Here is a 144,179-nt window from a genome sequence, read left to right as displayed (position 1 = left end):
CACAAAACAAGCAGGAGAATGAAATCATCGAAAAGTAAACAATGAATTAAGCAAACACAGATACACAGATGCCAGCTGTGTTATGAAGCAGATAAACATGACCTTCCGAGGAGAACTACCTGAGGTAGCCCAGTTGAACAACCTATTTGGAATGGGAACAAATATTCAAAACAAACCTTCTTGAATCTAGTGTCTTTGCCCAGTTTGCAGGCCCCTCCGCAACCACAACTACAACCAGTAGGATAACCTTTCCCAAACTTGAGTCCCCAGATATCTTTGAACTACAATTCCCATCATTTCTGGCAATTATTTATTTGTTAAATTGCTATACCACAACCATCCAAGGATCACAGGGCATTTTACAACATAGAAAGCCAAAATTACACAATATGGTAACAAACAAAAACAATAGTCCCCCTCCCCATTTAAAAGGCCATATTGTCCTAATCCCCTGGCCTACCTGGCAGCAAGTCAGTATGCCAAGTCCCCAGTCTAGGGTCCATCCAAGTGTCCAAAGTCCAAAGCGAAGGACAGTCCCTCAGATCCTGGAGGATCATGGGCAGCTGAGCAGACCCAGCACCTCAGCTCTGCTTCCCTAGCCTACTTTGCCTGCTGATTGCAGCAGTTGGTCTTGATGAGGCATGTGACCCTCACCTGTTCCAAGCCCACTCCAGCTAAGGAATCACACATCTCACAGAGCTAGCGAGCCCCACCTGGCCAGCTAGGGAGATGAACTATGGGCCCTTGCCTGCCTCAGCTTGGGAAAAGAGAAATGTTTTTGTCTGGTGCCTAAATATATGTGACAAAGGTGCCAGGCAATCCCCCTAGAGAGAGCATTCCACAAATAAGGAGCCACTGCAGAAAAGGCCCGTACTTGTGTTGCCACCCTCAATACATTTCGTGGAGGAGGCACACAAAGGAGGACCTCAGATGATGATTGCAGGGTCTAGGTCAGTTCATATGGAGAGAGGCGGTCCTTGAGGTATCATGGTCCTGAACTGTTTGTGCTATTAGCTATTCTGGCTGGGGGTTGATGGGAATTGTAGTCCAGCAATATTTCTCATTTTAAATATATCCTGGAACTTGCCTTCTGTTCTGGAGTCAGTGCCTTCCTGTCTGAGGGTAATGACAGACAATGCTAAAGCAAGGATAATCATCATCATCATCATCATCATCATCTTTTTTCCTCTCTCTAAGAGTATAATCTAAAATTCAGCACAGTGACATCTGGGCACAAGGTAAGTTGATTGACATGTTACAGAGGGTAAGGAGGCCCTGCAGGTTGCTGCCAATAGCATCAACACCACTTTTTGGCAAAACCTAGTTCTAAACAGTGTGACTTTCATGATGAGAAACTTTATCAAATATGGTAAAAGGTGTGTTAAAAGGTGCAGCTCTTGATGCACCACACAACTGAACAGAAGCAAAAAAGGAGAAGTTTAATGACATAGGGATTAATTTTTAAAGAAAGAAGGAAAGCCTAGGCTCTCTTAATCTGAATTCTATACTGCGCCAGCAGGCATTTTTGCACACAGATACGATAACGTAGGCTTGTAGATGCCCTGACCGCATGAATGTTTATATCTGTTACCAGAGCCATTGTTCTGGCTAACTCCTGGCAGACTCTAATGGGCCTGATGGGAGTTGTAGTCCCAAACATATGCAGTGGGGGGGGGGGGCTTATTGGTTACCTCTACTTTAATACATGATATAGAAGGAAGCTCTACAGTGGTACCTCGGGTTAAGTACTTAATTCGTTCCGGAGGTCCGTTCTGAACCTGAAACTCTTCTTAACCTGAAGCACCACTTTAGCTAATGGGGCCTGCTCCTGCTGCTGCGCCGTCGGAGCACGATTTCTGTTCTCATCCTGAAGCAAAGTTCTTAACCTGAAGCACTATTTCTGGGTTAGCGGAGTGTGTAACTTGAAGCGTATGTAACCTGAAGCATATGTAACCTGAGGTACCACTGTATTTGGACACTAGTAGTGGGTCACTCCTTCAGGGTGCGATGAGGGTGAGGACACTCCCCATGGGTGCCTGGTTGAGGATAGACTTGCTCCTAGGTGAGAGGCTGGAGCATCTGTAGGGTGGCGAGTTGGAGATGTGATTTAACCCGGCTCCCTAGTGAGAGATGTAATGCTGGGGAGCCACATCTGTATTAAAAGTAGGAATACAGTTCACAAAAGTATACCCAGTGGGACTGGTGGGTTTTGGGTTATTTGCTCTTTTATAGTATAGTCTTCTGTTTCTTCCCCCCCCCCTTTTTTTTTTTTTGGCATTAATATTCTGTTCACTATTGGGGGGGGGGGCTTTGCCCTCCCCATGGTATATAAATAAACGAGAACAGAACTAGCAGCTTATTGAGAGAATACTTTCTACTCTCTATCATTACCTTTCCATCTGTCTGGGAAAGAATGACTCTGACACAGTATATGCTTTTCAAGGTTACAGTCAGTGTTCATTATTTACGGGTGTTGCGAACAGATAAATCAGTGGTCAAGCGGTCCAGAGTGATTCATAGAAACCTCTGGGGTTAGATGCCAGGAACCTCCTGGCACCCATTCTATTGGGGCTGACTACGTAGCTTTGTAATTATAGGGAAGGAGTTGATATTTCAAAATGTCTACGTTTACTCTCTGGGGAATGTAGCTGTGAATATTATGTCCGTTAAGTTATGCAGCGGTCACTGATCTGTCACGTTGGTTGAGGTTTCTTTTTAACATGAGCTTAGTATTCTGGGCCCGTTCTCAGAACCATTTCTGAACATGCTATTTGAAAAACTATGTATGCTAACTCTTGTCAAGCACCATGGCATGTTGCTTGTAATAACCACTGCCCCAACCAGAATCTGGCATTAGTAGGCTTTGGAAAACATTATTTTGCATGTAGTTTCCAATATGCAGCGCTTTTTTTGTTAAAGAAAAGAGGTGCCATTACCTGAAACTTACTTTGCACACCTGAAGCCTGAAGAAAGCAGGATTGATGATGGGCAGGGAGTTCGATCCTGCTCACTATCTCCCCCCCATCCCATGGGTCAACTTTGGCAGGTGGGTGGGACCCTGCCCTCACCTGTGAATCATGTTCTGTAGCATCATTATGATGCATTATTGAATTTATTATTCAGTAGGAGGTAAGTGATATATTGTTAGGTGGCAACTGGCATTGTGCTTTTGCCTCCCAGAGCGATAATCTGTAATGCTTGTGTTTCAAAGCTGCATAATACAACTCAGTGTCAGAGACTGAATCAGTACAGAGTAAGGCCCTACCTGGGTGGAAGATGGGCAGGGAGAAGCGATGTCGCTGTTTGTCACTGCATAGTTGTAGATGGCGGTCGGCAAATGAGCCGGTTCTAAATCGTGCTTAATGCTACCAGAGATATTTTTGTAGCCTGGACATTTTGTTGACTGGGGATTAGCTGTGTCATCTATGTGGTTGGTGGGAATGCTTGAGAGTGCGGTTTGTATAGGGAAGAGTGCTAAGGATGTATTTGGGAAAGGTTATAGCGGGAGCGGAGAAGTGTGGGCGCAGCTTCTATTTCAGTTATTTTGCTTAGCTGCTAATGATACTGTATATGTGCCATTTTACTATATGTTTGTGCTATTTGATGTTTATCTGTCACTTTTTAAATATTTAAAAGGATATTTTGTTTTCCTGTTCATCGTGCTGCTTGACCTTCAATTGCAATATCTGATGCTTTGCAATGTTCTACTGTATGTTTTAAAATAAGTTCTAAATATCAAGTGGCATATAAATGATGTAATTATACAATTAATCCTCACTATTACTAGTGCAACACACTGACTGGTCCAAATGCACACTGGTTTTCAAATATGTTATTACACTTCTCCATTTGATAATATCAGTGTGGTGCTACCTTTAAGGGAGACATGAGGTGCAAAGTTGTTCTGTTTATTGCTCCAAGCAGCCGTTTCAGTGATTACTTTCATCTGACCCTTATCAGCGTCAAACCAGAAAGTTTACTTAAACTTAGTTAAACTTACAAACATGCGCCCCCACAGCCATGGACATGCTGATACACAGGCAGACAAATAAACATTTCTAAACATTCCTGGGTGGTGGGCGAAAGCTTTTTCTGAGAAACAGATCTTCAGACAGTGAGAACCCATCACACGCACAGGAAGTAGAGAGTCAATCTAAACATTGCAGTTTCCATAAGAACCAGAAAACCATCAACTGTCGTCAGAAAGAGGGCAATGTGCAGTTTAAGATGTCAATAGAGTAAACCTAGCTGTTTGTCTGCTGGCTGAACCTCATCTTTGCCCACAGCTCCAGCTTACTGACATTTGAATTGTTATTGGAATGGGGTGGACGTCCTCTTGAGAGTTGCTGCATTTCTGGGAATTCTCTCAACAGTATTACTGGTGGTGAAGTGGCATGTCCCAACAATTGCATGTTGGCTTTCCAAAGAACTTACTGCTGCAACTTCCTGAGTTCTTGAGATAGCAGGTGTCTAAAAACTCATTTCCATGCAAATAGTTTGTGCTGGCGTTGCCAAATGTTATTGGGTTGTTGCTGTTTTTAAGCTCTAATTGAAATTTTTGAATGCTTTTGGCCAATATGCGTTTATGATGACAATGTTGCATGGCACTTTACTATGTGAAAAAAGTCAAAAGGGGCTTAAAATCTATAATATGTCATGCGGAAAATGGGGGGGGCGGGCGGGCTAAATAGACAAGGAGTATGCATTTGTTTCAGTTAAATGATGTACGTAGCTTTGTTATAGCATTATGTATGGACTGATATGATGCGCCAAAGTCTTCATGGCTTTGCAGAGGAATATGAAGAGATGGCATCACACAGATCTTGGGCATCGGATAAGAAGTAGGCAGCAAGGGGGGAAAGCTGGAATTGTTTACGGTGGAAATGCAACCTTTTTGGACCGGAGGGCACATTTGAAATCTGAGAGTGTGTTGTGGGTGCCAGTTATCAACCAACAGATAGCGGGGAAACCCATGGCAGGTGGAACTCATTTAGCATCCTCCCATCTAAAAGTGGCTTTGCAGGTGAAGGCTGTTGAGTGGTGGTGAATAGGCTTGAATACCAAAACTCTGGAGACGCAACTTAAGTGTCTTCCATAGACAAAAACCAAGTGTCTTTCATAGACTCTTGAATGTATTTGCTTTAATGCAAGCAGATGCTTCTCTTTGAAAGGGAGGTCAGTCTCTTGATTTAAAGGTCCACTAATCAAGCTGAGGTGAAAGGCCTTCCCACCCACCACCTACTTCGGTCTTTGAAGCATTCTTTGCACACCATCACTGGGAACATCAGGAAGGCCTTTGGTACACGATGGCATTTCTCTATGTGCCAGAGGTTCTGGCAGATCAAAGGACACATCGCTTCAAATAGTTTGTGGCTTATCAAATGCTTATCCTAGAACTACTGACCTCTCAATCATTTATTAACAAACCTCCACCCAACAACCTTTTGCCTCATGTTGTCTGGGGGGAAACCGCTTACATGGTTTGAACAGTTTATACAAAAAAGGACCCAGATTCTGACCTTCCTGGGTTCACCCAGTTTCCTTGTATTAAAGAAGATTAAAGAAACAAGCACAGTTTGCCTAAAATGTGTTTAAGATAGGAAAGCCCCAATTAGTATAATGACATAGAGCAAAAGTAATGATGCGGTTACCGGTTATGCATTCCTGGCATGCTGTGAAGAAAACTGTCTCAGAAATCAAACTTAAGTGAAATATCTGACAGGAAGAGAGAAATTCTAGTAGTTATGCTACCAGGGCCCATTCGTATGTCCCCCTTATCAACCCCTAGCATGCAGTAACATCTGAGTGTGCTACCGCTGGCCATGGTGCTTTCTTTGTTTTCAATTGAAGAGAGAGAACTCAGCTTGTGAAAAAGACCAAGGGGGAATCTAGACACACTTTAAAGAAAATGTTGTAAAAAATGCTTTTTAATTTTTAAAAGAAAAATATAGTGAATTTGCCATAGCTCACCATCGCCATCTAGTGTCACATTTGTATAATGCACTTTACAACACACTTAAAATGTTTTATTTGCAGCTGTATAGCTGAGTCCCAAGTTTTTAAAAGTAACTACTTTAGTGTGCTACTTCATAGCTAGTAGCTGAACTGTACAGTTAAATGGCCGCATATGTCTTTTTTGTAAACCTTTTGGGTTTGTTTGTTTTTTGCAATCAAGCCGTGTATAAATATTGTGAGATTAAACAAATAAACGGATTATGTGCAAGTCTTCTCCATATGCTTAGGTCTTCTGAAGAGGCGTACTAGCTTTTTGGAACTGTATGCAAGGAGCAGGGACTTATTGGTGGTGGTGCTGTCATTATGCACTTTGCTTTCCAGGGACGGAATCGGTTTATTAGAGGACCACTTGGCTTGTTCTCTTTGGCCTTCAGACTTTTGCATTTAGAAAGGCCTCTGGGGATAACGGGCTGAGATGGCTGGTTGATTGTAATGCTGCCATTCTGACAGCTGTGATTTCAGGGTGTTTGTTCTATTGCTTTGTATTGGTTCTTGTCCCTTTAAATGGATTTTAACTGGTTTTGCAGTACATAATTTCTCTCCTGGTTGAGAAATAAATTGGAAATAAAAATATATTAGATTAGATTTAAAGGGTTCCTCTCATTGATGGTGGTTAAATGTGTATTAAATTAAGCTGTTGCTATAGGCCTGTATATTTTCAATGCAAAGCACTTAATTAGAAATATGCATGGATGGCCATTGGTCTAATCACATAACTAATGACCTAGTCCGCTCACAATCTCCAGTCTTTGTTCATGTGGTAGAGTCTGTTTTGGATTGGAGCCATCATTTCCATCTCTGGCTTAACTGGATAATTTATATCTCCATATGCAGCAGGCTGCAAAGACAGACATATCATGTTCTATAGTGGCATTCACATTATCGCTTTTAGTGGACTGTCAGTTGTCATTGCCATTAGAAACCCTAATTTTTCATGGCCATATAATTTGATGTTTTGAATTACACGGGGCTTAGGCTCTTTATTTCCCCAAAGCATGACAGTTCCTGAATTAAGCTACCTCATATTAGGAGGACTTTTAAAAAAAGAAACAAGCCGTGAAATAGGAGGCTTGTTTTTAAAAGATTATTTTAAATAATCTATGGGTTTCCCCCCCCCTTTTTTTTTTTACTTGCAGACTAGCATAAGGAAGCTGAGCAGGGCAAAATGAAGGCAGGGTTCATGCTTTCTAGTATAGATTTAAGGGGTTCAAACTATCCTAAACATCTTTGCAGAAGCTTAAGAAAAGCTTGGCCTTTCCCTCAATATGAAAAAAACCCCAAAGTGCTGCACCAACAAGCACAAAACAATCCCTCTGCAGTGCCACAAATCCAACTTAATGATGTAACGTTGGAAAGTGTCGGTCAGTTTTCCTACCTGGACTGTTATCTTTCCACAAGGGCAAACATTGATGCTGAAATCCAGCATCGCCTGAGCTGTGCAGCTTTCTCCTGATTGAATTACAGAGTGTTTGAGGACCTGGACATTCTTAGGGAAACCAAAATGCTTGTTTACAAAGCTGTTGCACTATAAACTTTGCTGTATGCTTGTGAAATGTGGATCACTTATAAACGCCATATCCAACTCCTTGAAAGTCTCTGAAAAGTTTTACATATCACTTGGAAAGACAGGGAAACTAATGTCAGTGTACTGGAAGAAGCAAAGAAAACCAGTATCAAAGTAATGATTCTTCAAAATCAACTTTGTTGGACTGGTGATGTTGTTCAGATGCCTGATTATCGTCCTCCAAAGCAACTACTCTATTTCCAACTTAAGAATGGAAAGTGAAATGCTGGTGGACAACAAAAGAGGTTTAAAGACACTCTCAAGGTAAATAATAATAATAATAATAATAATAATAATAATAATAATAATAATAATTTATTATTTGTACCCCGCCCATCTGGCTGGGTTTCCCCAGCCACTCTGGGCGGCTTCCATAGAAACCAAAAAGCACTAAAATATCATACATTAAAAACTTCCCTGAACAGGGCTGCCTTAAGATGTCTTCTGAATGTCAGGTAGTTGTTTATCATTTTGACATCTGATGGGAGGGCGTTCCACAGGGCGGGCGCCACTACCGAGAAGGCCCTCTGCCTGGTTCCCTGTAGCTTTGCTTCTCGCAATGAGGGAACCGCCAGAAGGCCCTCGGCGCTGGACCTCAGCGTCCGGGCAGAACAATGGGGGTGGAGACGCTCCTTCAGGTATACTGGGCCGAGGCCATTTAGGGCTTTAAAGGTCAACACCAGCACTTTGAATTGTGCTCGGAAACGTACTGGGAGCCAATGTAGGTCTTTCAAGACCGGTGTTATGTGGTCTCGGCAGCCGCCCCCAGTCACCAGTCTAGCTGCCGCATTCTGGATTAGTTGTAGTTTCCGAGTCACCTTCAAAGGTAGCCCCACGTAGAGCGCATTGCAGTAGTCCAAACGGGAGATAACTAGAGCATGCACCACTCTGGCGAGACAGTCCGCGGGCAGGTAGGGTCTCAGCCTGCGTACCAGGTGGAGTTGGTAGACAGCTGCCCTGGATACAGAATTGACCTGCGCCTCCATGGACAGCTGTGAGTCTAAAATGACTCCCAGGCTACGCACCTGGTCCTTCAGGGGCACAGTTACCCTATTCAGGACCAGGGAGTCCTCCACACCAGCCCGCCCCCTGTCCCCCAAAAACAGTACTTTTGTCTTGTCAGGATTCAACTTCAATCCATTAGCCACCATCCATCCTCCAACCGCCTCCAGGCACTCACACAGGACCTTCACCGCCTTCACTGGTTCTGATTTGAAAGAGAGGTAGAGCTGGGTATCATCTGCATATTGATGGACACCCAGTCCAAACCCCCTGATGATCTCTCCCAGCGGCTTCATATAGATGTTAAAAAGCATGGGGGAGAGGACGGAACCCTGAGGCACCCCACAAGTGAGGGCCCAAGGGTCTGAACACTCATCCCCCCCCCACCACTTTCTGAACACGGCCCAGGAGGAAGGAGCGAAACCACTGTATAACAGTGCCCCCAGCTCCCAACCCCTCTAGACGGTCCAGAAGGATGTTATGGTTGATTGTATCAAAGGCCGCTGAGAGATCCAGCAGAACTAGGAAACAACTCTCACCTTTGTCCCTAGCTCACCGGAGATCATCAACCAGTGCGACCAAGGCAGTTTCAGTCCCATGATGAGGCCTGAACCCTGATTGGAAGGGATCCAAATGGTCCGCATCCTCCAGGCGTGCCTGGAGTTGTTCAGCAACCACGCGCTCAATCACCTTGCCCAAGAATGGAAGATTTGAGACTGGGCGATAGTTGGCCATACTGGCCGGGTCTAAAGATGGTTTTTTAAGAAGCGGTTTAATGACCGCCTCTTTCAGCAGATCTGGGAATGTTCCCTCACAGAGGGATGCAAATCTTTAAAAATGCAGTATAAGCATGGATAATTGGGAAATGCTGGCCTGCGAACATGCCAGTTAGATAATAGCCTCTACCATAGGCATCATGGACTTTGAAGAAGCACAAAAGGGAGAAATGTGCTAAGAGGAAGGCACGTTTGGCAACTCTCATCCGGAAACCTATGTCCCCACTGTGGAAGGATGTGTGGATCCAGAACTGGCCTCCACAGTCACTCACAGACACACCGTCAAGACCATATTCATGGAAGACAATCTTACTCAGCCAGAAGTGATCTCCAAAGAAGAAGAAGACTGGGGTGGGGATTTTTTGGAGCCCAAGGACTGCACTGACCATTGGCCCATACTCCAGGAACCACATGTCTGCAGTGAGAGTGGCTAACCCATAGTCTTACACATACAACACACATACAAAGACACACAGCTCTCCCTGCTTATCAAACGATCAATCTGATAACCAGGAAAGGAATGGTGTGCCTTCCCACCATGGTCTGGGCTGCCAGGAGAGGTTTAAGCATTCCTATACAAATTTACTTATTTAATTATCCCTGCCCACCTCAGCAGTGCCCCTTTGCCATTGCTGTCAGAAAGATCAGTGGGATCTTGCAGGAAGAAGAAGAAAAATCTGGGATTTGCAGGTAAGTAATCCACCCCTTGGATCGAACCATGAGTTGTATCCAAGGCTTTTCCATTTATGTCAACCATTTATGTTCATGTTTTGCTAACCCCTCCTATCCACTGTGGCCCCTTGCAACACCTCCCCCCCCAAAAGCTGCTGCTGAGAGTTGGGGGACCCTCTGTACAGGAAATGATGCAGAGGGCTCCAATATCTAGGATCTCTAGTAGGGGTCAGAGAAAACTGGGTGTGAGAGAGCAAAGCTGCCATTAAATACAATCCCCTGTTGCTTTAGCAGCTCTGGGGTTGGATATGGGCATCAGTCCCACCAACGGCAGAAAGGGGGAGAGATCTTCTGTTGATTTTCCCCACCCCAACTGCCTGCAGGATCATTCCACTGGGGTTTGAGGCTAGACAAAGCCTTTCCGTCAATGGAAGGTGGAGTCCTTTGTGTTTTTAGACGTTTTTAAATGATTTTAGAGACACCACAACGAGCATTCCAGTACTCAAAGGCTGAATCCCCTGGCAAGTTCTCATTATGTAAACCCTATGAAATGAATAGGAATGGCACAAGGGTAAAGTAGCAGGTCTTAGCAAGACCCCATTTACTAGAACTTCCTAGTTTTTGCTCTTGGTGTTTAACAACAAGAAGCATCTCCCAAAGTTAATTAGCTAACCGCCATCTGTTGGCAGAAGAATAGCCAAACTTTCAAAGCTCAGCCTTTTCTTCAGGCACGTGACATCTTCTGTCTGGGAAAAAACGCAACACCTCAGATTTAATGACCTAAACATACAGAACGGGTAGATTAATTAACAGTGCAAACACTTCACTCATCTTTCAGGTAGATGACATTGTAATGATGTGCAAAAGACTTGTTAAGGTATTATCAAGACTGCAATATTTTCATTGCTTAATGAACCTGGTTACCTATACAGATTCAGGTTTGCATGAATTTAATTAACCACATGCTATCATTTCCGCCTGAAAAAAGCAGTGGTGTGAAGTTTGCAAGATTACATTCACTCAATATTACAGATAAAGATGGTGAATGATATATAAAAAACTTCTGGGACAGGAACCAGTCTTCTTATAGTGTACAAAGCGCCATGCACATTGAAGGCTTTTTATAAGCAAAAAAGAACAATCAAGTGGTGTATGATCCATTCCTGGGCCCTGGTACCAGAACAAAGAAACAATCAAGTTGTATATAAATTTAAACAAACAGGGGTTCCCAGATGGACCACCATCCAAACACTGGCCAGATCCAAATCTGCTAAGCTTCAACAAAGTAACTATATCATATGCCTTTAAACCACACTGACATTTTTGTTGACTTTGTTGAAATCTCCAGCAATTGGTAAATTTGAAAATTAAAGACAGAGGCCAGCAGACCTTTCAAAACTATGATTAATATTATGATTATTATTAGATTAAATTAAACTTGTTAGCCGCTTTCCACTCAAAGGTGCTTTGTGAGCTGTTGTGCAAACTGAAATGCTATTGACGGTCTACTACATGCTATCAAATTGCAAAGGCCATAGGCATTTTCACCTGCTTGCCTAGCCAAACGCAAAGGTCCTAGCATTCAGGCAGGGGGGATTCTGGAGAAAGTATATTTATGAAGTGTGTTATGCCAGGGGTAGGCAACCTAAGGCCCGGGGGCCGGATGCGGCCCAATCGCCTTCTCAATCCAGCCCGCAGACAGTCCGGGAATCAGTGTGTTTTCACATGAGTAGAATGTGTGCTTTTTTTTAAAATGCATCTCTGGGTCATTTATGGGGCACAGGAATTCGTTCAATTTTTTCCCCAAAATATAGTCTGGCCCACCACATGGTCTGAGGGACGGTGGACCGGCCCATGGGTGAAAAGGGTTGCTGACCCCTGGTGTATGCTGACCATGATCTAGAGCCATGTGCCCACATTGGCTCCCTGTTTTCTAAGAAGAGAAACAGTGGGGAATAAAATTACACTGTGCTCATTTTGAGATGATAATAGGAAGCAAGGCAGCATGGGCCTTTTGGCCAGTGATTAGGCTATGACTATAACTAAGCTGCAGGACAGTGAACATTTACCTGGGAGTAAGCCCCATTAACGAATGTGGGGCTTACTTCTGAGTAACCACGCATGGGACTGCATTGCAAGTATAAACAGCCCAGCATGTTTCGATGGGGTTATTTAACTACTTATTAACTAAGATATATTCCCTGTTGCTCATATTTATTAAGCGCTGCATGACAGATGACATCATCCTCCCTTAGAAACCTATAATTTAGAAAACACAAAACATAACTGCGAGGGAAGAAAAAGAGAACATGGTTGGGGGTAGAAATTGTAGCAAAAGAAAAAAGACTTCAAGACAGCCAAAGAATACAATAACATGGTGAACTGTTTGTATTTCATTGACTTTTACACCTGGGACATTGTCTTTGCAGAGTCTCAAAGAACTTTGACACTGTTTGTTTTTATTCAATTTTTTTTTTTGGGGGGGGGAATTGTACACTGCTCAAGAAATTGCCATGTAGTTTTCAAGCAAAGCCTTTTCATCCAATGATTTGACTAATCTACTTTTAATGCTTCCCAAATTGGTGGTCATCAAACAAATGAAAGGTTGCGCCAACAGCTTCCATTATGTACAAAAGGAAGCAATCCTTTGCTCAGATCCACCAGGGTAGGAGACTTACACTGACATACTAGCCCAGCTGAGGTGAGAACTAACCATTTGAACCAGGGATCCAGTGGGGAACCAGGGATCCAGTAGGTCTCCAGTTCAGATGGTTAGTTCTCTGCTTCAGCTGGGCTAGTATGTCAGGGTAGGCCCCCAACCTCAGCCCAGCCAGAGATCTTCTACCACAAGTCCGCCATCTTGGCTCAGCTGGGTTTCAGCTGGCTGAGCTGAGACTGGCGGATCGTAAGCCATTGTAAGCCCTGAGAAAAGGATGGGGAAGGGATGCTAGATTCGATGGTCATTTGGTCACATCCAGCACGGCTCTCCTTACATTGTTGTTATGAGAAAGTCCAATTGAACAAACCAAAGTTTACTTCTGAGTGGGCATGTATAGAATTGCACTGCAAATGATATACTGCATTCTTTACCATCCAGTATGGAAAGCTGTGGCTTTGCACAGGAATGCGAAGAACAAAAAACATGCCAAAGCTCCCCAGGCACATATGGCAAATATGTTGCTCGCGTTCATCTGCACTCAGCTCACCTTTAATCTCTGACAACTGCCTGCAGTCAGAGTGACCTTAAAGCATAATATTCTGAAAGGTGCCTGTTTGCCTGCCTATAAACAACACCTGGAGAGCAGAGAATCCCAGCAGCTGCCTCTGCCTCTTTATAGCTTTATTATCTTTTATAATACTGAAAACATTACTGCTGAGGCCAATCTGCAATCTCTGGTGGGTTTTGCAGATGGCTAGCAGTTGCATGTGCAACTTTTACAACTGTCATCCGAGCACAAAGAACAAATACAATCATAGGCACTTGCTGTTCTTATGTAACTGTGTTTTGGTTCAGGAATTGTTTCCGGGTTACCATTTCAGTATCAGTTGGGGCAAGGGATGACCTAGATTTGCAATAGGCTCGAGAATTGCTCTCTACAGAAACCCTATCAAGTTTTGCTTTATTGTGAACTCTGTCTTGGTGGTTAAATGAAGGATAACCTCTGTAATCCTCAGTAACTGGTATACAGAGCATACCTGTACTGGGCTATTATAGCCACCATGGCTAGTAGCCACTGACAAGAGTTACTCTCCATTAATTTGTCCAACCATGTTTGTGTCCTTTGCTATATCCTGTGGTAGCAATTCCATACAGGGCCGTCTTTTCCATTTGGCTGAGTGGCGTCATGCGCCACAGCGCCCGCCCAGCAGGGACGCCCAGCAGTGGGTCCGCCACCCTCCGCTGACTCGGGAGTCTCCTTGGGTCTCCTCGGAGAAGGAGGCGCCATGCTGAAAGCCCCACAGAGCAGTGTCTGGCACTGGCCATAGGCAGGGAGAGGATGGGAAGGAGGCAGGCAAGTGGAGGAGGGAGGCAAGGAGAGAAGCAAAAGCTCCCTCAACCCAGGACCCAAACCCTGGAACCTACAGTGTTAAAAAAAGTGATCCCCTGTGTGCTCCTGATTTTGCTCCCCCCCCCCCCCCCCGTTGCTTTGTCCCATTTGTCCCATTTCCGCTGCAGGGGCCGCTGTGAAAGCCTCTGTTCCCTGCGTCTGCGGCTGAGTGTAGTGGATTTCAGATTTTAATTATTTTAAAATATGTTTGCACGTTGTTTTAAGGTCTCCCTTATTAAAGCAAAGGATTGAGGTGTTAGGAGAACCTTAGAATGTGAGGGGGAAAGATACCATACAATGTACCGTATCAAACTATTTAACATGAATAACGCATGTATTCTGAATTTAAAAAGCAATCAACATTGTTAAAAACAAGGTGTTACATAATAAGATAATTGTGTAAGTGTGGTGTCAGCTCCCTACAACTCCCTACAGCTCAACAACTCTGGGGAACCTTTCCTTAAAAAGGTCAACAACTTTGGGAAACGGGTGGGGGCGCCAGAGGGATCTTTGCACCACGGTGACGCATATGCTTAAGATGGCCCTGATTCCATAGTTTAACTTCTTTGAAGAAGTACTCCATTCACTGATTGGAAATGAAGCAGTGTGACTGCCCTAAAACCTTTGCAGGTCTATATGGGATTGCATCTGAGCACTCCATAGCATCATGAGCACAAATAATCATGAATGTGCAATGAAAAGGATGCCTGAGTGGCCCTAGAAGCAGACAAGCCAGACTGCCCAGGCAACCCTTCAAACAGATAGGTAAAAAGAGGACACATGGCTACCCTGAGATTAATGCCCACTGAGGCATAGGTCTTACAAATAGCAAGTAAGAGTTCGGGCAATAGCACTGCAGACTGCAATGGGTTGGAAGAGGAGAGGAAGAACAACCTTCATGTGGAAAACTAGCACATCAGAGAAGATACCAGGCTGACAAATATAATGTGTACACTAAATAAGATGCTATATATTGGAGGATGGGGACAAATAGAGCAAATTTATGGACATGGGGGAGGGGGGAACAAAGAGAAAACTGATTTCGTGCTTTTGCATTTTAAAGATGTAAATGTTTAAACTGTGCTTTAATACCACTGTTGCCTCCTAAGGAAAGTAAGGTGCGTTTGTAACTGCCCTCAGTTGTCCTGCATTCTCAGAGTGCCGCAGCCAGATGATGGCTCTGGGGACTCAACTGGAATAGCATCACTTCCACTGTTGACAATGCACTAAGTCATTTTAATGGGTAAAATAGGTCTTTCTCCCATGCCGAGGTCTCACTCTCTTCACCTCAGCCTCTGACTGGCACCTGACTTCATCAATTGGCCATTTTTCTTTGCAAACCACGCATGGAATGCTTACTCTGACTGCAGCATAAAACTTCCCAGAACAAAGTGACCAACAGTGTCAGCACGTTTTTTAATGAGCAAAGCCCCAGAGTCCCTTCTTTGAATAGTTTATGAGCAAGTCAGAGTTTCTAATAAATGATTATCCTTTAAAATACAAAAAGCCGCCCTGTGGTGTAGAAGTCAGGTTACATAGAACTACAAACACCTCAAAAATGGAAAATGTTTATTGCTCCAGAATGTGTACCAGTGCAAGTCTGTCCACAAAACATCTCCAATTACTCATTTGCCTCAGTACTAACTCTCTCTCTCTCTCTCCACACACACACACACACACACAGAGTGGTACCTTGGGTTACAAACTTAATTCGTTCCGTAGGTCCGTTCTTAACCAGAAACCGTTATTAACCTGAGGTACGCTTTCGCTAATGGGGCTTCCCGCCGCCACCACCGCGCAATTTCCGTTCTCATCCTGGGGCAAAGTTCACAATCCAAGGTAACTACTTCTGGGTTAGTGGAGTTTGTAACCCAAAGCGTTTGTAACCCGAGGTACCACTGTGTGTGTGTGTGTGTGTGTGTGTGTGTGTGTGTGTGTGTGTGTATGAACCTATCAGGAGGGGGAATCAAAATGACAGCCACAAAAATCTACACAACCACAACTAGCTTTGCCACACTTTTTGAGAATCAGAGTCGTGCCATCAGCAAGATGTGGAGTCAGCACCAATCAGCTGATTGCTGCTGATGACACTCCTTTAAAGGGGCTCAATGTGTGCCATTAGCTGACCAGCACTGAAAACAAGTCCTTTGGGAGTTGTCACCTGATGTCATAATGGCATTAGGCGATCAACGGGTAGGCAGCTCCACCCACCCATCAAAGTTGCCCCATGGAGGGGTAAGGATCTGGCATGTTGGCTGCATCCAGTTCCCTGCTCCTGAGGTAGAATGTAGTCATCATGGCTGGTGGTCATTGATAGCCATATCCTCCATAAATATCCTTTTAAATACCCTCCTTTATCTAACCCTCTTAAAAACTATAAGAATTTAAGTCTATATCCATTTTAAAAGTGAAACAAAAGATGTATTTGTTTTACTTCTTGAAAGAAAAATCAAGCATCTACTCAAGACTGCAAAGGGGGATCTGCAATCTCAAACTCAAGTAGTTTTCAGGTGCCCATGTCTGGGTACATAGTAGGTAATGATTGCCCCCACTGTTCTGCCGTCATACGTCTCCATCTGTTGCTTATTGTATCATTAATTTGAGCCTTTGTGTTTCTTTTGAGGATTCTCCCCCTTTCCTGAATAAATTTTCAATAAAAATCAATTAAAACTTTACCAAAACCCCAAAAAGCAAATATTGCACTTATAATACATTAATGCGTATTCATTCCCCCCAGTATTTACATAATGCTATTGCAGCAGAATTTGCTTCTCCTTACCACAGAATCGAGTGTTTTTGGCACGGACATCCAGCTCTGCCTATAGCTGTCTATCAAGATTTAATTTCCAGCAACTAATACTAATTTGGAGCACAATGAATGTGCCTATAGGTGCAAAGATGGGATATAAATAGACTTATAATAATAAAAAAACCTAATTAGCTTCTCAAAACAAAAACCAACTATATCCTACACAGCTGAAAGTAGTGCTTTCATAATTTGGAATTTTGCTTCAACCTGATTCCTGTAGGAACCTGCCTGAACATAAAAATGGATCCCTTTTAATAACTACTTTGTCTAGGTTTCCTGTCTCCTCTGTCATGAAATGACTAATTGCTAATTTCCAAACCTTTGAATGATTCCCAGTGCATCCCACTCACTAACTATGAGGCTGGTACACTACACATATACACTATGGGCTTCCAACAAACTCTTTACTCACTGTAAAAGACACCTGTGTTAGTTGTGGTTTCTCGTAATCCTGCAGTTTCTTCTTTACATGTCATAGAACATTTCTTCTGTACAGTGGGACCCTTGTCAAAAAAGGGTTTTTTTAATCTCAAAGTATCTTCCGCTTCTTTATTGTCTACACGTGTACAGTTTGGAGCCCTCAGGAAAGAAATATGGAACCAGTGTAGTGCAGTGGTTAGAGTGTTGTACTAGACCTGGTTTCAGGGTTCAATTCTCCCCTCAGCCAAGAGCCAGTGCTATCATTAGGCCAACTAGGCAGCCGCCTAGGATGCAGGCCTTAGAGGCATCTAAGTTGCCTTTAATGATTAGCCTTGGAATACATGAGGTAATAATAAAATGCCTCATAGGATGCATAATGCCTTTACAACACCACATTCAAGGCACCAAAATAGGTCTTTTGGTGTATGTGTGTTTTTTAAAAAAATTAAAACACTTAAAAATATAAGTGTCCTAATCTTCTAGGCAATAAAATAATATCAGCTGGCAGGCTTATGTCTGGTAATCAACCATGGGGATTTAACCTGATATTTGCTCAAGAGGCAGTACAGATGTGGCATGGCTGTCTATAAAAAACAGCAGTGCAGATCTATAATATTTGTATAGACATTTGAGCCTTAAACTAAATTATCAGAGTGAATCATGCTAATGGCACATTAAGACAAATAGATAAGTAACAGGGCACAGAATGTTCCTTTAACTGTTTTGTTGTTGGTGTTTCAAGTGGCACCAAGTCAGGATTAATGAAAAGAAAGTTTAACCTTGTACTGCGCCAAAGGCAAAATGCTGAGGGGTGAAATTGTTCTCCTGTAGGAACTTGTGAGGATGTGGTGGGGGGTGGGGGGGAGAGAGAGAATTTCTTAATTTAATATGCAGAGTTTGCAGATGCTCCTGGCTATGCTGGAGAGCGTCAGTCAACCTTCCAAGACAGCTTGCTGTAAATTGTATAAATACCTCAGAACAAGAGGAAAGGTGTCTCCAGTCAGGCAGCGCCGGATGTGTTTATGAAACCCTGATTTCAAGAGACACATGTTTATTTGACCTGTTCAGCAAAATGGAAGAGGCATTGCTGGGACAAAAAGGAGGGAAGTTTCCATTACTATGATTGCTGAAATGTAGTGCAGTTTAGAGAACACATGTGCTTAACAGTGGGGCCTTCACAAATCTGTATAAAAACTGGATGGAGAAAAAAGGAGGCAAGGGAACTAGGAATGGATGAGCAGGACACCAGGATAAACTCTTAGCATATGTACATGACTGTGGTACTCTGAAATGGGAAGGGGAAAGATCTCCAGATGTTGTTCAACTCCCACCAGCCCCAGTTGTTGGCATCCATCTGTCTCAAGAGGCAATGGAGTGCTTCTCGTCCTGTTTGTGGCCTTCCCGGCCACATCACCATAGATCTGTAAAACAACAAAAGCTAATGGTCCAATCTATATTCCTGAGGCAAATTGATCTACGTACCAGCTCTGCTGAGTGAGATGCAACCCAGAACCTAGAGCACTGCATGAGGGGTCACAGATACACTGTTGGGACTGGATACAAGGAGATCGAGTAAGGAGCTTGGCCTCAGCTAATGACAAGTGAAGTGAATCATTAGCATGATTCACTCTGATAATTTAGTTTAAGGCTCAACCATAGCCAAGAACCAGGAAAATACACTGGTTCAAAGGTTTGGGGATGTTGTGTCAGGCTCTGCCTTTGTTTCCTGATGTGCTTGCTGGAGGAAGGTATATAAATATAATTTTCATCTAAAAGGCCACGTAGATTTTCCATACGGGTCAGAGCTGATACAGCAGCAAGAGTATGGCTTACCTAATCCAATATAAAGCACAGTAAGCTACAGCCTATAAGTATCATGTTCATAATGTTAATAAGTTCACATGTCTCTCACCCCATAACATCCAGCAATAGCATATTTCAAGCAGACAATGGATAATGGAGATTTCCCTTTGAAAGGACTATCTAGCAGATGGATCCAACGGAAATAAGCCAGCTATGAAATCTTTGGCAAATTCCTCCGGACCACCATTTTCGTTTTCTAAAAATCTGAAACAGCTGGCAGTGGCAGCAGATAATATGCATTTGACATTTCATTAAAACTAAATTGGCAATTACAATAAGATAGTGCAGAAACTTGTTTTTCCCCCTCCTCCATGTGATATTTGAGCACTTCAAGTCCTCTGTGTTCCTTCAGTGGTTCTGAGAAACGATCGAGTTAAAGACTGTCTCGAAAAGAAGAGTTGACTTTGCATGAGCAAAGCAAATATCCGAAGCCCGAAAGGTTAATATGTTCTTCTTGCGTGCAATTAATATTTTTTTATTATCTCCAGAAGGTGTTTATATTCTGTGAGACTTGGTAAGGTGCCTTTATTTGCCATATGTCTCTTAAATGGAATGCTTAACCTGTATGATATTTAACACATTTGTCGAATGAAGGAAAATACACAGCGAGTTGTGTTTTTGAACAAACAACGTTGCAGTTTTAAATATTTTTTTTTTTATGTATAGCACAGCAGCTGGAAAATAGCAGCTGTGAGTTAGGGCATATCAACAGCCACTGCTTGCTAACACTGTATGCCCTTTTGAGGGGCTCAGTCTCTAACCCTGTCAGAATGATCTATTGGGCTCGTCTAATAGACTGGCCATTTTTCCAGGGGGAGGAGACTTCAGAGACATAAACCACATTATAATTAAAGAATAGTGACATCTAATAATGAATTAATAAACCAACCAGCTTAATAACCTCAAGAGGAAGGAAGGAACTTGAACTAAATAGGAACCATTCATGAGGAATAAATACTTTTACCGGATATATTTTACTAGAAAAAACAGGAGTGTGTGCTTGAGGGACTATTTTAAAGTACATGATGTAAAACTATATTTAATAAAGTTCAGCCTAATCTTACCCAACAAAAAACAAAATCTGAGGTTGATTTCTTCCCACTGCTGGCGTGCATCCTTCAGTATGTGCCAGATTTCTAAAATTGCAAGGTATCTCAGGGAGGTGTCTTCCTATCCTCGTTTAATTTGCATGGAGCTTACAACATGAAAAGACTACATAATTACAAACATAACAAAAGCAGTAATAAACAATAAAACACATCAAAAAGTACACAACCATAATTGAACAGTTTCCACACAAGTCATTATAAGATCTAGAAATAAAGATACAAATAAATGACATCAACAACAACGCGCCCCCCCAACCTCCTTAAAAACACCCCAGCCCAAGTATCTGTTCAGCAGCGTCAGCTTTTGCAGTTGGAGTCAGTCAGGGCCCTGCCCTCTCAGGCCAGGTGGGAAAAGGCTTCCAAGGCAGGGAGCAGGTCTTCCAGAACTCACAGCCAATCTAGTTTTCTAGGGCAAGAGAAGGGGTACCAGGTTTGGTGAGTGAGACGAAGTGCACTATCCACCCAGGAGCAAGAGTTGGCCTTGGCATTATAAGTAGCTAAAGAACTAGGAGCAGGGAATGCTAGTGTGGCACTCCAGGCCTCTCTACCAGACCCTTGAGATTCTGACCAGGCCATGGCCCTCACTGGCCTTGTTACACACACTCCTAGATTACCTTTGTGCAGAAAACTCAGACCTTTATGTGACTGCAATGAAGCCCACTGTAAAAGGACAAGGCTCACATCCATTACTGCCCCCATGTTGCTCTGTGCTCTGACCTCACATACTACTGGCAAGCTAACCATGGAAGAAGAAGAAGAAGAAGAAGAAGAAGAAGAAGAAGAAGAAGAAGAAGAAGAAGAAGAAGAAGAAGAAGATTTGATATCCCACTTTATCACTACCCAAAGGAGTCTCAAAGCGGCTAACATTCTCCTTTCCCTTCCTCCCCCACAACAAACACTCTGTGAGGTGAGTGGGGCTGAGAGACTTCAGAGAAGTGTCACTAGCCCAAGGTCACCCAGCAGCTGCATGCGGAGGAGCGGAGACGCGAACCCAGTTCACCAGATTACGAGTCTACCACTCTTAACCACTACACCACACTGGCTCTCACTGGCTCAGTGGAAGATTGTCTATGAGGAAATACAGACTTTGGTTGCATAAATGCATCCCAGTGCTCAGGTATTCCATTTGTCCAGCTTTAGCAAAAGGGATTTTAAAAAGAAAATATATGTGTGTTTACAGTGTTTTTTTCTGGGGGGTACGCAGGGGTACACATACCCCTAAACATTTTGTGAATCTTAAGTTTGGCCTCATTGAGGGGCAGTATTTCAATATGAGTAGGAAAAAGAGTACCCCTAAACATTTTTTTTAAAGAAAAAAAGCACTATGTATATATCATAACACCGAACTGAACTACAGGCAGTAATATATGTTGAGAGTTTCATGACTACAGGAAGATTAAAGAAGCCAGCACAAATAGACTAGGTTTTCTTTTTTAATAACTGCTCTAGACAGAAGCGCTGTCTTGCCAGCCCCAGCCCAGGAAGAAAACAAACTGCTCGGTCAGCAGTGTGGTACAGCAACAACAACAACAAAAACCAGTGCCATTTTCGGATGTATCAACAGCAGCATCATTTCCTGGCCTTGGAAAATTATATTATTTGCTCTGTCCATCCATCAGGAAAGGACTTTGTCAAGCTGGAAAATTTCAGGGGAGAAAATTAAAAGATTTTCATAGGCCAGAAGACAAATCCCATGAGAACAGGTTGAAGGAACGGATTACACTAAGTGTAAAGAAGATTAATTGGGAGTATATGTTGACAGTTTAAAATATATAAAGTACAGTTACTCCTTTCCAAGAAGTTCCTCCTTAACTACTGTTTTGGTTCGGCTTGCACAACATTTTATTTTTGGGAAAAAATTATAGGAGAAAAAACAATTGGATATACATTTGAAAAACTTAACACGGATTCTTTCATCTCAGTCACTTGCTACCACTTGGAGTAGTTTTAAGACCACAAGTTAAGCTTTCAGAATGTGAAGATTTGGAGTCTTCAAATATTAATCGGTTATAGCCCCAATGGCAAGGATTACTTCAGTATAAATTATAGGGTTACCACCTACCCATAAGCTGAAGTAAGTTGAAGCTGCGGTTGTTCATTAACCCAAACTACATAGCTGAAAAAATGAACAGCTTTGCCCCAAACCTGCTGCTCCAGATTAGAAGCTCTTGATTGTTTGAGAAAGAAGAATAAAATGACCATGTTCCTTGTTTTAAACCAAAGAAATTCCATGCAGTCTTTACAAACAAGTTTACAAGAGTTACTGCAGAGAGTCAGATTCCCAGCATAGCCCACAGACTCCAAAAATGTTGTTTCCTCAAGTTGAATTAATCACTGGAAGAAATCCATCAAAACTGGAACAAGACGCACAGCTACGTCATTCTTCTGAGATTTTGTGCACGCGATTAACCTGCCTCACCCACCGTACTAGTTTATTATATTTTCTCTTCAGGAAAAGTCAATATGAATCTGCAAGTCTATAATTCTTCGTACATATGAAGTCCTGGTGGCTCTGGATATGAGTAATGGGATACAGCAGCATTCGCCTCTTGAGTCAGTGCCTCAAATGTAGTCTACATTGGTTATGCATGAAAATCATTATTTTTTAAAATGCCCATTCTGAAGTAGTGTGGAGGCCTCTGTTCCACTGCTAGCGTGGGGTGTGTGGAAACCTGTGTCTAACTGGCATTGATAGATTTTCCAGAGGTCTGAAGGCATTAGGGAAATATAATTTTCTCTCCCCACCCCCCCAAGAGGGCCAAGGGGTCTTGGAATGGCATATGAGGAGAAACCTCTTACTTCCTACTGACTATTCCTCAGTAACAAATCTTAATCCCTAGGGCTAGGTTATCGTGATACATTTCCAAAAGTAATGTGTTTGGTTCAGAACTTAAGCCCTCACATTTCTGGACTCTCTCCTAGAGAAAAAAAAGAAAGAAAAGAAACATATTAAGGGCTAGGTTAAAAGAAACATATTAAGGGCTAGGTTATCGTGATACATTTCCAAAAGTAATGTGTTTGGTTCAGAACTTAAGCCCTCACATTTCTGGACTCTCTCCTAGAGAAAAAAAAGAAAGAAAAGAAACATATTAAGGGCTAGGTTAAAAGAAACATATTAAGGGCTAGGTTATCGTGATACATTTCCAAAAGTAATGTGTTTGGTTCAGAACTTAAGCCCTCACATTTCTGGACTCTCTCCTAGAGAAAAAAAAGAAAGAAAAGAAACATATTAAAGGCAGCTATGGGCCATTTAGTTCTTCCAAATAACAACCGCTGCTTTATTGGCAAGATTATAAAGCTACGGTGGGCTTCGGATCTCACAAAATTGAACTGTCAGCATCCGTTCAGTGTAAAGTCCACTCTGGCTAGAGCTGCTCTGCACTGACAAACCTTTGATTCTAAGCTCTTGGGGCAGCGAGCTGTTATTTCTGCTCAGGCTGTGTGTATTCACTGTGCTGCATAAATATAATAACTTTAAAATAACAACTGATCTTTCCCAGGCATTCCTGCAACAATCTCAGCTCAGCACCCAGCACTAATTGCTATGCTTTTTGCTGTGTATTATACTTGTGTTTACTTAATAGGGTTTGTATTTAGGATGTGTTTCACACGCTGCAGTTTAGCGTGCATTCCATGCACTGTGTGTCCTATTTTTTAAAAAAGCACTGTACATATCTCAACCTTGCTTCAGACCCATCATCTCCCCTTCCCCAATGTTTTAAAGGGCTTTTTTCCACTTAGCTGTGATTCCTACATAGCAGGGGGGTAGAGTAGATGACTCTTGGGGTCCCTTCCAGCCCTACAATTCTATGATTCTACAAACTAGTTTCCATGTGAAAAAAGAGAAGTTAAAACTGATTAAACTCACATTTAAGCCCACCTGTGTACAGATGAAGGCAGATGCGAATACAGTAGCACCTCTTTTTTTACAGGGGTGGTTCCTCATGACAGTGATGTATCAGTGGGTTTGTACAGCAGCAGAACATCCCATTTTCTTCTAGAGTTGGTCAGTCACCTTCATTTTAAGAGAGCCAGTATGGCATAGCGATCAGATTGTCAGACTAGGAACTGGAGGACCAAGGTTCAAATACCCACTTGGCCACGAAGCTCACTGGGCGGCCAATCAGTGCCTCTGAGCCCAACCTGCCTCACAGGGCTGTTGTGGGGAGAGGGAGAACTATGTACATCACTCTGGGCTCCTTGGTCTATCAAGGCAATTAATTAACATTTCCTTCTGCTTTATCAGTGTGGAAATGGCAGTCCTTCAGGTTAGCAATAGGTTATGGTGTTTCATGGAAGTATAGTGGTACCTCGGGTTACAGACGCTTCAGGTTACAGATGCTTCAGGTTACAGACTCCGCTAACCTAGAAATAGTACCTCAGGTTAAGAACTTTGCTTCAGGATGAGAACAGAAATTGCATGGTGGCAGTGGGAGGCCCTATTAACTAAATTGGTACCTCAGGTTAAGAACGGACCTCCAGAACGAATTAAGTTCTTAACCCGAGGTACCACGGTATCAGGAAGATTCAGGATCAACTGCGTAAAAAGCCATTGTAACACGGAAACCTTTAATTTTGTTAATTTCAGTGAGGGGACTGGAGGGTTTTTTGGTTTTTAAAACCCCCCGATTGTTATCACCTTGCAGGGCTCAGTTTAATCCAGGGTTCTGCCCTCAGACCTGGGACGTATAAAACAATAATAAAGAGAAGAGAGAGGGTTTGAACATGTACAGAGTGCCTGTGTACACCCCAAGTGGGAGCAAAGGGCTTCACAGAAGGAAGAGAAGACTTCAAAGCAGGTTTGGATTCTGCTGTGTCTCATGAGATGTTCAGCTCTGGTGGCATGGAATGGGGAGCGGTGTGGTGTTGATATGAATTCAAAAGAGTGCATGGGGGGAGCAGTTTTGCTGTAACTTAAATCCACAGAGAGGGCTGTCCAAGTTTAGTGAGTGATGGTTCCGTGGAAAGAAATGGCTTGTTAGAAAGAATTAATTGGTATGTGTTAACAATTGGCATAGCAGGGAGGGGATGTTAATCGCCAGCCAATACTCATCCGTTTACTTTGGCACCGGGAGCATGTCGCATTTTGCTTCTGCCATTTCTGGAAACAATAACTCCGGGCTCTGTTGCCAAACAGATGAACAAGGCAGAGATTTAAGGTATTACGTTTCGCCACTGTGTGTAGCTGTGTATTAGGTTTTTAGGCATGAGACACCAAAGATAACACGAGACGGTAAGCGCAGCACAAGGCAAACCTCCAGTTGCTTCCGTACCGTCGACTTTAATCCTGTTAGCATATTGTGACATAAACGTTTGCAAGACCCAGCCTGACACCTGGCAACGGGATGCTTTAATTGCTATTCAACTCGATGCTTCCACTGGGATAGCTGTGGTTACTCAGAGCAAACTCACTTCGTAAATCTGATGACTGAATAATAAAGAGAACGTATTCCTCTTCAGCCATAAATTGCAGTCTTTGGTGGTAAATATATCTGCATTATTTTTAACATTCTCCTACATAAGAGAAGAAGTCTAGTGTCATTACAAGGGGATGAGAGGATTTCCACTGTTCCTTTCTTTTATCATTTCTCTAGTTTGCTCTACCCTGCTTTCCATGCCTCCTGAATTCCTATGTAAATCAGGAGAATTTCTGAAAGAATTCCAGAACTGGAGCATGTGCTGTTTCAACAAGCAGCAGGTGGTCTCCTAACACACACATTAGAAGGGGTGACTCATTACAATGTTTAAAAAATTACTTCCTTTCCCATAAGATTTAAGGAGACTCTTTGCTATGCTCCATGTATAGGAGCCTTAAAGGAAGGTAAAGGTAAAGGACCCCTGACAGTTAAGTCCAGTCACAGACGACTCTGGGGTTGTGGCGCTCATCTCGCTTTACAGGCCGAGGGAGCAGACATTTGTCCGCAGGCAGCTTTCCGGGTCATGTGGCCAGCATGACTAAGTGGCTTCTGCTGCAACGGAACACCGAAACCAGAGCAGTGCACAGAAACACCATTTACCTTCCCACCGGAGTGGTACCTATTTATCTACTAGCATTTTTTGGTGTGCTTTCGAACTGCTAGGTTGGGAAGAGCTGGGATCGAGCAACGGGAGCTCACCCCATCACGGGGATTCAAACCACCGACCTTCTGATCGGCAGTCCCAAGATGCTCAGTGGTTTAGACCACAGCACTACCCACATCCTAATAGGAGCCTTATGTATGCACAAAAGACATGGACTCTTTTGGTGATGGCACCCTAATCAAGGAATGCCCTCCCTCCCCCCAAAAAAGCAATATTTGGGGCAGACACTATTTTTTCAGCACCCAGTCAAAACCTGGGTGTTTTAGATTATAATCTATAACACCCAGATTAGTACAACCAGGTGTTTTAGGTTATAATAATTTTATTATTTATACCCTGCCCATCTGGCTGGCTTGCCCCAGATTGTAGTATTTTCAACTGGTTGAGGGGTTTTTCCCTTCTTCGTTTTATTGCATTGTTGTTTTGTATTTAGAATGTGTTTGTAATTTTGAACTCATTCATATACAGCCCTGAGATCTATTTGTAAAGGTTGGTTTATACAGTTAAATAAAGAGGGTTCATTTAAAAATATCAAGAGAATAAAGATGTCTTAACCTGGTGCTTAAAACAACAATGCAGGCATCAGATGAATTTCCCTGGGGAGGCAATTCTCTAAATATTGAAAAAGCTCATTTGATGTCCTCCTGTACATTGGCAAGGTACCGCACAAAAAGAATCCTGTTGTGAGTGAAGATTTGATCCCATTTATTGCTTTTCTTCTGTGTGCCTGCCAATGCACACATGCTCATTGATAGCATAGACATATAGAGTTTTCCCAGAATGCACATAGAACTTCACATGCTTCATATAAATAATTTGTAGAAGCAGTTGCTGAGAGATAAAGAATTGGTAAGTAGCTTCTGCTCATCTAAATCTGATGAACCTCAGTAGTCTAGCACTGTAGCGTAGAAACTAGAATTACTGTTGCCATTATTAGTTTATACAATGCTTTGGCAGCCTAGTCCCTAGCAGGCTTCCTTAACTCCATTTTGCTGTGCAGCCTGGATGTACAGTGGGCTTGCTTGCATGTTAGTTAGCTTTTCCCTTCCCAGTAATGCATCCACTGCTGAAATCATGGCCAACATTCACCCCTTCTCGTCTCATTAGAAACTATCATGTGCTAGCTTAGAGTGAAACACCTATTTGGTAATGTTAAGCATAATGTTCTTCAGTCCAGAAAAGAGTGGCTATGCCAGCAGTAAGCATCTTTGTTTTGGCCTTTGCCAAACCCAAGCTTACTCCAGAACCTGCAATTTACAGGAAAAGTCCCACTAAGGACTCTTTATATCATAAAAGGCATGATAGTGGTCCAAAACTCTACACTTCACATTGGTATTTATTCCAATCATGGCTTTCATGTGTTGTAGCTGTTCTGCTTTTATAAGGATTAATTAACTAGTCTGGTATTTTTATAAGGGGCTGATACCACAGTGTGCTTGGTAAAGGGAAGCTTCAGTGTCTTCAAACTATGGAAGTACTATGGGATCCTAAACCATTGTTGCGAAGCAGCTTGCTCCAACTTCTTTGGGATTTTTCCACGTGAGCCTGAACGTTAAGACGCCCAAGGAGAACTGGCTGTTCCTTCTCCTTTTTATTTCCCCCCCTGGAACTGTGGTTTCAAAATTTTCTACAATAGCCATTCGGTGTTTACTGCTGTTCCACTGGCCATGGCTGGAGGAGTTATGAGACAGGGTGATGTCATCAAGTAAAATGTGGCAAAGGAGGAGGCCAAAATATCGCCTAATCAACATGTATTGTTGTAATGTTTAACTGGTCTGAACAGCTCCTACCTTATGCCAATGTTTCACACCCACTTTCCTTTACAAGGAGCCTGTGAAAAGTGACGTGAAGGGAAGAGAAAGATTATGAGAGGCCCTTAGGTGCAACAGGGGTTTTTTGGAGTTAAGAGGAAAAGCCTCCACCAGAAATGGTGCAAATTAAGAAAACTTTCTTTTTGTGGCAACTTGTGGGAGGCTTGTCTTATTAATTAGCTCTGATCAACGGAGAGTTAACCTAAACAGTCTTAAGACAGATGTAGGAGAAGAGCGTAGAGGTCCAAGCATAATGTCTCAATGCATATTGAGATTTAATGGTAAGAAACACAAATTGCCCAGAATGAAGAGTGCAGAGACAAATGCTTCTATAAAGGTTGCATTTAAATATAACTTGAGGATCTGTGTCAATATCACAACTACCAAGTGTGTGCAGGTGTAACCTATGCACACAGTGAGAAAATGTGTCCTGTCCGCTGCCAAGGGCCAAACAACATCAGGTATGTATTTTGTGGTTTGAAAATAAAATCATACAAATGCCCCTTTTTTGAAGGTGAAATATGCATGTCTGGACCCTAATGAGTGTTTCCATTTCCAGATGCATGATGTGGCCAACATTGCCCTCTGCAAGACTTGTGAGGACACTATCATGTTGCAAAACACACATCAGCCACAGTCCTTTACCCGGAATTACTCGTTGAATTCAATAGCACTTATGTCTCAGTAGACACATAAAGGATTTGCACTGACTGCCATATATGAACTCCGAGACATATGGAATTGTAGTAATTTGAGAACTCTGCTAGATTAAACCAGAGGTTTATCTAATCCAGCATTCTGTTCTCACAGTGGCACTCTGGCTCCCCATGGGAAGCCTACAGGTAGGACATGAGTTCAAAACAACCTCCTGTTTGTGAACCCCAGCAACTAGTATTCCAAGTCATACCACCTCTGAGAGCCAGTGTGGTGTAGTGGTTTGAATGCTGGACTAGGACCTGGGAGACCAGAGTTCAAATCCCACTAAACTCGCTGAGTGACTTGAGCCAGACATAGTCTCTCACTGCGCAGCTAAAAGTCTTTGCAATAGAAGATCCGTTTAGTTGGATACCAACCCATCACTACAATTTACGCTAGCGAATTCCATAGTTTAGCTATGTGTGTAGAAGTACTTCCTTTTGTATTGCCTAGCTTTATTGGATGACCTCAGATTCCAGTATTATGAGCTAGGGCTCTTCAGAGGTATTTTAAATTTTCCTTCATGGAACTCACATTGATGTAGGAAATGGCATGAAAGCTGTGTGTGGATTGCCATGTTCCTTCATGAAATTCATTGTATGTACCCAAGGTATGTACACCATTGCATGTACACTGTCAAACAACCTCTCCCACTCAACTTATACAATCAAAATGGCACATGTTAAGTTTTCAAACCATTTTTGACCACTATACTTCCAAAGTAAATTTTCGAAAATTCAGGATTCCGAAACCTCCTGAGTCGTCCAGTTTTCTACTTCAGAAGGAATGCCTTTCTACATCTGCTCTAACAACATGGCTCCCCAATTTGAGCTGCTTCCAGTTTTGTTGAATTTCTCTCCCCTGTCTCGCTTGGTGATCCCAGTTTTTCTGCATCTGACTCCCCTTTATGCCATAACAGTACACCAGGTACTTTCTTTCATAATGAGTTAAAATAACCATTACCTCTGGTCAGGTTGATACAAGCATAAAGACTATGTCTATGGCATAGTCATTTACACTACCCCAATTACTGGTGCTTATGTGAGCCAACAATATGCATTTATAGGCTGCTAACATGTTGGTTAGATTTGATTGTGCAAGAGTGTTTTGTTCTCCACTAGCATGCATTTTGGTTTTTGAAAAACAAATGAGAACATAGACATGATATACTAAAACTATGGTATAAAACTCTTTTTTTAAAAGACAGATGAGAAATAATGGTTGTTTGTTATAACTTATGCAGTGCTTGAGAAGTATTGCTGTATTGGCGTAGATTAGCCAGAGGTCTGAGTCTAACAAAGTGAAATGTTCTCATTTTTATGCATAGCTCAATCATACAAGCTTTGGATTTTAAAGAACCACAGTTGTGAGCTCATGCAGTTTGGGAGATCTGTCTGAACCAAGTGCATTTTGATTTCCTCCACGTTCCTGTGGCTGCTTTTATACCAATCCACCTGGTCTAGTGCTAGAAACAAGAGTTTGAATTATTTACCTTTTTCTCAACTGCCTAACCATACTGATGTTAAGTATGCTTCAAATTATAGTTATAGAGGCAGGTGCATTGCCAGCAATTGAACAGTGAGGCTTCTCTTCAATGGAGCAGACTGTAAAGAAGAGAGGTAAGAAATATCAATTTTATTCTGTTCTGCTTTAAGAGAAATGCATTGCCTTTGAGAAGTCAATCCTGTAGCATTTGGCATTGCCTGCTATACCACCTGCCTTTCTGTTTGTTTCTCTCTCTCTCTCACTCACTCTCTCTGTGTGTAACCAGAACATTAAACAAGAACCAGCTTGCTTGACCTAATTAGGCTTATAAAATGGAAGGACGCCATTCTGCATCTCATTATAGCCTTCATAGTACAGAAGATAAAAGACAGATGAAGGAAACTTTCTTAAACCAATTGTTTATGTTCTCAAAAAAGTGTAGATAACTTCTATCTGGAGGGATTTCAAGGCCTCAGGAGGCTATGAAAATGCAATTGTTTTCAACATAAGCAACTCACATCTTTGCGGGCCCATGCTCAGCAGGCCGGGGGCCACTGGGGGCGGGGTGTAGAAGCAGCAAAATGGCTTGGAATCAAAATGGCCACAGCTTTATTGATTACAGATATAATCAATCTGTAAACAATTTGGCATAGGCATTGGGTATGTATCCTGAATGAGCCAACCTGGTTGCTGGCTGATAACTCCTTTAGGGTTGATCCTAGGTTGAGGATCACCCCGAGATGCAAATCAAATAGGGCGATCCCTCCAGGTTACCATTTTGAGATGTTCTCCGGCCCGTTAGACCCAGTCTTACCAAATGCATCAATTCCATTTTGGAGACTTGGCTAGGTAATCTGGAACGCCAATTCTGTGAGGGCATTCAGGTAATATTTTCAGAAGCATCCCTGGGGACATAACATCCTAGCTCACAGGACTGAATATCAAAGTTCCACTATGAGGGCACATTCGTAATGGTTCTAAGCCACAGTAATAGACTGGGCCTTTTCATACAATGAAAGAGAGATTATCCAATAAGAACATAGAAAGCTTCTTTACACTGAGCCAGAGCACTAGTCCTTCCAGCTCAATATTATTTACACTGATTGCAAGTGGCTCTCCAGGGTTTCAGATAGGAGACATTTGCATCCAACATGCAAAGTATATGCTCTACCACTGAGCTACAGACCTCCCTGTGTTTTTGCACAGCAGAACAACATCCAGCCAGAAAGCAGCAATACCAGTAATAACAGTGACAACCATTTCTCATCTATAGTTCCTTTTAGGAAACAATATTCAGGATCACTGAAGAATCATTTGTTTGTTTCATTCCTTATAATCTCAAAATTGTGAGCGAGTTTATTTTAATATATTTTAAACAATTATATAAAAGGCATTCAGACCCATCTTGGCTGCAATTAGAAATGCAAACAGAAACCAGAAAATCTTCATTAGGAAATCATGGGATGTTGGCAAAATCTTATGCCTTTTAAGGCATAAAGAAAAATTGCATGCAGTATTTAACAATAAAAAGCAATGCATCTGTTATACCCACACACAATATTATAATGTTTGCTGCAACAGTATCATCATCATCATCATCATCTGTGATCTGTGCTGTATTATACCACTTTGAATTATAGAACTGATCTTAACAGGTTGGAAAGCTTTATATAGTATGGTGTAATTGATTTCGGATACTTAAATGAATTTTCAATCCACATGGTATCCAAACTATATAGATGTCCTAATATTTCTTTGATAAATGCATTCACCACTACCTGAGAAACTAGTGAACTATGAATAAATGTCACAGTTTCCAGAGCTGCCCCTCGCCCTTTTTTTTAATTGGACCACATATTGGAGGTCAACACATTTCACATAATTAGCTCTCAAATAAATGATTTGGAGGTTTTCATCTGAAGAAATGTGCCGTATGTCCTCCTTAATTTAGCTTTTGACAGGCAGGTGAAGAAACAGTGTTTTGTGCATAATTTCAGGGGTACAGGACCACACTCCTTACATTTCCATCCATAAACATCTTACCTCATTTCTGGTGTGTGATGACACAAGTCTATACCAAATGTTATGCGGTGCTGTGTGGCTACCCATTCAGGCAAATGAAAGGTGCCCTTCATAACCAAAAGCTCTGGACTTTATAGTGGTCCATTCGCTCACCTTTTAAGAGATTTCAGAGAGAACACTCAAGTCATTGTTCAGATGTATTTGCAGAAGGAGAAGGAAAAAAAGAGACCAGGCTAAAGTTGGATTGGTTTCCCCCCTAAAGTTTGAAGGACTGCTGCAGATTTGCAAGACAGCTTAACGGTGGCAATTAAACACTTTTTGGGGGCACCTGTTTTTCCACGTGGGTGTGTGGTCAGCGCCCACCACCTTCGTTTGCATGCCAAAAATGGGTCAAAGAAGTTTGGAAGGTAATGCAATTAATTAATTTATGTCTCATTTTCATGTCCAGCCATATGGCAAAATTACCCCTCAGAGTGACTTACCATATACAGCATATAGCAAGTTGCTCTGAGGGATCATTTAGGTTCATATATATGAACCATATATATAATCATTGCTTAAAAAAAAGAACTATAGGAAAATCAGAATAAAACATAAACTAGTGAAGTTTGTGGTCAGAAGAGAAAAGAATATGAATTTCTAATGGATATACCGACTCATTATACTACTGACTTATTTTGTATGATATTTTGCCTAATATAAGCATTTTTGCAAGCAATGTTCCTGAACGGAATGCATTTTTATACTTTATTTTCAGGCACATACACGTTTTTGTATTCTTTGGTGGGAGAACAGTATTGCAAAATTCAGAGAAGTACAGATTTCAGGGGAGAAGTATGTTTCAGCTTGTGTATTGCTTCAGAACATGTGGATCTGGTAGGTTTGGATTAAAATACAAGCCAAACCAATTTCTCATCCATTCCTGGTAGCAGGCACCTATTAATAAGAATAACTTTAAAATATAGGGTAAATGGAAACTCCGTGAGACAGTGCATTGTGATTTGCACTCATGGCCTCGTGGTGTTACTGAAACAATAATCAATAATTGGTTAAATCAGTTGTTGCTTTAAGATCACAACAAAAGACTTTTTATGAAGGCAGATAATAACTTCAGCATACATTGGTTCTATTTGTTCTTGTTGCTGGACAAGTCATTCAGAACTTGGTTTGCTGGGGGATGACAAGTCTTACACAAAAGTTCTTTTCAGTCAGTGCAATGAAAATAGACTAAAGCTGTCCACAAAAGGCATGCTGATTGACACAGCAATGAAGGCCTACTGTAAGGAACAAGCCTTGAAAGATGCAGCTTCAGATTCTACAAATGGCCACCCAACTCCAGCTACACCTTGAAGACACACACATTGTTTATTTTTGTCTGGGATTTGCACTATGATTGATGCATGCTCAGAACAGAAGGTCTGTATTATTGACTGAGCAAAGAAAACAGTGCAAGGCATTAAGAACATCTGAAGCTGAAAGCAAGGATTAGTTAGCTAACTAAGAAGGAAGGCCTATCTTCTGAATGCATTTTCAGACCAGGCTCGGAAAAAATTCAGGCGTCCTATGGATGGCCCAAACCCGAGACCTCAGTCAAATGACTGCATTTGTTTTTCCAGCTTGGGTATGGGCAATCCTCAAATCCTTTGTATCTTTTTTGTGTGTGACAGCCCACAATGTATGATATTATTTATATGGAGGGGTACTTCCTAATCCACCTCTCATCATTCTCATTAGCTTTGGGGTTGGAGAGGGAAGGATCCCTTGTGATTCCAGACACTGGACAGCGGTGGAGGCATACAGCTAGCAACAGCTCCCTCGGCACACCTCCAGGTGCCCAGATGAAAAAAAGCACGTATCAGTTACTATTCCAATCAGTCAATTAAAGCCAGGGTGAGTTCACCCTCAGGGGAAACTGGGATATATACTCCCTTTTGTCTGAACTTCTTATGATACCTGCACAGATTGATTTTACCAATCCTGTTTGTTGCAGTTCCTTGAGTTTGGTAATTTAATAAAGCTCTGGCTTTTCATGTCTTCCTTCCTGGGTGTGGGGCAATCTGATACTCCCTGCTCTAAACAATGGAGCTGTTTAGAATGCTGAAACTTACGACAAAAAGGGTGGGGAAATTGTGACGTACTCTGGTGAGAAACACTTGGCAAAGTGCAGGAAATTTATGAAGAATTTAGAAGGGAATATGTAATCGGGGAAACCACCGTAATTAATGCACAGAATAATTTTGGAATGGACTTGGTAGATGCTGACTTGTCTGAATCAGCCCAACCCTTACTATGAATATTATGCCATACATGATGCATGCATGTTTACAAAAGAATGAGAACTTTTTCAAAGCTATTTACTGAGTTTCTGGAATGGTTGAGCTGTTCAGTGAAAGCACATGCATACACACAAACAATGGCATATGGGACTAGTGTTGACAGCAAATCCCCTTAGCTTTTGCTGATGACCAATATTTGATATTTACTAATGATACTATGGAATTAGAGAGTGAAAAGGAATAGCCAGAACAAAATCATGTGGAATTGGACAGGAAACGAGTATCTCAAAAATGAAATGGATGTATAATTAAGAATCCCCAGGATGCTCTGTAAAAAAATCAGTGAAGAAATGGAAGAATCTGCGGGTTACACATACATTAATCAACAAATGACTAAACCAACATTTTATGATGTGAAATGCAGTGTAAGTAGGGCAACTTTAGCAGGATAAAATTATCATTAGTTGAGGGATTGCTATTAAAGAGTAGACGATGACTCACCACTTATCCAATATGGCTACTGTTATCTACATCAAATAATATGATGGGGAACCTGTGGCCTATTCAATGTTGTTGGAAGGGAGCCTGTGAGCCTGCATGGGATGATATTTGTAGCCCAACAACACCTGAAAGGCCACAAGTTCCCCATCACCGGTGTAAAGTGCTGGCCAACAACATTACGTATGCATGCACTTAGCCGCTACACTACTGCAGGTTGAAACTGCTCAGGCCACTGGAAACAGGAATGCTCTTTATATGGGAATGGGGCTAGTCAGAAATTCTTGAGATCCAGACCATGACTCTGAATGAAGATGAAATTCCAATACCCATGATCCAAAGGTCAAGGGCTCCATTAAATGTAATCTAGCCCATATTTTAACCAAGGCCAATCTCTAGATATAGATTCAAAACAAAACACTCTCTCCCTGCATTGTGCTGCTCTACACCTTTTGCCTCAAGGCAACGAGTTATCTAGTCTGACTTTCGTAATATTTTGGCATTGTCCTCCCACAAGCTGATTTAGTACTTGGAGACGTTAATAATTAAACTGTTGGTTCTATATTAACTGAGGCCCTTGGCTTGGTCTTTCGGCTTTATTAAATGCCTCCTTCTTTGAACAGCCACATAAAAGTGATATATGGCCTCTCTTTACAAGCCAGCCACCTAGTAGCATTATGCTTTATATTACTTTGGCAACGCAAAACCCTCCCTGGTTAAATATAGAAGCATAACACAGATAAGACTAAGTAAGATGGCTTCTATGAAATCACCCAGCCTGGACTCTGTTAAGATAAGCAGGCTGAGGGAATAAGGGGGAAAGAATGTTGTGCCAAACAGTTCTGTCTTCCCCACCTTATGAAGAACAGAATAGGAAACACAAAAACAAATGGAGCTGAGGCCAAAGATATAAGTGGTCAGGTCTAGTCATGATAACACAACGAGAAGCTGTTGGCATTCGCTGGAGAAGTTTAATGGGGCTGTGAACTGTTACCTTGGCATGGGCTGTACTTTTAAAGACTCTTCTGTCAAGAAATGAAGCAATTGCTCTCTCTCACTTTTATAATGTATCCCTGGAAGATTCTTTTCAAAGAAAACTAGCTGGAAATTTGCATGATGGCTTTGGGAAGCTATCATATATTTCTGGTATATGTGTGTGTTGCATGAAATAAATGTTTAAAGTTAGTTGGAGATTGGGGCGGGAAATAATATCTCAGTGGCATTATTACTATATCTTATGGTGAAATCTTATGGTGAAGAGCCGATAAAAAATGAATATATAGTATATACAGAAACATAATAAAACATCAAAGATAAAAAAAACCTTCCCTCTACATCTTCATCATCTTGGGGAAACATATGGGCTTTTTTGCAAACTCATTTTGGTACAGCCATATATCATGGGACTCAGTAAACTAGAGATGTGCCAGTGTTTGTATGAGCAAAGTTAAATAAAAAGCAGCCTTTTAAAACATTTTTTATCAACAGCTTTCAGTTCTTTTTTTCTTTCTTCGTTTTTCAAGTGATTATCAATCAGGGGGATGTCCTATAGAGTTCATGGATCCTCTTCCTGCCAATAGCATTTTACAGGACATTTTAGCCACCACAACATATTGTTGCTGGCCTGCTTTAATTCAGCCGGTATAAAAGGATCACAAATTTCCCCATTGAAAAATAATGCTATTTAGCCAATTATGTCAGCATGAATTGTACAGAAAGGACAGAAGATTATGTCTGACTTTCTCTAAGAAGTCTCTTCATTGTAGCCGCCAAGTAAAAAGCCAGCTTGAAGACTGAGTGATATGAATTCAGTGTTTAGAAAGAGAGAGATATCGCCCCCCTCCCTTCCCTGTGCCATTTTGACATTACCTAAGATTAAAACATTAAGTACTTCTTTAACTAATATAACTCTGAGATGTTGTGAAACAATACTCATGGTCTGGGGTGATATAAGAACTGTGAGGATCCATATAAAATGAAGAGAATACACCAGCATTTGTGAATTGGGCGAGTGTTTTTACAATTGTGGGATACTTGAGCACACTTTGATAATCAGTATGTGGTCTGTGTATAAGGGAAATGATGCTACTGTTGAAAAGTTATTCCACAGTTCTATTCCACATCTAACACACATTCTACTAATCCAATCCTCTACTTTGCACCTAGATGCCCACCTACAATTCCATCCCACCCTCAATGGACACATGGCACAACCATTTTCCATTTTGTAAGTTTTTGAACTATTTGAAAACGCAGTACCTGCTTTCCCTATTTGAACTGCGTTTCGTACAGCCCTACCTGACTTCTAATGCCTTAACAATCTTCACTGTCATCTTTTTTTATTTCTCAACATTACTGCACTCTAAGCAAGTTCTTATTAGTGCTTCATTGAGCCAGAACCATTGCTTCCCAGATTTTACATACGTTTCTGCAAGGGCAACCTAAAGATTGCATTAATTCCTTTTGTCCTGCATTACCACATCACCGGTTTTCTCTATAACTCCTGAATATTACCGGTGTTCAGTGGTAAGTACTGTTCATTATATTGTCAAAACAACAACATATCTGAAAAGCTATGAACATTACGTATTGATCAGGGTTCGAGACCAGTTCCCCATTTGATCTTCTATGAGGATCTAGAATACATTAGCAGTGCTCAGTTACGGTATTTGGTCCCCTGCTCCAGGGCAATTTCAGGGCTTTTTTAAATGGAAAATGTGTTTATTGGCTAGAGAAGTTAAGGTTCAACAAATAATAATTACACTTCCTTTTTTTTACTAAGAAAAAAAGTTCACGCAGCTTTCCCAAAGGTAAAAAAGAGACTATTTCATAGCTAATTAAGAAGCAAACCACACTGTGAGTCTTCTTAGTTTCATAATTATAAATTGTGACCTCCATGATTGCTTCTGTGTTTCTGTATGTATTTGGGGAGGAGAATGGGGGAAAGGAGATCAGAGTTTTATCATAAACGGTTGTAATGGGATTCAAACTGAATGCATTCTTGGGAAAGAAAATCTATTTATAAAATCTATAAACCAGGTCACATTCCTGAAATGGATCATAATGATTCAAAATAAGTAGTTCACCCTTGGCATATTTTTTTTTCACTTCTTTGAAGTGCTTCAACAATTCTTCAAAGTGAAAAATTATTAACTGCAACCCAAAATAAATGTTCATCTGTTAAGATCATCCCTGAATCTGTGATGTATTTGACATAAAATATGTTCATACGAGTCCAATATACACATACAAAAAGCAGCAAGATAATATTAGAAACAACTCACTGTTAGGATAACGATTTACCAAATAGAATCCTTGCTGTCCATCAATATTAAAATAAATAGCTCTGAATTGTTCTTGGCTTTAGAACAATACAGGATCGAATAGTGGCAAACATATTTCTGTCACCACTGGAGACAGGAAATGGAGTGCTTTTAGAAACCTTCAGAAAAGTTTTACAAACAAATTCAGAGCAGGCACCCACCATTGTTCTGAATGAGTAAGGACCAGTCGGCACATGGAATAAATCTTCCATTCATCGATCCCTTCGTAATTAGGTTCCATATGTACAAAAGGATGAAACGCATGCACAGTTCATTTGCCACGATGGGACTACATGCGTATCACTGATTGAACTGATAGACAGAGTTATCAGGTCTGACAGCACCAACCATCGCTATCAGCATATGTCTGGCAGGTGAGAACTCACAGATTCTCGCCCTCTGCTGTGCTCAAAGATCTTTGGATCAGAGCCTAGGAATTTAAGAACTCACTGTACAAAGGCAAGGCACACAACATCGTTCAAAGCCTTTAGGAATAAAGCGTGTTCTTCTTCATGGAGAGCACGTGTTGCGGTGGGGGCTGACAGGACACTGCAAAGTTGTGGGGCGGGCTAATTGATCGTTGGCCACTGATGCGATTGGGCTTCCCTTGTCGTTGGGAAGAAGTTAATGTTGCCATTTGTTGACTGACAGCCAGAAATGATAAAACTCCTTGCACGAGGCTAGGGCTTCCTCTTTTCGCCCATGCATCGGATTGCCCAGCCCCCCCCCCCATATTTGGGGTTGTTCGCTTTGACCTTGCTATGCCTGTCACGGGGTCGTCTGCTGTTGAGGCAGGGGCCCGGTAGGAATTTTGTCCATCTGGCTGATTGGCTGGGGCCATTTGGTTTTTGCCTACTGTGTAGCAAATCATCACAACTTGTATGGTTGCAGTTAGGCATTGGTTTATGGTTTGGTTGGTTTGGGGGCATGGATTGGCTGTGCCTGCCCCTCTAATGCTGCTGCTACAAGGGATTATCAGGGGTTCACTATTGCTTTTGTCCACCCTAGCAAGGGGCTCGGGCCATGCAAAAGCCCCTGGTTGCATTTGGGGAGGGCTGAGGGCAGGTTCCCTGCTCTGTCGCTACCCCCAAGTGTATTCCCCTTTTCTTACTTTCGCAGGCATGTGGAATGTCAGTCTGTCCCCCATGGGGGGGGGGCAGATAGTCTCAACCACTCACATTTTTGTATTTTAATAAAGTTGTGGCCAAAATTATGCCAAAAACCTTAAACAAAAATTCTGTGTGATGTGTGAGTTATTTGGGTGGCCCTGGGGACCTTGTCATGCAACCAGTCCATATTGCAATGGTCACTTCAATCAGTCAAAGACCTTAATTTCAGACCACAGTGTAATCAAAGAACTTGTAAGGAACAACAGCCTTCTCCATACAAACTGAACCTAACAAGCTTTATGTAGAAGCATAATCTGTAGAATTTTCCTAGAAAGCACATTTCGCTACAGTTTGGGTAAAATGTGAGTTTTGGTTCTGCTTTATAAATAAAAGAGCAGTCTTCCTATGGGGTCAGGAAGTCTGAGCAGTAAGTCTCACTATTTCCAAAACGTACCTGCATGTGGTTCATATCAATCTGATTTCAACCTCAAGTACAAGAATTGACCCAAACCTGTCCAGGTGTAAAGAAATGGAAGAATGCAAAGACCCAACAGAAATTATTGTTTGGGTCCCTCAAAGGAATGAAACCCGAGAGACATGCGTGGGACTGAATCACTCATTTGAAAACACCCAAATCTCTTAGACTTTTAGGGATAAGACTTTGTCATGTGAAATTTGCTTAGACAGAATGTGTGTGCTGTGGGATTCAAAGAAGTGATTCTAGGCGTGCATTTCTGGAACCCAGGCAATGCCATGTACCCTGATGAAACTTTTGATAATAGCATATTGGAGGAAGGCAATATAGGAAGTTGAATTACAGTGATCTAACCTTGACTTACACTGTTTCTTCCAGCAGGCATTCCTAGAAGCTCCAGTACTCTGGCTGGCTTCCATAGAACTAACAAACCCAGCAGGGTCTTATATTTCCAAATTACAGCAAGCACCGAGGTCAACATCAAGCAAACAAAACTTGATATTTTAAAACTCCTAGAACTGCAGTTCCCACTTAGTTGCTTGCTATTTCATTTATATGTATGATAACAAGTGCGGCCCTTACTGGGATTTGATACTTTTGAACAGACCACCAACCCGTTTGAAGAATCTTGCACTTAGGGAGATAGAAACTTAGGTGAACATCACTTTGAAAAATAATAGATCCAGTTCCCAGGGTACCAGCATACAAATTGCATTGCAAATGCAATAATATGAAAAGTTCCAACTACACAATGAGCTAGAAAGTTGGCTTTTCTGGGTAGCTCCCCTGTCAGATTCCTGTTCCTACATAAATGTACTTTGGCTTGATAACGGAAACTGATTTTGCAATATGTGAATGATTTATTTATTTATTAAATGTGATGGCCCGTGTGAGATTAGAGTTGCTTTTCAAATAATTAATCGTCTTGCAGAATGTAACCAACATCTGATTATGTGTTTCTCAGCTACTTATAGCCCAATATGAAGCATACAAGGCTCATCTATTCATTCAGGCATTTGCTGGCTATTAATACGAAGCTTTTGTGGTAACTTGAGATGTATGCTGATGCATTTTACTGTATTCCATTTTAAACTGTAGATTTTACTGATTATTTCAGTAATTTTACGTACATTGTTGTTATATACTGAGTTGAATAGGATCCGAAATGCAGTAGTCTGATTGGTCCTAGAACAATGCAGCAGTATGATTGGTCCACAGGAGCCACCCTATCCAGCTCCAGGTGGAAGTGAATCCACAACCTGATTGGCCTACAGGATAATCCCGGAATTAGCCAATCACGTGGGGCCCATTGTGTAAATAATGGATATAAAGCATACATCCTGGGGGAACTTGCATTCCTCCTCACCACTTTGAGCTGAATAAAGAGCACGAAATCCACTCTCGACTCCAAGTATATTTCAATTGTGAACCAACTTGGTACCTTTAATGAATGGCACCAAGCTGTTTCAAATCAATAAATATATGCCATCACCTTCCCCTCTCCTGCTGAACCCAATGCAATACTTTGGGGGAGAACTGTTCTGTTACCAGTCTTTCAAATTTCAGTGGCACCCTGTGTAATGCCAAAATTCAGTGCCACTGCCACCCTGCTTCTCAGTCAATAGTCTGCAGCAAGGTCACTGCAACTTCCATTCAGCAAAAGGCAAATGATGGTTTGGCTAGAGATTGTGGTAGACGACAAATGACAAGATAAAAAATTCAGTTTTGATTGTCAGATCCCAGCAGGAAAAATATGTCAAAATGTTCTTCCAAGTACAAGTTTCCCTGTGCTCTTTTGGTTTAACTCAAATGCCCACCTGTATCTTCATTCCCACTTCACTGCAGCCTAAAGGAAGCTTCACCTTCCTTTACATCCTTTTGCCATATGAAATCCCTGAGAAGTAACATGGGCCGCTGGAAATTAAAATGGTCCAGTTCTACGGTGTAAGTCTTGCAAAGGATGCTTCTGTTTTCCTCGCATTAGCCCAAGCTTCTGAGTGATTTAAACATTTGTTAGAATTTTTTCCTGGAATCCTAAAGTTTAATTTGGAAGACTGTCATGGAGAAAGGATAGCAATGAGCGCATAACACAAAAATTACAGTAGCTAAGGAGAGAAAGAACGAGGGAGAGGGAGACAGATTTACTAGCGGGCAATGATGGCAAATTCCACGTCTGAATAAAAATAAAAATGCATTTGTTTCACAACATTTCCACTTGCTTTGGATTCAGATTCTGGATTTCAAGTGAGTAGCATCAGGGCAAAACAAAATGTCTCTTGATGTACTTTGCCAAGTATCAGAAAAGAGGTTCTCCTCTCAAGTGAACCAAACACAATGTCGTAACTTGGATACACATGCTCTAAGTTTGCTTTTATTATGTAAGCAAATTGCATTTGTCTATTATGAAAGTCATTTTCTGCCAGTCATTTCTGTCTTCACTTTTTTGTGCTACTTGTCTTAAAAGAACACAAATCAACAGCAAAGAACACCATAAATCTTGCTTCCCTGGCAGATTTGCACGTACGAAGAAAGGCACAAAACAGCGCAGAGTCGGACATCAGACATCTCCAACCAAGTTACTATGATAGCACTATGAGGAGCAACATGGAGAAGCATTTATCCATGCCTGGATGGTTCTTTTGTTAGCATATATATGTGTCGACCACAGCAAATTATGGCAAGTTCTTAAAGAAATGGGAGTGCCTGATCACCTCATCTGTCTCCTGAGAAATCTCTATGTGGGACAAGAAGCTACAGTTAGAACTGGATATGGAACAACTGATTGGTTCAAAATTGGGAAAGGAGTACAACAAGGCTGTATTTTGTCTCCCTGCTTATTTAATTTATATGCAGAATACATCATGCGAAAGGCTGGGCTGGATGAATCCCAAGCTGGAATTAAGATTGCCGGAAGAAATATCAACAACCTCAGATATGCAGATGACACAACCTTGATGGCAGAAAGTGAGGAGGAATTAAAGAACCTTTTCATGAGGGTGAAAGAGGAGAGCGCAAAATATGGTCTGAAGCTCAACATCAAAAAAACGAAGATCATGGCCACTGGTCCCATCACCTCCTGGCAAATAGAAGGGGAAGAAATGGAGGCAGTGAGAGATTTTACTTTCTTGGGCTCCATGATCACTGCAGATGGTGACAGCAGCCACGAAATTAAAAGACGCCTGCTTCTTGGGAGAAGGGCAATGACAGGCCTGGACAGCATCTTGAGAAGTAGAGACGTCACCTTGCCAACAAAGGTCCGTATAGTTAAAGCCATGGTTTTCCCAGTAGTGATGTATGGAAGTGAGAGCTGGACCATAAAGAAGGCTGATCGCCGAAGAATTGATGCTTTTGAATTATGGTGCTGGAGAAGACTCTTGAGAGTCCCATGGAGTGCAAGAAGATCAAACACACCCATTCTTAAGGAAATCAGCCCTGAGTGCTCACTGGAAGGACAGATCGTGAAGCTGAGGCTCCAGTACTTTGGCCACCTCATGAGAAGAGAAGACTCCCTGGAGAAGACACTGATGCTGGGAAAGATGGAGGGCACAAGGAGAAGGGGGCGGCAGAGGACGAGATGGTTGGATAGTGTTTTCGAGGTTACCAGCATGAGTTTGACCAAACTGCGAGAGGTAGTGGAGGACAGAGGTGCCTGGCGTGCTCTGGTCCATGGGGTCGCGAAGAGTCGGACATGACTGAACGACTGGACAACAACAAAGCTGTGCAAGCCACAATAATGTTGATTTCTGAGAGTCGTGCCAGTCAGAAGTGTCAGCTGAACTATGTTATAGACCTAACAGAAATCAAAATGGGCATCATAAGGAATTAAGCAGCAGTCCGAAAAAGTTGTATCTGTTCATAATAAGCTAGGAGAGTAAAATAGCATGGAAAGAAGAGAACAAGTATCAAATGTGTGGGGTTCAGTACTTGTTTTTGTTATTTTGGTGGTTTCACCCCCTTGAGATTAAAAAGTGTTTGTTGTTTCATTCCCTTAGCAAACACCCCAGGAATGTTGAGTTCTAGTCCATTTCGCTCTATCAGAAACAAAAACCTGCAGCAGCCTTTAAACCGACAAAGCTTTTTTTCTAAAGAAATTACAATGAGCTTTGTGGCACTTCAAAGTCAAACAATCCTCATTTTATTTCTTTTAAACTTGTGTCCTGTCTTTTGAGAATACTGTACTCAGGGTGGTTTACGCTACATACTAATGGCAAAATGTATGCCAAAAATCACATAGCTGCAATAACAAGTCAAAATATAAGAAATAATAATAATAGTAATAGTAATAATAGTAGTAATAATAATAATGCAGTTCAGGGATCTATTTCACATATTGTCATGAACTGGCAGGGCTACAGGGAGGAGGAAGAAGATCCTGGTGAGGGGTGTAGCTGGGGCTGGGACACACCAGGGCAAGCTGGGGTGGAGAAGGAGAGGTTGGTGTAGGAAGTACTCACAGAGTGACGGAAGATGACATGGAGATGAGGGTCAGTACACAGAAAGCAGCAGGACCCACCACCAGAGCCAGAGGGGCCCCTGTCCACGAACACAGCAGGCTCTGAGGCATTGTGAGCAGCAGTCCAGTCGGGGTGCTCCAGGAGGCTGAGGCAGGCAAGGGCCCTAGCTGGCCAGGTGGATCTCGCTAGCTCTGGGGTGTGATTCCTCAGCTGGAGTGGGCTTGGAACAGGTGAGGGTCATATGCCTCATCAAGCCCAGTTGCTGCAGTCAACATGCAGAGTACAAAAGGGCAGCAGAGCTGAGGTGCTGAGTCTACTCAACTGCCCATATTTATGGACCTCAGCTTGGATGTTTCAGGATCTCTGCAGGGCTGTGCTTCAGTTTGGACTTTGGATGAATCCTGGACTGGGGACGTCACATACTAACTTGCCACTAGGTAGGCCAAGGGGTCAGGACCATAGCTGTCAACTTTTCCCTTTTCTTGTGAGGAATCCTATTTGGAATAAGGGAACTTCCCTTTAAAAAAGGGAAACGTTGACAGCTGTGGTCGGGACACATACAGCATCATGCCATAATAACAAAATTATTAGCAAGCCATAAAATGAATCTACCCCTATCAATTACACATTATTGTGTGCACACATAATTGGGGTAGGGTGAAAAGAATGTATGAAGAGCTCCGCTGGCTCATCTAGTTCAGCAACCTGTTCTTAAAGCGGCCAACTAGATGCCTAAAGGAATCCTATAAGCATCTGATTCTAAATAGTCACTACTGAAGTGTTACAAGAATCATTTAATTCAAAGATAGAAAAACCTATGTTCCTCCAGATGTTGTTAGCACCCATCATCCCTGCCAACTGGCCATGGCTGATGAAAGTTGGAGTCCAGGAACCTCTGGAGGGTCACAGGTTCCTTATTCCAGACTTGGTTGCTGGTCCATCTAGCTCTGTTGCATCCACCCTGAGTGGCACCAAGTATCCAGGCTTTCAGACTGGGGATTATCCAATCCCTCCATGGAGATGCTAATAGAGGGCCATAGTTCAGTGGTACAGCATCAGTTCTGGGTACAGAAAGTCCCAGATAGAGCATTTCCAGGTAGAGCTTGGAGGGTCCCCTGCCTGAAACCCTGGAGAGCTGCTACCTGTACGTGATGATGTTTATGATAATTTATTATTTGTACCCTGCCCATCTGGCTGTGTTTCCCCAGCCACTCTAGATCTAGATGGATCAATAATTTGACCCTGTATAAGGCAGCTTCCTATGCTCCTATTGTTGAAACTTGAACCTTTTCTATGCAATGCTCCACTACTAAACTGCAGCCATTCATGTGTGGTTATGTCACTTATGCATAGACCCAAGACACGTGGGGGTGCATTAGAGAAAAGGCAGCTTGTACGTAACTAGGGGCACTTGAGTTGTCAGCTGACTGCATGTATTAAAAGAATTAACACATACATAACCGCATTCCCTTCCCGTGCCTCAGCAAGAGATATTAGAATTATTTTCTTATTATCATCATAAACAGCTTTGCGATCTCTACAGGGAAAGAAATCTGTTGCACACAAGTTTTGGCCTCAATGAAATACTACAAATTCCCAGGGGAGAAAGGCAGGAAGCATTGTAGCAGAGAAGCAGTTTGCACTATAATTAAGGATTCGTTGGGTCCTAGCTGTAGTAGTTCATAAAATGAGCAACAACAAATATTACACCACGCCAGGTGGGTTGGGAGTTCTGGAAGGACAAAGTCAGATTGTATACTGGAATGATGTCATGTAGAGGCTACAGAGTCTGAGGACACCAGGCCGAGAAAGGAAGTCTGTATGCTCCTGGGACTCTACAATTTCTAATAGCATAAGTCAACTCTTTCTTTAGCTCTCCCTCCACCCCCACAAGGTATATAAGATCTTAAAACTGTCACTGGCCGCAATGCTTAGTTTGGCATTTGACCAGGACTGGCGATAACAAGTCTTAATAGAGAATAGTTTTTTGGTTCATGCTGCAGCCATCATTCATAAATACCTCTTCTATTTTGTATTACATGGGGGAATGGCTAAAAATGTTTTAAAATAGAAAACAGCTACAGTTTGAAAGCATTCCTAGATTTTGTTCAATAACAATAAAAGAAAAAAAGGGGAAAGTACCTTTGGGGAGTTGGGGAATGCCTAATTAATACAAAATGATTTGAAGCACTTTCTCCTGAAAGATACAAAGCCAAGTTGACAAACTGTGAATGGACAGGATATGTTTGAACAGCTGATTCAACGGTAAGGCAAATGCCAAAGTCAGATCCTAGAATGTAAGGATGGTGACAGGGTATGATCAAGGGTTAAGGGGATTCATAGCAAAGTGCTGTTCTGTAGACTTCCTTCTATAGGCACCTCTTCCAATGTCTGATTCCTTTAAAACAAGTGTTCTGCAGCTAAGTGGCTTCCAGCCACCATCTTGGATTTCCTTGAAATGCCTTAAAACACTGGGACAGTGGAGGTGAGGGAAGAATATGGCTGCCACCTGTGGCCAATATGTTTTTGTGGGGGTAGTAACTATAGCTTTCCCCATGCAATGCACTAATAAACATTATTCATTAATGAACATACTATTAAACATGATTTGATAATGAACACAACTTCAGCTGGTGTACCCCCTATGAACTTCCTAGAGTTGGCCACCTCCAAATTGCACTCCTTTAACATACTTTTCAGGGCTACTCTTGAAAGGCATCCAGAAAGTTCATTTTATGCAGAATTCAGTAGCTAGACTGCAGATTATAGCTCATCAATGATATTGTTACACATCAATGATACAGTTGTGAGTTGGAGGGCGGGAAGGAAGCTGTATGTGAGACCCTTCTAACCCCTGGATTCAGCAAGTGTTAAAATAGAAGCCAGGTTAGCTTCCTGTGTTGAGGCGATAGTGATGGACTGTTAAGGGAAACAGTGGAAAGGGGCTCTGTGTGAGAAGGTCTGGCCCCTTCCCCCAGCTCATTAGAAGGATGAAGCCAGAGTTTAAAGTGGCAGTGATGTTACCTGGAAGTAAAGCAGCAAGCTGGAGAGAGGGAGAGGGAGAACAACGCTTGAGAGCAATGTTTGAATCCAAGGCTGTGCCTATGGGACAAACAAGACTTTCTTGGAGTGTTAATGCCATGAAGCCCTCTATCGTAGGATCAAGTTATATATATGTGTAAACCATATACCCTAAAGACACCACAGTCTCTTCTGTTCCTCATTTCCCACAGGAAATGTGAACCCTGAGTAAGTGCCTGGAAGCACTCAGAGATTGGGGTGGCACGGAACAATATTTTACAAACTCCATTGTCTGTTCTTGAGCCCAATTCAAGGTTCTGGATCTCCCCTTAAAAGCCCTAAATGATCTGAGCCAGAAGACTACAATGGCTGCTAAGGCCTATGTGGGCATTTCCATGGCACATTATGATGTGGAACTGCTTCTCGGCAAGCTCCAAAACTCACATGCCATTATTTGTACTGCTTCTTATTCCACTACAAACAGTGTGATTTTCCCATCCTCATCAATGACTAGGACAAACAATTTTTCTACTTTGAAGTTAGGTTAAATGTATACCAAAGTGGCGAATTAAGCAGATGAGCAATGAAAATGTTTTTGAAAGATGTGAAACACAGTACCCATAAAATAATAGCAGGAGTCTTGTACTGTAAGATGCACATTCTGGCAAGCGGAGAGGGGATTAGTGGACAACCTTAAGATTTTTTTGACTAACCTTTTAAATATATATATATATTTAAGTGAGAGAAAATATTAAACATAGGCAAAAACTGTACTAGTATTGAGTGCGAGAGAGGGGAGGGGAATTGTGTTTCTGATCTAGTGCGATGTTACGAATGCTAACAAATAGATGCTCATGATATTTACAGAGCCACATTTTGAAATGGGATTGCAAACAGACTGGGTGTATATGTTGGGGTGAGACTTTAAATTTCCCAGAAAATTTATTTGCATGGACACTACACTATCAAGGAAGCCTCAGAGGTTAAAAAAAAAGGGGGGGAGGAGAACATAGCTTCCCTTCCCCACACATGAAAATATCTGTATATAGAAGAAAGGTTTATAGCGAGGTTTCTTAATAGCTGTTCCACAAGTGAAGAATAGCCTTTCCCCGAAGACTGAAAAAAGTACAAACTTGTGGCCCAAGCATAAATTGCATACAATAATTTTCTTTTAGATGGCATTTAGTGGCCAAGAATAAATCATTGGGCAAGTTTAGATAGTATATTTCATGTTTTATGATCTACATTAACTGTTATAACTTGCTCTGATGCCTTTGGGTAACATATGCTGCAAAGTGCTGTAAAGAAAGTAGCAAATAAAATGAACTGATGGCAATACATATGAGAGGGGAATAAAAGGTTTTAGGTTTTCTTTAAAAAACATTTAATGCTGTTCAGTTACATGTTTAATGATGGATGGAAAAATCACGCACTTAATGACTTTCAGTCATATTATATGCATGGACATCACAAGGGTGGCCTATAGCAGGCAGGGACAGTGAGGCAATTAAGCACATCTTTCTCGGATCAACTGTTCCCAAGTCCCTTGGTGGAACTACTAATTTCCTAAAGAGATTTTCATTCCTTGGGATTCAGTTTTCAAATGCAGGAACATAAATACTAGCATGTTTGCATATTTATGTCTCTAGGTCAGTCTACCCCAACCTCGTGCACGCCATATTGTTGTTGGACTACAACTGATATCATCAGTCCAACATTTGGAGGAGCACAGATCCGGGGGAAGCTGCTGTAGGGCACCTAAACAACCTGGGGCCGTTTGACCAGAATGGGCTACAGCCTGTCACAATCGCACCCTGCCAGTGCCCATAAGTCTCAATTATGTGGCATACACTGGTGAAATGTTCTGTTTATACAAACCTCCATGACTAAGCTAAGCTGTATCCCAGGTCACTTGAACAGAGAGGATTTTCTGAGATGGACATCTAAAAAAACCCTATAGCTATATAGCATCCTACTCAAGCAATGCTCTGAAACACTGCCCTCTTGTGTCATTTTAAGATTTTTAGGGGAGATTATTTTGTGCCAAAACAGATATTTAAAAGATAAGGACATGACCCAAAAAATTACTTGACCTGGAACATAAGGACAGGGGGTTGTTTATATTACAGCTGTATAAATATTAGCACAGCCTTGTATTTTGATACCACTTCCACGCGTACTGTCTTTCTCAGCTAACAAAACCATTTATCTGTGTGCTCATATTAGCTCTCAAAGTGATCCCTTCAATGTGTAGTCCCACCACTAACTTAGGGGCACCCTCCTCCTCTCTCTTCTTTTGCATCAGAAAGTAGATTGAGTTGCCATTTTATGTTGTCTATGATCCTTATGCGTTTTTACTTTTTACCTTGCTGCGCTACACTCTGTGTACAGCTACACTCTGATGGAGTGTAAACGCAAATGAATCTGATGCCTTTAGAGTATCAAGAACCCAGGAAGCTGTTTTATAACAGCTCAAGCCATTTATCAATCAAACCCAATGCAGTCTACTGTCTATACTCAAAGGACTGATTCCAGCCAGGCAAAAATACAAGGGTGCAAAACAGGAGCAGTGTGGGGTATAGCCTGGGGAGGACTCCAAGGACCACATAGAAAAGCATGAAGGGACTGAGGTTTCCCATCCCTGATCAAATTTCAGCAGCACCCTGTGTGATGCCAAAAATCGGCACCCCCGCCTCTCATACTCCATTCTACATAATAGTTGTGGACCGCTGCAGCACCCCTGAGGCTCTGCACCACATGTGATCGAACTGGTCACATGCCCCTAATTCTGCTTCTGTCGTTTGGTTAATGCCAGTACAGTGGCACCTCGGGTTACAGATGCTTCAGGTTACAGACTCCACTAACCCAGAAATAGTACCTCAGGTTAAGAACTTTGCTTCAGGATGAGAACAGAAATTGTGTGGCAGCAGCGTGAGGCCCCATTAGCTAAAATGGTACCTCAGGTTAAGAACAGTTTCAGGTTAAGAACGGACCTCCAGAACAAATTAAGTTCTTGACCTGAGGTACCACTGTACTCTGTAGCTGACATCGTGCGAGTGCAGATCTGAACTTTCATCTCCCCTGTTTAAAGCCACCTCTGTTCACCTAATAGGGTCGCTGTGTTTTGAAGAGCAAAAAAGAGGACACGTCTATGACTACTCTCACTTTACTTACCCATGAAAAAGAGGATGCATCCTGGAAAAAGAGGACATATGGCAACCATTGGAAGGAAGATTTCCCAGTCCTCCTGCTGCTGCAGCAGACAGTGAGTGCATTACCTCAGCTCTCACTCAATACGTGGCTCCTCGTGTACAAGCATGCATTGGCAAAAAGCTGGTGGCACAGTCTTTAGTTAGCAACTAGATTTATGTATTGGCAAAATTATCTTTAAAAAAAGTTATTAGCAGTGCTAGGACAGTTTTCTGAAGTGTGTGTGTGTGTGTGTGTGTGTGTGAGAGAGAGAGAGAGAGAGAGAGACTGCAACTGCAGCAGCCTTCCCCAACCTGGTGGCCTCAGTTGTTTTGAACTTTAGTTCCCATCAGCTGCCTATACGGGGTGAGTGAGGATTTGAACTTAGGTTGTCCGTGGCCATGCTAGCTGGGGTTGGTGGGAGTTGTAATCCACATCATCTGAAGGGCCTTCTGTTGGAGGAGGCAGCTCTAGACTGTTTGAAGACAAATAATGAAATAGTCACAATGTTCAACTTTCTCTTTTCGGCTGTCATGTTCCCTATGTCATATGTTTCCTATTTTAGTTCACACTGTCAGTGGCTGGGCTTCGAAAATGTGCTTTTGATTGTGAAATTTCCAAAGCAATATTGGAGATTTTTTTCTTCTTCTTCATCCCGATGATGTGGCTTTCTCCCAGTTGGTTCTCGTTTAAGAGAAACACAGAGAGCTCAAATGACACACAGAGAGAAGCATAATGCAAACTGTAAGCGAAATGTGGTCCCCTAATGACTTTACGGTGGAATGCTTTAAGGTGCTGCTGCCTAGTAGCACTCCTAAATGAGCTTCTCTGCATCCTGTTATGGCTTCAGAACAATCTTACTCCAGGCCTTAAATAATACACTGTATGCTGAAATTGATAGGAAGAAAAGGACAGCCCCAGCATTTTGAATTTCTCCTAAAAATGACTTTCCGCAGCCAAGGCAGCATTCTTAACAGGTGATGTAAGGGCTGGCAAAGTTAAAGAAACCTGGCTGTTGAAATGATGATTTATTGAACAAATATATCTCCCAGCAGTAACCGGTCTCTTTCACCTGAGGTCACTTAGGCTCTTACCTTGTCATAGCTTATTGAAAAGGTTTAAATCTGTAAAATCAGTCTCTGGAGCAACAATTCACCAGAAGTTGAGAGGGGGAAAGAACACACAAACATGTACGAGCAAGTTTGTTGATCTGTGTCTTTCAAAACTCTGACACGCCAAGTCTTTCCTGTCATAAATTTTTCATGCCCTCCTTTCTTCTGTCAGTAAGATATGCAAACTGATCTAAGTAACACACATTTCAAGTTCTAGATAGGTTCTTCAAGCCTAGGTCAGATGATTTTTTAAGTAGTTTGCTTTTCAATTTGGAATCAAGAAACCACCGTTTTTTGACTACTTTTGAGTCAAATGCCTTCATCATCTATGCTTTTAACACCTCTGTCCTCAGAATTTTGACAGGATGTTACTGAGGTCTCATGGAAAACCAAATGTTCTCCAATAACCCATCAGTTCACATTAAACTACTTTAATCATTTCATTCTGATTTATTTCCACAGTTTTAAGAAAAAGTAGTCTCCGCTTTCTCTTGGCAGAGCAATAGGATTTTTACCTTTCAAGACAGTTAAACACAAAAGCAGAATTTTCAAGAAAATATTTTATCAAGTGATAGGAGGCAGAACATTTCCTACTGCTATATTTTCCAAAATATTTCCCTCCCGATTTTATAAGTTCTTTAATATCAATGAATGGTTTCCAACTGCAAACACATTATTAGGCAAAATTGGCAATTTCAAACATTTTAGCTTTGTTTACTAAATACAAAGACAAACAAACAAGTTAAGTTAATTAATTATTCTAGGGCACCAGCAATTTTTCTGATGCAAACTAAATTTTTCCAAATGCAAATTGCCCTATGCATATTATTCTAATTTTAAATAGTAATTTTTCCACAAAAAGCCACAACACTGCTGCTATTCTGCTAAATTGTAATATTGGGGCTGCCATATCATTAAGCATACTTTTAGATGAAAATAACTACTGAGCTTGTTTCTGTTCCCCCCAACAATCACTATTCCCGGATAGAATTAAGTATTCCATATTATGATTCCCTGATCTCTGCTGCACTCTGCTGGATTAAATATGTAAGAATGTCTGTGACTTTTCTTTACTAAAGGAGCTATGGTTATCGTTTACAGGTTAGGGCATTTCATTGAAAGCAACTATTTTGAACAGTAAATATCATATGCACATTTATTCCAAAGAAGAGTCAGTCAAAGATCAGACTACAGTGTGCTAGATGTCAGACGGTAACGAAACAGTACCATCTTTCCTAATGGTATTATAATTATGTAATCTAAAATATAACGTAACACACTTCTTTATTTTATGGATAACATTCCTTCTGCGACAAAGTAGGGCACAAGACAGGTCACAAATGTAAGAAAATATCGGAACAAGATTGCTATATTGTTTTCTTCATTTTTGTCTTAAAACAGTCAATTCATACCTACAAAATAAAAGCACAACCAAACAGGGAAGCAATCACCAAAGGTCATAGAATAATAATATAATAATAATAATTTATTATTTATACCCCGCCAATCTGGCTGGGTTTCCCCAGCCACTCTGGGCAGCTCACAACAGAATATTAATAAAAAAGCGACATCAAACATAATAAACTTCCCTAAACAGGGCTGCCTTCAGGTATCTTTTAAAAGTCAGATAGTTGTTTATTCCCTTGACATCTGGTGGGAGGGCGTCCCACAGGGCGGGCGCCACTACCAAGAAGGCCCTCTGCCTGGTTCCCTGTAACCTCACTTTTCGCAGTGAGGGAACCGCCAGCAGACCCTCAGAGCTGGACCTCAGTGTCCGGGCTGAACAGTGGGGGCGGAGACACTCCTTCAGGTATACTGGGCCAAGGCCATTTAGAGAGGAAAGAGAATCAGAGAAAAGTTTTAACTTCCATCCCAGGAAGTGAAAGAGCTGGATCATTGTTTTGCCTTGGTAATGGACTGGATGACATTCAATATAATGAAGCTCAAACTAGATAAGACTTAAGCACTGTTAGTGGGCGGTTCCCTTGACCAAATGGATAGAAGGTTGCCTGCTCTTTGTGGGATTTACACTCCCTCTGAAGGAGCTGGTACACAGCTTGGGGGATACTTGGTGCTGACTAAGTTACCCCTAAACATGGGGAAGCCAGCATATGTCACCACCCTTTCTACTTGTGCAGCCCTTTCATGGCTGTGATGTACAAAGAAGAATTCAGACTATTAGTTATGCAGGAAAAAATGCGGTTTCGTGGTATTTCTAAATCTTGCACATGGAGAGTTATTGTTTAGCAAAAGTCTTCTATGGAACTGAAGCAAGCATACCAAGCGCACAATTCCAGCCTCAGAACAATGCATTCCAGTGAAGTGAATGACATGTGTATCAAGCTATCTGGACACAGGAATAATTAATTGATTGATTCCTTAACTGGAAAAGGCAGCATCTCAATTGCTGCCTTACTGAGGGTGGAGAGGAGGAGAGGAGGTGTGGATTTGAACGGTTCTGCCAAGTGCAGGAGAAAAGCAATCGAAAATGGGCATTTTGTGGTGCTCAACTTGGTCTTAGAAGGAAACGAACGAAAATAAAAAGGATAGCTCTAAACCAGAAATCACACAGGCACCATAGTCAAAGGATTCCTGATTGGCACAGCGTCCCTGAAGATACACATACTTAAGCTACCTCATGAGAAAAGCTTTCCCATTTGTTTGAATGGGGACACAGCTCTGTTAGTTTACACGTTCTTGCCTTGAGCAGCAGCTCTGGGTGTGGATCGCAGCATACATTGGCCTGGGGCTTTGGGCATCAACTGCTGTACAGCATGTGCGAGAGAAGAATGGGAGGCAGGCCAAATTAGTAAGGTATACCCACCATATTTTTGGAAGCCTTTGTAGCTCACTTCCTGGGTTTTATGCCTCGCGGGTTCATATCTTTACATTATGTAGTCTGCCTTGGCCTAGTTCCAGGTCAGGGAACCCAGTCTAAGTGAGTCAAACAAGAGCAAGTTTGTTTAGTGCCCGTGTCTCATGTTTGGGATAAGAAGTGCCTGAGAGGAAAGGTGGGCGGGGGGGCACAGCCATGAAAACAAGAGCAAAAGAACACTGATCTGGCAAATTACTTCCTCTGAGTCTGGAAGGCTCTGTTAAAAAGAAAAGAAAAAGATGAAAAGAAGAAAACAAAGGATAAAATGAGCCCTGCTGATGAAATGCCTGTTGGATGTTGTCATGAATGGCTTAGATTGTTCCTTAAGAAGGATGCTTGTGGTTTTGCAAAGTAGGAACAACAACATTTAAGAACACCCATTGCAATTAATTTGACTGTAACGAGATAATGAGAGGTCTGAATGGAAGACAAACTGGTAGCAGGAAATAATTCAGAGGAAACATAACAGAACAGCTCTTTCCGCATCACTAGTGCTCGATTTCATCAACCAAAGTTGAGTTGCTGTTGCTTTTTTTGTTCCAGACAACTTAGAACTGGTTATTATTTTAATAGTTTAGTTCTCCACCTCCTGAGGGTGTCCGTTCCACTGTCTAACAGCTCTGTCAGAAAAAGAGTCTCCTGAGACTCACCTCTGCCACAGTGAAAGAGTGTAATGGCTCTTTAAAAGATGGGGGGGGGGGATCTAGAAACTTTTTCTCTCAGTTACGTATTAATCTGATTTTGGGGAGACGACTTACACTTCTCCACCATGCACTCTGAGGCCTCTAAAATGAAAGCTGACATTTATCATTCCTACTAAGGGTACCGAATTCAAGTATTCTTACAGGTCTCATTATCTCAATACAATGGGAACCAGAGTTTCATTTGTAAGGTTTAAGTGAGTGCTGTCACCAGGTCCCATTATGTTCAGTAACATGCTATGCCTTTTGCTGTTCCCAACATTTCTACCTTAATAGAAATATTAATATGTCACTATATCATAAAAATCTAAGTTTATAATCTCGAAGTATTTAAGTAAAAAATTAAAATTAGAGACCATTAACTATTGCCTGCATACACCTGGCACATTGACATTTTCAGCATGTGTTTACAATTGAAACAGAAGGCGCCTGCTGAATCTCTTGGCAGAGCATTCCATAGGACTCTGTTGCTGATGATGCTAAAGGCCTGGTTTTTTATTGCTGTCAGTTGAGCCTTGCAAGTATTTAATTTTTCAGTTTAGTATCTGGCCATTCCATTTCATTCAGTCTAACACATCATGGGTTACTCAAGACAGCTCTGCAGTATGTAAGAACTGAGAAAGGTCAGTACTCTCCACTGTAAGCAGCATTCATATTTCTGATCACATTTCAGCCTCTTCTGGATACATATTTCCTCCCATACCTTGCTGCCACCAAGATCTGCAGTGAGGAAGAGTAATCTTATGGCAGCTTGTCAGAACCAATAGATCATTGTCAAAGGTGAAGCCTAATTGAAATAGAAAAGAATGACTTAACCTGTCACCAGCCTGCCTTCAGAGGAATCTCTATTTACACTTCAGAGCAACAGAACCCTCTCTCTTGCAGTTATGAATTTTATCCACTTATTTTGAAGAAAAGGGAGCTATTACATGCTGGCAGCATATGTTTGGGCATAAAGGAAAGTGTAAAAGTATTTAGTACATGAAAGCTCATTTTCATGTGCTCCATGTGAGTGAATAGATTACAGTGGCCAGGCAACTGAATTGTTAATAATGATTTCCCCCACCTGCTATGCCTTTTACACACCACCAGGGGCAGCAGGAGAGTTCAATGTAGCCATTGTAGAAGGGAGAAAATTCCCAGTTGATTCTTACGTTTTAAGTAGTTTGTGCACTTTCCAGTTCTAAAGCTTCCCTACTTGCTTCTGTTCCTAGCTTTCTCCCAAACAGATCTCTTTCTTTGAGGAAGAACATTGCTTGTCAACACTGTGCTGACAGTTTCTTGCATCTGTGATACCACAGCAACTCAGCCAATGGCTTACAAATAGACGAAAACAGATATAACACACAAAAGCTTATGCCACAGTTACGTGAATGACACTTTCACTAAGTACCTCTGTACAATATCAGGGTACATCTACAATTTCTAGGATTACATCACAACACACCTGTTTTTGAAACTAAATTTTAGTAACTTTTCCATGACTTAACAATAACAAATTTTTTTTACAATGATTTGTTCCATCTTTGTACAAGGAATCGACGGCACACTTCATATTGTGCAAAATATACAAACTTTAAGGCTGTAATGCTGTGCATATTTAGTTGGGAGTAGACCCAGCTGAACACAGTGGGGCTTACATCTGAGTAAACATGCACCAGAACATGCTGTGAAGCACATACACCCAGTGTAAGGCTTCTCTCAACGTCAACGATTTCCAAACATGATGGTACTGATTAAAAAAATGTTAACTATCACTATGTGAAATTCTAGAGTGGCAAATGCAGAGCCTTGTTTTTACAAAAAGACTGCTGCTGCTATACATGTCTTAATGATGGAGCCTACTGAGAGCATGGCTGACAATATGTTATGCGGCTTAGCCTAAAATTTAAAGCCTCAAGCCAGTTCTGTTGTGAATTTCCCCAAGGCCAAGTTATTACATATTCTCTCTTTACCAATGGACCAGGAGATTGCTGTATTGACTTTCAATGCAATATCATGTTTAGCACCTCCTCCCTGTCTTCAAGTCATTGTCTACAGCTTGCAAGGGGACACTGAATGCAGTGATGTGACAGTAGCACACTTAAAAAAAAACACACAAAGCCCCACAATGTGTTTCCAAAGCGAGTTGGCAGGAGTTGCACACTTTCTGTATTGTCTAAAAGGAATGCATATTGTGACAAGTGAAATGTGTTGAGGAAGTTGTCTTGAGAACATTTCAAGACATAATTTACCGTTTTCCATGTATATAAGCAATGGCATCAGTTTTGCTTATTATAAATGCCATATAACAAATTCCGCTGTGAATAGGTTTGCCACCGGCAATATTCTCTTGGCTTAGATTAAAATAATACGTCCACAAATTTGGAGACTACTGAGCAACTTTAAGTAATTGTGTGTCAATTGAATTAAAAAGGGCTTCTTACAGGCTTCCTAAAAACAGAGACATGTCTTTCATAAGGAGGAGAAAAGAAAGGGAAAGGAAACTTAAGAGACTAGAAGATATATGGAAAAACCAGACTACAAAAATTGTGAGTATTGACAAACTAACAATATGCTAACAAATGAGCAAATTATCAAAATCAGAATAATCAGTTTTCTGAACATTATTCACTCAACAAGTACTATTTTGAACTGACCAGCTTTCATGAGCGCAAATCACATATAATCATGTTTTTCCCCAGCCAGTATTTCTAAGAGATAACTTGGCCTGCTATACCAAAAAATAGATATGCGGGGAAATGCCACTGTGAACCAAAGAAATAAAGATACGATCATGCAGTCATCACATCCTAGATCTGTGTAGAGGTATTTCTCCTGTGAGCTGCCCTCTTAATTTCAATGGACGCAGCATTTTCATGCACGTAGAAAGATATGCCCACAGATCTGATGCTTCAATTGAAATTAGTGATATCCCTCCACCCAGACTTTTACAAATCCTGCCAGTTAAATGAACGGAATAGGTCTTGCCGGCTGAGAACATTTGTAAGCAAGCATCTTCATACATTTCTCCAGCTTATGACTATTCTGCAGATAGAAATGCTTCCAGACATCATAAATGGGTTTTGAGCAGTCCCCTACTTAGCCATGGTATATAGTACCTAGGATTGTTTTAGAATGTCTTGAAGTGGCTAGCACTACTGTTTAACACTAGGCACAGAAGGCAGGCCACTCAAACAGTCTTGTTAACCACAATAGCCTTTCAACCACTGCAAAGACTCCCTGTGTTTCAAGAAGTCTGAGGATCTGAGTAAGACTATTCTCAGTCTAAAATTCTAACGATTTTGAAATCACAACCTGATAAAAGAGGCAGCATCAAAAGATCCTCCATTGCACTGATCCTATGAAGCAGTCTGTATGAAAAGGAGCCAAAGGAGACATTCAAAACACAGTTAAATGAATCCACAGTTCAGTGCACATTACATATTGCCAGAAACCAATTATCCAGTTCCCAGAGAAGTTGGAAATCCAACCAACATGAGCATTTCTCTCACAAGAACTTGAAAAGGGGTCATTTTGTTGTTCTTCCTTTGATAAGATATTTCATTTCGCCCTTCGCTGTGCCAAAGTGACATTAGCTGTTAAAGGCAATGCGTGGTTGCTGTGCTCCAAAGCAGAAACATTGGTTTCACATCAATCCATCAGTATTGCACAATTAACTGATTTATTTAAACTGGCAAACAAAGTTGTGTTTGAGGACCTAGAACCCATTTCTAAGTGCAAATCGTAAGTGAAATTATAAAATCATGGAATGCAAATAGGTCCTGATAATACACCCTTATAATAAACACAATGAACAAAACAATATGGGCAAGTTTAAATGACCAAATACCAAATGTGTTTGTTTCCCGTTTTCTTGTACTCTGCATTAATATTTTATTATTATGAAGCCCATGTAGGTAGGAAATCTTCCTTCCAAGTTTTATGAAGTCTACATGCGTTTGTTCATTTCTGACTCTCCATCCCCACTCTTAGGGTGCTTGCTTGTGAAATACACATTTGCTCTCACTGAATGATTTACTACTATTTCCTACTATCAAGAATGATGTAGGGAGAAGTTGTCCCAAAGCGATAACATCTTTTTCTGCTCTAAGAATGAGTGAGTGCATCATGGAATTTGGTACTGTACTACAGCTATACATTTTATGCACAGTATACCCATTAGATTAGATTAGATCATCAGCCAAAAAGGAGGAAACTTTTGTGTGCTCCCTTCTATTGAAGATGCATACTTAAAAAAACAGAACCCATAGATACCTCCGTGGAACCAAAGCAATTCAGGAAGCCATACATATTATGCCACAGTGATGATGAAAACCCATACTGATTTTCTGGAGGAGAAAAGCTGCATAAAATATTTAAAAGATACATTTTTCATTAATAAAGCTTTAATGTATACAGAATGGGATGGCAGCCTCGGCACAAAGAGACCAGGCCGTGATCAGAATGTATTTGAGCGTGCAATTAAACACACACATAATGCCCAGAATACAAAAGGAGAAATAAAGAATTAGCATAATAGAACTGTGCTTTTCTTCCTAAACCAGGGAGAGAGAACCTATAAGCTATAGGTTGAATGTGTCCGTCTAAACCTCTCTGGCCCTCAGAACTTTCCTTAGGCCAAGGCCCCTACTATCCTGCTACCTTGAGTGGTTTTGTCTGGTGGGAATTTATTTCATAAAATTTATAGAGTTTGACTGTAAAAAAAATACGAAAAACTACGAAAAAAGAGCCCTTGAACTTTGATAATGTTTCTTGCTTGCCTAAATGTAGGATCAAGGACAGAAGAGTTGGAGTGGGGCTTTCACATGGCTGCAATGTAGACTGCACTACAGGTGAGAGTTTTATCTGTTGCTCCACCTACTACGGCCTTGGGCCCCACCAACCACTGGCACGCAGGCCCCATAAGGCTGCCCCCGCAGGGAAATGTGGCTCTGAAAAAGGGCCCCTGTCCCAGTTCCAAACGGAAAACAGTTTTAAGCAACTGGCAGAAGTTTAACCTTGGTTTCATTTAAAATAGCTTAGGGTTATAGGTTCGTTTAAAATAGCCAAGAGAGCTCAGTAAAATGTACATGAGAGCATACTCTCATTTTTAGTTTTGTTTGCAAAATGAGCAGCTTTAAAGGGGGATCAGACGAAAGGAGGTTAAAGCTATCATGACCAGTAGTCACAATAACCATATACAACCTCCAGAATCAGAGGCAGTATGAGGGGACTTCTGCATAAACGTCCAGCATTAAATGGACTTTTGCACTCATGCCCTGCTTGTGGGCTTCCCATAGGCATCTGGTTGACCACTGTGGAAAACAGGATGCTGGGCTAGATGGTAGGTCTTTGGTCTGATCCAGCAGAGTTCATATGTTTTTTATTCAAGTCCACTTGAAATTCCATCTATGTCTCTTGCCTGGCTCCTTGACACAAGCAGGAAGCGTATCAAACGCTGGCTCTGAAGGCCTCCAAACTCCTTCACAGCAAGAACTTGGGAAATTCCAGAGCTCGTCTGACAATGCTTGGGAAGCATCCCAACAAGGTGCTAAAGCTCAGGCAGGATCCCATTACACATTTTCTCATCCAAGTGGCTGCAAGCAAGTCCACAGCAGGGCTTACTAGTCACGTGGGCTTGGGGAGGGGGTGAAGGAAGACATACACAGAGATCATGCTTTAAAAGGGAATCCTGTCCAAGCTTTTCCTCAACTGGTAAGGAAGACTGGTCAGACAAGCTCTGGGAACTGCATAGCTCCCATGCTTTTGGGTGAAAGAGTCTCCCCCTTTTTGAAGAAGCTCACTTTAAGATGAAATACCAGGTCATCTCCAGTATCAAGTGAGCAAGCTGCTTAGATGTTGCTTGGAGCAGTGATATATTTAGCAGAAGGAGTGAAGCAGTGTACAAACTGAAATGTATGTTCCTTTTCACAAAGCCACAGAGATTGCTAGAGGGCAGGACTGAGTCCCCATATCATCTGCATCATTGCAAGAGATTCTGCTGGAAATGTCAGATGTGATATGGGTGCTTGGGGGTTGCAAAATGGCTCTGTACTTTTCATTCAAAGACACCAGAAGATGAATCATTTCTTTACCTTAAGTAGCTAAAAGCTCTTATGAGCACTTAAATTTTGGTTTAAGAGAAATGCAGACATTTTCCTTAACTCATTATCTCTACAAATTAGGAGAAAATTCTGCCCACACATGACATTCGGCATTTCCAATTTCTACTGTGACCAAACTGTATTTTCCACCATAAAGAAGCCCCCTTCATTGTCTTTTAAAAGAGTTACTTCACTGATGATTACATCTGATGGGAAATCTCTGTTTTTAGTGGTTCGCTTAAGAGCTGTCATTCTTCTTCTTTCAGCTGTTCAAGTTCATTCAATAGATCTTTACCAGCTGGTCCCGCTTTTGAGGCAAATAAAGTAGCAGCCTGTTTAAACCCCAGAGTCTTCAGGCTTCTGGCATAGTCTGCAAATATTGCATGGATGAGTTTTTGTAAAGTGTGGGTTAAGGAATGCACAGAGTGAAGTGAGTAAACAGACAATCAGCTACCAGACCTCTTCTCTCCCATCCCCCACAAAACAGAGTCATAATGACTCTAGAAAGCAATGCAAATTAATTTAAATTAAATTAAATAAGCTAGCACTATCTGAGAGGAATACTTGGCTCTTGAACATGAAAATGCCCAATACTACTTGTGCTATTTTTCACTGAACTCTCTGCTTATAATCACCTGGATCCTCCATTTCATTTTGGGGGAAATGTTATCCCTTCCCTCAACGAGACTTCTTGTATTCAGTCACTGGATAAAAAGGATATTTGAATCTTCGTTGACTTCAATTGTGCCATAGTTGAGACAAGCTTCAACAAACAAGGCTGCCCTGTCAAAATACCTCATGCTGTTAAAAGAGAATAGATAATTTTTATTCTTAAGGGCAGGGCAGCTTACAACATTCTCTGTCACTATGAGAGTATGTTGAGAGGCTTGCGACTGTACTCAGGAATGCCTCTAATGCAAAACTTGGAAAGGGTCACAGGCTCAGCTCACCAATTCTGAGCAAGAATTTATATAGCACGTGCATTTGCGCAACTAAAAGCAAAAGTACTACTTTCTAGCCTCTACTGACTAAAGAAATATAACAGTTCAAACACATTAACAAGGAGATACAAATAGTAGTTTACTCATTTTGTGGCTTTTGAGGCCCACTGCGTGAAATTATGTCTCTTGCGTGCATGTATCTATCTGCCAGCTGAAGATTCCCCATAGCATTTGATGGAGTGGACTCTAGTCCATGAAAATGCTTGTATTCCATAGACCTCTGCCCAGCATTTATATTGTTCTCTTACATTGTATGTTTGTGTGCAACTGTGCTTGCACACTTCTATATTACCTACCAACTGAAAATGACACTTCAAGTGAGCTAATCCATGAATGCTTATACCACAATGTATCTGCCTACCAAAGGACACTTAATGTGTTTGCTGTAACGGACTAAAACACAAACAGCAGCACAATACAATAAATGTCTACTGAAGTTTAATGAAGCTCACACCCAGGTAACTGGGTACAGGATTGGAGCCCAATCAGATTACTTACTGAAAAATCAAGATGCTCTCTCTCAGAGAAAACACATGCATTTGAACTTATTCTGCTTATTCAGATATGCCTTTTAGGTATAATTGCTGTTTTAATTCTCAATTGGATGTGCGTCTTTTCTACTTTTGGTTTTGCTCTGTTTGTATATACGGTCCTGCTGTTGACCTCAAAAATTGTAACAACAGTATTTTTATGTATGCCACTGAGTATATACATCTATTGAGGAATGCCTAGTAAATTTTCAAATAAGCAAAGCAAAGAAAAAATGCCTCATTTGACCTGTGCAACATCTCTGCAACTCTCACGAAGCAACCCAGGGAAAGGAGGACGAGGATGGCCTTGGATTTCTGATTGATTTGCGGAGAACAAAGGTGATCAACCCAACGCTTGAACACATCAGCACACTCCTCTGGATTCAGACGAACCTGCGACAGATCAGAAATATTCGAAGCCAAGAAGCAGCGCAATAAGGTACAAAAATATACAGAATACTGCATACCAGTTATATTGCCTCTCCTTTGGGTGGAAGCTTTTAAAAAAGGTTTTTGGTAAACAACATTTGGGGCTGGAGTGCATTCTTATAGATTTGTATCCACACAATTGTTTTGGTGAACATCCTGCAGAAAGCACCAGTGTTCCCACCACAAATTCCAAGGTCAGGTCCTGCCAAGAACCTTGAGTGGAAATGTCTTTCCCCAAAAGCAAGAAGGTTCCAGTTAACCATAGGAAGTGGACTAGCGGAAAGCAACAATAACATCATCACAAGAGGCAAGGTCAGGGAAATGTCTGACCACAATAAAGAGCACAAGGGAGCTTGAGAGACCATAGGAACTGGAGGCAAAGAGTAACGTAAGGTCAGAAGGAGACTGTGAAGGAAGACCAGCTGGGGAGGCAAAAGTAAGAACCTGGAAGTAAAAGCTGGGCCTGAACTGCATTATTATTATTAATAATAATTCTGGAGATCTGTGAGTTTCCAATCAGGAGACATGGGCAGAACTCACCTGGCAGTATTATGAGGGAAAACAACTCGTCAGCTGTCATAGACAGCTCAATTCCAAAGGCAATGATTCTGGTTAAACAACTCTTCTCCCTTGGAATTGGCTAACAGCCTCCCCCTGCCATCCCAATGTTGGTTGCTTCCATTCAGAACTCTGTAATACTCTCTTTGATGTGTATCGCTAAAACTGAACAGTCTTCAGTGTGATGTTTCCTGAACAGGCTGTCATCAAAATGTGCATGTGTGAAATTTACCTCCTCCAAGAGTTAAAAACACTGAAGTTGCGAATCCCTCACCCTCCTGTGAGTGAACTAAGAGTGTGCCAGCTTTAAACATTTATTAGCAAGGAGCAACTCATACAGGATAGACTGAGAAAAATGGCCTACTTTTGCAAGCCATGCTGCTCGATTCCATTCACCGTAGGTCTGCAGGTAACGACAGGCATCAGCAGCTTTATCTATTAAACACAGTAACTGGACCCCCTCTGAAAAAGAAGTTGTCTGAGCTTAACAAATCACAATTTAAAAACACGGAGAATATCAAAGAGATTGTGAGTATTTCTACCTGGAGAGTGCAAGCAGCCCAATTTTCCTCTGACCCAAATTTCATTACTTACAAACATTTACTTCTACCCTGTAGAAAGACACTTAAAAGAGCCCAAAGAAACTTTCCAAGAGCTCAAAGAAACCATTCAGTTGCAGTGCCGTGTTTGCACCTAACTCTATTGTTGTTGTTTAGTCGTGTCCAACTCTTCGTGACCCCATGGACCAGAGCACGCCAGGCACTCCTGTCTTCCACTGCCTCCCGCAGTTTGGTCAAACTCATGCTGGTAGCTTTGAGAACACTGTCCAACCATCTCGTCCTCTGTCATCCCCTTCTCCTTGTGCCCTCCATCTTTCCCAACATCAGGGTCTTTTCCAGGGAGTCTTCTCTTCTCATGAGGTGGCCAAAGTATCGGAGCCTCAGCTTCAGGATCTGTCCTTCCAGTAAGCACTCAGGCCTGATTTCCTAACTCTATTATCCCCCTTCTTTTAATGCTTCATTAGCACAAAAAAGTATAGATACGTCGGCTTTTATCTACAAAGGCAGTCCCTGCACAGCATAAAATCAGCTGAACTTTATCCTAGCTAAATATGGTGCAGGCAATTTTGCAAGTGTCTAGCGGCACTCAAAACTGGGAGCGGTATCCAACTAAGTGCTGCTTTTGGCTGCACAAAGGAACTTGCCCTCCCTCTCCTCTCCCCACATGACCCCTAAGTCAGTTCAGTAATTATTTTGGGCTCAAGAAACAGAACAAACAGTTCACCTGCCAGCTTTCCATTTGCAATCATGTTGGTCGCTACCAATTTAATAGTACTTTGGGAAGGACCTGAGGAAGTGACTGTTGTGACCAGACATGCCTTTAAGGAATCACAGTAGTAATAGGGATTCTCGGAACTTGTCTCCAGAAGCAACTGCACAGCTCTGTCAGTCTAGGAAAGAGAGAAAATAAAACATTATGCAGCTTTCAATGGTTCCTTTACACTCAGAAATACCTAACCCACCACACAAGTTTGAGAACTTTTTTTTTAAAGAAAACAAAAATTACATTGTAGCGATGCCTAATGTCAATGTTTCGCTCATTTATTCATAGCCTGCTAATAAACTGAACAACTGTAGAAAGTCTAAACTAGGTGCCACAAACCTGGCCCAAAAGCAGCAGCTGGTCAGTGCATTTTTTGGTGTGGTCGTAATTTGATCTCTTAACTTCTTGGAGATTGACCCTTTCAAGCTGGAATTTCTGCAAATAATCAAGTGATTAAGAAAGTGAGAATGATTTTTCAGACAACAAGACATATGAGACAACACCACCAATGAATCCAGGTATTTAGGTTGCATCACTTTGGGTCTATGATTGACAATAGGCTGTGGGTTTGCCTGACATTGAAGTTAAGTTATTGGAATTTTAACCCATTTGTACAATAGGAGACAGGAATATTTGAGTTAACTCCACTGTTTCTGAAATTCACAACAAAGACCAGTGAACCTCTTGATGGTAATTCACCTAGTCTTTAGAGCAGAATTGGTATAAATCAGGCCATAGGCTATGGGGCAATGTAGCTATAAATGCAAAATAAAAAATAAATACTATTTCTACTGTGATCAGTGACCAATGTTCTCTAAATTCAACAAACATTGAATCGTGCTGTATATCTATTTACCTTCCTTGTAAACCACTTAAGAGATTTTATTATAACCAAGCAGTATAATTGCTTTTTAAAAAACCACATAATTAAATATTTTGGTGCATGAATAACAAAAACAATTAGACATGCTCTTAAATATAAAAGCTCTGAATAAGAGAAAAGCCTTTATGTCAAAGAGATTTGACTTAGTTTTAAAATCTTGCAATACCTGGAAATAGGAATTTTCACACAGTATATCATAACATATATCTAGTGGACTGATCCATTTTCCTTGAGGAATCAGTGTGTCTTCTGCTTTTACAGTTAATGGTTTCCCCCGGGAAAAAGTATGCAAATAATGGGCGGCAGCAGTCCAGAAATGCAGTTCAGATTCATCTCCATACAGCCTGGCAAAATAAAACGACTGTCATTATATTCACCATCAGCAACACAAAGAAGTAATACAGAAAATAGGCAATTTATTTATCACATATATAACCCATTTTCCTCCAAGTAACTCAAAGCGGAGTACATACTTCTCCCCATTTTATCCTTACAACCTTGTGAGGTAGGTTAGGCTGAGAGTGATGACTGCTCCAAGGTGAGCTTCATGGCTTGAATGGGGATTTGAAACCTGGTCTCCCAGATACTAGTCCAATACTTTAACATGGTTCTGCACTGTACAATCTTCCCCATGAGGAAAGGTCACAACAGTGGGGATTTTTAGTTGAGAATGACAACATGTAAAGTGTGTACAAAATAAATCATGGTATAGAGAAGCAGACAGAGGTTTTCCTTCCTATCCAAGACTCATACAATGAAACTGAATGTTGGAAGATTCAGGACAAACAAAAGGTTGCACTTCATCGCACAGTGCATATCCAAGCTGTAAAATTTGCTGCATATCATAGAAGCAATGACCACTAACCTGGACAGCATTAAAAGGAGATTAGGCAAATTCAGGGAGAATATGACTATCAGTGTCTTCTAATCAGGATGGCTGCAGCCAGTATCGAAGGGATTATGCCTCTAAATACCAACTGCTAGGGATCTCAAATGGGGAGGGCACTTTTGCACTCATGTCCTGCTTGTGGACTTCCCATAGGCATCTAATTGGCCACTGTGAGAACAGGATGATGGACTGGATAGAACTTTAGTCTGATCTAGCAGTGCTCTTCTTATGCTAATTGCTATGTAATGACAAAAAGCAGCAATACAGCCCACTTGGGATTATGATGCTACCAGTGGTGGCTGGTGCCCGCTGCAGCTAGTAGGGCAGAAGACAGTGAGTCCATCAGTAAGTAGAGCCAGAACCAATGACAGGTGGAGCCAACTAATTCTACTTGCCTCCAACTTCCTCCCTGCTGAGTTCCAAAGGGACAACACCATGCAGTGATTCTCCCTGGACTGGTTGTAAATAGGAAGGTGGGCAGGTGGAGGCTGACTGAGAGCAGTTTGAGGTTGGTGGAGCAGTGCCCTATTAGCTTGAATGGGCAAGCCTCCTTTGGCTACTACAGATGGTCCTTTCTACTATTTCCCCACATGTACAGAAAATTAAATTAACATGCTGGTTTTCTACAGGCAAGAATGTTCAGCCCTTCAATCTCATACCAGCATTCTGACATGGCAAGTCCCAAACCTTGATGCATGCTTTCCAGACGATGTATCTTGCACAAGTAAATATATGCAGTCGCACAAAAAGGATTAAAGGTGATTTGACAGGTAGTTAAAGACTGAAAGGCTTTCACTGTACATAACTTTATAGATAACACCATCAAATACAGAACTTCAAATGAATTTTTAATTAGAAACACACCCCTTTGCACCTATCATTTATACAGGGATGCTGATTCTGTTACAGAAAGCATGCCCTATTGATTTTAAACAAAAATACCAAGCTAAGGACTACAGACAAATTACTTGCAAAACAGGGATTGTGCTTTTGACTTAAGTTCTCTCTTACCTTGAAACCAATAGACATCGTTGCAAGAGGGTGAACTCTGGATCAAGCAAAAGTTTCCTGATGTCACTAAGAAAAGATAATTTATAGTTTATAGTTTCATATCTTGCTATGAAACACATTCAGACACATTATGGGCATCAACCTAGATACTGCAGGTGGTTGTTGTTTTTACTTAAAAGGAAACCATTTCCCACACATCTTTATAAAAAGGAAAAAGGTGAACATACAAATTATAACCACTGAAACTTGACAGGCAGCTTTGTATGCAAAAAGTCCCAGGTTCAATCCCTGGCATCTCTAGGTAGGATTGGAAAAAACTCCTGTCTGAAATCCTGGAGAGCTGCTGCCAGTCAGTGTAGACAATATGGGACTAGGGGGACCAATAGTCTGACTCTGTATAGTCTGACTCTGTATAAGGCAGCTTCCTGTGTTCATATAGAGTCAGTATATCACTATTACAGGATTTAAGTTATTTATACAAAATGACATCCGTCTTTTACAAAACCATTCAAACAATGACTCATTTACAAATCAGATAATTTGTACTCTTTAATTGGTGATTCATAGCCATTCAATTAGAAACATGGAGCTGTTCTGTATGCTTGTCAATATCAGTGTTTTACTGCACTAGAATCCCAATGAGATTCTCCTGCTGGTATGCTATTTCTAGTATTGCTGCTAGCAAGACAAAAGGATGGCTGTCTAAAAAGACATTTAGCTACAAGTACAAAATTCTAGGGCATAATTTCATCAATGGTTTGCCTCCAGAACCCATTAATGGTACTATATTCTTGGCATATATGAAAATATGTTCCCATAGCCCCTCCAGTATTTTGTGGAAACATTTATTATTAAGGGGATGCTGTGGATTTTTAAAGGAAAAGTAAGCTTGAAACGTATGGCAAATTTTGGACGTGATAAAGCTGAGTCATGGATTAAAACTGTATTTAAGTACACGTAGTATGTGCCAGCACGGATTCTGCATCACACTAAACTATTTTGTCAATCCGTAACATTAATTTGGCTTCCAGATCAATATGACTGCCAGTAGCGGTACTAACACAAAAAGTAAAAATATAAAACTGTTCTAAAAGTTTCCTTGTCTGCCATGCAGTCTTATACACTACTCAGAAGAAACTCCATTAAATTGAATGGTAGTTATTCTGAGGCTAGCATGTATAGGATTTCAGTCTATATAGGTTTGAAGTTAACAGTGTGATTAGATCTGATAAGAAATATGAACTTGAAGATTAAAGGTAAAGTTAAAGGTACCCCTGCCTGTACGGGTGAGTCGTGACCGACTCTGGGGTTGCGTGCTCATCTCGCTTAAGAGACCGGGAGCCAGCGCTGTCCGGAGACACTTCCGGGTCACGTGGCCAGCGTGACGAAGCTGCTCTGGCGAGCCAGCACCAGCGCAGCGCATGGAAACGCCGTTACCTTCCCGCTATAAAGCGGTACCTATTTATCTACTTGCACTTAAGGGTGCTTTCGAACTGCTAGGTGGGCAGGAGCTGGGACCGAACGACGGGAGCTCACCCCGCTGCGGGGGTTCAAACCGCCGACCATATGATCGGCAAGTCCTAGGCACTGAGGTTTTACCCACAGCGCCATCCGCGTCCCACTTGAAGATTACTGCCACATTAATATCTCTCAAGATGCATATTGGGGTCAAACAGAGGAGAATTCAAAAGAAAACGATGTTAATGCATTTTAATAGCATAACACAAACTGAAATATGCTTACTTTGACAGTGAGTTCAACTGTTCCTGTAGCAGATTTTTAACATTTTCATTCTCTGGATAATTTCTGCAAAGCAAACATTTGATTTAATAGACAAATATCTACAGTCTCAGATGAAACATCCCAATCTGATGAAGAGCATGGCACACGCTGCAGAAGCCTGCACATCCTGCACCGTGCTCACAGTTCAGAAGAGCCAAAGGAAGAAAAAAGCATGGTCTAGAGTGAGAAACTCGAGTGCTGTCTGCTGTTTCTAGGAACTTCTCTCGTTGTGAAACTTTTCTGGGTGAGCCAAGTTTGTTTGGATGCTGGGTGAGAACGCAGAGGGAGGGTGTGTCTGAAGGAAAATGAATTGATATTGATTTATATACCGTATTTTTTTGCTCTATAAGACTCATTTTTCCCTCCTAAAAAGTAAGGGGAAATGTGTGTGCGTCTTATGGAGCGAATGCAGGCTGCGCAATCCCAGAAGCCAGAACAGCAAGAGGGATTGCTGCTTTCACTGGCTTCTGAGATTCAGAATATTTTTTTTTCTTGTTTTCCTCCTCCAAAAACTAGGTACGTCTTGTGGTCTGGTGCGTCTTATAGAGCAAAAAATACGGTATATTACTTTGTATTAATGTAACATGTTTATATGGAACCATGGATTTTTGTAATATTTTGTTTAAGTTGTCTGTTGTTTCTTCAGTGTTTTGTATACTACTTAGACATATTTTAATATATTAAGCGGTATAGAAATTAAATAATCAAATCAAAATTAATCAAGAGCAATCGAAGTTGAAATAAGTGGGTTTCTCTCCGGTCTGGATCAGTGTTTAGATGCTGACAAGATGTCCCAGAGTCACTCTGGGCACTTTTCTCCATTTCAAGTCCGGACTGTGAGTCACCTTCTCTGAAAACATCCATATCTGTCAACCAAGGACTCCAGTGAATGGAATGGTTTTCCCATTTAGTGAAATGTTATGAGCACTCTACTCATGTAAAGGGATAAATGGATGCTCAGAAATCCCAACTCTGCAGTCATTAGCACTTCTTAGGGCTATTCCAAATCGAACCAAATTGCATTTATTTGTACTTCAATACATTGAAGCTCTATATGTGAATGTATTCAAGGAACCAGTGGATTATTCATGCATGAACAGGAGAGAATATACTTTGCCCATGGATGGATACACTAAAATGATGTTTAACTATCACTTCTAGATGGGTAAAATTCAAGTATTTAAATGGAAAGTAGTTGGGTTTTATTACCCACCCACATACCCCTAAACAGTTAGTGGGCACATTGCCATTTTATAAAAAGCAGGCATTTCAATATAATAATATATATTAGACTTACATATGTGAAATATCAAGAGAGTATTTATTGTTCCACGGTTGGTGTAGCAAAAATGCTTTCAATGCTAAGGAAGCTCTTGGAACAAGTAGATATGGGCACCACACAGGTTCTAGAAACAAAAAAAGGGAGAAAAAAGAAAGAAAATCTGTTGTTAGTCAATCTGATATTAAAGAACTTGGGATCTGTGCTTGCTTACAGTGCATCTGCCATGGAGTATGAGAAGGCTTGTTTTCATTACAGTGTTCCAGAAAGAACTGCAGTCCCCAGAATTGTTGCCATTGCACAGACCGTAATATGGACGGGTGTGATTTTGAGTGCATACCCTGGGAATCATGACCAAGGGTTAGGAGACTGGTTTTCTCTTTTGTTCGCGGTTGTCAGTGCTTAGCTTCACTGGAAATATTTGGCTTGCAGACATACTGCAGTCTGGGTTTCAAAAACTGATCTGAAAAGGTAACTGGTTTGGATCTCCTCCATCAAATTTTTGTTAAAGAAATAAATGCATAGTTTAGGGGCATGGCTTAACAAAGTCCAGCACAGATTTGAGGCAGATTATTTCTCAGTAGTACATAGGAGCTCCAAAGTGTAATTTTTCCTTGGAATCATATAGTTCTGCTGCTCTGGTTCTAGGGCATTAACCATAATTTAAATAAAGATCTGAGCAGTGATGAAAAAAACCAAGTGGATATACTTATAGTTAGATAGCACTAGAGGAATTATAAAGTGGCTCATGAAAAGACAGGAGCATGGAGGGGAAAGATGCATTCTGCAGAAACAGCACAAGCTATGTCACAGAAGTGCCTGTGTTTCCAGGGGATATCTGATAGTAAATATACAACAGAAAATCTGAATCTGACTTAAAATGCAAGACCGTTAATAGTAATAGATATTATTAATTATTATTATTATTATTATTATTATTATTATTATTATTATTAAAAATCACACTGGCAGTCTAATAAACTAGCAGAACACGGGAAGCATCATTATTTTACACTGCAAAGAGAATTAATGATGTACTCCAACACATACCCAAGAAGTATAATTTTTCAAAAAATATGGACTGAAATACCTCTTGAATCTGCTGCATAGAAGATGGCAATTTATTTTAAACATGGAGCTTGCATACACATCTGTGTATAAGTATCTTTAGGAAAGTGCACTGTCACGATACTAATAACAAAAATATTGAGTAATCGCCAAAGTACAATGATTAAACTCTTGTACAGTGCAATGTCTAAACAAGTAAATCAGACAGATTTCAAAGCACATGCTGGCGGGATTCTGGCCTTTTCGATAGTAAACCAGAGAAAGGACCTCAGAATGGGCCAATTATTTTTTAATAATAATTTTAAAAGGTAGAATACATAGTCAACAAAGAAACATTCTTCATTTCATTCTGAAGTGCTGTTATGAAGTACAGTAATCATTTAAGGCAGATATATTGTAACATTAATATTCTTGTGAACACTCAGTTTTGGAGCCTTTGCTGCTACCACTGGCAGGAAAACTGCTAGTGGTAGCTTCCTGCCTGAAGTCAAGAACATTTCAGTTCTTCTGACTCCACAGTCCTGGTTAAAAAAAAAAAAATGCATCTATCTCATCCTCTGGCTATTTGAACAGGGAACACTCCTCTGTCGATCACTTCATGTGCCAAAAGAATGCAATCTAATAAAGAACTGAGCTGCATTTGCTTGGCCTTTGTCCATACCTGTTAGCTCTTGCTCATCCATTCTAAAACATGCTGATTTCATTGTCATCTCTAGCACTCTGATGCAGCCATCATCTGATGCCAAGATCACTTTGTCAGAGGTACACCAGTCAACATCAAGTACTCTAAAATTGACATTTCTTCCAGTTCTTAAGCTGTTCACCATCTGCACCTGAAAAAAAATGCAACATATTTTAGCTTTAGAACACGAAGTGGTCTCCCTTTCCATGTACAGACACAGTGAAATTATGTTTTGTTTCCATGACTCTCAGCAATATAATCAGGCAAGGGAGAAAGGCTGTCCTTTAGAGTCAATTATATAAAACAAAATTTAAAATGTAAAAGCCTGCCAGCTAATATGTGGCAGCATTACTGTGACAGTCTACAAAATGTGAATACTTCATAAATGTTTTAAATATTTTCCACTTTACTACTGTCAGTCCTTATTGCAAATATTACTGGGTTCCTTTTGTTTTATAAACATCTAAAAAAATTAAATTTAACACCACACATACATTCAACTGTAATTAGTAATACTTGGTTCTCCCTTCCACCCTTGTGGTTGAATTTGAAGCTTCTCTATTCAATTAAATCTAGTCAAGATGGTAGTGATGTGTCTGAACAGGGCACATTGCCTGTTAAGCAAAACTCTAGTATTGAAAAAACAAGGGCAAGCCATCATTCAATAACTGTCGTTGTCATGCTTGGTTGTATTTCTACGTGGAATGTATTTAACTTCCAAGAGCCTTTGGTCTGAAAATCAGACAAATTAAATACACTGAAATTGATGGACTGATTTATTCAAGTAAATATATATCCCACACTTTTTCACAAAGGAGCCCAGGGCAGCAAATGCATCTGTGATAAATAATAAACACAATAAACCAATTACTCAAATCCATTGATTTCAGTGGCTCTGCTTGGCGTATGACGGATGTTGGATTTCACCCAATTAGTTTAGCAACACTTTAATGGCTGAAAAATCTAGGCAAAACCAACTAAGCAGCTGGTAGCAGTTTGAAAGAGCCAAGAAAAGTTAAATCTCCTTTGTGACACAAGTAAGCATCATTTTATGCTTGCTGTTTAGAACCAATTCAGAAAAGTAAAGCAAAATTGGTACTGACCTCCTTTGTGTCCCAAACTTCAGCTCCATCATTGTACATTGCTATTAGCTTTTGGTTTCCTTTTCCAGGGGCGAAGCGTATCTTCCTCACCCAGCCTCGGTGTGTGGGGATGCCTCTGGAAAGGAAAAGGTAGGAAACAAATAGTACATTTCCCCCTTGAGTTTACCAGGACAGACTGAAGAACTAAACTTCTGAGACCATCTAAATGGAAGTATTCCATCTAAATGGAATCATAAGGAGAACTTGTCATCTAAACCACCACTTCGCCCCTCTACAGATATTCTTATTTTGATTAAATACATAGCAAACTAGTGAAGCATCAGTGGTGGGCTTTGGGCTCTCAAATTTCAGCAGGACCCTGTGTGATGCTAAAATTAGAGGCACCCCCCCCCCAACCTCTCTCGCTCCATTCTGCAGTATTGTTGCGGGGGTCCCTGCAGCACAGCACCCTGTGCTGCCACACTAGTTGTGCCACCCTAAAACCGCCGCAGGAAGCATCACTATAGCAACAGCATCATGTCAGCTTATTACGTACACAATCCCAGTATTTGTGTGGCAATCCTTCTGGACCCATATTTTGTAAAAAGAAAGCTGTACAGCTAGTGGGCTCATAGGCAACTTGGGTCTGACATGGTTTTGTGGCAAAATTTAGAATTATTTCAAACACGTGCTATGAATTAGATCCCCTTTCTCTATTACTTGGTAGAGTAGTTGCCAGCAAAAGTAAATACAGCACTGAACTCCTACGTGTGTGCATGGTTAGCCATTTTTGTGAAACATAACCCATGTGGTTTGGGTATTTTCCAGAAATGTCAGGAAGGTTCTGGAGGCATATGTGTAGAGGAGCTTTCCTGTGCAGTTTCTCATGACGGGATTGTTGATTCACAGAAAATGACTTTCCACACCTCAATCTCTGACTTTTTGGGGGCCAATCACTTGAGTCATGTGCGAATTAGGCTTCATTGGAGGGGTTTGTTTTGTTGTTGTTGTTTAACAGATCACTACCTGGATACTCTGGCTTTTAAGTCCCAAAAGTTCAAATTTCCATCAACATCTCCCAGGACCAAGATATCTCCTTTCCACGCGATGCACGTTATGCTGCCCATGCTTCCCTGCAACGTTTTAAAAAGCAGAGATTAAAGCTGTGAAACAGAAACCACACTAAATAGGCATAAGTGGCAGTATAAACCAATCAATCATTTGTAAAACATTCCAAATTGCATTCCAAATTAAGTTAGCTTAAGAAAGTTCGTGGAAGGAGTGTCTCTTCTGCAGACTCTTCCTGCTCCCTGTTGCAAAGCCTCTTCGGAGGGTGAGAAGGCTCTTCTGATCATTGTAGGATCCAGCATGGATGGTGGGGGATGTGGGAATCATTCCAAACTGCCCCAAACTCACTCAAATTGACCGTAAGGGTTGCACAACTGTCTGAAGAGGCTTGTGGGAGTAGCATGCAAGTGGCTGCAAGGGATGGAAAACTTTTCTTCTGTGAACTTTCTTAAACAAATTTGCTTTAGGATCTAAGCCATAATATGCGAACTTGTACTTGCTTTTTTATTATCAACTATGTGGTTAATTTCTAGCCTTTGTGATGTTGTGCCAACTCATGCTGAGTATTTTGACCTCAGACCAAAAAAGAGTAAGTCAAATTCTTCCATTGTTGATACAAGAGAGGCCACTAAAAACAACATTAATATAGTTTTGAGGCCAGAATCTTATTTTTTTAATATTATATTTTGAAAGCTCAGGAATATGTGTACTACACTGTAGAGTTGTGGTTTTTTTCCTCCTTCGTTTGAAAATGAAAGCTTCCAAATGCTAAAGCACAAATGTCAATAAAAGGATCAATGGGGAAGCAACTGTATGTTTGCTTTAGGGAAGAGAGAAGCCAAGGTTGAATATGCAGTCAACCTCAGTTACCTTTTCTTTTAATCCTATAACTGAATAAAAGGTCCTCCCTGACAAATCTACTTGCTTAGATGAACTATTTTATAATGTAGCTCGGAGATGAAAAACAGAGAGCCAGGTTCTGACCCTTAAACTACTCGTGAACCACAATTTATTTATTTGTTTAGCACTATACTGCACATAATACAAAAATGAAGACGTATCTACACACAATCAAGTAAATGCACTTAAGAATCCACTGATGTTAAGTGATTTGAAAATAGCAGAACATGTATGCTCTCTAATTATATGTATGCCTCTGCACAGACACAAACCATTATCCATACAGAATGTAAAATAGATTATTTATCATTTGAATAACCCCCTCCCTTTACCAATGACATTCAAAGGTTGTTGAAGTAGCTTCAACATTTATATATTACATCTATATTTGTAACAGATAATTTTCTACTAAACCCCAAAGAAAAAACCCCCACAAAATACAGGAGTTTTGCCATTATTATTCTTCATCTCCCCGGTCCATAATCTGACATATTTCTAAAGCCATCGGAGGCTGGATTTATAACAGCAGGTCACTCTTTGTGATAGCTGTCACATTATCTGAAAACAGACACCCTGACAGTTTGAACAGAAGGATTTTTAAAATATCTTGATTGCTGACCTATATAAAGGAGGGCAACACCACATGAGAAAAGCTAATCTAAAAGATTTGTAAAGCCTTAAAGCAATGAAAAAGAACAAATGAAGACTTTCAGAGTGAAATGTTGAGCTGGGCCAAGAATGTCCTCTTTTGTGGCACGATTCATCTCCCTTGAAAGAGGGGGATCAGTTTTACTGCGACATGATGGCATTTGGAAGCCAAACAATCATTCAGCCTACAAATGCCTGTCGGCAAAATTACACATGGTGTGCTACTGCAAGGATGACTTCATGTCTTGCTTAGAAAAATCCAGGCACTTAGAAGACAAATGGGGTTCTTGATGTCAGGTTTACAATTGTTTAGTGGTCAAATAATAAATGGGCAGTAAGGCAGGAAACTAGCCTCTGGGGTTAATTTAGAAGCTCCTTTTGTTACTTGGATTTGAAAGCAAAGAACCAGAAAACTAAATATTCTGTTTGAAAACATTTAAGAACTGACAGTGAAGCTGCAAATCATGTAGAGATGGTAAAGGTTAATGGAACTTGTCAAATGTGAGTAGCTTCAGGGACTTAGCCAAGGGCTCTAATTTAGAACATTTCAGCAATGAAAAGTTGTTTATGTGGCCACAGGAGGTCAGCATTTCATATGCATAACTATGACTTAAAGAGTGTGTGTTTAGGCATGCTACTAATCTGAAGGCAAAGGAAGAAAGCAGATTCTGAAGTGTTTTTAACAAGTAATCCTACTGGAGACACTGGGACAGCATAGCAGAAGATTTTGTATTCTTAGTTCTGCTGCCAGAGGTAATAGATTCCAAATCGTACTGGCATGGAGTTCCTTGTGCATACCAGAGTCATTACATGGCTACTGGAGTCGTTGGGTCAAACTAACAATGTTCGCCTCAAGAATAGTTGTTATATTCTTCAGTGCTCTTTCCGATGATACTAAGCATGACCCTTAGTTCTAAAATTGAGAAATTTTGGAGCATGATCCATGAAGAAATAAAGAAAATACTAAGAATATCATACAGTAAAAGGCCAGAGGCATTCCTTTTAGGAATATTAAACGACGATGTCCCAAAAGATAAAACTAAAATTTTCTTATACGCAATGTCTGCAGCAAGAATTCTGGTGGCTAAGTATTGGAAAGGGAATCAGTTACCCACTAGGGGAGCATGGTTATGTAAGCTTTCAGAATACTTAGAGTTAGCCAAACTGACAGATATAATAAGACAAAAATCAAAAAGTGTAGTGAAAAAGGAATGGGAGTGCCTAAATGAATACCTTAAAAGACAAGGTTTGAGGACAGAAGTCTGTCTGAGTCTGGAATAACCTTGTGAAGTGAAAGGATAAGAAAGAGGGATATATATTTAGATGCTAGGATCGAGATGATAAGGAAAACAGGAAGAGAGGTAAAGGAGGTGCTATGGGATTGGTGGAAGTCAATGTTTGTTTTCCTTTTTAGTGTTTATACTATTAATTTGTAAGATTTGGATTTGTTTTTCATATGTATGTTTTTGTGTTTTGTGTATTGTTATTTTTCGTTTTTTGTTGTGTGGAAAATACGAATAAAATTTATTATTTTTAAAAAAGAAAAAGAAAAAAGAATTGGTACTTTTTGCTGTATGTTGTTGGAAGCCGTTTTGTAAAAATCTATAAAAGGAATAAAAAGTTAGAAATATAGCACTGAACTTACATCAGGAGGAATTCTTGCACTGTCTTTGACAGAATTCCCTTCTACTGTCAAATGATAAACTTGTCCATCAGTATCTGTAAACACGAAGTGTTCCCGAGCAGAAATGTTCTGGCTCAGCTCCGATTTACTCTCAGCTTCCTGCAATAAGCTTTGAAAGAGAAGCCAACTGGTGATTTTTATTTTCAAAACGATCAGATTCACTCAAATTACACTTACACTATTAAATGAACACATACTGTATGTATATGTATTACGTAATTAGAAAAAAGCCGTATCTTAATTCAAACATTGCAATTATAAGCAGCACAAACAGAAGCCAGCACAAGAAGACCTAGTAGTGCTACAGGACCTTGCCCCCCTCCCCTTGATTGCATGCCATCCCCAGATATTGCTCTGGAAGGTCAGGTGAACCCCCAAAACAGTGCATGTGGGGGAGAGGAAATAGTTCAATCAGTGCATGCACTTCTGTTTGCCAGACAGAATTATCAACTTAGGGCAATGTTGAATTCCACCCTAAGTAGTCTATTAATGAAAGCAACATGAAGAATCAAACATAATTAGCTGAAAGGAGGCAAGAAACAACCACCTTCAGTTTCTGGTCACTAGTTCCAGGGCATGGTCTGGAGGCCCGTGATAAAACCAACAAATTAAAGTGAAGCTGATCTATTCATATAATCTCCCCCACACATGCAGGGCTTCAATTTACATGCTACAGTAATGCAGGGCATCAGATTCTGACACATGCTTTGCCACCTACTGTTACTTTCACTGTACAAAGATTCTTAAAGGTCAGCCCATTTAAATTACAACATCGATAAATGTCTGTAAATCCAAAATGCAGTGCTAATGCAATGCATTCTTGGCAAGAAAACAAATACTCAAAGGAGAAGCTGGTGTGATTTTTAATTGAGAATAGTGTTGACACCTGATCACCGATGACTCCAAACTGCTCTGTTCTGTATCTGATACCACTGTTTGCCGGGCCATAGCTTCGCGGGCTGCAAGCTGCTTTTTTCTTAAGCTCTTCAAGTTGTGAGAAGGCGACCATTCCTGGAAGAACAGAAGTCATGACTGTTCACATCTTAAGATATTACCAGGTAAGATCCTTCCTCTATTGTGTGGGCAGGTAATCCCTCCCCCTACCTGGCCTGGTTTCCCTGGCAACGCTTCCCCCAGGTGGGATTGGACAACTCACTGAGGTAGGCGGGGACCTCCAGGTATCCCACGTGAGGGAAGGCAAAGCCTATGTTGATGGGGCCACTCCAGATCCAGGGCTGCACGCGTCCACGCAAAGGGCGCCCCCCGTTTTAAGTGGGGAGCGGTCATTACCAACCCTAAATTAGATCCAGTGTTACATGCATGAGAGAGATTTTAAAAAATGCTATGAAAGCTAACAATATGCAAGTCAAGTCCCATTTCCTTACTGGCTGTCTACATTAGGAGAATCACAGAATTGTAGAGTTGGGAGAAACGTATAGAGCCATCTAGCCCAACCACCTAGGGTGAAAGGCTTCTAACACTAGTGGACAGACACCATTCTGAAAGCAAGAAGGTATGTAAGAATTAGTTATTTGATGAGAAGCTGACTGAATTCATTCCTTACCAATGCAGTAATTGTAGGGAAGTTCTTTGACATTTCTCTGAGAAGAGTACAAGTCCTGATATCCCATAATTCCAGAGGTTTGTCTTTAAATACTACTGCCAAATACTGTCTGAAATTTTAAAAAGAAGCCATTTACAGCATTATACGTACGTAAGAGAATTTCCCAGTAGCCTAGAAGTGCTATTGAACTGAATGGGAGCTGCACAAAGCATGGCTGCTGCAACAAGCATTGATCCCACGCTCCTTGGTTAAAAAAGCAAAACAAAACTTTTTTCAGGATGTCAACGTTTCCAAAAATTGCATACATTTAATGGAAAGAGGAGGTAGAGACAGGGGGTGATTGCATAAGCTGTAATATTTAATTCCAACCTTGAAAGGAGACACTTTTATATATATATAATTTTTTATTGAGTTTTTGATAATTTTATACATATAAAACAAAACCATTTCAAACATTAAAATACAAGGTTCTTTCGAACCTTCAGATCTCCTTCCCTCACTCCATGGGTTCTATATTTAAATTTAAGTTTGCTGCATCTTCTACCATTATCCATCTATTATATAACCATAATTACCATAAATAATTCCACATTACAAGTGTCATTACATCCCTGCCAAAGACTTTAACTGTTTACAAATTTACTCCAGTCTTTAGAAAATACTTGATCTTCCGGGTTTCAGATCTTCCCCCTTGAAAGGAGATACTAGCTTGCTACCAGTGCAGGAAGCAACTTGAAATAATGTCTGAACTGCTTCTGGGAGAAATGGAAAAGTGTGGAAGATTGGTATAATATTACAGCAATAACTCCCTGTCCTAGTTCATAAGCATAGCACTGAAGAAAAGCCTAATGTATTTGAGTGGCACACAACCAAGTTCTTCATCAGTACATTTGGATTTGTTTGCTCAATATTTCAATAATGTTTTTTCAACTGTCTTCCTCCTACAGAAAGAAATGCACTGTAGGTACTGGATTATTCTAGCACAATTCAACACATCAACTTTTCCTGGCCAATCTGCTTACTTCAAGTGAGACACCTTTATCATTTCAATGGCTGGTTCATCACTGCCTCGTTCGCCCCGAAATGCAATGCTTCTACCTAAGACGCAAGAGATACAGGAAAAAAGATGTAAAGTAGCAACCATAAGCAAAGCCACTGTAATTGACATATCAAATGCTATTTATTTAATCACACTGATCATCTTGCTTTTTCTTCTCAGCACACAACTGCACGTAGAGTCTCTGCTGCCCACGCAAACACATTATGCTAGCATTTTGTAATATGGATATTGAGCATGAAGCATTACTATAATGCTGGCTCCGAGCCATTCAATTATACAAACCTAATTTTCCTCTGCTTTACACAAGGATGGAAACTCTGATTTCAATCTGCAATTTACCACCGTTCTCAAAGTCTTTTTGATTTAAGACTTTCCAACGATCTCTCACTGATGTTGTGCTAACTCAATCAGTTTCAAGTTACAGAAACAGAACAATCAGCACAACACCTGAAGTCTCTAATGTGTCTTATTTGTGCAAACTATTGTAATAGGTACTGCAAGTTGCAGCAATTTCCTAAGGAAGCTACAAAAGACTTCAAATGCCCCAGGGAGGCAGGACTGGATTTCTGAAGGTATAACTGGTTACTTATTGTTTGTGAGATGCTTTGTGATTCATGTGAATGATTAATTGGTAATTATGTTTCTATGCTGCTTTTCAATCAATCTCACCTAAATCTTCTACTATTTATCGTGGGAATGTCCATAGGTCTCTAAATTTAGGTCTGATGGCTATAAGGAAAGGACTAAAACCTGTAAAACCAGTATTATAATGTCTCATGAACTTGCTTTGTAGAATTTATGGAATGGGCATGCGGGTACTCAATAACTGAAGGATTTAGCAACCTGGCTACTGACAGCAGCTCATATTTCAACTTAACAAAAATGGAAAGACCTAAAGGACTTGCACATCACACTCTGGTAAAAGAACAGATTGACAATAGCTATTTCAGAAAACCCTCTCATAATTTAAAAATTTCCACTGCCACAAAAGTCCCGGAATATTATAATGCCATATAGTGGGACTTCATTACATATCCTTCTGGTTCTGATTCAGAACTCATCTTTCTGCATAAGTGAGAGAAATTTGGGTATCTTAAATAACCTCTGTATCAATTGTGGTTATCTGTAAAGGTAAAGGGACCCCTGACCATTAGGTCCAGTCGTGGCTGACTCTGGGGTTGCAGTGCTCATCTCGCTTTATTGGCCGAGGGAGCTGGCGTACAGCTTCCGGGTCATGTGGCCAGCATGACTAAGCCGCTTCTGGTGAACCAGAGCAGCGCACGGAAATGCCGTTTACCTTCCCGCCAGAGCGGTACCTATTTATCTACTTGCACTTTGACATGCTTTCAAACTGCTAGGTTGGCAGGAGTGGTTATCTGTACTGATCCTATAATTGTCCCTTTAAAGTATTTGCATATTTTTAGTTTTGTTTGTTTGTGCTTTTTTTTTAAGCCCTATGGTAAGGATTAGATGAGTATCTATTGAAGATAATTTAAGGTGAAGATAATTTGTGGTACTACTGGAGGCTGGATACATAATCTGTTAGATCATTTCGAACTCATGGTTCCTACACAAGACAATAAGTATTGGATCTATTCACAGCCTATGTTTAATAGAAGGATACTAGCACAAAGTCAAAAAATATGCTTACATGAATAGGAACAGATTTTCCAAATCATTACAATCTTATTTTTGCTGCCCTTACCTCTGCACAAACCCCTATTAAATAGTATAGAATTGTATATATAAAAAACTGTGGAAAAGCTATTTCAGAAAATGGAAAGGACGTTTCCATTTCGTTAGCCGTTTCTAAAATTGTTTTTCCTATCAGTGGCAGATTTCTTTACTTAGTGAGAACATCACAGGAAGCAGCAATAGCAGACTGCCTGTGGAGGAAAATGAACTGATCCAGTATTTTCACATTTACTCACCAACATTCTTTCATTATAGCTCATAGTTATAAAACAGTATGAACGTTTTAAAAACATAATCCATCTGGGTAACGTTTTTAAAATTGAGAAATATGCTGAATGTGCTGCAGTAATCACAATATAGTGTGAAGTTTGTTACTAGCAAGCATATTCTACCAAGTTGCTAAGAAAACAAAGAAGATGGAAGGCACTGTCCCAGCCATCACAATTCATTTCACTGGGGTTTGCACAGGGCTGCTAAGTTTGTATCATCAGTATGAAAACCAGTGTGGTGGTGTGGCTAAATCATTATTTTTTGAACATAAAATGTAGCTCAGCCATGATGTTCATTGCTTGGGCTAATTACTCAACTTACAGCAAAAACTACATTTTCTAAATATCTAAGAATATATTGAGTGTACATAACTGATTTTATTTTTTGAATACCTCCAGCTAAAGTTCAAAGTATTTTTAAAACTGCATAAACATGGCACATTTCCCCTTCATCTGAAGAGATACTGCCATAAATATCAAAACACTTTAATTCTTGTGATGGAAACTGAACAAATCCCATTTCTTTCAACCAACTGATTCAAATTTAAAAACATGTACAGATTAATATATACTACTTGCATATAGTAAACCAAGTTGAAGACATTGGAAAACCCTGTCCAAACTGTGAACTAAAATAATTTCAAGACTGGTAGAAGGAAAGAGTTGCACTACACATTCCTCGCTGCCACAGGCCATTGCCTTCAAGTTATGCAGAGAAATGGGCTATCTCCAATGGGAGATGTTGAAAATACAGCAAATATAGTAAATTTAGAATGAGGACAAGACTGCATAAAGTATGAAAACTACTGAGTAAGCTGGAATTATAACCTAGTGCTGTATGAATCGGTGTTGAAGCTAAAATATATGCAGTTGTAATAGTATTCAACCCTTTGCTGACATAGACACTTCTTCTCCTTTATGCCCTGAAGATGATTCATGAAATGAGTGTGGGGCTTGCTGAGCTATCATGGTCTAAAATGTTTTGAATTCAGAGTTCAAAATAGTTACGTTATCCACCTTGCTCAGTTATTCCACTCCTGTCTTTATAATGGAGATGAAGCCAACCAATAGGAGTCTGCAAAAAAACCTACATTACACAGGTATCACTTCTCACCTATCTTGTCACCAACAGTTATGCTTCACAATATATTTACCTGTGGGAAGATCAACCAACTGCAGCTCGTTTCTCACCTGCCCCAGATTATTAGGCGTCGATGTGGCAAAGGAAAGGAAGCCGCTCAAGCTTGTCCACTCAATGCCCCTGCCGGAGTAGAATATATAGAACACATTATGCAAACTATCTGAATTTGTAGGAAATGCTGCAGATTAATGGAGTGGGGAAAATATGGCTCCAATTGCATGCTGCAGGGGTGTGGGGGGGAGGATACAACAGATTATTATAGAGGACTGCATAGAACTCAAATTGGAAACATTAAATGTATGTCAGACAAACTTAATTACTTAAATAATAATAATTACAGTATATTCCGCTTGCCCTTCCCTTGAAATGGAAGAGAAGGAGGCAGTCTTTCAGATATTTGAGGCCCAAGGGAGGAATTCAACATTTTGCTGTTACAAATGGTCTTGCAGTGCAAGTGTTTTTGCTTGCCCAAGTGAACCATCTCCCCACTCCTCCTCCCATGTGCTCTTCTGATGGTTTTCCTGATGTCAAATGGGGCCAAATGGGGAGTGGGCAATGGGAAAGAGAGTGGGACAAAGCCCCATTGTGCTAGCTGAAGTACTTGAGTGGACTTCCACTAGCGGGACCAGGTGTTGAATTCAAGCCAAAGTCTTTTGGGGCTTTAAACACCTTGAATTAGGCCTAGAAATAAACTTGCAATCTGTACAGCTGCTTTTGAAAAAACAGGAGGATGGGAGTTCTAAATGGAAACCCAGCCAAGATATGGACCAGCTCCTTCCGGGACAGTGCAACCCCAGAACAGGCCATTTTCCCACGTCTTGAGCTGAGAACTCTGAACATACTAACACCTGTCTTAGGAGAATTCGACTTTTGGTCCACTTCCAAGGACCATCTAGCAAACCACCTCTCCTGATTATGATGGGAGGGACAGATGAGCTGGGCATCTCCTGCTTATTGATGTCACCTTGCTCCAAATCCAATGACCGCTCCCAGTGGCTTCAAACAGATGTTCTGCAGAGGCCAACACTGCATTCTCAGGGCAGGGCACAGGCACCAATGGGTGATCCAGCAGACACGCTTTTGGGGCTGGCCCTGTATGCCCTTCTCTTTCGACTTCAGAGTCCTTGCCCTCGTCCCCTGAAAATGAGGACTCTGACTCCAGGGTGATGAGAACCATCACCACATGATAGGCGTGATAAAGTTCTCTCCTCTATATTAAGTCAGGTTCAGACAAATGTTAGCTCTACCAGCACTGTAGGCATCAACCCCCCTGATTCATGGCGTGCAACTCACTAGAGAAGCAAGGCAGCCTGCACACTCCACAGTGATGACAAGGCCACTTAAGTGCAATTGTGTCAACGGCTCTACACATCTCGGGATAAGGAAGCTTCCTATGGTGCTGAAACCAGACCTTTACAAATTGCAGTAGGACACACCATGGTCACTTTAGGTTTCCCACAATGCAGTGTTCCACAATCTAGTGTTTAGGTGTTCCCAGATGCAGGCTGACACACTCATTCCCCACAGTAATCGGTGTATGGCACTGTCTTGAGTCCTAAGTAAACATACTTGAGATTGTGATCTTAATGATTTACTCTTAACCCACTGAGAATTTAGATGCATTGATGTGTTAAGACGAGTGTACTCTATTGTACACACTTTATTGTACTCAATCGTACAATATAAGGTACAGGATTAAGTTTTATGGCACAACTATTCTTAATTGAGGACAAAATCCACTAAAAAAGTCTCCAACACACAAAACCCATTACCCATTTTTGTCCTCTCCTTATTATCTGAGTCCTGGGGAGAATAATCTTTTTGTTCTGGAATTCTGGGCTATTCTGCTACATCTAAACACAACACACACAGAGAGAGAAATATAGTTTCATCCTGATGGGGGAAAGCCACTTAGAAGCATTGGGAGTCAAGTGTACTTCTGCTTATAAATGCTTGATAAAGCCTTTCCCCACTAATGTCCTTTGAATAAAGGTGCAAGAAATTTGTTCACTGCATTAAATCAGAGCAAATGTTCCAGCATTAATGCAAGAGCAATCTATTACTGGAATATTGCCATTTTTCAGATAAGTTGGCATAAAAAACCACCTACCTCTCATTGGATGCAATTAGTAGTCACAGAACACCAGTTTTATGAACTGCACCTATTTCTTTAGTGCAAGGCTCATGTATTTTTATATACAGTGCAATTTGTAACAGCCACTTTAACTATGGAATAGAAAGATATTGAATTTTGCAACTTCTTAACTTCTGACTAACCCAAGGCAACTTACTCAAGTCACTCTTTAATATTAAATTCATACAGCCTCTGTGAGGAAATGTGGCCTGTAGAAGAGAAATAACTGCTAGGCAATCCTTCCCTTCCACCTTGCTATTTTAAAATTGTTGCTTATCAGTTCAACAGTTCTGATACACACCTGCTTGTTCTAATGAGCACCTGCATGCAAACACATCCCTGAATGCATTCAGTAAAGTCCCACAGAGCTTTAGAGCAGGACTAGCTGAGGTGCTACCATCCATATGTTTTTACTACAACAACTCCAGTCATCCCTCATCATGCTGGCTGGGGCTGAGGGGAATTGTAATCCCCAATTTCTGGATATCACCAAGCTGGTACCCATTTAGATGAATACCTTCTGGAAGGGGCAAAATGCTCACTGAGTAACCCTAAGCCATTCACTTTTTCTTAGTCTACTCCAGGCATGGCCAAACTTGGCCCTCCAGATGTTTTGGGACTATAATTCCCATCATCCCTGACCACTGGTCCTGTTAGCTAGGGATGATGGGAGTTGTAGTCCCAAAACATCTGGAGGGCCAAGTTTGGCCATGCCTGGTCTACTCTAATCTACATTGCAGGATTGTTGCTAGGATAAAACTGGTGTGAGCACAAACAGTGCCTGAGCAATTTGGAAATACAGCAGATTTCATTCATTCATTCATTCATTCATTCATTCATTCATTCATTCATTTATTTATTTTTAAAGGAAGGAAATGGTTGCTGACTATGTCCACATACCCACACTGTTCACACTTGAGAGTTTACTCTATTTGATTCTGCAGGACTTGGTAAGAAAATATATGGCAGGCACTCATTTGTAAATCAGTTCCACAATGCTTACTGACAAATATATTTCAAAATATCTGAGGGAGCTGGCGTTTGTCCACAGACAGCTTTCTGGGTCATGTGGCCGGCATGACTAAACTGCTTCTGGCACAAAGGAACACCATGATGAGTGCCAGAGTGTACAGAAATGCCATTTACCTTCCCGCCTCAGCAGTACCTTTTTTGTCGACTTGCACAGGTATGCTTTTGAACTCTTACCTTTTACCTTTCAAAATACCCATAATTTCAGAACCTATATACAAGAATAACAACTTATTTACCAAAACAGAATATATTTTGTTTACTTCATATATAAAACAGAACAATTAATAATGAATAGGTTCCATGGTTCTGTAGCTGGAAAATGTAAAATTCAGTTGCATTTTGTCACTCTTCTGTCCATCCTTAAAAAAATATTTTTTATTTCACGCTCTTCTGATGTAGTCCCAATAGTTATGGGCCACGTGCAAATTTCGGTTAAATTTAATTTAAAATCTAAAATGTTCAAAACGTTTTTTAATACTTGATTGCATTTAAGATTGGGCTTTTCCAATGCCCAAACTAACATTATCAATTATTAAACTGAGAAAAAGATGAAAGTATAATTATGCTTAAAGTGAAGCATATAAAATTATGTAAGACACTTTTCAAACTGCAATGAGATAAGGCATTTTAAATAGTTTTAAAATTAACTTTGGGGAAATATTAGTACTAATGTTTAAAGCATTAAATGTTCTAATATTAATATAAAACATGGCAGGATTCAAAAGACTCAAAAAGCTAAGCAACAGAATATCAAAGTTACAGTAGCACATGATGGAAGAGAAAAGAAATTAGACAAAGATTAAAAGCAAATACTCTTTTCCCTAGACACTGCTGTGTGCAATAGAAATCCTCTATATGAAATTGGCAATAAAGCTCACAGCAGATTTTCATGATCACCCACTTCTAGTTAACTGCTTCTTGTGTTTTGATGTCTTTAGCAGTGATATAAGCCAAAGCGATTTGATCTGCCACGTGCCACACATAAATGTCATGTTGTACTGCATTGCATAAACCACTTTCTGATTTGTTTGTAGCCTGGGAAAAAAGCATTATCAGAACCAACTGTGCTATCTCTGTGCATAGATAACAGAAATAATGTTTGTCACAGACATTTCTTTTCCAGCATACCACATCCTGGAAGGTAGTGGCAAGTTTTGTTTTTTTAAAAAAGATCAACATGTAGGTACAAGAGACCAGTAGTTCAATCAGCTCCGCATATCTGTGACCAAACACCTGGTGCTTCAAGTACAAATGGGTAATTGTATATTCAAATTGCATGCTTGTTTATTTCTGTCTTGACTCTGACCAGGAGTTCCATGCAGGTGAGTGAAGCAGGAGCACAGCTCTGCTTTACCAGCCAGATCAATGACTATACTGGCTACAAAGGAAGTGGATTCACCTCCTCCTCAGGCGGTAGGTACATAGAAGCTGAATAGGCTGGCAAAGCAGGGGGAACCTGAATTGCTTTGCCAGGTGGACCAGCTTCTGGGCCCAAGCTGTAGGCCCAGAGATACTCTGGGTGAAGGACTGGCTCAGGCAGCTTGAACTGTCTCCAACAGCACTTCCCTTTGGTGGGTGTGCCATTATTAAAAACGGGGGGGGGGGGGGGAGACACAGAAAGGCACCACTTCCTGATAATAATGAGAGCGGCACCCATGGGGGGGAAATGAAGTGGAATCTTCTGAGTAAAAAGGAGCAGGTTACAAATGTTTCCAGGCTAGTAACTTCTGCAGGCTTTTGCAACAAGTCTGGTTTACTCTAGTTTCAGATTTCACTGAGATGCTCACAAAACATGCTGAGCATGACTGTATCCTCTTGAATTGTTACCTAGGGGCAGCATCTCATAAGACTGTATATCTACTTGTAAATGCAGTTGTAGCACAAAAGTAAGTCTCCGTGAACAGACTGATCTGCAATGAAATATGTCACGAAAGTCATAGCAACCAAGTGACTTGTAACAGCCAGCTTATTATTCCATATCCTGAAGTTTTACTTTTAACTAAATAAGCAGCCACGTAAGCCTAAGATCAATGGTGAAGGACTGTCAGCAGGTTTGAAGGACCGTGCAACCCTTTCCCTACTTATCATGTCCACCTCCCCCCCCACACACACACAAGGGACAAAGACACAGGACAAACAATGGGATGAGAGTTAAGAGTTCAGCAGTCCATGGTCTTCCCATAGCTGCTGGTCCTCCATTCCTCTTTTCAGACTTCCATGGTCATTTGGGGCTTTTGTTTAATACAAAACACAGTCAGGAGGAAGAATTGTGGAACCGCCTCGCACATAGTATGGTCCTTATAAATATAGCTGTAATCAGACTCACATTAGGCAGAAATTCTCTATGCTGCAATGTCTAGGGACACAAAGGCTTGTGTTCAGCCTTGATCAACACACACACATTAGTTACCAATTCAAATATTTATAAAGCAGAACAGTTTTCACAGAACTATGGCTCTATTTGCAAAAGAAAACCACCCTATTGAACAATCTTTCTGCATACTATTTTATGATTAAGCCAAATGCCAGCATTGCTTATAGCACATTAAACACTTTAATCTTCCTTTCTCCAGAAAATCAACAACTATTTAAAGAAACTCACTTGACTTCACAGGAATGAATGCTTAACTCTTTGTGTAGGAGCCCACTGGTAAGGTTATACACCAGGACCGAGCCGTTGCTTGTTCCTGCAAGGAGTCAATTGAATATTTGCAAAATTTACAGAAATCACATTGACATTTTAAAATCAACTTTGTCCCCCTCCCTGCCACAAAAGTGAATCTCTTATACTTATTTTTCCACATAGTTTCCTTTAGTCACTCATCCTCAAGTGATGGATTAGATTGCTAGGCAGGTTTTACATCACCCACCCACAACATTAGGCCCGATCCACTGGTAACTACACTAGCCTTGAGTGTAAGAGCTTACCGGGTAGCCATAGGCTACATAGACTACTTCCATGGAGGAAAGTGGGTAGTGCAGTGGAAGTGAAATGGGCCACTCTTACTCCTATGCTAGCAAAGATAGTGTTCAAGGAGGCCAGGGGGAAGGAGCTTCTCCTTCTCTGCAGCAAGCATGGAAATTCAATGAGCTAGTGGAGGAGAGACAGAATGTTCCACAATCCCTCCACCAGCCAACTACATTTCTTTGCCAGCCGTGAAGGAAGGAAAGTCCCTTCATCTACAACCAAACGAAGAAATGAAGCATGCTGGCAGTGGAGGGACAGATTTTTCTGTCTGCTTATTTCGTACAAGCTCCGCTGCTTTCTTTAACCAGGTTGCTAACACCACTAACAGCCTGGACTTCCATGTTGCCTGTGGGGAAAGGAGCCTGTCCTTTTCCACAGCCAATACTAAAACACAAGGTACTGGCCTCTTAGTAGGCAAGTGACTTTTGCAGCCTTTTTTCTTGCAAGGCTGAAGGTATACTTCATACATAGTAGCACTTGGGTAGGTAGTTGGGTAGAAGATAATCCAAGTGGACAGACTTTATACAGTGGTACCTCGGTTTTCGAACATAATCTGTTCCAGAAGAGAAGACCACTCGACTTCTAAAACGTTCGAAAACCTAGGTTCAAAGGGTGGTCTGCAAATTCAATAGAGAAAATTGGGGGGGAAACTCAGCGGAAGCCATTCGACTTCCGAGGCGCGTTCGAAAATGGAAGCATTTACCTCCGGGGTTTTGACGTTCGAAAACTGAAACGTTCGACTTTCGAGACATTCGAAAACTGAGGTACCACTGTATATTCAAGTAAGGAGGGTGCCAGACCATAAGTAACCTTCAAGGCAGAATCCTGATAGACTGATTTTGATTTATTACCTTGTCATTACACAAGCATTGAACTTAGGACTCATTTCATACATAAATGTTTCCTTTAAACTTGCCACAGTAAGCATCAAACTTCAACTTGCGTCAGTACTGAACCTTCAAAAATCTATTGTGCTGTGTAAAAACTAAGGCAAGCCATGACAAGATCTGAGTGGGCACAATTTGGATTTCTTCACATAGCATGGGATCAGGTCAGCCATTATACACTGAATCCATTAATTGCTTTCAGAAGATGCATTTTAATACCTCACTAAACCAGTTTTAAGAATGCATTATATTAAAACATAAGCCAGGACTTAATGTGCTGATTGGCATTTTGGAGCCAGAGTTAAGCAGGTATTTAGCTGGGGTCATTTAAATTCACTGCTCTTTTAGCATTTTGTATTTTAATGAGTGGGAAAATGCATTTTTAGCCACACTAAACGTTTGTCTTAGAATGGGATACAAATCACAAAATTAATAATATATATGGCAGGAATATCTAAGAACTGGAAAAACTTTTCATCTCTCTTTTAAGACAGCATTTATTCTGGGAAGTAATTCAAGCAACTCAAGGGCATGCTATTTCAGACAGCAATAGTCCCCAGACTGACACACAGTTTATCATACAAACGTATCACTGCAAAAAATCAAAATGAGCAATATATTCAACTGTACTGTTCAAGACACTTACCGACAGCAAGGAGAGGCTGATACTGTTTTAAGTTTTTTGTGGTGAGAGGTGGGCACATGCGGATAGCAAAGGGAGGCAAAGGGAGTCCTGAAAGAAGCCCTGTTAGCAGGAACTTTAAATGCACTTCTTGCAAACAGTAACTTTTTTGTTGCTCTTCGGTAGAAAGTGTGCCTTGCCCTGATGTACAATATAACAGAAAAAGCAAAATAGATTTCATGATTTGGCCATAAGCAATTACCAATCTCAAAACTGTGAAACACAGCTTTTTGCTTTAGAATACTATAGCAAGCTAAATTAGTTACCAAAGCTGAAGTAAAATGTAGAAGACTGTTATGGCTCACATACTCTTACCTATCATATTATCCAGTGACAGGTCTGGAAGTTTATTCTGAGATGCCCCAACAGGTATTCCACAGAATGAGACTGGCGAGTACAGAGGTGATGCAGTTGAATTGCTGCAGAAAGACAATTACAATAAAACTGAAGAATGGAACGTTCTATCATGCTTTAGCCTGACCGCCAAACAGAATCCAGGATGACCTATGCAGAAAGGTTCCTTTTCTACAAAAAAGAGCATCCTTGATTCTCAGTGGCTGGAATTAACAACTGATTAGTCCCCCACCCTGATGGTATTCCTTCATGAAACAAATGGCATTCATGTCCAGGGGCAAGAGTAAAACACAGCACGTTACTGCGCTGTTGCAATTAATGGCTGGTTTCCCCATTCTGTGTCAACTGAGATCCCTTAGAGTGCCTCATGTACAGATGACATCAACACGCTGCACCTCTCTGCTATATACAAGTTTGTCCTCTGCACAGACATAGCTTGTTGTGATCATGCCTATTTAAATTGATGGAATGATATTGAGGAGCTAACTGAGATCTTTTAAGAATGAGGGAGCTCATTTTATGTCAACACTGATTTTGAAGGTGAGAGAAGACAGCACCACTATTACCAAGAATAATACACGAAACAAGATGACAACCCATGCTGTATCACACAGGTGCAATAAGCCTAATAATTGTGGCCTAATACACACATTAGTATAAATCATATACAAGTCTTGTCAGACGTTATGTATGCCACGTCCCTATTAGCCATAGTCATCTGGCTGCTCATTTTAAATGACAGCTTTGCTGAACAACAACCCTTGTTGTAGATAGTTGTACTAAACAACATGGCTATAAACATTAGAAATGAAGCAGCATTGTCAAGTCCACGGATTCCTTGTATTTAAACTACTAATTAAAAAAATACCCCGAACATTCAGTAAGGTTACCTAGTCCGTTGACTTCGGCCTGAAATGGTGGACTTCAGCTCCCATATCATTACTCTACCATCACTGACTATGAGAGCTGCAGAATTTTCATTCACAGGACAGCACACCATAGTGAAGGGGCGAACGGTCTTGGTAACTCTGATGGCATCACACTGACTTCGTAAGTCATAGACCAGCTCCTGAATGGGGTCAGGTTCTGCAAATGTCAAAACATGAGATATCAGATACGCACAGCTTTCAGTCAAATGTAGCAACCACTGGGCTCTTGTGCTAATTCTGCTGGTTACCACTGTTACATCTATAGTATGATATAAACAGACATTATTTTTAATAATATAGAGGTACACAAAATATTGGGGGATTTGAAACAGAGGCAGGTCAGTGCACTGGAGGATTTACATAATAAAGACATAGTAACTAATTACTAAAAAGACATTTAGAATGTGAGGGTACAGGGTGCATTTGTCACATCTACAGCTTTATGTCTTTCATACCCTGTTCAAGTCTATTTTAATGAATCTGTGCCAGGGGTCACTAACCTATTTCAGTGTGAGTGCTACATATATTGCTGGCCAACGCAGCAATATTTGCCAGTGAAAGGCAAGGCCAAAGTTGGGATTACACTCATCTCCATCTCAGCATTGGGCCAGGTGGAGGGATTTTTATTTGACTTGTGTAATCAAACACCTTCAAGTTATTTACTATACTGGAAATGATACAGCTAGGAAAATTGATGGCCAAAGTTTTAATAAGAATAAATGCAAATTTTGGTTGTAACATTGAATTTGTAACTTCAAATGCTAGATACCTAGTTCAGTAGACTGGAGTAGCTTGCTCACCTGGATCTTCATTTAATGTGCTGTTTATACAACCAACAGATCTGCGAACTCTCAAAGTAATACAGCCATTTTCATGCAGGCAGAACAACCCATCACGCTGAAAACATGGGATTACCTAAAGAAACAAGAACCCCCAAGTTTAATATTATTCTTCACGTTGAAATCATACCCTCCATATTAATAAACCTGCACAAATCACGTAAACAAGAGGAGGACTTGTTACAGATATCTCAAACGTCCTAAAAGTTTGTTGACCCATTATTCACTATGGAATAGGATGGGACTCATTTTTTAAAAGCCTACTATTTTATTAGACAAACAGAACTCTATCAATCCATTTTTCCCAATTGTACACACGCTTGTACATGTCACAGGGTAGTCTGGCAGGTTACTTGCCAAAAAGAAAGGGCTGAAAATGTTAATTATTAATGCTAATAAGTAATTTACTGCTTAGAGTAAATGCACACTTAACATCATATAAAGTTAGAAGGATTACGGGTGATAGAAGGTGTCCTGTCCCCCCACAGTGGGCAATTTCCCTGTAAACAGCAGTGCAAAGTACTGATCTAAATAAGTGCACAAGCAGCACTTCAGATTGCACAACAGGACATTTTCCCCTTCTCCTTGACCCACATACCCCTAAATCTGATCTGAGGCTCCCTCCACCCTTTGGACAGGATTTGGGGGCAGCACAGGGTACACAGAGGGAGCGAAGAAGGGCAAAGTTGCCATTGTACAAGATGAAGTTGTTCCGCTCATGCAATAATTTAGTTTAATACCGCCTAAAGAACTTAATACCGCCTAAAGAACCACACCTTAGAATTTGTATAGAAAACCTTGGGTATATATGTATAGTGAGAACATCCAGTTTAAGAAAACTGCACATCATATGACAACCAGCAGGTACACCACGTCTTTAAACATCAGATGAGAGGCTCTAACCAACCCCCTCTTCAGCTGTTCCCCCACTGATGGAGATACCGAGCACAGAAGAAAGACTGGGGAATGAGATTTAAAAAACTAAAATGTCTGACAGGACACCCAATTACAGGCAGCTTTGCAATGAACAATTTTTCAGACGTCTTGAAAGCTGATTATAGTTATTTATTATTATTTAGTTAAAACAATATTATTGTTTAATTATAATGGGGATTTCAGCTACTCTGTCTTAATAATACACATGAGTGCTTGTATCAATGGAATCATTCAGGTTTTAATTCTTTTCTTAAAATAATAAGCCTCTGATGTCATAATCACATGAAGGTGAATTTTATTTTTTATGAATACATTCAAAATAGCACCATCAGCAGCCATAAATGTGAACCATCCACATAAGTGAGCAAACACACACATTTTAGTTTCGGACAAAAGCTATAAAGCTTGGCATTATTTCTTTTTAGCTCACATAAATAAAATATTCTAAAAGATCAAGGCAGCTCAGATAAGGCTTCAGACATGACTTAGCTGCCTAACCAAGCAGAAACAGATGTTCAAATAAGCTTGTGCCTTTGTTGGAGGAAACTTCTAAACAAGTATAACATGCCATTTCTTTTCACTATGGGGTTGTTTCCACTTTAGTAATTTTCATAATACCACAAAATGAGGTGGATTTTTCTAGCAGACACTAAAGAGCTGAATCATTGGTCATGTCAGACTCTTAATTGTCTCATACCTTACTGCTTTTCACTACACATTGACCGCAAGACTACCGGCATCCAAACTCACAATAAAAACCCAGCAACTGCTTATTGTATTTGTGGGTTTTTATAAAATACACTTTGCAAAGCCTAGCAATGCCTACTTGGAAGTAAGTCCTATCGAGTTCAATGAGGCTTACTCCCAGGTAAGTAGATTCGGATTACAGCCTTATGTTCCATTCTCCATTTTGTCACCCACAATCTTCAACAGTTCACATCAATCAAATTGTCAACAATTATTCTGGAATAGCGCTAGCAAGGAGGAAAAAGTGATCTCAAGGTTATAGCTGTCAGTTGTAATGCCCCTTCAAGGTTAGTTTATTTTTTTAGCAATCAACCTTTGCTTTCATGTTCCTCACTGACTCACAACTTTTGTATTGGATGGTTTTTGCACACATCCAGTGTATCAACAGAAACATCTGTATTCCATAAGGAAACAGAGCAAGTGAGCCAAGGCACTAAGTCTCAATAAAACTTTTGGGAAGAAACAAGCTTATTTAGCACAGGGTTGCATTTAGCCTGCAAATTAAAGTGTTTTGTCTCTTGTGTCATCTACAGCTTTGGACAAATACAGGGCAGAATGGAAATCTAAAGATAAAATGAAAACGAAGGCATGCACAAGGGCAAGATGGATTTATTACCTGGAGGAAAGGCACTCCTGTTCTTTCGATTGCTATCACACCTACTGTCTGGTTTACTTCAAGGTCAAGAATCAAGATTTCTCTTGGGTAGAGTAACAACATGTAGTTTCGCTTGGAAGGCAGGTAGGATAGCTGAAGGCAGTCATTCAGTGTTACTGATTCAGCACTAGACACATCACAAATAAGTCTTATTAAAATACATTTCATTGCAAAGGGACCAGGATTTCAAGTGTTCAAATATCCAAAATGCAATCCATGATCAAATTAAACAGCTATATGTAATCAAGCTTTGCAAACAGCTACCAAGCCCATCTCAGATGCTTCTCTCATCAATAATTGATCATGCAACTATAGAAGCAGCATCTTTCCACGTTCTTAAGAACAGCCGAGCCATTACATTAGTTACTAAGGGAAGCAGTAAGCATTTTTAAAGGGTTTTGCCCGGGCCAAGAAAAAGAGGGTTCTTTCATTAACTGAGCAGACGTATTGGTTGGATAGTGAGAACAAACGTACAGGTTTTATTCAAGTATACACCTAAGTTTTAAGTATAAACCTGAACATGTAAACTGTGACAATTGTACCTTTGGAAACATCATACAGAGCCAGGATCAGTTGCAATTGCAGGTTTAGCTTTTGGAGTAAACCCAGGCTCCCTACATGGGTTTACAACCGCCACCATCACACCCTTTTAGTTTTTAGCTACGATAACCCACCTGTCATGTTCAATGCCCTCTTCTCCCATCCCTGATTACAGAGAACAGCAAAAGAAAAATGGAAATTCACCACCATTAAAAGGTAAAGGTACCCCTGCCCGTACGGGCCAGTCTTGCCAGACTCTAGGGTTGTGCGCTCATCTCACTCTATAGGCCGGGAGCCAGTGCTGTCCGCAGACACTTCCGGGTCACGTGGCCAGCGTGACAAGCTGCATCTGGCGAGCCAGCGCAGCACACGGAACACCGTTTACCTTCCCGCTAGTAAGCGGTCCCTATTTATCTACTTGCACCCGAAGGTGCTTTCGAACTGCTAGGTTGGCAGGCGCTGGGACCGAACGACAGGAGCGCACCCCGCCGCGGGGATTCGAACCGCGACCTTTCGATCGGCAAGTCCTAGGCGCTGAGGCTTTAACCCACAGCGCCACCCGCGTCCCATATTCATACTTACATGTACCCATTTAAAGCAATCTGAGAGGGACATGGAATATGTCTAATCCTAATGAAAGGCTCCAATTCATACAAAGTTAATTATACTTGTCCCACTGAAATCAATGAAACTTGGGTAAGACCCATAATTCTTAAGGGCATGTGCAAGTCATCACCGAAAATACTTATATCATTACGGGGCAACAAAGAAACGGCAGCTGCCCCACTAGTTTCCTTTTTGACAAGGAGGAAATGTAAATAGTTCTAGGCTTTTCATGCCCTTCCAGTTGACACGAGATCACATTTCACAAAGAATTGCAAAATGAGATGCCATCAAGCCTATTGTTCAAAACTTAAAGCTCTCATTAAAGTATTGATCTTACCAACATTAACATGTTGCATTCAGCACTGATTCACAATACAGTCTGATGAATTTGTTAAAACAATTACTGACACATTTAAAGGTATTCAGGATGAGAAACAGCAACAAAGAAGGAAAATTGTGCCATATGGAGCTTAATGTTTAATTGTTTGCAGGAAAAATATCAAAATGCAATAATCAAGTTTAATAGGTGGTAATATTTAAAAAATCAACATAGAGATTACCCCCCCCCCCCACACACATTTACACACCAGTAGACACTTCCAAGACCCACAAAAGAGCACATATTTTAAACAGGGCTTTTTACAGGAGAGCTTTCTAGCAGACTACATAATCAGGAAGTCAATTTTTACCACATTTCCTCCCTGCGATCATTCTCAAATGCCCCACAACCATGTAGAAATACCACCACATGTGAACAAATAGATAAATTCTGAAGCAATTTATATAAACTTATTTTATTTTATGCTACAACAAATACAACCAACCAACTAACCAACAACAAAAATACCCATCCCTCCCTTCAAATGTTCTTATTGCATTACTGAATTTTTTATTCTGGGCAGTTTATAATGACAATTATCATGCACCCTCATTTTTTCATGAGATGATGATTCAGGGTACTGCTTTGTTCAGAATCCAAATCCCTGGAACTTGTCCATGAATTCCAGTGCTTGAAAATGCACACAGTAGTTTATAGTCCATTCAAAGAAAGTATTGAAAGTTCCAACTGGCTTATTTACTGAATATAATGCAGTGGTTTCCAACCTTTTTTTTTGGCCATGCCAGACTTAAGCATCTCTAAAATCCTGACCCCCCCCACCCCCGTGACATATAATTCTTATTATTCAAAAAGTGGACTCCTACTCATGTGGAGAGAGCCTAAAAGGCCATTAACTGTTAATAACTCATTCTCAAATTGCCCCCCTTAAAAATCAAATTGCCCCCCTGTGGGGCATGTGCCCCATGCTGGGAACCACGGATATAATGTCATCTTTGTTCAGAAACAGCCCTACTGGCCAAAACAAACAATAAACTCTATGTAAGACCACCCTCAAATGGCAAAAAGAATATAAAAAACCAAATAACTTATGATTTTCTGCCCTGCAATGGTACTCCAAAATCTGAAAATGAGTTGCCTTCCCTTACCTATTCGTAGAGCTGACCCAATTATCACTTCTTAGAGTAGAAATTTACTCACTGCTTCCCTTTGGGAGGAATCCAATGCTGCACGAGCAGACTTACATTGGTGCATTAGGACTTCGCTCTCCTCTCCTCACCCCACAAGCAGTCTCCAACACGCCCTGAAAATTTGCTCCAAATGATGGCCGGAGCAGATTTCAAGGGTGCACAGGATGGATTGCACAAGCTGGTTGTGCTGGTTGCACAAGCAGAAGTCTGCTCCAGTTGGCAGCAATCTTGTTTCAAAAGTGAAAAAGTAAATAAACTTTTTTGAAGCAAGATAACTTAAGTCACAAAGGGAAAACTGGTAAGTAACCATGTCTACATGGATAAAGGAAATATCTCATTCTGAAAGCCTGATATTTCACAGCCATATATGGCTTGAAACACTGACAGCAATCCCAGGTCTCAAGCACAAAAATGGAATACTGGGCTTACCCTATCCCTATTCTTGATTAGCCAGAACGACATGCCTTGCACTGTAGGTATTATATAGATTTACAGTGGTACCTCGGGTTACATACGCTTCAGGTTACATACACTTCAGGTTACAGACTCCGCTAACCCAGAAATAGTGCTTCAGGTTAAGAACTTTGCTTCAGGTTGAGAACAGAAATCGTGCTCCAGCGGCGCAGCGGCAACAGGAGGCCCCATTAGCTAAAGTGGTGCTTCGGGTTAAGAACAGTTTCAGGTTAAGTACAGACCTCCGGAACAAATTAAGTACTTAACCCGAGGTACCACTGTAGCTATATAGAACAAGTCTTGTGAGCACAGTAGAAAGCTTAAGACTTACCTTGGTTTTTCATTAGTGATGAGAATTTTTACTTTGTCCAGGGCCTTTTTAGCCCCTGCAGCAGATACCAGCTTGTTATGCACAGGACTAGAACGAGGGCTGGAAATGTAAACCTTTTTCCCTGAACTGACAGGAGCCTTGGAAGGAGAGAAGTCCGAAATGAACACTATTCCCTCACTTGTAAGCACTGCACCAAGAAAAGAGACAGTTATTACTGTAAAATATGAGGAGAGATTTGATGGTAGCATTTCACTTTTCAATGTACTTCTGGAATGAAAAGTGGTAACAAATTTTACGAATGCTGAAATACATGGCAAACTGATAAAAGGAACATCCTTGTGGAAAAGAGTGATAGATGATCCATTCTTATTTGAGGCCATAAAAGTTTAACCCTTTAAAAAAAATTATGTAAGGTTACTGGCAGACACAGTTGCCCTTCACTAACTTTCACCTACTTGAGGCTCCTCAACCATATTGTGTTATCCCAAAGCAATCTCCCCAACCAGGCACCTTCAAGGTGTTTTGGACCACAATTCCCATAATCCATAATCTCTGACCACTGGCCATGCTTGCTGAGACTAAGGGGACTTGTAGTACAAGGAATCAGGTTGGAAAATGCTGCCAATTCTTATATGCAACACTTTATATAATAATATGCCCATTCTTGTATGCAACACTTTATATAAGAATATCTCACCCCTACGAAAGCAAATATATATATATATATATATATATATATATATATATATATATATATAATATTCTCATATATATATAAGAATATCTATCTATCTATCTATCTATCTATCTATCTATCTATCTATCTGCATTCCTATACAACTCACCCAAAAGCAAGTTCCAGTGAATTTAATTGGACCATCTTCTGAGTGAACATGCCAAGCTACGTATCTCTTCACATGTAATACACAGAAGCTATTTCCTTGTTTCTAATTATTACACCCCATAGGCATGATAAAGCTGTATTTGCATTGTAATATGAGCTACAATTTCACTCTCCACAACTTTGACTTGATGCAAACTTTGTAATTAACTATGAATTCATGACTTCCCTTCACAATCTTATTTGACCATTCAGATTCATTTCCCCCACAAACTACCTCTAAAATAACACAAGGTTAATGAAACTGTCCAATGTTGTTCACTCTCAGTTCTCATGTTGCACTTTTAAGCCTCTGTGGCACATGTTACAATCTAACAGCAAGATTTTGTATGACAGCAATAATCAGTCCTGTAGAACAGAAAGGTAACATACTTTCCTAAAACAGAACTCACATGTCAAATTTGAAGGATCAAAGGGATCAAACGAAAAAGAAAGGATGTTTTCTGCATAACTTTTCTTCCAGAGTTTTGTGCCAGTATCTGCATTCCATAACACTATGTAATTTGGTGGGTGAACTGCAAGGAGAAGATCTCGAGAGGCATCCTGATTCCACAGCCACTGCATGTCTGTCAAAAAGTAAAAGGAAAGGAAAGATGGAAAGAGAGGGAGAGATGAAAAGTCAGTCAGTCAACCTTGGAACTAAAAATAACATCTCCCCTTTCCATCTTCTAGGTTTCTGAGGCATCAGAATGTGGCATCAATAAAACATAAAGTTAGAGCTCTCGTTATCGATGTAAAAAGTCTGTTTATTAAAGAAAAACTGATACCAGAATTGCTCAGAACACCTTACAAGTAATGAGAACCATACACAGCCAGCACCTCTTTCCTCATACAAACTCATGGTCCCAAGAGCTCACACAACTCAGCCAAGTCCTGCTGGCAACCCTTGCCAATGTATCTCGCCCAAGGACATCCCAGAACATTTGTAATCAGTGACAGAACATGGCACTTGTACATGGGTAGAGCTTGACATCAAAAGAGACTGAAGCTAGTAAAAACCAGCAGTTAAGGACTCCTGAGCCAAACCCACATAAGTGTGCAAGTGTAAATTGCATTTTCCCTTTGTTAACTGGGGAGTCAGGAAGGAGAGGTATGGTAAGAAGATTGGTTTGAAAATAAAAACTGAAAACATAGCTACTGTAACAACATGGTGTTAACACAATATTTTGAGAGATCTGAGCTGGCTTCAAGCAAGCAGCCCATTAGGGTGGAAACGATTGTTTGTTTCCACATGTACACAGAAGACTTGTTATTCTTCAACCAAAGTATTTTGTCCAGCAGAAAATGCAGAAATTTTTCAAGGTGCATTGGAAATATTTTCCCTAGCATGCTTATTTACTTGCATTTAGCAAAGTTTAGCTAAAAATCTTTAAGCTGCCAACGTTACCTAATGCTGTATTAGCAACTTTCATAGTTATGAATTAATTCCAACAGAAAAAATTCTTGATACGGTGACTTTAGTAGTTCAGGCACAGGTGACATCAATGTTGGATTACTTCAAGCTACAATCAGCAATCCAAATTATGCTGTAGTATTCTCCACTGACAGGAGACCCAGACCTAATACAATGCCCTGCTCAGAGATATGCACTGGCTGCCAATGTGTTACTGGGCCAAATTCAAGGTGCTATTTATTAATACATAAATCCACTAACAGTTTGAGACCTGTTTACTTGATCCAGTATATGCCCATTTAAGCACTTAGGTCTGTGAAACTAGCACTTTTGCAGATGCTACATGATGTTTCTTCTGCACTTCCAAGAAAATTGTAAGCCACTTAGAGGTCTTTTGTTCTAGTAAGTGGCTTATAAATGTTAAATGAACAAAAATTTCTGGTGGAATCATTTTAGCCACCCACCCCATGGGCAACAGAGATGAATGAAGACTTGATTAAAGGCAACCAATTAATACACATTCCGTATTTCACAGGTAAGCATGAAAAATGAAATATAAATCCAAAACCTGCCACTAAGTTCAACTGAAGAGAATTCATATTTCAATTGCACTTTTTAAGCAGTAAGTTGTTTCAGCAAATCTTAATCATGAAGTCTTTTTCTTTTTATACAGCTAGGATCACCAAGGCTCAGATCAATAACTGTTCCAGGACAGAATATCTGACATAATGGGTGTAGATTTTATTTCTTTGCCCATCAGCTAGCAATAAAGATCTTCAAATGGCACTTACAAATCTAATAAATCTAAACCTTAGGATTATACTGTAACATCACTTTTCACTAGGAAAGTCCTGAAGCGATTTAAAATAATACCTAAGTCTACACAAAACTAAACTTTACGTCAGAGGTTGCCAACCTTTTGGGACCAGTGGGCACATCTGGAGTTTTGAGAAAATGTTATGGGGTGCCAGCCAGAAAATGGCTGCAGTTGGATATGTTGCATTACACAATTTTGCTGCAATTTGGTGTGTGGCATAATACAAATGGGCTGCCACTTCTAAAACAGAGCAAAAAAGGAGACAGGGCCAAAAAAATGATGTGGGCATCAGCCACTGCCATCAGTGGGAAAAAGTAATCTATATATCATTGTTCTCATTTTAAACTATTCCTTATCTGTGACAGAGGAAGCTAAAATTAATAAGTAAAAATGACATCTAAGAAAAATGAATTCTGAAGAGAATGTGAATAATTATTGGAAGGGAATTACAATGCTTTCATTTTTATGTTGCTAACAATTGAGGAATGCATTAAAGATTACCTTACGTATGTGGGCAGCTTTATAGATAATGAATGTGTCCACAGAGAAACATCAGAACTAAATAACAGCAAAACCTTTTCAGCAATTAAACACCTTAATATTAGATAAAAGTATTCAGCATTGAATAGTTAAGTTATGCATTGTGACCATTTCCTTTTCCACATCATCATCAGAAGCAATCAACACAGATTTCGCGTAACTTCACCAGCTTTTTAGCAATGCAGTAAAGGGGTGGGGGTGGAATCTTTGGGTCATTATGGTACATGAAAAGTTTTATGAGACAACTTGGCAAGCAAACTATCAATTATTCATGAAAACCCATGCTGGAAATTAAATTTCACCAAGATGCTGTGAATTTTACTTCAGGAATAAAAGACATCTATAACTGTGATGATAATGAGGAATGTGGGCAGCATTATACACAGCAGGAGATGCACAGCTTCCTGGAAAGTCGGGAGGGGGAGAGAGAGTGGAGTGCCACAAGAGAACTGAGAGACATTAGAGGGCATTAATGGGGGGCGGGGGCGCGGAATGAGAAAGAAAAAGTTGAATACAGTATTTTCTTTTTGCTCAAGATGCCACAGTCCACAATTTAAAGGGGAATCCCTGTATATTATTACAGTGGTACCTCAGGTTACATACGCTTCAGGTTACAGACTCCACTAACCCAGAAATAGTGCTTCAGGTTAAGAACTTTGCTTCAGGATAAGAAGAGAAATCAGGCTCCGGCGGTGCAGCAGCAGTAGGAGGCCCCATTAGTTAAAGTGGTGATTCAGGTTAAGAACAGTTTCAGGTTAAGAACGGACCTCTGGAACGAATTAAGTACTTAACCCGAGGTACCACTGTACTGCCTTTTACTGAAAGATATTAAATTAGCAGTTAGTGCCATTTGATAATGATACATCTGGCAGGATTACCATAAATACCTTTATTAGATTTTAAACCAAATCTATCTTAGATCAATTACATGATACCAAAAGGCTGAAAAAGAAGATAGAGACGACATGAAGACCTTTTGCAGGGGCTCAGCCACTGAGCTATGACTCTATACAATGTTTCATTTTTGCAAGTTAAAAGGTAAAGGTACCCCTGCCCATACGGGCCAGTCGTGACCGACTCTGGGGTTGCGTGCTCATCTCGCTTAAGAGGCTGGGAGCCAGCGCTGTCCGGAGACACTTCCGGGTCACGTGGCCAGCGTGACGAAGCTGCTCTGGTGAGCCAGCGCAGCACACAGAAATGCCGTTTACCTTCCCGCTATAAAGCAGTACCTATTTATCTACTTGCACTTAGGGGTGCTTTCGAACTGCTAGGTGGGCAGGAGCTGGGACCGAACAACGGGAGCTCACCCCGCCGCGGGGATTCAAACCACCGACCATACGATCGGCAAGTCCTAGGCACTGAGGTTTTACCCACAGCGCCACCTGCGTCCCCCTTTTGCAAGTTAGTCTATATCATTATCAGTCTTCTCCAATATTGCTTCACTGGCATCATCCAGGGAAATATTATAGGTTCATTTCAAGATACCTGTTACTTTTCACATAAAAGATCCCAAATTTCCTCCCCCACCTGCCAGGCATTGTGATGAAGCAAAAAATATGAACAAGTCTGGGTATGCAAGCTTCAGTGATAGTATAGTTTGTTGGTTGTGGATGCAAATCGGCAGTTATACAACCTGTACCACAAGCTGAAATGCAGCTGCTGAACTAATTCACTGTTGCCTAGCGACGGAGTGGCCTTCTCCAGAAACTGAGCTAACAAGTTTAGGGTAGCCTTGAACAATGGGGCATTGTTTGTCATATTTAACAAGGCTGGAAAGTCTGTAGAAGCCCAACTCTGCAGGTTTTAAACCCTTTCCCTATGGCACTAATAGAAATAGATAGGAGCAACAGAACACTGAAATAAACACATTTTTCAAAATGTATAAACCACACAATAAATTGAGGGTCGTTTATATTTATTAGACTTTGTCAGCAGTACGAGACAGTAAGTCAATATTGGACAAATAAACCAAGGGAAGCTGTAAGACCATGGAGAATGTGAGAGGGGGTTGTGGGTACAGAAAACTAAGGGGGGAGATTGTTATGCCCAGAGGAGGTGAGATGAGGAGAGAGTTATGACCTTGAAATGCAAGGATTTACCATTGCATATTAGAGTTGGAAGGGACCTTAGAAATCATCTAATCCCAATTCCCTGCTCAATGTAGGATCTGCACTGCAGGATGCAACCACAGCCTCCATAACAGGTGGCTGTTCCAAGCTTCACTTAAACAAGAGGCCTCAACCTCTTGAGGCAGCCTGCTGCACTGTTAAACCAAATCTTTCTTTTAGAAAGTTTTTACTAATGTTCAACTGAAATCCACTTTCATGCACTTTGCACCCATTAATTGCAGACCTGTGCTCTGGAGCAGCAGATAACAAGCCTGCTCCATCTTCTGCATGAGAGCCCTTCAGATATTTGAAGACCACTATCTTGTCTCCTCTTAAATCTTCCTCTATAATAAACCCACTCAGCTCTTTCAACCATTCCTCACAGGATTCGGTTTCTAAACTTCTCACCATCCTGGGCCTCTGGACTTTCCTAACAGATATACTTACAGTACAATCCTATTCAAAAGTCCCACCAGCAAAGCAAATTAAATGTTTAAAATCAGGTATATGAAATATGTCTTCCACACAAGAAGGAACACACATGCAGAATTACTTGAATGTAAATGGAAGCATACAGATTGACTACTTATTGTTTGTAACCTTCTTCTTTTAGCTAGAAAATCCATTTACAGTGGTACCTCGGGTTAAGAACTTAATTCGTTCTGGAGGTCTGTTCTTAAACTGAAACACTACTTTAGCTAATGGGGCCTCCTGCTGCCACTGCACCACTGGCGTGCAATTTCTGTTCTCATCCTGAACCATCCTTAACCCGAGGTACTATTTCTGGGTTAGCGGAGTCTGTAACCTGAAGCATATGTAACCTGAATCGTATGTAACCCGAGGTACCACTGTATTACTGCACGATGGTGTAACTCACACACACACACACAAGTTTCCTTACCTTGAATGGGTTTTGTGTGCTCTTGTATTTCACAGCGAGCAGCTCCTGTAGCAACATCCCAAACAATGATCTTTCCAGTGGCATCAGCAGAAGCCAAGCGCAAAGAATAAGGTGATCCAATATTGTGGTGGTAGTTTTCCTTAGCCCATTTAACCTAAACGTAGAAAGATAAATAACATTCAGATATATTTGTAACATAAACAGAAGCATGAAATACTATTTTTAACAAATTGCGTTTTTATACTGTATTTTAATGTTATGAACCACCCTGAGATCTACAAATGAAGGCCGGTATATAAATTTAATATAAATAAATAATGGAACTGAAGAAATTAGAACCTGAGACTAATACTAGTATATGCAACTTACAAATCTGTAACATGAGGTTGAATAGTAAGTAATAAATGTATTGGGAAGAGTGAATAAATCCCAAGGCGCAAACAAATCTAATACCACCAATATTCTTATATGGCAATTTGAAATTAACAAATTTCAAATTCACAGCATTGTCTCTGACAGTGAACTCAAGTGGTGAGTGCTGACAGAAATTAAACCAAAGCATGAGGGGGACCACCAAGATGTGGAGAAATACAACAAACTTTTAAAAAAAATAACAAGCACCTCCTCCCACAAGAGCCCCGTGAAGATTGAATATACTCTGTAGCCTCTGAATATACTCTGTAGCCACAAAATGTTGAGTGTTAGGTAAAAAAGAAAAATAAGAGAACTGGACGATAGGAATGAAATATCTTGATTGAAAATAATGGCTCACTGGAACATTGAACATGAACACTTTCTGTCAAGAGGTGTGGTTAGATAGCAATACGCATGTTACTTCTTACAACTGAAACAGCATTATGAAAACAAATGCAATTACTGCCTAAACATGATAGGGTTGCTGTTTGATTATTTTCTCTTACCTGATTTTTACATTAAACGGGTTACAATGTTATTAACTTACCTTGACAACATTAGCTTTGTGCCTTTCCAAAACCTGTAGGGTCTGGGCAGTCTTGGAATCAATAACCAGAACGAGAGAATGGCATCCATATGCAATCAACCCTTGCCAGCCCCTAGAAAATAGTAATCATACTGTCAGACACAGCAACATAATTTTGGTAAGCTGTAGAACAAAAACAAAGCCAAAACATATGAAATGCATGATTAAACTACACTGCTTGGAGACTGGTGTTAAGTGGTATATAAATTAAAGAAATAAATTAGATCCAAAGTTATAGTCACTGAATGTCTCAAACCATCCTCTACTCCAAAAAAAGGGGGGGAAGTGAAAGCAACTCTAGCTGAATCACTAGAGAACTGAAAGAATCTTTTGGCAACCACTCCTACGCATAAAAAGAACCCCCAAATTGTTGTATTTACCAACTGCAGGAGACTTTTCCCTTCAGTTTTCCAGTGAAGGCAAGTCTTGTGCTTTTATTTCTATCCTACCCTAAATCCCTCCGCTCGTGACATCTTAAGTGTTTTACAAACAGCTTTCATTTCCGCTTAATAAGGACAGGCTGCAACAAAACACACCTCTCCTGTATGGGTCTCTACAGCCACAGCAAGCGCTGTAACTCTCCCAGTGTTTTGACTTTACCCCCGAAGGCGTGCTCTTCTGTCGTCTCCCGAAGACAGAAAGATGCCAACCAAACCAATTCAAGTTTCTTCATCCTATACTTAACCCAGTTGCCAAAGCTCACATGCCCATGATGCTGCCTGCTCCCATAATCAAGCACTACACCTGTCATCCTTTTCTTAACCCACACATGGCTGGCACCCGTCTATCTTGGGGGACCTTGGAAAGAGTGTGCCTTCGGCAGAGCAGTCAAACAGTTACATACATGTCAGCCCACACATGTTACATACATGTCAGCCCACACATGTCCCATACAGTGCTTTTTTCTGGGGGGACGCATACCCCTAAACATTTTGTGAATCTAAGTTTAGCCTCATTGAGGAGTAGTATTTCAATATGAGCAGGAAAATGAGAGTACCCCTAAACATTTTTTTTTTGGGGGGGGAAGCACTGGTTCCACCCATAAACACACACACACAGTGCTTTTTTAAAAAAATGTTTAGGGGTACAGTGGTACCTCAGGTTAAGAACTTAATTCGTTCCAGAGGTCCGTTCTTAACCTGAAACTGTTCTTAACCTGGGATACCACTTTAGCTAATGGGGCCTCTCGCTGCCGCCGCATGATTTCTGTTTTTCTCACCCTGAAGCAAAGTTCTTAACCCGAGGTAATATTTCTGGGTTAGCAGAGTCTGTAACCTGAAGTGTCTGTAACCTGAAGCACCTGTAACCTGAGGTACCACTGTACTCTCATATTGACTCAAGAAAATCACCATTTTACAGTTCAAATCAGGAAAAATAAAAACAGTACAGTAAATAGACAAAAGCACAAAGATTCACAAAATGTTTACGGGAATGCTTACCCTGCGTACCCCCAGAAAAAAGCTCTGTATACACACACACACACACACACACACACACACACACTTGCACCATAACCCCATACAGGCTTTAGCAATAGTTTGCGTTATGCAGCTCTTCTTGAAGACTCTATGAACTTCACTCAACTGCCATTAGCAGCTTACACGCCTCAGGGAAACACTAGATCCTTTGCTCCTAAAATCCCCTCTCACATTAGGACCATAAGGCTGGTCGGTCTTAGGCGCCCCTCTCACGCCCATACACTGCGACCCTGTGCACGCCTACTCGCGAGTATGCCTCGCTGAAGTCTACGGAGCTCCAGCATGTGAGATGGGACGGCCACCTCTCTCTCTTTCTCTCTGGTAGCTCGCGCGGAGCTATAACGACCCTCTCTCTGTCCCCCGCCGGCCTGGGTGGCCTGTGCCCGCCTCCTCCCCGGTCCCTCGCCGCTTCCCCCACTCACCAGTCCGCCGCCCCTCGGTTCTGCGGGTTGAGCGCCCCGGTGAGGGTCCGGGCTGACAGCTTGATGTTGACCATGTAGGGCTGCATGGCTGTGAAGGGAACAAGGTGGGGGCGGACCGGTGGGCCAGAGCGGCCGACAGGTCAGGGAAAAGTACCTACGGAGAACTAAGGAAGGAAGCGATCTCCGTTAGATGGCGCACCACCAATCCAGCTCCCCGACTGATCCGGTGTACCCCCTCAGCTGAAGAAGATTGGTTCCGCCCCCCAAATGATAGTTTGGAGTTTGTGTTGGGGGCGAGGGGGAAGGGGATCCTAGGCAAGATTGGGCTGGGCTCCCGGCTGATTCTTTTCCGCGTACTAAGGCAACGGAAACTGCTGTTGCTTAACCCGCCTTCGTTCTCTTTTGAGCATGCTCAGGAGCCTTCAGAGCAGACATTGCCTTTAGTTTCTCGCTTTAGTCACGCGGACGGGATTTCTGCCGTTTATTATTTTACTGCCTTGCGATAGAGCGAGGAGGCAGGGATTGTTCAGAGGAACGAAGGAGATGTAACTAAATCTAGAGCAGGAAAACCAGGTTTATGATTGGCTGCACTACTTCCAAGCAAATGCAATGTTTAATAAAGATCTTAAAGAAAGGGGTTATATAGAAAAAGCGTCTAAATTCCAATTAGAAATAATTGACAATGATGATAAGATAATCTCGAAAATGTATAGAATACTTTTAGAATGGCAAACCAAGGACGAGGAGGTAAAGTCGGTCATGATTAAATGGGCCAGGGACTTCGGTTATAATATACAATTAGAGGATTGGGAAAAGGTGTGGAATGAAAATATGAAATTTACTGCATGTACAGCACTAAAGGAAAACATAATGAAGATGGTGTACAGGTGGTATATTACACCGACAAAACTAGCAAAAATGTATAAGACATGTAACAGGTGCTGGAAATGCAAAGAAAAAGAAGGATCTTTCTTTCACATGTGGTGGGATTGCAGGAAGGTAAGGGGATTTTGGGACTTGATTTATGGAGAATTGAAAAGGATGCTTAAATACTCGTTTGTTAAGAAACCAGAATCCTTCTTGCTAGGAATAACAGGAAGAGAGATAAGAAGACGAGACCACAAACTGTTTCAGTATGCTGTCACAGCGGCAAGAACACTAATGGCCCAGAGGTGGAGACAGGAGGAACTGCCAACTCTACATGAATGGAGGATGATACAGATTATGCGGAACTGGATAAGATGACTGGAAGAATAAGATACCAGAAAGATCAAAAATTCACTGAGGACTGGGAAAAGTTTGCGGAATATCTGGGAACTATATGTGATCAACAAACAACGCTAGTGGGGTTTAAAGAGACTTTGTAATATTCTAAGGTATATTGCAAGACAGAATTAGAGAGGTGAAGGTTAAGGGTAAATCGGCAATAGTATATAGAAAATGCGGGAAAATAAAGAAAATGGATGACTGGGGGAGGTGCTGGTGGAGGCTCAAAAATTGTAAATTTGTAAGCATGGTTGTAACCAATATAAGTAAAAGGAAAATTCAATAAAAACTTAACTGGAAAAATCTAGAGCAGGAAAATGCACGATATTCGCAATTCTAATTTATTTTGGGAGGTTTTTTTTGGCGGAGGGAGGCGTGCCAGTGATGCCAGAAGCAAAAGTGTGTGTAGAAGAACTATGAATGTGACTACTTGGCACTTTAGGCGCTCACAGAACCCTCCCTACCCTTCACTCAAGGTGAACAAGAGGTATTACCTGAATTCAAGGATACAGTATATAGCCAGACAAAAACAGTCAAGGAGGATGCAAAGAAGGGCTGGTGAAGGATGCGACTTAGAGACCAGTGTGCCTGGGGGTGGGTGGCCTGGGGAGAATCCCAAGGGCCAGATAGAGATGCATGATGGGCTGCATTTGGCCCCTAGCCCCGACATTTCTCTTTCCTAGTGTAAGGTAGTTAAGGGTTCTCTGGAACACGGTTTGAAAACCACAGGCTTGCTGCTTGTTGCCTTGAGGTTGTTAGAAAGAAACAAGACAAATTTACCTGACCAAGCTTGGATGAAAACTCTTTCCTTAAGAATAATTTTCTGCTTGGTAACTGGCAGCTTTTTACAGAAGATATCTATTTTTAAGCCTGACAAGCCTTGTGGGACTGAAAAGCATGTTATTTTGTACTTTCTCTGTGATTTGTCCTTCCCAAGTGGGCAGAGGCTGGCTTGGTGCTGTATTGAAGACAAAAGAAGACCAGGCAACTGGGTAGCAAGGAAGTTCCCTGGAAGCACAGATCAGAGAATGTTTCTCCTGCTTCTCTTTTACTCCTGGCTCTGCACCATTCATGCTTTCTATAATTACTTGAGGGTTTTGCTGTTCTGGATAATGCCTTGTGTTGATAAGCTGTTTGCAAAGAGTGATTGCTATTTTCCGCTTTGTTTGGCTTGAATAGACTTGTGAGGTAGCAAGGTGACAGCAATTTTGTAGGATCTGGAGTTGTATAGGTTTTTGTGATACTGTATTGTAATAATTCAGAAATTTAATCCCCTGATGGAAAGAGACAAACACATTTTCCAAGCAATGCTTTGAGAAACAATAGGATACAGTAATTCTGTTTCCCAGTCAATGTGCTGTTATCATAGACACCACCAGATTGATACATCTTTTCTATGTTATTCTTGACACACAGCCCTTTGTGTGTAGGTTACACAACTTTCTGGGAAGATGCATCTTGCATACATATTGTGCAGGGTGACTTTCCTTCCCTGATGCTAACCCTAAAGCTATTAAAGTGGCCTTTCCCAGCCTTGATTCCCCATATGTTGTGGAATCACAAGTTATTATAAGGTGAGCAGAGTCTGTGAAGTGGATATTTTTCATTCCATTTTTAAAAAGACAGCTATAATATTTTGCTATGCCTAGATAGAAGAGGTAGATAGGATTTCAGTCATGTATGAAGTCCTGCCATGTTGCAATTTCTTGCCACCCACAAGAGTTTTACACTTACAGCCCCCCCCCCTTTTTTTAGAGGGGAGTAACAAAGATAAGGCTTCTTGTCCCATTTCCCTGTAGGTACTGGGCAACATTTATTGTGTGACTATCATTAGTGAAAAGTTTCTCCACAGCTGTCACCAGCTGTGGAACTTTAGTTACTGTACATTGAACAGCACCCACACATAAGATGCTGTGCAGCTGCTTATAAAATGGAAATATTACAGTGTCCTGATTCAGATAGCATTCACACATTCAAATTCAATATGTTTTACTTGCATTTTCTACTAGCACTCCAGCATAGTCAGGTTATGCACATGAGCAGCCAACTGACTGCCAATGTATTTGAAGCAATCAATAGTCCAACGGCTACTTCAGAGCTGCCTGTATTTTGCTCTCATCCCATATAATCAAAGAGATCAGTGGTCTTGCTATGATGCAGTGAAACACTCCGGCCATTTTTACCTTTTACCTAACCCATTTGTTTGCAGCCAAGATCTGTTCTGCACAGATACATACCAGTTTTTGGAGGGGAAATGGGCAAGGTATATCCTGCTGCAGTGCAACAGAACATTTCGGGGTGTGGCACCAGAGTACAATCCTACAATTTCACCTACAATCCATAATAAGGGGTACATTTTTACAAGATGCACCAGTGTTCAACAAACCTGCTTCTTAAAAAAAGTAATCAGTCTTTTTGCAATAAGAAAGGTGATGGGAAATGCACTGGAAAATATGGTATAACTGTTGTTGTTGTTTAGTCGTTTAGTTGTGTCCGACTCTTCGTGACCCCATGGACCAGAGCACACCAGGCACTCCTGTCTTCCACTGCCTCCTGCAGTTTGGTCAAACTCATGCTGGTAGCTTCGAGAACACTAGCCAACCATCTCGTCCTCTGTCGTCCCCTTCTCCTTGTGCCCTCCATCTTTCCCAACATCAGGGTCTTTTCCAGGGAGTCTTCTCTTCTCATGAGGTGGCCAAAGTATTGGAGCCTCAGCTTCACAATCTGTCCTTCCAGTGAGCACTCAGGGCTGATTTCCTTAAGAATGGATTGGTTTGATCTTCTTGCAATGGTATAACTAGCCCTTGACTATGATGTAGTGCTCATCCAGACTTCTTGTGCTGCATTTCTAGGCACAGGTCTGTGCTTTAAAGCTCCCTCTGATTGCTTTTTTTGTTGCCTGGTGCTTTCCCCAGAAAAAGTCATTCTTTACTGCTGAATAGCAGCAAACTGCAGTCCTCAGAAAACCCGAATTGCTGTTTGTTCTGATCCAGTGTTAAAGAGCGTGTTTCCTTGGGGAACGTGATGGGAGAAAAGAAAAAGAAAAGATCTCAGACATTGAATTTTAAAGTGCAGACCTGTCCCTGGAAAGTGCAGGACAAAAGGTAAGGTGCCTTCATTATATATCTTTAGGTGCCAGGCAAAAACATTCCTCTTCTCTCAGGTCTTTGGCTAATGAAACAATCTATGACCTTTTAAAATGGGGCCGGGGGGGGGGGATTGTGTTTGTTCATTATTATGTTATATATTTTTGTATTTTTGCATTTTTATATTGGACCCTGTGGTCCTCAGATGAAGAACGGTATAGAAATATAATTAAATAATAATTGTAAAAAATTTCAAATCAGGAGGAGTGCTAAATAAACAGATTGTCTGGAAGTGCCCTGAGGCAGCAGTGCCTGTTCTGTCAGAAACTCCTCAAAGGTTGCCTTTGCTGATTGCCTTTTTTGGGAGCAAGCCAACTGATTTGCAGCATTTTTAATTGAGTGTCACCTTGTAACACCAGCTTACCAGGCTTTAAGCCTTAGAGTTTTAAGGTGAGCTGCTGAGGAGTTTCATCAGGGGAGTGCAAAAATAGTAATTTACAGTAGCTGCTGACAGCAAGGTTAGAGCCAGTGTTATTGCCCTGGTAGATAACTACTACTCACCTCTCTGCAGTTATCAAAGATAATATCAATCCAGTGCCTTTGTGTGTTGTGACTGGCTACTCAGTGATTCAGGGCTATCTTCTGCTAGGTAAAGAGAGAGGCTGAAGGCAAAGGCAAGTGATAATTGAGAGGAGGTTGGACACGAAGAGAAGTGATAATTGAGAGGGAAGGTGGAGAAGGGGGAAATGCTGAATTGGAATTTGTACTCCTATGAAGTTGTCTCTGAGCACCTTGTTTGGTGGTATTAACAAGATGCCCAGCACTATGAAGGACAAGGTGTTGCCTGTGACTATTGCAAGGACCTCAGATACAGGGAGAACACCCCTACATGCTCAGCAAACACAGAGAACATCCACACATGCTGGGCCTCCTTGTGTAAGGAAAATCACAGATCACCAGCTAACTAAGATCTTTTATTTCCTTTTTCTGCAGAATCTCTATGGGAAGGGCATTCCGCAAGATTTGGCTGCTAAGCCTGATGACTCAGTTTTGTGTTGACATCAGATGAGCCTCGCCAACTTGGGAGACAACCAAAGATGCTCTAGATATTCTTCTCAGTGATCGGGGTGGGATAGAAGGGTTCAAGCAGTACTTAACTAAGCTGGTCTGAGCCCAAGTTGTTTAAGGCTTTGCAAAGAAGAAAGTTGAACTTTGCTCGGTAGCCGATAGGCAGTCATTGCAGATGTTTTAATAGTGGTGCCGTATGTCAGCTACTTGCCCCTCTCAGCAGCCACTACATTCTGCACCAGCTGGAGCTTCTAGACCAGACCAAAGGGCACTCTAGAGTGCATTGCAGTAAGCCAGCCTGGAGGATACCAGCACATTGACTACAGTGGCCAGGCTATCCCTGACCAAGAATAGCTGTAGCTGGGGAAGCATGCTAGATTGATAGAAGGCATTGCTATCTGCAGAGGATGCTTAAGTAAGCTGTATCCAGGAGCACCCTCAGGACATAGGACTCAGCCACCCACAGAGCCTCCATCTGATATTTCCTCTCTGACTCTATCCACTTGGGCTTGATGGGGGCGAGCCTGCAGAAGGCCTCTGACCCAAGGCTCTTCGTGGAGGAGCCTTGCTTGCTATTCCAGCCTCTTCCTTGTCTCCACTGAGCTCCTCGGCACACACACACACCCCCCTCACTTTTTGGTTGGTTTGGTCTCAGTGTCAACAAAAGTTTAGACTCCTTATCTCCCTAGACAGGGCTAAGGTGTCAGCAATAATTAGCAATTAAAGGATTTACCTGCACCTGGCCAGCAGGGGGAGCAGAAACACCATAGGTTACTATTGCTGAAAAGGAATGTAGAGGACAATATAATAATAACAAATGTAGGAATTTGAAGTGCCCCAAATTTCCCAGGTACCTGCCAAACACATAGAATATTCTATACTGCTGGTTCCCAATTAGGGGTTTGACTTACGAGTTTGGGATTCATGCCTCATCTTGCCCAACAGGGGAAATAGCTAAGCCAATTGCCACTATGATTAGAATGACAGCTCAGCCTCTGATGATTTAGTTTAGGGCTGGGCGATACTTTCTTTTCAACATCGTGATATATCAGCAGCTAAATACCGGAATATGCTGATATATCACGATGACTGGAATTTATCTCAGCTGCTTCTTCCCACCCTAGGGAAGCAAGAAGCAGCCAAGATGCAGGGCCCAGCCGTACACAGTGAGTGAGTCCCAATGCCTCTCAGGCTCACTGGGGCTTCCCTGAACTGCTCAGCTGGGGGGTGGAAGAGCCCCCCCCCCCAGCTGAACAAGCCAACGGCAGACTTGGGACTCACTCTGCTAACTGCTTGGCTGAGGAGAGCAGTAACCACTTGCCCCCTCAGTGGAGCAGTTTCATGGAGCCCCGCACCCCACCACCAGCTCATGCAAGCCAGTGGGTGCTCTATAAAACTGCTTGGCTGAGGCAAGGGCAGCTGCACACTCCTTAGCTGAGCAGTTTAAAGAAGCAGAGGGAGGAACAAGCTGTATCACGCCTCCTGGATGCAGCTTGTTTCTTCCTCTGCCGGTATGAGGGCAGAGTGGGATGGTGGCTTCACGCAGGGGTATATTGCTGGTGAAACTGCCGCCACTCCTCAGTCCCTCTGCTAACAGTGCCAGCTGGAGGGAGCCAAGAGTGGTGATTTCACTTGCGATATACTGCCAAGTGAAGCCACCATCATGGTCTGCCCCTCATACCAGTCCTGGGTGATGTATTGAGGCCTATTTAGTGCAAAAGGCAGCCTGCGTGGATGTTGTTTTCTTGTTCTCTGTGAGAAGCTATGTGGTTACATTTGGGGGTGGGAGGAAACGGATGTACAGCAGAATCCTAATAAGTTAAAAAGTTGGTTGTTCCTACTGGGTAAGCAGCAAGAATAAAAACCTCACTCCAAATAAGTATTGTATTTAACTAATTAATCTCTTTAAGCCAGGGATGAAACTTGGGTACAGGAAGACTAAATAATAATAATAGATTATTATTACTACTACGACTATTACCAACATTACAAAAATCCATCTGTTTTCTACTCAGTCTTCACCAATACTTTATCAATCCCTGATCAAGCCATCAGAATTATCTTTGTTGGCCTAAAAGAAAATAAATAAAAATTCAATGTTAAAGAAAAGTGAATTTTCCAACGTGCATAATTTATACAGAACCAAGGATATTTGCATATATTTGCATAATTTATTCTGTTTGGGATAGTCACGGGAAGGGACTCACCGACCACTGGTTGGTCCCATGTCTCACTTTTGAGATGTCACTCGTTGCCCATATGCTTTCATGCCTACCTTTAAGCTTCAAAAACAAAAAATACCATTTTTTTAAAAAAGAAAAGAAGTTTCACAGTATATTACATTCTAAACCACATATATGGACTGCAGCTGCAATGGATATACAGCCCCAACTTATATTTTGTTGGAAATCCCTTTAGCATAGACCTGAGTTGGGAGAAGCCACCCCTACTGGTTGGGGTGTGTGTGTGTGTGTGTGTCAGTGTCATTTGCTGTGCCACCTCTGGCAGAAAAAATGTCTTTGGCTGGGCTTGATACCTAAATACAGCACCACTCTCTCTGTGTATATGTTTTATAGCTCTGGCTGTGCTTCTGAATATAAAAGCCATAGCCTCACCCACTTCTATCTGCAATTTTAAAACAACAGCATTTGCTCCTGTCTCTTCTAAGTCAAATCTTCGTGGAATATTCTCCATAGTTTGGCATAGTTGCCCGAACCAGATAAATCTATCTTTAAAAACCGCCTCAGCTGAAATTTCCTTGGTCCATAGACAATGGATGAGATTTGCATTATTGTGCTATCCTTCATTAATGATTATATGAATTACTGCAGTGACGGATGGAAGCTATTTTCGCATTTTTAACTTTTTCAGTGAAGCATGCCACGAGTTAAGAGAGCCAGAAAAAATAGTTCTTGGTATTTTTCCTATTGTGGCCTGTTCCCTGTTTGAATTTTAGAGTTGAAAGAGCTTATGTAAATGTTTGCCCAAAGTACCCCCGTGATTTGATCTGACTCTGAAATAGTGCTGAAAAAGCAAGTTTTACGTTCACTGCTAAAAATTAATGTGGAAATAAAGCATCCCGCAAGAACCATCGCAACTCACATATAAAAACGTCTTGCACTTGCAAATGTCATTACAAGGGAATGACATTACTGAAATATTACGTCCATTAGTAGAGTTGAAAATATATTAGACTTCTTAAAGAATTGTGGTTGTCAGAAACACTTTTAAACAAAGATATTGCATTTGCCAACCTGATTCTAACCCTGATCACCAAATACCTGTTGACCAAATGGTAGTCCTATTCAGAAGTTTTATTTGCAGGTTCTCCTTACATGTGAGCATGGAATAGCTGTGCTGACTAGCTATGTTCCAGTACAGTGGTACCTCTGGTTACGTACTTAATTCGTTCTGGAGGTCTGTTCTTAACCTGAAGCACCACTTTGGCTAATGGGGCCTCCAGCTGCTGCCGCACCACTGGAGCACGATTTCTGTTCTCATCCTGAAGCAAAGTTCTTAACCTGAGGTAATATTTCTGGGTTAGCGGAGTCTGTAACCTGAAACGTATGTAACCCGAGGTACCACTGTATTGCACATCTGGCATGTGTAGGACTCACAGACTTGCTCACACTCTTCAAATAATGGTGTCCTTAAAGTTAACACTTTATAAATGTATTAGAGCCGGGGGCTGAAATAGCAAACATCAAATGCATTTGAAGTTGACAAAAAGGAGAATTTCATTTGGTCCACGTTTTAAAGCAAACTGGCCTGTTCCCAGCTCCCAAACATATATGCAGATGAGAATTCTGCTTTCAGCTGGATTGCTCACTACTCTGAAGTTTGTGATACATATGCAAAAGTGCATATTTTATCCATAATGTGTACAATAAATACAAATATTAAGGGTAAATGCATTCAAAATGTATATTTTGTGTTCTCATTTTGTATTTTTATGTTGTGAACCGCACTGTGATGGATGAAGAGTGGCATACAAATTAATAAATAAAATAAATTTTACAGAAAGGGTTGGATGATCTACTGCTACAGATTCTTTCTTGCCCACCCTTACTGGGCTGCTCTGCCTGTTGCAACCTGGCAGCCCTAGTCTCCAGTAGGGGTGGTGGTGATTTTTGCAATAATGAAGTTTGCACTCAAGCTGAGTCCTACTCGCTTGCTCACAGCCATTCATGAGCTTTGCAAGCTGATCAGATTTCATTTGAGTGTAGGCGATACTCAGCAGTACAAATTTATCCAGTCGTAAAAAAATAACAAGCTAAATGGCAATTTATAGAACCAGACCATAATAACTGCGCAACCCATTTCAATGTCAGATCTGTTCTGCTGCTGAAATGTGTATTCTCTTGAACTCTCTTTAATTGAAGTGATGATAGTAGCCATTAACATTCCTTGTTATGTTTCAAATCCTGACATGATTTTGTGAGTGATGTGTGTGCTTGTGAAGGTGATAATGTTTAATGGTGGTAATTGGGAAACCAATTTTTTGGGTAAAAGTTGTACACAGAGAGACATCCATGGACACACACACTTTGCCATGTTGTACAAGATGCCATTGCCATGGCAGTGTCACTACTTTTGCTAACAGATGATAACAAAAATAGTAAAATAATAGCATCTATGCACACGACTGGCCTAGCCAGAAAACCATGCCTAACCATGTCTACTCAGCAGTAAGTTCCATTTAAATCAATGGTGCTTACTCCCAGGTAAGTCAAGTTAGGATTCTACCCTTATACTTTTTTATTTTTTTTATTTTTTACTATTGCTAAGTAACTATCACAGAAAATGTTAGCCACCCTTGCTCTCTGATTCCCTTCACCATTTTATTTCTTGCATTGAAACCAAATTAAGGGGGAAATGTGATATAAAAGGGACAGGATGGTCAGGAGCCCAAGTTGCTCTGTTGGTATCAAAGACACTGCAAGATGAACAAATTACAACATCCCTGGGGGCAAGTGAATGGATATTTGGTGGGCCTTGATTAACAGGAGCAGAACTGCAAATGGCTGAAAATCTGTCAGGAGTTCTCACAACACAGAGAACTGGAGAATCAAAAGTCAATTGCATCGTTTTCATAAAGGTGAAAGCAGGCCAAGCTGGCATGCATTTTACAAGCTGAGGACTGAAACAAACCAAGTTTACAGTGAGAAAAGAACGAACAAATAGATACATGGTTGTGAACCCCATCCCTAGTCCCAGGTGACGAAATTATTTTCAAAGCATGTGAGGAAAATCTACTGAGATACAACTTGTTCCGCTTAGTTTGTGTGTGCGCACGTGTGGGGGTGTTATGTTCACATTTCCTTCTTCAAGGAACTTCTCGGAAAGAACAGCAGAATTTCCCAGAGGTACAACAGATGGTCCCTTAAAGCATTAGCTGCCACTGATGTGTACTCTTCTGTCTATCCATGTAGCTTTAATGACCAGTTTTGGCAGCACAAGAGATCAGCTTGTGAATCCCAGGGCACATTGGCAGCAATGTTATGGTAGGTTTTATTTACAGTGTTCCTGTTTATAACTGCTGCTTTTATGTCTCCTGAGAACCATGGGAAAGCAAGGCAGTCTTCTTTTTTCCAAGAACAAGGGTATGTTGGGTAGGGAGTGAATATGAAATATTGATCCAAAGAACTGCCTAATTAAGGAGTCCCAGTCTCAGAGTTTGAAGGTAACGCTTACAAAAAGGGCTCTCTGAAATATAAGAGCATCCTCCCACAGCAATGGTCTGTCACTCATTTAAAAACAAGCTTGGCCTCAAACAATCTCATCTTCTTCCAAAGAACTTTCAACTTTTCTCTCAAAAGTAGAACTCCCATCCTTATAAACAGGATTTTAAATCACTCGAGGAACTGCTACATTTTCCGCCTTCTTTTCATTTATATCCCCACAGAATTTCAAAAGGATCGTGTGGAGTTTCTGCAGCAAAGCAGATAAAATTAGGCTCTGTTTCCAAGTTTCATATTTTTAAAGAAGATACACAAATGCATTCTATTAGGACGACTGCTTGCCGAAACCATGTTTATTAGGCAAGGTCACATACAGAAATGTGTATTTTAGAACTGCACAAAAATGCTGACCAGTTTTTGTGAGGACTTAAAAATGCAAGCTAATGCAGAAATCGTGACAAAGTGAGCTTAAGATTGATAAAACGAGACACTGAGACAAACTAACATTGACAGATTCATCCCTCTCAGAGGAGGTGAGGCTGACAAGAGCACCCTTTGCCCCTCTCCAGGGATGCAATTTAAGAATACCCGAATGGGGCTTAAACAGATATATCATCTTTCCACTTCATTCTGCTCCTTCTCATTCAAACCATTCTGCTCTCTGAAGCTTTGTAATGATTGCCATAATGCTACTCTGCACCATGAGATGAGTTGCTAGATTTGTTACCTGCTATCCATTTAACATAAATTCTTGGAACAACAGCATAACTACAGAAAATACCTTCCTTAGCCAAAGGCTGCCGAGGGGCTTGGAAGTGGAGCATTATTCAGACTTTGTCCTGACATGTCCAGAAGGAAATGAAATTAATCAGCTATGTGTACTGTTCCATTCCTGTCCAGCATCCCACCCCAATACTAATATCATAAAAGCTAATGCACTGGAGAATATTTGTAGCCCAAGACCACTAAATCTCTTATCTTTGGCGATCACTCGTGGCCAAGTAAGATTGGCTTCCATAAACACGGTTTTAACAGTGTGTCCGTAAGTGACTATGGAGGCCAGTTCTGGATCCACACGTCCTTCCACAGTGAGGACATAAGTTTCTGGGTGGGAGTTGATCATGGTGAGGGTTTGCCAAGTGTGCCTTCCTCTTAGCATGTTTCTCCCTTTTGTCCTGAATTCAATTGACACCTTTGGTAAAGGCTGGAGCACTTGCAGGCCAGTGTTTTCCAGTTGTCGGTCTTTATACTACATTTTAAAAGATTTGCCTTGAGTCTTTAAACTTATTTTGTTGACCACAGGCATTACACTTTCCATTTTTAAGTTCAGAATAGAGTAGTTGCTTCGGAAGACGATAATCAGGCATCTGCAGAACATGACCAGTCCAACGAAGTTGATGTTGAAGAATCATCGCTTTGACACTGGTGATCTTTGCTTCTTCCAGTACACTGACATTAGTGTACTGGAACCCTACACCCAGTGCTTTTTTTTCCTTAAAAAAAATGTTTAAGGGCACTCTCATTTTCCTACTCATATTGAAATACTGCCCCTCAATGAGGCCAAACTTAGATTCACAAAATGTTTAGGGGTATGCGTCCCCCTGCGTCCCCCCAGAAAAAAGGACTCCCTACGTGTGTGTGTGTGTGTGTGTGTGTGTGTGTGTGTGTGTGCATCAAAGGCTGGACTCAGCTAGACTGGCAAAGAAAAAGCAATTCATATGTGTTATATGTGTGATATAACATTGTGCCACTAGATGGTGATGTGGAGTTCCGCTTCTCTCTACCTGTTTTCCCTGTTTAAATTTACGCCACTTCAAACTGAAACGCTTCTTTGATGTGTCTAGATCCAGCCGCTGTCACATTCACAAGGTACTCTGGGGAAAGATTGCTTCAGTATGCCATCATAATTCTAGTAAAACAGAGTAAACAGCCTATGTACTACAGTTAAGGATTATTCTTCAGGAAGCACGTGCCCAAGTGGCAAACATGCATTAAGAGAGACAAAGTTAGTGGAATTCATCATCTTGTCTGATTTCCTTCGGCAGTACATGACTATTTTGACAGTTCTTGTAGAACGATTGGATGCTATCTGCTCTCAGGAGTATTTACCTCAGGAAATTGGCAAGCTTTAGGCTTGCATGATCTACATTTGTTTTTTACCAGAGCCCTGGGCTGATATACACCTCAATTTGGGGAGGGGGGCATTGTTTGTTATTCCACCTCAGACACCAAAATTTATTGTTGTGCCCCTAGAGGCAGCTGCCAGGTGGAAATCTCACAGATGAAAACAGGTGACCCAGGGCTCTGATAGAGGTATTGGCAACTTGCAGCTCAAGGTTTGCACGAGGCCCTTGGCCTAATTTCATGCAAATGTAGGAGGAAACCCAAAGGAGAAGAGGGGGATGGGAAGGAAGAGAAACAGGGAAGGGGAGCAGAAATGGATGGAGAGATGGAAGAGGAGCAGAGAAAGCGCTCTGTAAGCAATCAGTTCAGAGTGATCTGTCCATCCCTCTAAAATCCATTGGGCTGAGAGAGAAATAAATAGAGAAAGATGGGTATCCAAAATTGAAATATACTCAGAGTCGCAAAGTGATTTCATGCTCTTTATTCAGCTCATAGTGGTGAGGAGGAATGAATGAAAGTCCCCTCAAAGTATCTGCTTTATATACATTATTTACACAATGGGCTGCACATGATTGGCTAGTTCCGGAATTCTACTGTAAGCCAATCAGGTTGTGGATTCACTTCTATCTGGAGCATGATTGGGTAGTTCCTGCCAACCAATCATACTGCTGCATTGTTCTAGGACCAATCAGACTGCTGCATTCTGAATCCTATTGTTCTAGGACCAATCAGACTGCTGCCTTTTGGATCCTATTGTTCTAGGACCAATCAGACTGCTGCAGTTTGGATCCTATTCAACTCAGTACATAACACCCCTCCCCTCTAAGTTCCAGTCCTGCCCGGGAGGTCGCATTCATAGTCCTTGAGGTACGCCGGCGGCCTACGTGTGCGTTGCGGCCTGGGGTGTTCCCTGGTCCGAGGTTCAGGTTCTGGCTCGTGTTCCAAGGATGCTGGCTGTGATGGGGCTGTCTGGTCTGGCGCAACCGGCTCGCTCAGTCGTGGTTCTGGTTCCGGTGTCCTTTCGGCCTCGCAGGTCCTCTCTGTATTGACTGATTCTGCCTCTCCTGCTGGCCCCTCGTGCTCTATGGGCCTCACTGCCCCTCTGTTCCCTTGGGACTCCTCTGCCCTTTCCTCCTCCTGGTTTTCTCCCGGGAATCGTCGCCGTATCTGGTCGCAGTGGCGGCGCCAGCATTGCCCCCCATCTGTTAGCACCTCGTACGACACGGGGCCAGTGACCCTGGTGACTGTGGCAGGTACCCATGCTGGGCCTGCCCCAAAATTCTTTGCGTACACTGGGTCCTGGGCCTCGAAGGTCCGGGGGTTCCTGTCTTCCCCCACCACTACCTCATCCTGAGCTCTATCGGGGTGAAGGCGGTCCAATCTGATTGCAAGGCGCCGACCCATTAGTAGTTCAGCGGGGCTCCGGCCAGTCGTTGAGCTGGGGGTGCTGTGCTGTGCTAGAAGGAATGTGGCAAGGCGGTACTCCCAATCCCCTTGCGTCATGCGGCGAAGGGTGTCCTTGGTGGTCCGCACCATGCGTTCTGCTTGGCCATTGGTGGCAGGGTGGAATGGCGCCGAACGGATGTGGCGGATGGCGTTCTGTGCTGTGAAGGTTTGGAATTCTCCTGACGTAAATGCAGTCCCATTGTCTGAGACGAGAGTGTCAGGGAGCCCGTGGGTTGCAAACAGCCTGCGTAGTACCCGGATGGCTGCGGACGTAGAAGTGGACGGTACCAGTGCGACTTCCAGCCATTTGGTGTAGGAGTCCACCACTATGAAGAATGTTTTCCCCTGAAAGGGGCCCGCAAAATCCACATGCAGGCGTGACCATGGTGCTCGGGCGGATTCCCAGGACTGGACTGGGGCCCTTGGGGGATCTGGGCGGGATTCTTGGCAGGCCTGGCAGTGTTTGACCCAGGCCTCTATCTCTCCGTCGATCCCCGGCCACCACACATAACTCCTGGCAAGGGCCTTCATTCTTACTACCCCTGGGTGTGTCTCGTGTAGGGCTGTGAGGACCCTTTTGCGGAGGGGCTGGGGAACAACGACCCTGCTTCCCCATAACAGGCACCCCTTGTGGGCCGACAGTTCATGCTTGCGGGTTGTGTAGCTGGCGAATTCTGGCCCGGGGCTGCTGCTGGGCCATCCCCTCCACACCCAGTCCAGGACCCGGGAGATGACCCTATCTTTCTTGGAATGGTGTGCAACTTCTTGTGCCTGAATGGGGCGGTCGGGAAGCAGCTCCAGGCTCATAACCTCTTGTGCAGGTGCTGGGTCGGGGCCTGTTTCTGGTAGTGGTAGCCTGCTGAGGGCATCCGCATGGCCCATTGCCTTCCCAGGACGGTAAATCAGTGCATACTGGTAGCTGGCAAGGAAAATTGACCACCTGAGGACGCGAGGAGACAGCACTTGGGGGGTCTGCTTTTCAGGGGCAAACAAGCCAAGCAACGGCTTGTGGTCAGTCACCACGGTGAAGGGCCGCCCGTACAAGAAATCATGGAATTTTTTTACTCCCTTCACGATTGCCAGACCCTCCTTGTCGATTTGCGAGTAGTTCCGCTCGGTTGCGTTGAGTGTCTGGGAAAAGTATGCCACTGGTACCTCTCTTCCATCCGGGAGTTGGTGTCCCAGGACAGCGCCGATTCCATAGGGCGAGGCGTCGCATGCTAGCACCACCGGCAGCCTCTCGTCGAAGTGTGCCAAGACCGAGTTTGAGACAAGCAAGTCCTTGACTGCCTGGAATGCGGCCTCCTGGCGCTGGCCCCACACCCAAGGGGCCCGCTTGTCCAGGAGTCTGTGTAGGGGCTCCGCTACCGCCGCCTTGTGGGGAAGGAAGGAATGGTAAAAGTTCAATAGTCCCAAGAAGGCCTGAAGTTCAGTCTTGTTCTTGGGCGCTGGGGCATCACAAATGGCCCGTACCTTGTCCCCAGTCGGGTGGACCCCTTCTGCGTCCACCATAAATCCCAGAAAGTCCACCTGAGGCACTCCTAGTAGACATTTTTCCCGCTTCACCTTGAGACCCGCCGTCTGGAAACGGTGCAGAACGGTGCGGAGGCGGTCCTCAAACTCCTCTGGTGTGGGCCCGGCAATCAACACATCATCGAAGAAGGGGGTGACGCCAGGAATCCCTTTAAGGAGAGAGTCCATTAGATTCTGGAATATGCCTGGTGCCACGCTGACACCGAATTGCAGCCGCTTTACCCTGAATGCTCCTCTGTGCGTCACAATCGTCTGTGCCTCTGCTGTAGCCTCATCTACTGGCAGCTGTTGATATGCTTGGGCCAAGTCCAGCTTGCCAAAAAAATTCGACCCAGCCAGGGTGGCAAGAACATGGCTGACCACTGGCACTGGGTATGCATGGGCCGTGAGGGCCTTGTTTATGGTACATTTGTAGTCTGCGCAGATGCGGACCGAACCATTAGGCTTGACGGGTGTGACAATTGGGGTTTCCCAGGGGGCATTAGGCACCGGCTCCAGCACCCCTTGCTCCACAAGCCGGTCCAATTCCTCGTCTATACGGGGTTTCAGGGCGAACGGGACCCGGCGGGCCTTGAGCCTGACCGGTCGTACTGCGGGGTCAAGCTGTAGAGCAATGGGGGGGCCCGTATACTGTCCCAATTTCCCATCGAAAACCCCCGGAAATTCCTTGCATATGGCGTCCACGTCTACTTGTAAGCTAGTGTGGTTCACCCCGGTGACGGCTAGCCCCAGTGGTCCAAACCATGCCAATCCCAGTAAGCTAATGTAGGGGCCCTTGACCACAAGCAAGTCCAGTTGCCGCGTCCGCCCTCGGTATTGCACCCTGAAGGTCCCCACCCCCATTGTGGGGACCTTACGTTTCTGGAAGTCCCGGAGGGTGAATGGGGCCGGCCTGAGTTTGGGACCCCCCGTAGGACACAGTTTTCTTAAGGTCTTTGCCGAGATTATGGATAGAGTTGAACCCGTGTCAAGCTCCATGCGGCATGGGGCCCCCTCTATCTGTACCTCGACATAAATTTTCTCTACGTTGGGGTGGGGCAACTGGTATACCTGGAAGTCCGTGAGCTCCGTCGAGTTGCCTTGGTGTGTTGGGCCCCGGGACCTGGGGCTCTTGGATTGGTCATCTGATGCCTGGCGTCGGGTGGGCCGAGCCCGACACACCCGGGCGATGTGTCCCAATTTTCTGCACTGTCTGCACTCTGCGTTGCGGAAACGGCAGGTCCTCCTCTCGTGACTTTCTCCACAGCTTGCGCAGTTCCCTCCTTCTCGTCGAGGCAGCTGTGGTATGTGGGCTGCTTGAGTGCGCTGCTGTACTCGGTGCACCTCCTCCCTGTCGGATCCTGAGTCGTCGGTGAGGTCTTCGTGGTGGACCCTCGGTTGGGATGACAGGCTCGGCCGTGCCTCTTGCGTCGACCTCTCGGCAGCTTCCGTTGCCAGGGCCTCCTCCAGAGCGACCTGGAACGTTAGGTTCTTCTTAGCGTAGAGGCGTCGTTGCAGCTTCTCATCCTTCAGGCCACCGACGAGGCGGTCACGAATCATGTTCTCCAGCTCTGAGAAGTTGCAGAACCGGGCGGCTTGGCGGAGAGAGGTCACAAACCCAGTTATGGTTTCCCCAGGGGCTTGCCGCTTTGCGTAGAAGGCATTTCGACGAGCCACCACTGAGGGCTGTGGCGAAAAGTGCCCCTTCAGCTGTTCCATTATTGTTTTGTATGGAACAGTAGCGACGTCTTCAGGCGCAAGGAGAGCCCGGGCGATTTCAAACGTCTCCTCTCCGCAGACGCTGAAGAATATCGCCCTCTTCTTGGCGTCTTCTTCGTCGGTGACCCCTTTGGCTTCTAGGAGGAAGGTGAAACGGGAGGCGTACGCTTCCCAGTCTCCAGATGCTGGGTTGAACGGCGAGAAGCTGTTGTCGGTTGCCATTCTGAGTTCCTTGTGTCCCGGAGCTGAAGCCTGGATACACGGGGCGAGGCAGCGGTGCGGCAGGTGGCGGTGCTGCGGTGCTGTGTGTGGCAGTCAGCTCAGCGGGATCCCACCTTCGTCGCCAGTGAAATATACTCAGAGTCGCAAAGTGATTTCATGCTCTTTATTCAGCTCATAGTGGTGAGGAGGAATGAATGAAAGTCCCCTCAAAGTATCTGCTTTATATACATTATTTACACAATGGGCTGCACATGATTGGCTAGTTCCGGAATTCTACTGTAAGCCAATCAGGTTGTGGATTCACTTCTATCTGGAGCATGATTGGGTAGTTCCTGCCAACCAATCATACTGCTGCATTGTTCTAGGACCAATCAGACTGCTGCATTCTGAATCCTATTGTTCTAGGACCAATCAGACTGCTGCCTTTTGGATCCTATTGTTCTAGGACCAATCAGACTGCTGCAGTTTGGATCCTATTCAACTCAGTACATAACAAAAATAAAGGAAAGGGGTGAGAGAGAGAGAGAGAGAGAGAGAGAGACGGCGTCCTACCCATTTTTGGCTCTGGCTCCACTTAGGTAAAGGTAAAGGGACCCCTGACCATTAGGTCCAGTCGTGACCGACTCTGGGGTTGCGGCGCTCATCTCGCTTTATTGGCCGAGGGAGCCGGCGTACAGCTTCCGGGTCATGTGGCCAGTATGACTGAGCCGCTTCTGGTGAACCAGAGCAGCGCACGGAAACGCCGTTTACCTTCCTGCCGGAGCAGTACCTATTTATCTACTTGCACTTTGACGTGCTTTCGAACTGCTAGGTTGGCAGGAGCTGGCTCCACTTACTGCTGGGCAAATCTGTCAATTCAGTTTCTCCTGGTTTCTCATTTTTCCTGAATATTTATTTCAGTAACATCAGCATGTTAATGCCCATTTCTCCTAATATGCACATTATTGGGGGAGGCACATTATGCACATTATCTTGGTCCTGCCATCCTCACAGGAATGCTTGGCGGGGGCGGAGGAAAGGGCATTCTTGGTGGCAGCTCCTAGACTCCAGAGCTCCCTCCATGTGGAGCATTGTGTGGTAAAGCTAGACTGGCTTCCTCTTTGTCCTTGTTCCAACAGTCTTTTGGGAACTGACTGCTTTGAATGAAAGGGCTGGTGCCATGCTGTTTCCATTGCAACTATTTGTATGTTTTACACAATATTTATATATAGATTTCCCCCTATGTTTTAAACAATTCTTGTTTTTATCTGTAAACTACCTTGAGTCCTGCCAATAATGATAATAATAATGTGCATTTTTGCCTAATATATAGGCATTTTAATAACACAATGCTCCCTATTATAATGCATTTTGTATGTTAGTTTCAATAATGTATGGGTTTTTACCCTAGTATACACATTTTTGCACACATTGCTTGGCTGGAGAATTGCGCTGCAAAATTTAGGGTAGTGCACATTTTTTAAAATGGCTGTGTTTCAGTTTGTTCTTTCCGAAAGTGCAAATTAGATAGATTTGCCTTTAAATGCAAAGAGGACCAAATTTCTCTCCTGTCCCTTCCTCTGATTTTCCTCACCCCTGTTCTAATGTGAACATATTTTTTAATGCAATTCCTAAGTAGGAGAAACATTTTTATTGCACTAGCATATATTTTGCGCTGCTTATGTATTCTGCAGCTGCTCAGTTTCCCCCATTCCTTCATCTTCACCCTGTTTTATTCACAGAAGCAATAAGTCAGATTGAGAACACATTCACTTGACAAAAGCATTTGGATTCACCTTCTCTGAAGCAGTTTAAATAATATATATTACATTTGAAGATCAAATGTATTGTTGGAGAGCAATCATAGCCTTGCATCTGAGCTGAAAAGGTACCAGAGATATTTTACAATTTAGCAGGAATTCTTCAATAGTAAAACTCAAGACTCAGCCATTACATTTGCAGGATGCTTTAAGGTTGTCAGTGAAATTCATTAAGAGAAGATAAAGGTAGTTCTGGACTAGGCAGAGATAATTCTCTCCCATCTCAGTCGTAAGCTCAGTTAACAGCAAGTTATTATATATCATTCTCAGTTCCCTTCTGCAAAATAGGAAGCCTCTTCTATGGGGAAGAAGCAGGAAGAAGGCCTTTAGTAATTAAATAAACCACTTTGTATGTTTAAAAGTTCTATATAAATAATATGTTGATGCTAGCATAAAATAAGCCCCAAATATAGTTGCTAAGTATTGTCCTCACAATCTTCAGCATGCCCATATGTTAAAACACATAGGGTATTGTTACTACAGTATAATCATGGTACAGTATTTGATCATTTAAATTAGTCTAGCTATTGAAGCTGGTATGAAAAGAGGTGCTTAGTGCCTCTGAAGGAATATAACTGTTGGGCACAGGGATAAACTCAATATTCCCTTGTGTCATGGTCCCAATAGATCCAGGAAAGCCAACTAAAGAGAAAAAACAACAACTCTGCCAATTTATTTTTGTGGAACTATGCAAGGGCAAACTATGTGACAAATGTCACATTTAATATGACCCTTACCACCACAGAACACATTAGTGCAGCATGTTAGAATTTTAAGACGAAATGAGTACAGGATGCTTTCTGAACTTGTTCCCCCCACCATTATTTTTCTTGATTTTCATATAAACAAAATGCTTAGGTTATCACAAGTATATACTTTCAGATACATCAAGTGTGCAGTTAGTTGGAGATTTTCTGAGTGTTTCCAAACTTTAAATGATGAATAGCAAATGGAACACTCGTGTTTACCTAGCTGAGATGGGATCTGGCCTTGTTTATTTAGAACAGATAGTTAAAGTATTGCTGATGACTTAATTATTCCTGATATCTCCCTTTCATTTTGTCAGGATCCAAGCCTACAGAAAACACCTGACTCTCTTTCTTCTCTATTTACCTATGATGTTACTTGACAGGTTGATATGAAATTAATGTTTTATTAATCTGACTTCTCTCTATATGCATTTTATCTGCATCAAATATTGCAAGTTCTTCTCCTTCGTTGAATATTAATGATATTCTGCTATCTAAAAATGGACTGAGATCCCACACTTTTACCTTGGCTGGCATTAAAAGCATTTATAGGTCTCTTTGACAGACTGAAAAGAAAACTGCAATGTGCTGTTCTTCTTCCCTGGATTTATATGCCACGAGTTTCATTATATCATAAACCCTGTTGTTGTAAACACATTTTGGGTTACCTGATTTTCATATATGATTTTCATTTATGAAAATCAGGTAACCCAAATGTGTTTTGCCTGGAATTTCTAGATTAGTATTTAACCAAAAGCCTTTTTGATCTGTTCTGACTGCTATTTTATGATGGTTTTTTATGTTTCAACGAGGAAACTCTGATGTGGTGCTGTCTGCTAAGGCAGACATGTGCTCAGTAGTTTGCTGGCTCAAATCTACACCAGGAAAGAAATACACAGAGCCAGGCACTAGCAACAAGTGAGGAAATTCTGTGGTGCTGTCTGTAACCGCACCACATACACTCAGGAGTATCCTCTCTCATCACACAATAGAAGAAACTCAAGAAAGGCATACAACCCAACCCAAACAACAGACAAAGGAACTCTGGTGCAATATGCAAAGCAGGGACAAAATACACCCATACACAACCACGGTTGACACAGTATGGTTTCTTTCATGGTAATTTTGACCTACTCACCTCACATCCCCCCCCCCAAACTAGGAAATGATCTCCCTGATCAGGTATACAACAAAAAGTAACAGTGCCACCCCACATGTGTCTACTCAGAAGTAAGTCTGATTGCGTTCAATGGGGCTTACTCCCAGGTTGGTGTATATAGCACTACAGTCTAAAACTCAAGAATTCTCAAAAGCAGTTTGAAGATAAATATACAGCACAGGAGCCAGAATATTATTCTGTATTTTTTTGCCATTGAAGGTTGGGGATTTACATTCATTCACATTCCTGGTGCACATTAAGTCTCTTAGATGCTTAAGTGCTTTCCATCTGTCCAATTTTTGCACCACTGGAGGCACAAGCATCTTTGATTATCAAACATTCTGCCCACATCACAGAAGGTAGTATTAATGCTAAAAATGTGCCGGTGGTTGGTCATGTGGCTGATCCTAATAGTAGCAGTTGACAATGGCAATATGCTTTAATTACCACCCCATAATGGTGCACAATGAAGCCTCGCAGGGTTCTTACATCCTTGAATGTGTAAGCCCAGATGCCAGTGTCACACGTAGTAAACCTTATAATCTGTTCCTGCTACAAAAGCACCGTGGCAACAAATTAGCTTTGTCACAGTGACAACTTGCTGCCCTCTCAACAAACCTTTTGCATTATCATAGTAACAAGTACTAAACTTGAGACCTTCACATTTTATTTCTGTCCTCCAAGGAGTATTGCCTTTAACGAAGACTACAATAGCAGTCATTGGCAGTGACCTTAGACCCTTCAATGCAAAAAATTGTAACTCGTAAGCATTATAGCAGGACATAGCCCTTCTGCAACAATGTTAGCTCTCAATGGTTCTGGACTGAGGATAGTATGAGTAAGGTGTGGCAGCTGCTGTCTTCCTTCTCTTCTCAGAGCTAGCTGGTGGGGCATGCTCAGTACATGGGATTTCAGGAGGGGTTGACTGCTCTGGGAAGATCCCAGAAGTCCAGTCTAGAGAGACTGAGAAGGACTGCAGATATTGGGGTGAGGTTAGGGGTTGTGTAGGAGTAACAGATTGACAATGGCATTCCCAGCAGAGCAACTTCACCACCCCGACCTCGCCACTGTCCACTCTCATTCAGGGAAGCAACACCAATGCTCTCTTCGGAGGGTGGCTTTGTCTTACCGCATGCACTGCTACTGCTTACAAGCCTGTTTTTAGCTGTTTGCGTGATTTGAGCAGGAACATCAAATCCAAAGGAGCCACTTCAGTTAGACTGTTTATTTGTTGCCCTGGGCATTCTAAAGGTGCTGATATTCACAATCCCTTATATAGAGAATGGGTTTACTGTTACAAAGCAATAGCAATAAGATTTTTTAAAAGTGCTGAGAGTTATAAACATCAGCCACACACTGTGATTACATATAAACAATTGCATTTACTGTGTTTTGAAGTGTTTAAATGTGATGTCTATTGTTATTTCACTTCTTTATTATTGTATCTCAGGGTTGGGTTAGTGCAACCACAGGTAAAGGGATATTAGTGTGTGAGGCCTGACACACCTCTATTGCCCAGCTTGTTAGGGATGGCCAAGGAAACATCAGAGCACTGCAGTAGCTGGTACAGTAAGTTAAAATGGTGAACAAACATTCAGAAAAATTGCACACCATCTTATGATGAGTAAGCTGCTGAGCCATCTCACGGCTATGCTCAAGCTAGTTTGAAAGCCACAGATCTTCTATCACATAACTTTGCTATAGACATTCTTCTTAAGCAGCTCAGACCATCCATTGAGCAACATTATCTTTGGATTTAGCAATTCCCTTTTGTACATAGCTAATGTTTTTAGTTCGGTAGCCTCAAAGAGAACAAATAATTCCTGTTTAATTTTATTCAGGCAGCTGCTGGGAGCTACATCTATATTTTAAACTTTGGAACTTGTCAGACTGAATTCATGTTGCTCCAGATGCAATATAGAGAGCACACAAACTCTTTTGGATAGAACATCCCTGTTTCCATAGCTAAAAATAAATTAATCTAAAATGGATTTGTTTGGCTTTAAGTCTTATCCGATTCTGTGAATTTATATTAATTCATACTGCAAAGGGGTTTTTTTGGGGGGGGGGGGAGGGAGGGAGGAAATAATGCTCTGCTTACACATAAATATCCCCTTCCAAGTTCTTCAGTTTGCTTTATTGCCCTTAATTATTTGTATTAATTGCTACATTTTCCCAGTGATTAGTGTGTCACCCCAAGTTCTTCCTGCTACTTAAAACTTTCAAGAAATTGCATCATTGCAGGTCCCTGGGACACAGAGATAACATTGTTGCCTGACTGAATTTTAATTAGAAATGTTGGTGTTTGCTTTACTCAAACAGGGTTTCAGGGCACCAAAGAGCTCTTGTGTGTTGCTGCCTTTCTGCCTTCACAATATGTGTGAGGTAAATAAGTGTGAAAAGAAAGATTTAGTGCTGCATTTGTAACATTTGAAGCCCTTTGGACTGTTTTTGTGCACCATTTATATATGCAGCTTGGGGAACCTCATTTGTTTTCATATAGAATATTCCAGAAGTTTCCTTTGCATACTGATAATGTCCAACTTCCAAACCTCACATGACTAACCCCCATGAAAGGGGAACCCCAGGTGCGACCCTCATTTAGAAGGCCCAATGCCTTCTCCAAAACTTCTGATTGGCCCATTTAAATGGGCCAATGCCTGCTCACATCCCACCCTGGCCCCCAGGAGGGGAGAACATGGCCTCCAGAATCCAGGCCAGAGCTCCAGGGGATATTGTCATTAGATATGTACCTTCTGCCTTTTCATAACAAAACAACCAACTAGCTTTAGCAGAGAAGAAGCGTTTTCAAACTATGCTGGTAGTGTGGCTGCTGTAATAATCACTGTGAGTGGTCAGAGTTGCAGACTAGGACCAGGAGGGCCAAGGTTCAAACCCCTACATAACCAAGAAACTCACTTGGTGACCTTGACTCACCACTGCTTCTCAGAGTAACCTACCTCTCAGGGTTGTTGTGAGGACAGCAAGTGGGCTGGCAGGCAGGTTGTAAGCTCCCTAAGCTCCTTGGAGGAAAGGTGGTACAGTCATACCTTGGAAGTCAAATGGAATCCACTCCAGAAGTCCGTTCGACTTCTAAAACGTTCAGAAACTAAACTGCAGCTTCTGATTGGCTGCAGGAAGCTCCTGCAGCCAACCAGAAGCCCCGTCAGACATTCAGGTTCCAAAACAACATTCACAAACTGGAACAATCACTTCCGGGTTTGCGGCATTCGGGAGCCAAAACTTACAAGTTCCAGGGCGTTTGACAACCAAAGTACAACTGTATTGTTTATTTGTTTTTAAAAGGAGATCAGGGCTGGAGATCCAGTGTAAAATATTAAGAAAGTAGTTGTGCAGTGTCTGGACAAGGGATCACCTGGATTCTATAGCAAGCTCTTGATTCTGTGCTCTAGCTCTTTCCTGAATGACAAGTCTCATTGTTGCAGCCCTGTGGCATGTACTGCATTGTCCCCGCAGCGTCACTTCTCTCGTCTTATTGTCTGCCTCATCACAGATTAAATCCAGAGAAAGGCTGTCCACAGACCAACCATCTGGGAAACAATTAGTCTAGGAGAACATTGTAGTCACTGCAACCTGAGCAGCGTGATGTTTATTTTATAAGAGCTGAGCAACATTCTACAAATGAGTCTGATCTGCCTTGAGGGTATTACATATGCTAGCAGCAAAAGTCAGTTGTACACTCATAAATTATCTACAGCTTATTTTGCCATTTTCTTTGTAAAGGTTTTAATAAGGGCTTTTGTTTGCTGTTGTGTTGTCAAGTAAACAGGCACAGCTTCTGCACTGCTCCAGTCATAAGCTTGTACATTGAGAAGGCAGTCAGACTCCTCCACTTCCATTCTAACTGTGATCCTTTGCAGCGAGCAATTACACTGGTCCATTGAAGAACTGATACGTTTAATTGAAGAATTATAATGCAGCAGTAGCAAACATACTGGTTAAGACTACTAGACTGAAATCTAAACTCACCCTAAATGGAATTTCAAAAGACGCTGCAGCGTGGAGTTGCATCTCATCTTTCATACTTTTTAGTATCTGCATTAAACTGCTGAGTAGTCATGTGGGGTTTTGAAGTTGGACATTATTGGTATGCAAAAGACACCTGACACAACCTTCCCTGCTTCATATCTGACTCAGGTGAGGTGATGGAAACATTGAAATCAGTGTCTGGGGTCACATATAGACTAGATGAGAACCTAGAAAGGAATTGGTATGCAGCGCAGCTGTAAAAGAAGCAGTGTGATATGCTCACGGTGCCTGGTCCCAGCGAATTAACACTCTCCTCATCATATTCAGAAGTGAGGGGGTCAAGACTAGGCAGCACATATTCCATCAGTGGACTGAATCAAATGTTGGGACAGCTCCTCTGCTACCTTCCCTAGAGCTCTGTGTTTGCTGAGGGAGTGAAAAGCGAGGGAGCCCAGGCATGGGAGCTTCTGCAACTGTCAGCTTCTAGTTGGCCTGTCTCTCTCTGTTTTATTTACTGTATTTGTTTTAGTATTTTAAAATTGTAACGCACCATGGGTGTCTTGGTGTATAAATCCAGTGCTTTTTTTTGGGGGGGGGGGAGATGCAGGGGTATGCATACCCCTAAACATTTTGTGAATCTAAGTTTGACCTCATTGAGGGGCGGTATTTCAATATGAGTAGGAAAATGAGAGGGCCCCTAAACATAGAAAAAAGCACTGTATAAATCCAATATAAATCAAAGTGAGCCAAAGTGTCCAGACCATCTTCAGCTCCCAATCTCTAACAGCCTTAGATTGCTACTCGATTCGGGGTGATTCCCTGCAGCATCCCCTCTCTGCCCCATCTCATCTCATTCAGGAGGAACCAGTTAAGTTTTTGAGTGGGTACCGTGACTGCAGACAAGACGCTTTCCTTCCACATACGCCTTTTAAGTGAATGTTTTAAAAGATCCAAGCCAATGACAAAAATATTTAGTAGATGTGGAGAAGAAGAAAAGATGTTATCTTTTATAATACACCACAAAGTTTCCTGTTCTGTGTTCAGTTTTTGATAAATGCAAACAAGAGTTTTCTGTTTGACAGATAAGAGAAGCAAGTACAGAAATAGTAAGTTAAAAGAACCAGATAATCATACAAGAACACACAATACAATATGTCTCACTCTTGGCTACTCTAAGTGCTTCTCAGTGTGAAGCTTTTAGGAGTACTTACTGAAACAAACTTACTGTTCCCACAAAAAAGAGCTTTTGGCATATACATTTTTTTTCTTTTGTATCTACTACATCTTTATTAACGAGGAGGAGGAGAAACTTTGCTATGTCTAACAATTTTAGGAGATTCTTTTTTTAAGTGACTGAAACCACAGCAAACATTTTGTAATTGTTGCCATGTGCAGCCATCCTGCCCCTACACCCTGCAGAAGTCTTAATATTTATTCTCTGTGCTAAGTGGCTCAGTGGAATTAACTTTTCTCCCTTTCAAACAGGATCTTTAATATCCACCTGAACAGCCCTTGGGGATGAATACATGGACCGTGCTTTAATGTCTTATTGATTTGCCAGATGCAGCCTTCTTAAAATACAGTTTAATAAGAATCTATTAAGACTTAATTCCCAGATTATTGCCTACTCTGCTGTTGATAGAAGGACATAAATTGCAGTTTTGCAACATAGGAAAGTACACTAAGAGAGAAACTTTGACCCTGATTTGTATGCTGTGGCAATTGTATGCTGTGGCATAAGCCCTTATTACCCATGCATAGGACAGTGGGACAAGAATCCCATGCTCACTCATATTTCTGCATATTCACTCTGTTTTAAAAGCAGAAAGCTCAACTTCTACATGTTCTGAAAGCTGCACACACAAATAAATATGTGCCATTCACGTAGATAACCGACTCCATTTTTGTAATATATTATTATACCAACAGTGAAATCTATATCTACTTAGAAGTAAGTACCATTGTGGGAATTACTCATGGGTAAATGAGTGTATAGATTGCAGCCTGAATTGTGGAGGCACAACTACTGATTAGAACCAAACACCACGAACCCATTCTCAGATTTATGGAGGCCTCATGAAGACCACTTCCATCTCTTTCCCTTTTAAAACAAACAAACAAACCTGATGCTATAGCAATGTCACAAACGATTCATAGTTGGAGGAAGAAAATGTGGGAATACCAACCATGTGGAATAAAATTGTAATAATGCTATACTTTTACTACACCATCTCACATACACACAGCCCTTTGTCCTGGTTCTGTACCCTCCTGAAGTCCTTTTGCCTGGCTAAATATATTATTATTGTTATTGTTATTCTTAACATTCCACCCTTCACCCTAAGATCACAGAGCAGTGATGCCAATTTTAAAGACAGCATTTAAAACAGTTTAAAAACTTACAACATGTTGTTGAATTGTGATCACTGCTTGGGTGAAGATGTGCGCATGTGGGTGGGTGGGTGGAGGTGTTATGTAAAAATCTCTGCCACAACCGACTCTTCCTGCTTTTACCCTCTGGCCTTGTCCATCCCTGGCAGGCTGTCCACAAAAGGTTGTTCATGGGAAATATGGCCTTAAAGCTGATGATATTTCCCCACCCCTGCTGGAGATAAAGTGATGGTTGTTAGGAAATTATGTGTCACTATTCTGCATCATTATCATCAAAGGGATAATCTGGTAGGTCAGTGATCAACATTGATGAGGCTTAGTTGGAAGGAAGGCAACTTTGGCAAAATGTCCATAGTATCAGTTATCCGTGGATATAAATGTGTAGCCTAACAAATAATACCCTACAGATATGCAAATAGTTCCTGAAAGTCTTCATTGACTGGTGACATTCAGCTAATGGAAAAATAACAGATTGTTTAAGATTAATGGGGTCTTTTTTTGGGTAACACAATAATTGTGCATTTTGAATTATCTTCCTATGTCATTTGAACCACACTTAATACTGTTGAGTCTGCCCTTCTGTTTCCAGAACAGAATTGCCAGCTGAAACAAGCCCTTGCCATTCCGCACATTGATTACATAATGTGTGGTCGTAATGTGAAGTTGGAGCACCCACTAATTAAAATTTCCCATGACAAGATCATTGTAATAGGAAGAAAGGTCAAACCACACATTACAAGCAAAACTGTAGAATGGAGCCCTAATCGTGATCATTATTTTTTATATAAAAGAAAAGCAGTCAGGCTATTTTGAATTGAGAAATGGGAACGGAGATTGAAAAAGACAGTACATAACACACTCCCTGATGGGCAGCATGGTATAGTGGTTAGAGTGTCTTATTAAGACCTGGGAGATCAACCATGAAGCTCACTGGGTGACCTTAAACTGGAGATCAGGGGGTGAACCATGCATGACACCTTGTGCTCCTGGGTGGGCTATACATGTAATAATATGTAAAGGGTCATTTCCCAACACAAATTCACTCCAAACTGCTCCCCTTAGGGTGCCCCATGAGGTTCAGGATACATGCACTTGTCATAGCTGTCAACTTTTCCCTTTTCTTGTGAGGAATCCTATTCAGAATAAGGGAATTTCCCTTAAAAAAAGGAAAACGTTGACAGCTATGGCACATGTAACTAGTTTGTGAGGTGCAGCTGGGGGCAACTCTCAGCAGAAAGGAGTCCTGTGCATAAAATCTGAAGGATCTCTTTCCCCGTTCCTTCCAAAATTGCTTTTCATTTTTTTAAAACAGGGAAGCTTTAATACATGTATTTGGAAACAATTTATTATACCTTGCCACTGAGTTTTTCCCCCTCCCCCCTTTCTTTTGTACACATTGTAGTTCAGAATCCAGGGCTGACATTTATTTTGGCACCTGAGGTGAACCACAAAATGGCAGGCCCCACCACCAACCGAGGAAAATGGGTAAGTGAAGACCTACATCAGAGACAGGATGGAAATAACGTCTGCACCAGAAACATGGGTGGGAGGAAACTAGCAGCACCTCCTAGTCACCAAGAGACCATGGTAGAGGTGGTATTGGCGGGTGGGGGGCAGATCTGTCCTCCTAGGAGTGCACCACAGCTGTTGATGTCACTGTGGCAGCAGCAGCAGGTGATGCATTCCTACGAGGCCAGTTTTCCTGCTTCTGTGGCTGCTGCCACCCAAGGCTGTTGCCTCACCTTGTCTCATTGGTAAGCTGGCCCTGTCAGGATCTGATTCTCTTTGGTAGACCGAAACTCAAAGCAACTGTCAGATAATGCACCTTGAAGTCTGCTGTCTGCCCTTTTCCATCTGTAGCCGCAGCAAGATGTCATTCTAAAGCCCACAGAGTACTGACAGAAAGGAGTTAGGTTTAGTTTACTGGCAGCTTCACTATGCTTACAGAAAAAGCCCAAACCCTTGAAATTAAGATTCTACAGACTCCACAGAGCCTGTAAGCATGTTAACTGCCTGTCCACAAACTTTCCCACTCCACCAATGACAGTCAAAGCCAATGGTTGCCAAAGGGACTATTGCAGCCTTTGTCAACTGAGGTCTAACTCCTTCTAAGTCTCCAAACGTATGAAGTGTATGAAGATCTTAGAATCGTATTTTCTTGCAAAGCATTGTGAAGTATGAGCAGGAAGTACATATGGTCTGAACCAGATCAGAATCTCTGATTACGGTATCTTGCACACTATACCAGTCTTCTCCCACCCATTCTTTTGGATCACAATTCTCATCAGCCCCAGCAAGCCTGGCCAAAGGTACTAGATTGGGGAAGTCTATGTTCTACAAACTACACAGACTAACCACCCTAACCAATGCCTCCCAGAGATATAGAGATAGGAGGAGATGTGACATATTGAAACCTGTTAAAATTGCAGAGAGAATAAGCAAACCAGGAAAAGGGGGGGGGGAGATTTGGCTACAGTCCAGATTTTGAGAGAACTAGAGATGTGAGATTAGTGAACTAAGAGAAGTAAAATGGTTCACATACAAGGGTTGCTTATCTTGCATTAGTGGGAGCAAAGAGAAGCACTTTATTGGCTTTTTACCGTGATTTAAGCATTCAAGGTTGTGTCTGAATCCAAATGAGATTGTGATGGATGGCAGAATTTTCTTATGGATGGTAGGTCCATAAGCAGAGCCAGATATTGGTAGCTTATTTTCTAAAAGGACTACCATTGGTCCTTTGCTACCTTGGCAGTGGCCAAGGTTGTCATTTTCCAAATAAGATTCAAACTCTCCCACACAGTTTAAAAGTAGAAGCTTTCCTTTGGGAAAAAAGCAGACAAGGTTCCTAACTGATCTGAAGAGAAACAACAAACACTGCTTAAAGGCAAGGCCAGAAAAACACAGGTCTAGCTCAGGGATAGGGAACCTGTGACCCTTCAGATGTTGGCAGATTACAGCTCTCATCGTCCATGGGTTTTGGCCATGCTGACGGTGGCTGGTGGGAGTTGGCATCTGAGGACACCCGGAGGACAAGAGGTTTCCCCATGCCTGGTCAAGCTGAAGTTAAAGAAGAACCCTAGCGCCCACAATGATCTACAGGTTCAGAGTAAAATTCAACTGCCTCCTGGAGGATTCCCAACAAGCTGAACCAAGGAACAGTCCAAGTGGGAAAAACTGAACTGAACAAATTAGGAATTGAGCGATATCAAGCTGTAGAGAAGAAGCTTCTTGAAAGGCATGGATAATCTTGTTCAGGACAGGGCTGGGTAGAGGGGGCAGGTAATGTGGTGTTACTAAACATCACAATATGATTTTCTTGCCAGAGAGTTTCAGGGGAGTCATGATCAGCATTTTAGCAAATCAAAGTATACTCTTGGGGTGCAATTTTGTCTTCATTGGAAATGGTATTGACGCTTTCCAAAGAATTGTGAATTTATGCAATTGAATTACCAGGGGGAGATGCTTGCTGGAGGCTGCCCCTTTTCTTTACTATCTAGAATTAATTAATGCCAAATAAGGGTTATCCTTGCATTAGATATGGTAGAAGTTCTGGGGACTGATTAGACATGCAGATACTTGATTCATTATGCATATCAGTTACTGCAGGGAAATATCCCTCTACAGCAGTGACTCTGGGGAGGATCCCTGTTGGGAATCCCTGGGGTTTCCCGTAGATAAATGATTCTGGGCTTAAGCTCAGCTTCTACTTGGCATGAACTTCCTCTGATTATTTGCACTAGAGCTACGTTTTTCATTCAAAGTGAAGCCAAAATAAACAAATAATCTTGGGGTACGTGCAGAATTCTACTTCCACCAAGCTTGTCAGTAACAACCCTGTTTTATAGCCCCAAGAAGTTTTCAAAGTAAAATATTAAAGATTCTCATCATCTGTTGAATCACTTTATAGCTATGTCATAAAATCTCCCCGCCCCTACTGATTTCTCATTATAATGATGGAATACCTTTTAGCTGGCTTATCCTGAATATAGGGCCATGACTGTGATTCTATAACCTGACATATAGAATTAGGCAATACTTTTTTGGGGGGAGTGAGAGTGGTCATCTATTGTCTCTCCTATTACAATCTCAATTGTTGATTAACTAAGAGCAATCCTTTGCTTCTTTGTTAGGACTCTGCACCTCTTCAGGAAAGATGTTTTTCTCCACACATGCCAATCAGTACTCTATATACCTTTTCTCAAGCCCCTCTAATTCCTCAAGCACTACCCGGTTCTCTTTTATCCGGCACCACCACTTTGATCTGAAGAACTCTATCCCTTATCTTTTTTGAAGTTGATATGCCACATTTTGAAGGAATTAAAGCTTGGACTGTGAAGGACAGCACAGGATTAATGCTGTAAAATGTTAGCTGAAACTACACTGGTAACTGAAGGAAGGCAGCTAAATAATCTACCAAATATGGTAAGAAACTGGGCAACCAGAAAAAAACTTTCCAGGCTACACCTGAGACACATTTTTTCAAATCACACATTAATCATTTGGTGGTGAGCTGGAAAAAAACAAGAACTTTTCATGTCTTCATTCTCAATTAAAATATTTAATTTAGACTGGCATTGGGAGAATAAGAAAATACAGTATTGATATATGAAATTGTAAAACCATGTGCTTTGCTTATTCGAACTATTAATAACAATGGGTGGATCTTTCCCACTGCATCCAACTTTTCAGTGTCCAGTGACAATGACTGGAATTCCCAATGTATTGTTAGCAGCCCTAATCTTACTTACTCCATCCTTCCATGCCTTATACTGATCTATGACCTGCAAGTAATCGATACAATAATCAGATTAAAGAGTTTATCTTGCTGAAGGCAGCCAAAACTGAAAGTCTGTACAGGAAAAAAGGGATCACAGCCACTGGTCTGTGTCTCAAATGTATGAATCACTTGGTCACAAATCGGTATAAGACATGAGTGAGGAAGCTTTTTCAGCCTGAGCGCCTCTGTGCCTACTGGGCAGTGGCCTCATGCCAGTCGTAGGTCAGAGACAAAGCCAGATGAAACAATGGATATAATTGTTACCTCTGTGCACTAGGCTACTTTCTACATTCCTCCCTCTCTATCCTCCATCCAGAGAAGCAAGCATCATTACTGCAGTTCAAGGTCATATTCAGCCAGGCAAAACATGGTCAAGGGGTGTATGAAGAAAGGTCAGGGAGGGTTGTGTCCTGGAAAGAAAGGGTGAGTCCTGAATTCCACATTTAGACCTGGGTCTGAGGTTTTCTTGGGGGCAGAGTAATCCAGAGCCTCTTTGGTGTGGCTCCCATTCATACTGCTACATACCCTCCAATATTTCTACAATGAAAATAGGGATATCCCTTTCCATAATGATAATTTTACTATTTATATTCCACACATCTTAATTAGGCTGCTCCAGCACTCTGGGAAGCTTCTAACATGTATAAAAACATAACAAAATATTAAACATTTTAAAACCCCTTGCCTATACAGGATTGCCTTCAGACGGCTTGGAGATTGGATAACTCCATACTGTCCAACATTTCTTCAGTGAAAATAGTGACACACTAAGGAAAAGTGGGACATTCTGGGGTCGAATCAGGAATCAGGATGGCTTTTCTAAATCAGGGACATCCCTGGAAAATAGGGACACTTGGAGGGTCTGCTGCTAGGGTCCACATGGAAATAATTACTGGTACTAATTTTGTGCCCAGAAGGCCTTTCCATTTCAGAAAGGTTCTGGCTGCTGGGTTATTTTCTTTCAGTCTGCCCCTAGCAAAGAGGAAGTTTGGATATTCTGTCAAAAGCTCTAACAGAGCAGAACTGGTTTTTATGCATTACCTTGTGTGAACCTAGTTTTGATGATGCTTCCTTTTACTCTGCAGTATTTTTTGTTGCTGTTCTTAAACTGGCTTGATTTTTATAAAACTTGCAGGAGGGATCTATACATTTGCAGTTGCATAAGGAAGAGTTAGTTTCCTTTGAGAATCTATAAATTGCTTAGTTAATGGCTTCTGTCATAAACATCTTTGTTTTAATTACATTCATTAAAAACATGACTGTGTGCTTATTTTACCTCATTGTAGGGCACAATTGTTTCTTTCTCTCTTTGGTTTTTTTTTGAAAAATAATAATCATAAACAGGTTTCTAAGATAAGATTGTAATGACTGGAAGAAAACATAGTTCCAAAGTGTTTTACAGGCCAATGCAATTTCTAAGTATGTCACCCAATGCAATAAAGTAAAATAAAATGTTAAGGTGAAATTACCAGTCCCTTAAAAACAAGAAAACAACCTTTCTAATACTGCAGCTTAATATTCTTGAGCACACCAAGGCTCATTTCAATGGGGAGGGGAGGGGCATTGAGCAAAGTTTCCATGGCATTTCTTCTGCCACTTACAAAGCCTTGCCAGCTCCCTACAGTCAGTGTGACAGATTGTTGCCTAGAAGGGGAGTTTTTCTACTTCTTTTCCAGCCCACCCCATTTCCCTCCCACTTACCACAGTGGGAGGAAAATGAACTCTGTCAGCTCCAGGGCTAATACAGTTTTTAGGCCTTATTTATGTTTATGGCAGGGAAATGAGGCAGCTTTGGGTCCTGTGGATTCAAGGCTGAGCCCTGCCCTGCCCACAATGCACCCACAGAATGGCCTGTTTCAGGTCCTACTTCTGGTGAGACACCACTCATACATCTATTATTTCTTTGAAATATTTATATACTACTTATTCACAGGAATTTCTAAGTGGTGTTCTAATCTACTCTGGTACGAC

At 41.6% G+C, this 144,179-nt stretch overlaps 1 protein-coding gene across 1 annotated transcript; it reads right to left on the bottom strand.

Annotated features, from left to right (window-relative positions):
- Window positions 1-56,747: 56,747 nt before the first annotated feature.
- On the bottom strand, window positions 56,748-109,562 carry WDR11 (WD repeat domain 11). Its single transcript, XM_028730074.2, has 29 exons — window positions 109,220-109,562; window positions 107,281-107,392; window positions 106,320-106,473; window positions 100,953-101,126; window positions 99,660-99,846; window positions 96,164-96,329; window positions 93,826-93,940; window positions 92,987-93,182; window positions 92,058-92,161; window positions 91,707-91,883; window positions 89,808-89,892; window positions 84,053-84,159; window positions 80,897-80,972; window positions 79,875-79,983; window positions 79,197-79,321; window positions 78,272-78,419; window positions 75,037-75,143; window positions 74,032-74,146; window positions 72,908-73,079; window positions 71,197-71,305; window positions 69,861-69,923; window positions 68,118-68,183; window positions 66,384-66,561; window positions 65,674-65,769; window positions 65,296-65,461; window positions 64,376-64,473; window positions 63,272-63,417; window positions 62,215-62,294; window positions 56,748-61,890 (listed from the first exon to the last, which is right to left on the bottom strand). Exons 1-29 carry the CDS (start codon window positions 109,303-109,305, stop codon window positions 61,742-61,744), a joined length of 3,666 nt encoding a protein of 1,221 aa, XP_028585907.2. The 5' UTR covers window positions 109,306-109,562; the 3' UTR covers window positions 56,748-61,741.
- Between the last annotated feature and the right edge of the window lie 34,617 nt (window positions 109,563-144,179).

The sequence above is a fragment of the Podarcis muralis genome, chromosome 6 (genome assembly GCF_964188315.1).
Source record: "Podarcis muralis chromosome 6, rPodMur119.hap1.1, whole genome shotgun sequence".
In the NCBI taxonomy this organism is placed as follows: domain Eukaryota; kingdom Metazoa; phylum Chordata; class Lepidosauria; order Squamata; family Lacertidae; genus Podarcis; species Podarcis muralis.
This window is presented reverse-complemented; position numbering and strand designations above follow the sequence as displayed.

Excerpts from the sequence above, each read along its gene's own strand:
- WDR11 (XM_028730074.2), bottom strand. The coding sequence starts at position 109,305 with ATGCAGCCCTACATGGTCAACATCAAGCTGTCAGCCCGGACCCTCACC. Across the intron at positions 75,144-78,271 it reads GTGCAAGAATTCCTCCTGAT|GGAAGCATGGGCAGCATAAC; the intron begins GTAAGTTCAGTG and ends AAAACGTTGCAG. Across the intron at positions 74,147-75,036 it reads TTAAAAGCCAGAGTATCCAG|AGGCATCCCCACACACCGAG; the intron begins GTAGTGATCTGT and ends TTTCCTTTCCAG.